The 144,179-nt window shown below is 39.5% G+C and overlaps 1 protein-coding gene across 2 annotated transcripts; it reads right to left on the reverse strand.

Annotated features, from left to right (window-relative positions):
• Window positions 1–11,738: 11,738 nt before the first annotated feature.
• Window positions 11,739–87,552, reverse strand: Fbxl4 (F-box and leucine rich repeat protein 4). 2 transcript variants are annotated; one of them, XM_075971310.1, is made up of 10 exons: window positions 87,443–87,552; window positions 77,296–77,495; window positions 75,872–75,981; window positions 74,614–75,195; window positions 61,303–61,645; window positions 55,538–55,782; window positions 45,324–45,537; window positions 25,053–25,124; window positions 17,414–17,726; window positions 11,739–12,245 (listed from the first exon to the last, which is right to left on the reverse strand). In XM_075971310.1, exons 4-10 carry the CDS (start codon window positions 75,123–75,125, stop codon window positions 12,082–12,084), a joined length of 1,863 nt encoding a protein of 620 aa, XP_075827425.1. In that variant the 5' UTR covers window positions 75,126–75,195; window positions 75,872–75,981; window positions 77,296–77,495; window positions 87,443–87,552; the 3' UTR covers window positions 11,739–12,081. The 2 variants fall into 2 exon arrangements, with proteins under 2 accessions (XP_075827425.1, XP_075827424.1); XM_075971309.1 differs by lacking the exon at window positions 77,296–77,495.
• Between the last annotated feature and the right edge of the window lie 56,627 nt (window positions 87,553–144,179).

The following is a 144,179-nucleotide window of genomic DNA, read 5'->3' on the forward strand; positions in this document are numbered from 1 at the left end:
ATCTGGGGACAACAGGAAGGTGCCACCCATGTTGGGGCAAGGTCTTCTCTTTACCCAGTAAGAACCGTGGATCTCAGTTGATTCTAGGTCCAGGACTAATCATCTCAGCTTCTGTAATGTTTGGTATTTAAATGTTTAAAATAGTTACTAAAGCAGTTGAGTTTGGTTTATGAGGGGGGTTTTCAGTTGAGGGTTGACAACTAGCACTGGTGGCTGCTAAAAAAATTACAGATGAACTCAAGGCACTGTGTTATGTGGTCTGATGAGGTTCCAGACTTTCTCACAGTCCAGGCTTTGGGAAAGCTGGCACACCCATACACCCATAGGAGGGAATGAAGCACTTGGCATTGGCAAAGTGTGTGCAGGTGGAAAGCAGAAGATGTTAAAAAGAAAGACAGCCCTCCTCCAGCAACTTGACACTTCTCTTTGCTGTGTAATTATAGGTGGTCATACACAAGCTATGGACAGAATACATGATATGTTAACACACTGTAATGGTTTCCAGTGTCGTCAATTATAAGTACTTAGGGATATTTATTTGGGGATTGACTGGGTAGAATTATTTTTAGAACTTTTAATATTACCAGAATTTCAAGACACATGAACTTTACTTAGAGCATCTGCTACCTAAAATATCTCAAGTTAGACAGATGTTGTGCCAGAGATACATATTAACATTTTTTGTGTGTTGACAGGGGTTTCTGTCCCACTCAGTCCTTCAGTTGCTCAGCCCAAAAGAAACACACAGAGGTCCACATTAATTATAAACTGGTTGGCCTAGTAGCTCAGGTTTTTCTTATTAACTGATTCTTACATCTTATATTAGCCCATTATTCCTGTCTATGTTAGCCACTTGTCTCTGTACCTTATTCAGCAAGGCAGTCACATCTTGCTTCCTCTGTGTCTGGGTGATGGCTGCAGACTGAGCTTTCCCCTCCCCCCAATTCTTGTTGCCACGCCTCTTCTTCCTGCCTGATTGCCATCACCCACCTTTACTACCTGCCTGACTACTGGCCAATCAGCATTTTATTAAAAATAATACAAGTGACAGGGTAAAAGGCCATGGTCCCACAGCACTTTGGCCTCTGTTGTACTCTCATCAGTGATTCGTAAGTATTCTAGAGAAAGAGCAGCAGAAAAAACCTCCCTCGCAAAAAGATCCAACAAAATAAACACACATTTACTAGAGAGAATGGAATAGTTACATATCTATAAATATTTGTGAGTGCACATACATGTGTCTGCTTTGGAAGAAGATATTCTCAGATAATACAGAAGTCACTTTAGACATTCCCAACTATCATTTGGTTTAAGATGTCAAAAGTAAAATCTAATATAGGTATAGAAACTAAACTTAGTTACTGAGTCAAAGTGAGAAACATCATATTGATTGACTTGTTTGTTCTTGTTATGCTGCGCACTGGACCCAGGCACCCACAGCCAAGAGATACATTATGACAGTAATGTCACTAAAATTTTAATCTACTTTTAGTCCTTAAGTGAGATGTAAAATATTTTTATTAGGGATAACAAGGCATAGTCTTTGGCAGATTTGTTTAAAAGTTACTGTAGTGAATACAACTATTTAATACGACTCCATGACATTTTTCAGACCACATTCTGACAGTGAGGTCTCCAGTTCTGAACAGGTCATCCGTGGGATCCTGAGAAGCGTTAGAAACTTTGCAGCAGCACACCAGAGTGAGTGTCCATTAACTTCTCAAGGTCTTGAAGTTCAACTATCAAGACACCAGCTTAACTCTCACCAATACTTAGACAATGCCATTCTGTTGTCTAAGGTTTTCATTTTCTAGATCAGCATTTCTAAAAAAAAATTTCATTACTGACTTCTTTGCACCTCAGAAGTGGCTACATCAGCAGTTCTCAACCTGTGGGTCACAACCCCTTTGCCAGTTACCTCCAAAAATATTTATGGTTCATAACAGCAGCAAAATTTAGTTATGAAGTAGGAATGAAAATAATTTTATGACTGGGGGTCAACTCAACATGAGGAACTGTATTAAAGGATTGTAGCATTAGGAAGGTTGGGGACCATTGTTCTATATGAATCTGAGTATATACTAGTATATAAAGTAGGTTTACAAATCCAATACTCACTGATAGTGAATCACAAGTAAATTTATTTTAAATTTATTCTGTAAACATACAATTTTATTATTAGTTAAGACAAAAGTAAATGTTGTATACCTATAAGGTGAATATGACTTATTTTTACACAAAAGATTAAAACTTACCTGAGTATTTGATTCCGCAGCATCTTCCACATTTTCAAGAGATGATCAATATTTTGTTTTATAATTGTTAATACTAAGAACACTGCTTGATATAAACATGTAGTACAAAAGAACAAAAGTATATTTCCGGTCTTTTCAGACATCGTTGGAAATTCCTTTCTAATCCTAAGCTAAAGTTTGTTTAATGATTTTTGTATGAAATTTGTCAGCAACTCAAACAATTGTTAAAAATCAAATATTGTGACAAATATAACTATTTTTGATACTTATATACTAAGGAATGAAAGGAAAAATTGAGAATCTTTATTCTCAATAATTATATCATTGTTTTTATAATACCTATGCACAGTAAAGCGACCATAATTCACAGTATACAAAAGTCTGGAATCTGAACCAAGGTGTTCCAGGCAGTTTCTGTTCACTTTTGTGAGTCTGACGGCACCCACAGTACAACGTGCACATTTGTGTTCGGAACTAAGTCTGCAGGGACCACACACTGCAGCACGGTTAAGTATTGCTAGAAACATTACAGATTCAAAATACATTTTATTTTGAATGAATATTTGATGTCTGCACATTTGGAAAACTTTCGCAGTAGCCAAATTGTGCAACTCCCTCCCCCATCCAGTTCCACATCATGACCTATGGTTTGAGAAGCTGAGGTCTTGACTGTAAGGGCTGTGATACAAATCTCTTAGCCCAAGACTTCCATTATATTCTGAGATGTCCTGAAGTGATCAGTTTCAAAAGTGAGTTAGGGAGACACTGATACATATTATTCCAAAATGCACATCACAATGGGAGTCATTACACATGAACATTTTTATGCAAACGAAATCCAGAATGTCTTCTAGTTATCTGCACAGAGCCTTACCTGTGCCAGAAGAAATGGGGTTTTGTATATTCTGAAGTCTATCACATCATGAGATGATAATGCTGTAATAATTCTCATCGTTTTCATAGTGACGTCGTCATTCTTTTTATCACTTTACAAAACACATTGAAAAGCTTCCCGTGAAAGTGTCACTTCTGAAAGAAATGCCCTTTTCATTTCAAAAACTGTCAAATACATCCAAAATTCACAATTATAAGCAAGTATCTTGGATGTACTCTCTGCCATGCCGAGGGAAAAACCTGGCCCCTACCAATGCTTATATAAAATGTATAACAATTATGACTTGTAATTAAAATAGTGACCTTTGACAGAAAGCTAGCTCCCCCAACAATGTCATAGTTGAAGCCCAGGAATGTAGGAATATATAGTCAGCATGCAAATAAGGCAGCGGCTGGTACTTAAGGATCACTGACAAGGTTTTCAGAGCAGTTATCAAGTTATGACATATCCCATCAAATATGCCAAAAGAAAAGAAACTAAATATAATGCTGATAAATGGATTAGCATTTTAAAAAAGTCTGCTAGCAGTAACACTCTCTACAACTTCAAGTAAACTAAAAGATCAACATTCATTGCTAATATACATGACAGCCATATGCAGTTTTTATTGACTATCCTTACTCTGTTTTATTTACTCCCAAATACAAGCCTTTTAAAACATTTCTGTTTGTTTTCAATACATCCCAACTTTCAGTTTTCCCTCCCTCACACCTCACTTTCCCTCTTCCACAGATCCATTCCTCCTTAATTTCCCTTTAGAATAGAACAGGCCTCCAAGGACTATCCACCTAACACATGTAACAAGTTAAATGATTAGGCACAAACCCGTGAATTAAGGTTGGTCGAAGCAACTCAATAGGAAAAAAAGGGTCCCAAGTGCAGGCAAAAGACCACTCCCACTGTTAGGGTTCCTCCCAAATCACCAAGCTAGCAACCATAACAAATTCACAGGACCTAGTACAGATCCATTCAGGCTCTATGATTGACATTTCAGTCAGTCTCTGTGAGCCCCTGTGAGTCCTGCTTAGTTGAAGTCTGTGGCTTGTGTTCTCCTGATGTCCTCTATCTCTCTGTCTCCTACATTTCTTCTTCCTCTTTTCCATGGGGTTCCCTGAGCTTCAAAGGAGGGTTCTAATGAAGAACTCCCATTTGGGCTCTCTTTTTCCTGATGTTTGACTGTGGATTTCTGCATCTGCTCCCAGCAACTGCCAGTGGTAGCCTCTCTGATGACAATTGGGTAGGCACTGATCTATGAGTATATAAGGATATAGTTAGGAATCATTTTATTGATTTTTGTTTTCTATCATAGATCTCTAACCTATCCAGCTTCCAATTCTTGGTGATCTAGTCAGTGGAGGGCATGTGCTTTGCCTCAGATTGTACTGGTCATTGGTTGGCCACTCCCTTAACTTCTACTTCTCTATTTTCCCAGCACATCTTGCAGATGGGATAGATTATATATTGAAGGTTATGTGAGTGGGTTTGTGTTCCAGTCCCACTTCTGGAAACCTTGCTTGGTTATAGAGGTTGGCCAGTTCTTCATTTCTAGGAGTCCTTGCTGGAGTCATCTTCATAGAATCCTGAGAATTTCCACTGAACCAGGTTTCTACACCAGCCCACTCCACCCAAATATCCTCCAATTCCAGTTGTCTCTCCTGGTGCTCTCTTCCTCTATCCCCCCTGCCCACCTGATCCCATCTGCTCCCGTCCCCACCCATTCCAAGTTCACCTGCAAAATCTATTCTATTTCTACTTCCCAGAGACATCCTTATGTCCCTCTTAGAGCCCTCCTAGTTACTTAGCCTTCCTGTGTCTGTGGATTATAGCATGATTATCTACTTAATAACTAATGTCCCTTTATGAGTGAGTACATATGATGTTTGTCTTTATGGGTCTGGGTTACCTCACTTAGATGATTTTTTTTAGTTCCTTCTATTTGTCTGCAAAATTCATGAAGTCATTTTTTTAAAAACAACTCAGTAATATGCCATTGTGTAAATATACCACATCGTCTTCATACATTCTTTGGTTGAGGGACATCTAGGTTGTTTCCAGCTTCTAGAATATAAATATGAATAAAGTTGCTATGAACATACTTGATCAAGTATCTTTGTGGTAAGATGAAGTATGCTTTGAGTTCCTAGTTATCTGAGGAACCACGATATTGATTTCCATAGTGGTTGCATTAGTTTGCACTCCTATTAACAATGGAGGAGTATTCCCCTTGCTCTACATCCTTGCAAACAGGAATTGCCACTTTTGTTATTGATCTTAGCCATTCTGTCAAGTGTAAGATGGAATCTCAGAAAGTTTTGATTTGCATTTCCCTGATGGTTAAGAATGTTGAACATTTAAATGTTTCTCAACCATTTTGTTTTTCTATATTGAAAATTATTTTGTTGATCTGTATCTAGTTTCTTGTACCCTTTATATGTTTTGGATATTAGCCCTTTATCTAATGTGGAGTTGGTGAAAATATTTTCCCATTCTGTAGGTTGTCCTTTTGTACTGTTGATAGTGTTCTTTGTTTTACACAAGCTTTTCATCTTCATAAGGTCCCATTTATTAATCGTTGATCTTAATCCCTGTACTCTTGATGTTCTGTTCAGGAAGTTGTCTACTGTGCCCATATGTTCAAGGCTTCAAAGGCTTTTTCAGCATCTAATGAGATGATCATGTGTGTGGTTTTTTTTTTTCAACTTGTTTATATGGTGGGTTACCTTGATTGATTTTCATATGTTAAACCATCACTGCATCTCTGGAATGAAGGCTACTTGGTCATGGTGAATGATTTTTTTTTTTTTGATGCTTGGACTCAGTTTGCAAGTATTTTTTTTTGTTTTTTTTAATTAATTAATTTATTTATTTATTAAGGATTTCTGCCTCCTCCCCTCAACTGCCTCCCATTTCCCTCCCCCTTCCCCGATCAAGTCACCCTCCCTCATCAGCCCAAAGAGCAATCAGGGTTCCCTGACCTGTGGGAAGCCCAAGGACCGCCCACCTCTATCCAGGTCTCCAAAGGTGAGCATCCAAACTGCCTAGGCTCCCCCAAAGCCAGTATGTGCAGTAGGATCAAAAACCCACTGCGATTGTTCCTGAGTTCTCAGTATTCCTCATTGTCCTCTATGTTCAGCTAGTCCGGATTTATCCCATGCTTTTTCAGACCCAGGCCAGCTGGCCTTGGTGAGTTCCCGATAGAACATCCCCATTGTCTCAGTGTGTGGGTGCACCCCTCGCGGTCCTGAGGTCCTTGCTCGTGCTCCGTCTCCTTCTGCTCCTGATTTGGACCTTGAGATTTCTGTCCCATGCTCCTCTGTCTCTGTCTCCTTTCGTCACCTGATGAAGGTTAATATTCATGAGGATGACTATGTGTTTGGCTTTGGGTTCACCTTCTTACCTAGCTTCTCTAGGAACATGCATTATAAACTCATTGTCCTTTATTTATGGCTAGAAACCAAATATGAGTGAGTACATCCCATGTTGCTCTTTTTGGGTCTGGCTTACCTCACTCAGGATAGTGTTTTCTATTTCCATCCATTTGTATGCAAAATTCAAGAAGTCCTTGTTTTTTACTGCTGAGTAATACTCTAATATGTATATATTCCATACTTTCTTCATCCATTCTTCCGTTGAAGGGCATCTAGGTTGTTTCCAGGTTCTGGCTATTACAAACAATGCTGCCATGAACATAGTTGAACATATACTTTTGTTGTATGATAGGGCCTCTCTTGGGTATATTCCCAAGAGTGGTATTGCTGGATCCAGGGGTAGGTTGATTCCGAATTTCCTGAGAAACCGAAACACTGCTTTCCAGAGTGGTTGCACAAGTTTGCATTCCCACCAGCAATGGGTGAGTGTCCCCCTTTCTCCACAACCTCTCCAGCAAAGGCTATCATTGGTGTTTTTTATTTTAGCCATTCTGACAGGTGTAAGATGGTATCTTAAAGTTGTCTTGATTTGCATTTCCCTGATCGCTAGGAAAGTTGAGCATGACCTTAAGTGTCTTTTGGCCATTTGAAGTTCTTCTCCAAAATATATAAAGAAATCAAGAAACTAGACCGTAAAAGGCTAATCAATCCAATTATAAAATGGGGCACTGAGCTGAACAGAGAATTCTCAACAGAAGTTTGCAAGTATTTTATTGAGGATTTTCGCATCTATGTTTATAAGGAAAATTGGTTTGTACTTCTCTTTCTTTGCTGAATCTTTTTATGGTTTGAGTATCAGGATGATTGTGGCCTCATAAAATGAATTTGGCAATGTTCCTTCTGTTTCTATTGTGTGAAATAACTTGAGGAGTGTTAGAGTTAGTTCTTTGAAAGTCTGGTAGAATTGTGCACTAAAACTATCTGGCCCTGAGCTCTATTTTTATTTGGGATACTTATTTATTTATTTATTTATTTACTTACTTATTTATTTATTTTTCTAAGTATGCATTTTATACTAACAAAGGTAAGCTATGATGCTACAAAGTAGATGTCTGTGTAATGTTTATTTTTCATACCATGCAAACATTTTGAAGTAGTATTCTGAAAGAATTATGTTTACATTTTGCTATAAACATTAAAAAACTTATTATTTGTGGATTTCACATTATGCATCCTGATCCCTCCCATCTCTGTCTCCTCACATCCTCCCTCTACCCTTACAACCTTCCCCACAAAACAAAACAAAATTTTAAAGGAACAGCAAAACCCAACCACATATATACAAATTTCTGGATGTGGATGTGGAAGCCCAGTGGGTCACACAGTGTACCCTCTCGTCCATACAGCTTTACTTGCAAGTGCTCATTGCTATGAGTCATTGTTCTGGTTTGAGGCCTCTGGCTTCTGCTGCACTATTGGCAATGAGCCCTTACTGTGACAACCTTTGGATATCCTGTTGTTATACTATGTCATGGAGATTCTGCAGCTTTGGATTTGCAGATCCGGCCCCTCTGCATGGTCCCTCAGTTCATAGATGAGGTAGATGACGGGTGGGCCAACTCATAGCCCTGGTTCTGAGTGATAGCTGGGTCGGTCAGCTTTCCTTCACAGTCACCACTCAGGTGACCTCCCCAGTACTGCCCCAGCTAGCTCACACAATGCAGCAGGCAGCAAGGAGTGGGCCAGTTTTCCTGCTCTCATGCCCTTGGGTCTGGCTCACCCACATTCACCCCACCAGAGCCAGCTGCACCATTTTTCCCAGGCGAGGTACAAGGCCCACTCGGAACTGCTGTGCAGGGGGAATTAATGAGGAGGAGGAGGGTCAGCTCTCCTATTCTCATGGCATCAGCGCTGGCTCACCCACACTCCTGCCAATAAGGTCCCGCTCTGTTGTGTTGTCCAGGAAAGGTGCAGAGCTGCTCTCCCAGGTGCTGCAGCTGGTGAGGGACAGTGTTGGCTCTCCAACTCTTGGCTACTGAAAAGGGAGGGGGAGGTCTTCTCTTCCTTACTCACGCTCCCAGATGGTAGGTGGGGGGTGGGGCTAGATGTCCCACCCAGGTTCACAAGGCCGAATAACTTTCCCCTACGCACACACCAATCAACAGGGTCAGCTCTAAGGTGTTGCCCTGGCAGGTGCAGGGCCCACTGTTGTTGGGAGACTTTTATCTGGTGCTTCTATGTCCTTAGGGGTTATAGATCTAGTTAAATTGTTTACCTGAATAGAAGCCACACTGAACACTCACAAACCACAGGTTAAACGCCCTGACTTTCATGCTGGCTTTGTCACAAGCTGATGACGGTCACTCCTCAAGCCTCTTCTACAGTTTCCTCATTTGTAGATGAGAGTAAGTGATGGCATCAAGTTTACAGTGTTTGTGTAAGAATGAAGCGAGTTAGGAAATGCAAACCTCCTAACAGTGCTTGGCACAAAGTCAGTGTTCAGAGAAGGTAAGCTGCTAGATCAAGATCAAAGCATGTAACCAATTATACATTTCCTACTCATTGGATAAAACATCAGAAATCTTTATATCCATTCAGAGACAAAAATAAAGTCCCAGGGTATGAAGATGGGAGCGAACCCAGCCTGTTCCCACCGTGCTGTTTCCATAGAACAGGAAGAGCGGGCAGAGCATACTGCAGTCTCATCAGAATGGTAATTCTCACGGCCCTCTTTACGGTGGACAGACTGTGCTAATCTTTTACTACTTTAAATTTCATATTACATTCTTTATAGTCTAAATAAGAATAAACACAGTAATAGTAATGTATGATGTTCACACTTTTAAAATGTGACAACTCAAAGTACATACATTCCTTGTTAAGTAAATATATACTGAAAGCCTTCCATTTGCTTATGTATAAATTTCCTAGTTTAACACCTTCGAGAGAAAAAGTGCCCTTATATATGTACTAGTGAAAGTTGTAAATGAATTATACTATGAAAAAATTTTTCAGTTATTGCTATCCAAAAGCTTTCTGCAATGATAAGAATGTTCTACACCCCATGTCCAACAAGGTAGCTACTAACTGGCCACATCCACCTAACAAGTAACTGAGGTGTAGACCGTGCAAACTGAGAGGCAGCAGTTTAAATTAAAATACAATTAAACAGGTAATCAGACAGTACAGATCTATAGGATTACTGCAGGAGGACACATGGGTGTTTGGAATATCACATTTCTGCATTGAGTAGAAAACTCGGCTACACTACAGGGTTAATAGGGCCCGACACCTGACTGCCACGAAGCCTTTTTGTCTACCAAAGGAGGAAAATTCAATCCATTCATTATGTAACAAATTTTCCCTCTCCTTCTGACCCTGAACTGCAGCTGAATTTATTTTAGTTTTGAATCATAGAAAACGTATAGATGCAATCCACTATACACTGTCATACATGTAACTGAACAGTCTTAGGTGAAACCCACATATATGTTACCATGCACATATCCAAACAGCCTTAAATGAAGTACACATATATGCTGTTATACATGTAATCGAGCAGCCTTAACCGAAGTCCACATGTTTGTTGTTATACATGTAATTGAAGCAGTCTTAAGTGAAGTTCACATATACGTAGTCATACATGTAACTGAGCAGCTTCACGTGTTCACATATATGCAACTGAGCAGCCTAAAGTGAAGTCCACATACGTTGTCATGCATGTAACTGAGCAGCCTTAAGCCTCGAAGGAAGATCCATAGGGCATCTGCTCAGCAGCTGGAGAATGACTTCAGTTAGCAGTTCATCCCTTGTACTAGGATATGCCTCTGTTTTCATACAGCCAGCAGTCAAAGAAAGATAAAGACAGAAATGGGAAAAGCCCTGATTTTCCAGCTGAATATATCAGCTTTAAACAGTCTCATAAGAAGCTTATGACGTTGGATTTGAGGCTAGCCTGGGTTACACAGGTCTCAAAACAAACAACCAAACAACAACAAACACCCAGTTATATTTACAAACAATAGTCTGGACAAAAGCGACTCCTTCCAATTGATTTTTTTCACTTAATTTTTTTGGTGCTTTGGCGCTAGCTGAGCACTGTGACTCTGAGCTATATTCTCAGTGCCTATACTTTTAACTGTGATATGGGATTCCCCTCTGTATGCTGTGAATGCCATTGGTTAATAAAGAAGCTGCTTTTAGCCAATGACTTAACAGAATATAGCCATGCTGGAAGAGATATAGAGAGAGAGTAGGCAGAGTCAGAGAGACACCATGTAGCCTCTGCAGGAGACAGACGCTGGCTACTGGACAGAACCCTGTGTATGCCACAACCACACGGCAATAAAGCATAATAGAAATGGCTTAATTTAAAGGGAGTCATTTCAGGGTCTTATGGAAACCTAGTGTAAGGGAAACTCCCAGGAATCTACAAGAATGACCCTACTAATATGTAACATGAACGGGCCATCTCCTATGACTAAACAAAACTACCCATGGAGGGATTGGGACCCCAATCCAGCCACATAACCTTCTACCTACAGTTTGTCCAACCTATGAGATATATTGAAGTAAAGGTGACACAGAGATTGTGGGAGTGGTCAACCAATGAATGCCCCATTCTGAGGTCCATGTCAGGAGAGTAAGCCCACCCATGACACTGCTTGGAACACCACGACCCAGATCCTAGATTGCAAAGAGACAAATGAGTGAATGGGGAAAGGGAGTGATCTGGAGGAGAGGAGGTAGGGTTAAACTGCAGCCAGGATGTAAAATAAATAAACAAACAAACAAATAAATAAATAAATAAATAGTAAAATGAATTAAAAGGGAACATGCCCTTGACACTTTTAGTCCAGTGATGTTAACTGTAGACTTCTGACCTACAGAGCTGTTAAAGAATATATTCTTGTTTCTCTAAACCATATGTGTAATGTATGATACATTGATAATAAAGAGTGAATACTAGTACTTGCAAATTAAAAAAATAAAATAAAATATAAAGAGCTAGCTATGAATATGCATAAGTTAATAGGCCAAGCAGTGTTTTAATTAATACAGTTTCTGTGTGATTATTTCGGGTCTGGGTGAGTGGGAAATGAATGAGCAGTCTCCGCTTACATAACTGGCTCTCCCAATTTTGTATCCGGCAAACAAAACACTTGCCAGGTCAGAAGGTCTAATAAAGACTCTTTACAAAGAGGAGATGTGTAAACTCACTTTATTTTCATAAATATTTTGATTATTTTATTGTTCAATGTATTCCTTTAAAATAAATTAGAGTATTTCCATATTATTCCTTTTACATACAATTATTGATTAAAGCATAGCATTGACCAACATAATGGGAAAGAACATCAGCAAGTCACATATTTCTAAAGAAAAGTGCCTGCGATGTTCTAAAGGACATTCTTTATATTTTAACTTGATTTAATGGTTAATTTTACATTTTCCTTTAAATTTTACAAATTCTTCATTCTCAATATTATATAAAATACCAAAGTCATCTCTCAAATAAAACCTCCCCGAAGCAAGTTGATTTAATGACAGAACAGGTATGAAGTCACTGGGTAAAGCTCTTTTTTATGAATACTTTTGGAAAGCTGGCATTGAGTTCCAACACCGCCCTGTTGTCAATCTGAGAACAGAAGGACACGTCAAGGAGGGAAAGATCTTTGCAGGACTCCAGGAGCTTTCTCAGCGATGCTGGACTCACCATTCTTGTTCCTGTTTAAGAAAACAAAGCATCAAAAAAAGTGCTAATAATGAGTTCCTCTGCTTTTAAGCTTATAGAAAATATACAAAATATAAGCTTACATAAAATAAGCAAACTTTAAAAGCATTTTAAAAAGAAAATATATTCAACAATTTTGCTTAACAAAAGAAAACCTGACTATTCTCAGACAATTTGGCAATGAAAACTTCAACCTTGTCAACTCTACTGTTCCTATGTCAACACGGCCCCACTCTCCCCCACTTCCCTGCATCACTGCCCCAGTGCAGAAAGGCTACCCACATCTCACCTAACTTAACTCATGGGCGACCCATATGCCGCCCGTTATGTAGCAAAGCTGATGATTCCCCTTCGATTACAGCTTAGCAGCAGCTACCATAGCAGACTTGAGCATCTAGTTTAGGTTTGGGAAGGAAAAGTGATGCATCTGCCTTAGGGAGCTACTGACCAGGGCATAAAACAAACACAGCACAACTCGCTGTCCTTTAGTGGGCGGCTGGAAGACAGATGAAGGACGACACATCCTGTTTTAATTATAGCTTTTCTGGGAGAAACAATCACTGTCATAATACATAAGGACGTTTACTGACAAAGGCATTAGGATCTGGGTTTGTCTTTTTGTCTGTTTGTTTGTTTTCTGAAGTGTTGGGGATCAAATCCAGAGCCTTGTGTACACTGAACAAGGGCTCTATACTAATCTACAAACCCAGACCAGGAAAACACGAACCTCATTTCATGTAACTCCTTTCTACACACCTTACTCTCATGGATTCCCATGCTGTAATTATAAGGCACTTCCTGCCACCTATTCGTACCTGGTCCCAAGTTAAACCTGCCCGGATTACCCCTGGATTCAGAACGGCCTCTATTTTCCGTAAGCACAAGTTCCCTAAGACACAGAGAGCTGGACTGGCACCGCGGTGCTTGGCTGTGTGCACAGAAAAGCAGGAACAGCTTTTATGAGAAGAGAACAAGCTTCGCCAGGAGGGAAGCATGTACAGAAGTCACTGCGAATAAACACTGGTCTAGGGCAGTGCAGGGGACAGGGGTAGGAGGAGCATGTAGGCCAGGCAAAGACTGGCAGCACACACACGACCTTCACAGGTCCAAGCCAGATGGGGTCCAGCACCAAGAGTGAGGAGAGGACACAGGCTCCACTTTAACCAAGAAGTACAACGGATAACTACTGGCAAAGGAAAGCAGTTTTCTCTAACGCAGCATCCACTGGGTCTATCAGCCACAGTCCAGAGCTGGCACCAAGCCAAGGAGCAGACGGCCAACGCAAAACAGACTCCATGGATGTTTGGTTTCATTTTTTTGTTTGCTTGTTTGTTTTTTAATCTTATTAGTGGTTTGGTTATTTGTTTTAAATTTTGTTTTTGTTTTGATCTTTGGCTTTTGAGAGAGACAGACAGACAGACAGAGATAGAACAGGAAGGTTGGTGGGCATGAGACTCCTGAACTGAAGCAGAGTCCTGATGACAGAATCAACATCCCAGCCTGAGGCTTTGTCCTGTCTCATAGTAAAAGCTGGGCTTCAGCTATGGAAGACAACAATCCAACTCCCTTAGATGAGGTAAAATATAACACAAATGAAGCATTTTGTTCAAAGTGTGTTAATTATGTATGACTCCCTGCTTAAAATTACTTAGAATCAATCATATGCAACAATATAAGCATCATCTACTAATGTATCATAAACGTGGACATGGAGAAACTTTAGCCCAGATGCTGAAAATCTTCATGTTTTTCCTTTGATGAATATTAGGTAAAGAGGAAAGGATATGCAAGTACTCTATAAAAATTAAGACCCATTATTATGAGTACTGACATATTGCCAAAGACAGTTCATGTATTCTGTGATGATGTGTGGGCAATAATGGTAGCACCACTGGCACCTCTGGCATGGGTTGCTTGCTGATGAATTCAGTGAAGACACATAGAATTCCAGGATTCTGAAGAATTATCAACAGATCTATCTTGTGGTAGAACAATTCCTAAAAACTAGAATCGCCACAGGCAGAGGTTGCAAACTTTTTGTTTTAAAACAAACCTTTTTAACTCTAACTTGAATTAATTTTACAAACTGATTCATCTTCTGTCCTTAATAAAATTGGAGAATACAACTCATGTAAATCTTATACTCTGACTGGACCCAAACTTGCTATTTAGCGCATGTAAAGCTTTTGGCTATGTTGCTCGACTCACCATTATATTCTCCCTCTGTCTGTCTCTCTCTCCCTAGGCCAATATATCCATCCATCTTACACTTTCTACCAAGTGGTCTTATCAGGACAACTGTTTATTACAAGTTGATTTGGCTTTCTTGCAGAAGGTCAACAATTAGGTGTTATGTCAAAGACGCAGACTTTATAACAATTTTATGGAAGAAATTCATCATGTCCAACAACAATAAAAATCCGCCAGTACTAATAGAGAAGAAAAAAAGAACAGATAATTACCCAACCAGGAGACAACCAATCAAATGACAGGACTTAGTAAGCACCTCTCACTAATAAAGTTACTTAAAGGTAACTAGTCTCACCTCACCAATGAAGAGACATAGACTGGCTGGCTGACTAAACTAAAACACTAGCTCCAACTGTCTGCTGTGCTCAAGAAACACCCCTCACTGGGAAAGACATCCAAAGACTGAGAGTCAAAGGAAAAAGTCAGTCTATCAAGCAAACGAAAGCCAAAATCAAGCTGGTATAACCATTCTGATATCTAACAAAGTAGACTTCAAATGAAAACTAGCCAAAATAGATATAGCCCACTGCATATTAATAACTTTGAACATACATCAATAACAATATATATGCAAAAATATTTGTACCAAATGTTAGAATTTATGATTTCATAAAATAAGCACTAATGGGCATAAGAAAATATGGCAGGTACCCATTATAGTAACACTAGGTGACTTCAATATCCCCCTCTTATCTTTAGTTAGGCCAAATTAAAAATCAAGAAAGAAATTTCAAAGTTAAACTATCTGGCAGATCAATTAGATTTAGCAAATGTCTTCAGACCCTTCCAACTAGAAACAATGAAATAGTCTTTTCATCAATCCATGGAATCATGTAGAGGTAATCACATTCTAGCTCGCAGAGCAAGTGTTAACAAATACCCATGGCTTGAAATAACTTCCCACCTCATCACAGTGAAATAACTGGAATCAACAGCAAGAGAATCTATAAAAATTCTTGGTGGCTGAAAAATATACTTTTGAGTGATGAGTAGAGTCACTGAAGAACTCCAGAATTTTTTTTATCAAATTCCTATAACCAAACAGAACTTAAAGCACAACATTGCTTTGAGCTGTTGAAAAACAGCTCAGGCAATCCTAAGTAAGGAAAAGAGCAATGTTTGGTAACCTCAAACAGTTTACTATAGAGTGACAGTAACAAGCTGGCATGGTACTAGTACAGAAACAGATACACAGACTGTGTTGGTTTTGTCAACTTGACACAAACCTAGACATATCTGGATGGCAGAAATGTCAACTGAGGATTGCCTCCTTCTGACTGACTTGTAAGAAAGTCTTTGGGAGAAGGGCCCAAGCTCCCTGTGGGCAGTGCCACTTCTGGGCAGGTGGTCTTGGGTTTTATAAGAAAGCCACAAGGAAAGAGCAAGTAAGCAGCATGCGTCAACAGTCTCTGCTCCAGTTCAGGCCTCCAGGCACCCGCATGAACTCCTGTCCTGACATCCCTCAGCAGCAAACTGTGATCTGCAAGTTACAAGATTAAATACCCTTTCCTCCCATGTTGTTTCTGTTGTAGTGTTTATCATGGTAATAGAAAGCAAACAGGACAATGACCAATGTGGCAGAATACTTATTAAATCCACATTATTTTTGTCACAGATGTCAAAAACCTACGTGAGAAAGAACACTCTTCATTGAGGAAATCTAGCTACCCACCTGTAGAAGAATGAAACTAGAACCCTATCTCTTATTCTCTACAAAAATATCAATTCAGACTGGATCAAAACCTTAAACGAAAGGCCTCTGGAAGGGCTAGGGGAAAACACTCCAATAAACAAGGACTTTCTGAAAAAACTCCAATCATAGAAAATTATCCCAAGACTGACAGACAGGATTACATGAAATTAAAAAACTTTAGCATAACAGATGAAATAATCACTAAAGAGACAACTTACAGAATGGTGAAAAAAAACCCTTGCCAACTGCATGCTGGAAACGAGATTGGAACCTGTATGAAGAAATCCGCAAGGAACACCAAAAGAGGAAGCCACCTAACCAGTCAGTGTACTAATGAACTGAAGACAGCCTCAACTACATTCCTGAAAAAGTGTTAAACATCTTTAACCATCAAGAAAATGCACATGGGAACTTCTTTGAGAGTGTGTCCACCCCATCCCCAGCTCCTGAAGAATGGTTACCATCAAGCAAACATGTCAACACATGACAGTAAATGTTGATGAGGATGTGGGGAAAGAAAGTCTGTGGGTGAGACTGTAAACTGGTACAGCCACTATGAAAGTCAGTGCTGAGGTCCCTCAAAAAGCTAAAAACAGAAGCAACACACGACCCAACTACACTACTCCTATGTACGCATCTGACAGACTCAAGTCAACACACCAGAGTGATACTTTCATCCCTATGTTTATCACTGCACTGTTCACAGTAGTGACTGCAGCCAGCCTTGATGTCCATCAATACACACAGGGATGAAGACATTCTGGTAAACACATGTAATTTTATTCAGTTATGAAAAAAAAATGAAATCATGACGCTTGCACAAAATGGAAGTCTTTAAAGATAATTATGTTAAATGAAATAAAAGCTACATACCACAGGTTCTCTCTCATGTGTACATTAGATTTACATTCACACATTCTTGTGTATGTTTAATCAGAAATTCTTAGGAGAGTAAAAAGGAGACTGTGAAAGGAGCAGTAGAGGGTTTAAGAGAGAGAGCAGGGAAAATAAGGGTGTGGAACACATTGACATAAAGGTAAGAGCAGGAACAATCTGGGGAAGGTAAGAGCCAGTAAGGGAGCTATGGTGTAATGAAGGGCTTTCGGGAGACGAGAATGAGTAAGAATAAAGTAAATTGGTGAATGGATATGAAAATTCCATAACAAAACCCATCATTTTGTATACAAACTTAAAAATATTTACATATTGCACCCTTACCTAATATGTCCAGTTGCTGTAATCTGGTACAGTTGGATGCCAGTTCTTCTATGTCTGCGTCACACACAGACCTGTTAGCTGTGAGAAAGAGTTTCTGCAAGTTGGGGAGCTGACGCGCCAGTCTGGCGAAGCACCCAGTGCTGCTCTGAAGGGTGGGACACCAGCCAAGGTCCAGTTCCTCGAGAAGCACACACCCAGAAGCCAACTCTGCTATCCCATTCTCTGTAAAATTCTTGCATCTCCACAGATCCAGGGTCCGGAGGTTTTTACACTTGGCTCCTATCATGCTGGCTATCACATCATAATCTTCAATCTGAAAATCAAACAATTCCAATTCTTTATATGTCACATGCAGGAATATAAACAGCTTAAAACATTCTTCTTCTTTTTTTCCTGTTTTTTAAGACAGGGTTTCTTTGTGTAGCACTGACTATCAAGAAACTCATTCTGTAGACCATACTAGCCTTGAACTCAGAGATTTGCCTGCCTCTGCCTCCCATGTGCTGTGATTAAACGCATGAGTCACCACTGTCCAGCTCCTTAGGACATTCTTAATCATCTCTTATTGTTGCTTTCAAGTAAACACACCTATGACCTTGTAATACACATTTGTTTACTCATCCTACATCTCCCAATACTTCAAAAAGCATGAGTAGTGAGCTGGGCAGCTGGCTCATCTGATAAAGTGCCTGGCATGTGATCGTGAGGACCTGAGTGTAATCCCTAGCACCATGTAAAATCTAGGTGTGGAGTATACACTTGTAATCACAACACTGGAGAAAGAAGAAATAGGAGCATACTGGGGCTTGACGGCTGGGTAATTTAGCCAAACAGGTGAGCTCTAGGTTTAGTGAGCGACCGTGCCTCAAAAATAAAGTAAGATGTCCATATTAACCTCTGGTTAATAATGACCTCTGGTAATAAAAGAGACGTCCTGATTGGGGTTGGGCATTTTGGGGTTAGGGAAAACTCTAAGAACTCACAAGGATGACCACAATTAAGACTCCTAGTAATAGTGGAGAAAGTGCCTTAATTAGGGATCTATGGTGAACAGATTGGTGACTTCCCTGTCACCAGAGACACTCTATTCAGTAACTGATGGAAGCAGAGGCAGAGATCCACAGACAAGCACTAGGCTGAGCTACAAGAGTCTTATGGAAGAAAGGGAGGAGGGAATATATGAGTTAGGAGGGTTAAGATGGGGGTGGAACAAACAGAGGCAGCTGACCTGAGCTCATGGGAGCTCATGGACGCTGGACCAATAGTTGGGGAGCCTGCATGGGGCCAACCCAGGCCTTCTACAGGTGTGTAACAATCATGTAGCTTGGTCTCTTAGTAGGGCTTCTAAGAGTGAGAGCAGAACCTCTCCCTGGAGCTTAGCTGACTTTTGGTAATGTGTACCCCATGCTGAATTACCTTGACTAAGGGGAGGAGCTCACTTCTGCCCCAATTTGATTTGCCACCATTTGTGCAAGCCCATAAGAGGCCTACCCCTTTCTGAAGGAGACTGAGAAAGAGTGGAGGGGGGGGGCACAATGGAAAAGGGAAAGGGACAGGAGGGTGGGAAAACTGGTTGGTATGTAAAATAAATGAAAAAAAATGTTATTTAAATAAAATCTAAAAGAAAAAAGAATGGAAAAAATCAAAAAGCAATGACTGTCAGTGTATACATGTATATGCATACACTTCTTCATAGACATGTGCACACGCATATAGACAAAAATCACCTAAAAACCCATTTAATAGAACTAGAGAGAATATTAATGAATTAAATTCCACAGCAGCCCCCAGTCTCTCATGAACAAGTCATATTTTTTCTGCCTACCATTTTAACACTGTCACAGCTATCTGTTGACAGGGCCTAGTTTCTTCTACTTTATATATGATTAGTGTACACAGATGGTACTTCATCTCTCCCTGACAAATGTGTATACTTTGGTAGTTTCTAAACTGTGTGGAAATGCTGAGAGTAATAAGTAGGATGGTAGTTTGGGGCTCAATAAGGATTTATAGACTGAACATGCAACAGAAAGGGGCTTTAGACTATAGTATGCTAATCGCTAGAGGTCCCCAGTACTTACTCATGATAAAGGATAGGCATCTAGTAACCAAGGATTAAACATTTCCACCCTGTGCTTTCTATGCTTAAATGTTTCTTTACAGAGGTTCTTTCAAGGAGGTCATGTGACTTCATTATAATCAGGTATCAAAGTTACCACCAGAAGTCAGAAGAAAACAAAATAGTATTTATAATGACTTTTCCTTTTATGTATTCATTATATATATATATATATATATATATATACAGTCACTATGATAGACCACCCCAGATGCTAGGAACAAGAATAACTGCCCCCATCCCTGAAACATTTTGTTTACAGTTTTAGAAAGACACGGAGACAAATAAATGAGGAGAAACAATTCAGTGATGACAAGTGTGACGTAATAAAGCAGAGCGATATAGGAACGTCAGAGAGTATCAGTTGAGGGTGGGAACAGTTCTCCAGGGATGAGTAGGCACATCCAAGGAACAGCAATGGGACTGAATGAGAACAGTGAGAGAGAAAGGCTATGGAGAGAGCAGAGTTAAGCAGGGCCTGGAGATTTAGCTATGAAGGAGCTGAATTTTTATTTTATACACTGAGAAGAAAAGGAGTATTTCAAGTTAAGGAAAGGTATATGACTGACACTCAAGCAAATCCCTTTCTGGCTTTTGAAGGATGGAGATGGCCCATGGTAGGTGAGAATGGAGGAGGAAAAATACCTGAGTGGACTGAGAAAGTTCAATGTGACACCTCAGGGTCCTTGATGAAGAGGACACCGAACAGATCTGGGGCTATGTTTCTGAGTAGGGACCAGAGACTGACACAACAGGTGTGCTCTAAGGTTCTGTCTAACTAAGCAAGTGCATCTGGGGGACTCAAAGTCCACAACAAACAGGTCGGGGGAACATCACCACCTCTACAAGTGAGTTCACCTGCATAATTAGTACATCTGTTGCAGAATATTAGTTGAAGGTGCATTACTTTTGTTTTTGCTGTTGAACATTTTTCAGTGATGTAAAGATGTGTTGCATTCTTTTATGCTGCATTTGTTAACTCTGTGAAGCTGTGATACTATGCCTTTCTAAAACCTCTGATGGTCTAATAAAGAGCTGAATGGCCAATAGCCAGGCAGGAGAAAGGATAAATAGGGTTGGCAAGCAATGAGAATAAATAGGAGACATCTGGGAAGAGAGGATCGAGGAACATGAAAAGGAGAAGGAGAGAGGACACCAGGGACCAGAGACCCAGCTACACAACAGGCCATGGAGTAAGCAGTAAAGAAAGAGATAAGGGAATAGAGCAAGATAAAAACTGAGAGGCAAAAGGTAGATGGAATAATTTAAGAAAAGCTGGTTAGGAACAAGTCAAGCTAAGGCCAGGCATTCATAAGAAATAAGTCTCTGTGGAAGCTGGGTGGTAAGCCCCCAAAAGAGCCTAAGAGTAAAACAACAAAAACAGCAACAGACATCCAATTAATATCTTTAAAGAAGAATCGACCTTTCTGACATCCATGATATGACGGTGCTGATTCTGCCTTGGGGCACTCACTCACATGCAGAATGAGTCTCTACCCGCAGACCACAAAGGGGGAAATCCTACAACAGTTCTGGGTGTAAACTTTTCACAGCATCATTAAACAAACAAGGAAAACAAAACTCAAGGCAGAAAAAATAACAATCTAACTGCCTATTTTTGCTAAATTGAAAGCAACCTATTTTTTTTTTAACTAGTGTGCTATATTTTTATTTTGAACTTACTGAAAAATAGCTACATTGGGGTAGTGAGAAACATATGGCTCCCTGAAATTTTGATTAAGGAGATGGAAAAAGATCTATTCTTAATAATTACAACTTTTTCCAAATTATAAAAATAATTGAAAAGAGTTTAGACACAACTATTTTTTGTTCTTATTGAGCTATACATTTTTCTCTGCTCCCTTCCCTTCCTCCCATCTCCCTTCCCCCCCCCCTCTCATGGCCCCCACACTCCCAATTTACTCAGGGGATCTTGTCGTTTTCTTCTTCCTATGTAGATCCATGCACGTCTCTCTTAGGGTCCTCTTTGTTGTCTAGGTTCTCTGGGGTTGTGGACTCTAGGCTGTTTTTTTTTTTTGTTTTGTTTTTTGTTTGTTTTTTTTTTTTGCCTTATGTCTAGAAGCCACTTATTAGTAAGTACCTAGTATATTTGTCATTCTGGGTCTGGGTTACCTCATTCAGTATGGCACATCTATTTTTTTTTATTTAGTTATTTATTGAGACAGAGGGTCTCACTGTCTACACTAGGCGGGTCTTGAACTCCCAATCATCCTGTCTCAGTCTCTCAAGCGCTGGGATTATAAGCATGGATAACTGTGCCTGGCTTTCATTATCTAATTTTAAAAAGATATGACAGATGTCTCCAAGGAACTATCAGAAAGAAGACAGCTAACTTGACTAGGGGCAAACAACAGGGAACCTAAGGAAATACAAGCTGGTTCCAGGCAACTTTAAATTACTCCAAGAAACACCAAATAATGCAAAGAGCACATAGGCTATTTTTAATCATTCTTTCCATAGCAGAAAGAAACAAAATTAATTTCAACGATACATTTTCTTTAGCCATAACTAATACTAACACTTCAACATGAAGATATTGCAATAGTTCACATTTTTTGATACTAAAACTTCAAAATTGGGCAGGTATCTTACACTTGTATCATACAAAAATTGAAACTAGTGTATTTCCAACCGGCTATGAGCTAACAGACCGGACAGCACAGCAGCAGAACCTACCGATGAATGCAGTGTTCTCAGGGCATTACGTATGCTCTCTTTTTACACACGGTCCCTCTTCTGGTACCCACTGGGTAGAAAGTAGATGGAAGTCCATTCACTCAAGTTTTTACTTTTATTCTAAATTCTGCCTGCTCATGACTACTCAGAACATAGACTATATTTCTTAGCTTCCCCTGCTACAAAGTGTGCCATGTGATTGAGTTCTGGATAGTATGAAGTAGTCTGAAAAGATACGATACTTCTACAAAAAGTCCTTAAGGGAAAGTATTGTGCCTTTGTCCCTTCCTTACAGTTTGGCATGGGAATGGGATGGGCAGACCCCTATTCCTAACACTGAGGTCAAATGTGCAATGCAGTCTTCAAGAGTGAAGTCTAGATCTGCGAGGAATGAGGAATCAAGCTGGAAAACCAGCCAGGCCTGTTTACTTCCTACACTCCTCTTACAAGGAAGAGAAATAAACAGTCTTGTAGAAGCAGTGATTGGAAAGTTTTACCCAATTTTAATCAGTATGCTTGCAAATTTGCCAAAAGATTTTTAAAGATTAAAGATCGAAATAAACTATTAAAGCAAGCTTCAGATTGCTATGAGGCTTTATTACCTACATGGCATTGTTTTCCATTACAATAGATTCTAAGATGTAAAGCTGGCTTTATATGAATGGTGTCCTGGAGCCTCTGGGGGTATGCTGGGAACGTGGCTTCTATGTAGTGCTGGCTATAAGCTTATTTCCAAAGAGAAAGGGGCAGACAACAACTCCAAGAGCTGATGCTGTTTATCCTGAAATAGAGCTGGGCTCTCCTTGGGAAGAGGTGTGCTTACGCACATCAGAACGATACAACAGAAAACCTGTTGGCAAACCAAGCAAAACCATAGTAATCTGGAAATAGGAATACAGTTCTTGTCAAATTCTGCAAACAACCTTCCTGACAAAGTTGCTGGACATGAGTTCATGTGATACTGTGCTCCATGGGATTTAAACTAATGTAAAAGAAATAAATATGTAAAATAAATAAAACTAAAAATAAAACAAACCCTCAAAACTTTAAAGAACTAATCATCTACTCAAAATAATAGTTTTGTTTTCCTCACAAATTGCAGGACAACTGAGAGTTTCCAAAGAGTGCTAACAACCAAAAGAGGGCCTAGGCTGTTAGTGTAGCAGCATCTCACAGTAACCACACACTTCATTGTGAAAACAGCCTGTTTACTGGCAGGCTCGTTACTACCGTGTGCTACGCTCTAATCTATGTAGTATAGGAAAGCAGTTCCATATTGATGAATGCTGGAAGGCAGGGGTTAAGCAAAGGCAAACTTTGTAGGGAACAATGCTACGTTAGCACCCCAAAGGGAAGAGACACCAGAGTCATTCCCTAATGTTCATCAGGAATCCCTGCTCTGCTCTAACCGTATGTAAACTTTTATAATTGAATATTCTTCAGGGCTAATTTTCCACAGATCAATTTTGGGAAACACTGAATTAAAATACAGTATTTTAACTATAAATATTTATGTATATACATATACTCCATCACAAAAATTCTGACTCAAGCTGTGGCCAGAGGCCTGCTTTCCCAGAGGATAATGCTCCAATTTAAGAAAGGGGTAGGAATAACAAACAATAGAATACTCAGAGTGAAATGAAATAGGGTCCTTACTGATCTTAGTGGGGCAGCCTAGCAATATGTAAAGAGCAAAGCACCTGATCTGTTATCACAGAAACTGTCATCAAGGGTCACTGGGTTCCTTTAGATTAGCAACAGAAGAGATCCAAAGAAGTCTGTGAAATGGCTCACAAAAGTAAGAATTTGACTTGAGGAAAGAGAATCTACTGGGTTCCCAAGACTGTCTTTGGGAACTGGGACTGTTTTGGGTCATACGTGCACTTTAATAAGACCTAAGCACTGAGTCTAGATGTGAAAGCACCTTACATACACCATTATAAAAAGGTTTGTCTAGACTCCATTGTCCAATTTTTGGACATCTTTGAAGCAATTGCTAAATGACAAAGAAGTCCAATTAGTATCCAAGCCTAGGATTCCAGATTTCCCTGACTGCCAGCTTATTGAAGGCCTGAAACAAAGTGGATGCAGTGCTGGACAGGTCTGGGATCCACATCTGCTTTGATTATAGGCAGTAGAAGACATAATAATGGGCTGGTCCATAGGAAGACTCACTTCTTCTTCTGCCCGTGTAGGTGTGTACACGCAGATCCCAAGAATTCGACTGTCCTTTAAATCTCAGAATAATTTATAAGCCATTTAACTACCTAGTTTAGATCAATAAATTTACATTTTCTCATTACCTCTTCCAGGACAAATAAAGCTACAGTTTATAAGTTGAAGGTCTTCAGAAGTTTTCTAATCTAAGAATCAGGCATCTGAATTTCAGACTAGTAAATTTTTAAAAAGAACAACCAAAGCACAACTGAGTTCTAATATAGGGCATCAGCCTTTTTATTGTGCCTGATAAACAAGTAAAGAAGCTCACAGAAACAACACACCTATCGTCCATCAAACTTCTAAGAGTTAATCGCAGGATTTGAATTGAGTTTTGTGAAATCTCACTAAGCCACCGACATCTGGGTGTGATACCTGTCCAACACTTTTGTAAAGGATCCACACAGGTAATGAGCCTGAGACAACACTCCCTCCACCCAAGGGAGTGATTCAAAGACATAGCCTCCAATGTGAGGAGGGGAAGTGTTTGAATGTGGGACACAAAGTATGCGGGTATGTATGTGGTGGGTGGGCCAGGTAAAACTCACCCCTGTAGCAAAAAGATAAGAAGGCATTAGGTATGAAGAATATCCAAGCACTTACCATCACACAGCTGCCCAGGCTGAGGTGCTGGAGCTCTGCACAGAAGTTCAAGATGCTCAGCAGTGCTGTTTGCTGCCATCAGGGACCACATCAGAGGCAAAGGCAGAAAATGAATGAGCGTGAAACAAAGAGAAGAGGTCAATTAGACATTAAAGGCTGTCACTGCCTTTCCTGAAATACAGATGAAAACCTAGGTTACAGAGTCCACAGATGCCATTTAATGAGTCCCCAGGTGCTCGCACCATTGACTGGCTGGGTTTCGAGGTAATCATTAGCAGTCCCCGTGTAAGTCATCACTTAGTATGGCTTTACATACTCTAAAGACATCTATGTTCCCCACGGCCTATCAGTTTATTTCTCAGGTAAGCACTTGAGGAGTGAGAGAGAGCTAGAGCTAGAGCAAGAAAGCAATAGAGTAAAAGCAAGAGAGTGACAGAGGGAGGAGGGAGGGGGGAGAGGAAGCACCCCACAGGGGGCTGGTGACACTCCCGAAGAGCAGCTGCAGCTCTGACATTCACCAATCAGCTGCAGTCTGATGGAACTGCCAATAGAGTCACCCCAAATCAGGACTGAGCTGGTGACTTTAATGTCAAAGGAGTCTCTCTGCTGACAAGGATACCAACAACCATTGAGCACCTGTCAGCAGCAGATGCTGACGGAAACATATCTAACATGCACTTTCTAGTCATGTTCCTGCCATTTAATCCCGTCTATCCTCTGCTGTGAAAATGTCTGACCATTAAACATCCACAAGCATGCTAGACTGCTGTATGGTCAGAAGTAAAAGACAGTTTTCAGTTTTTAGTGAGTGTGTGTGTGTGTGTGTGTAGACAGGCCATATGAGACAGGTTGACTTCGAGTTGAACCATATCACCCAACTAACAATAACATCATATTTGTTTTCATCACAGTACTGGGCTGTTTAAAAAAAAACTTGCTTTATAGTAATTTTCCCTCCCAGGAATACTTTGGACACTCCTACTTCCTTTATACTGGAACTTCTGTTCAGTGAACACTAGACTCTCCCAAATGTTTGTAGTGGTTTAAAAATACATATCTAGACTCCTACCTTTCAGATGCAGAGCCAACTTCCTGTCTTTGGAGGGACTCTCTTTTAATAAAGAGTGTGCAGTGGCTATAACTGGTGACTGGATGCCTGGGCCACAGAGTTCACAGCTATTTGATCAAGCACTCTGCTGGGTGTTTCTATATGGGGCTTTCTGAACAAGATTAACATTTAAACCTGCGGGCTGAGTAAGGCAGACTGTTCTCTCATGTATCAGCTACTCCGGTTAAGGCTTCAACAGAACGAAAGTGCAGAGTCCACCAATGTCTGCAGAGGAGTTCTGCTAGTTCCCAGGGAGTGAGCCCAGAAGCCCAGCAGATAGCCTGGCTGCAATCTCCCTTCTTTGAGTGTCCTTAGAGTCAAAACGACCAGCGGGAAACTCCAGATTCCCCAGTCATAGAACTGTGTGAGATGATAAATGTAGGTTGTTTTGGTATAACCGATATATAATGAGGCTAATAATACAGTGATTGATACAAAGTGAATATAACATTTATGAAATGAATGAACAGGTTCCCTTTGATGATTAAAACTATATAAATTTATAGCAGTGCCTGATGTTCAGTGTCTATAAATGAACAGACTCTTCAAACTGTGCTAATTCAGTAATTTATTCTTTGTATCCAGTTTGGAATTCATCTCCTTTATTGACTTTAAAATTCCAATAAGTATCATTTATCTCCTAGACTTCAAATCAGTTCCTTCTTACATGTTTTTGTTTAGTCTACACATATTCTGTTTATTTCTAGTTTTGTTTGAGACAGGTTCTCATTTCGTAGGACTGGCTCTTCTGGAAATTGCTATGCAATCCTGAATGGCCTCAAAGAGAGGTCTGCCTGCCTCCGCCCCCAGTGCTAGCACTAGGTACCACCACACCCAGCTTTGCTTGTTTTCAAAAGCTCTTTTTATTTACTTCTTGGAACCTCACGCCCAAGCCCAAACCCCACTTCCTACTTCTTAGGGTGCTGTCTTGACAGCTCCCTTCCAGGAACAGGACTTCTAAGGAGGTCCCACTCTGCAGGAGACATGGGGATACTGTAGAACTACAAAGAAACTTAGCTCAGTTCTGACCATAACACATGACCAAGATGCAAGGCCCTTTTTGGTTTACACGCATAGGGCCAGATTCTTCCTTTCTCTCATTCAATAGCCTGGCCCAGAGTAGCCTGGAAAACCACCATCACTCAGACCTGCTACCCAGCCCCAGGCTGGGACAGTAATGTTCTCTTGGAATAGTTTGAGATAAAGTATTTGAACTTGTCTAGGCTATGCCTTAGAGGAAGCATATCCATCACTGGGTATATACTTTAAAGACTATAATTTTTTAAGGTATGTTTTTATTCTATGAAAATTTCATACATGTACATGATATATCTTGATCATACCCACCCCTGCTCCTCTTTCTGACTTCTTCAAGACCTCCCGCACTTCATCCCCACTCCCAATTTTAAGTTCTAATTTTTAATCTACTAAATCAAATTAGCTGCCTGTATGATGCGCATGTGTGCAGGGCCAGCCACTGGAACATACCAGGGCCAAATACTCAAAGAAAACTGACCCTACCACAGCAGTTATCAACTGCTAATAGCGCCTCAGTCAGTGGTGAGACTGTGAGTCCTCCCTATCCACACTGGTGAGGTGACACTGTGAGTCCTCCCTATCCACACTGGTAAGGTGACACTGTGAGTCCTCCCTATCCACACTGGTGAGGTGACACTGTGAGTCTCCCCTATCCACACTGGTGAGGTGACACTGTGTGTCCTCCCCGTCCATGCTGATGAGGTGAGACTGAGTCCTCCCTGTCCACACTAGTGAGGTGAGACTGAGTCCTCCCTATCCACATTGGTGAGATGGGACTGAGTCCTCCCTATCCACACTGGTGAGAGGAGACTCAGTCCTCCCCATCCACACTGATGGGTAAGACTAAGTCCTCCCTGTCCTCACTGATGAGATAAGACTGGGTCCTCCCCGTCCATGCTGATGAGGTGAGACTGTGTGTCATCCCTATCCACACTGATGAGGTGAGACTGAGTCCTCCCCATCCATACTAGTGAGGTGAGACTGAGTCCTCCCCACTGATGGGTGAGACTGAGTCCTCCCCGTTTACATTGATGAACTAGCTGTCTTCTTTCTCTGGTACCAGTCTTGTGCAGGAACCACATCGACTTGAGTTCATGGATACAAATGTTCAGTCATGACCAGAAGACACTGTTTCACCACAGTCTTCCAATCTTTTAACCCTATTTAGGGTTGATGTTCCATGAAAAGACTGTAACTTTAAGACACAGGCCCCAAAGTACATCTTCCCAACTCATTAAAAAACAATCTATCATTTATTTTTATGTGTACAAATGTTTACTTGCATGTATGTATGTATGTTCACTACATGTGTGCCTGGTGTTTGTGGAGGTCAGAAAAGGGCACTGGATCTCCTGGAACTGGCTTTACAGAGGCTTGTGAGCCATCAAATCCCAGGCCCTCTCCAGAGTGGTAAGTACTCTTGATACCTCTTCTTCCTGCCCAACTCACTTTTGAACTAAGAGTTCAACTAAGAGTCTCGAAAACATCTCAAAACGTTTTCTCTGAACAAACTTTTTTTCCTTTTAAATTATATTCTTACTATTTAAAAGAAATTTAAATATAGTCTTACCATATTCTTTCCACCCCCAAACCCTTCTATATCTTCTCCCACTCCATACTCACTCAACTTTAAGTTCTCAAAAAATGACAAAATGCCCAAATCATAATCTCCCCAAAACAACAACAACAAAAAACAAAATAAAACCACAACCCCCCCCAAAACCCAACAAAACAAGAAACCACCAAACTGTAACCAAATAAAAGCAGGCACACACATAGCTCTGTGGAGTCCACTTTTTGTTGGCCAATGACTCCTGAATATGAGACCTGCCTGGAGTGATTGCTATCCCCACTGTATTCTATTGACGAAATCTGATTTTCCCTTTCCCAGAAGGAATAAATGACAGTTCAGTTGTTAACCTTTACCCTAGTAGCTAGGTTTTCATTCATTTTTTAAAAAAATAACAAATTATAGTAAGAAAAAAAAACTGCACATCCAAGATGGACAAGACAAGCAGCGGATGGAAAGGAATTCAATAGACGGCACAAGAATCAGAGACCCACTCATTCACACACTCAGGAGTCCCATAAAAACATTAAACTGAACGCCATGGTGTGTGTGTGTGTGGGTGGGTGTGCGCGCGTGCTGCTTCGGTCTCTGTGAGTTCATGAGAGCTTTGCTCATCGTGATTTAGAGGCCTTGCATTCTTGGTGTCCTCCATTCCCTCTGGCCTTTACACTCTTTCAAACTCTTTTTTTTCCAGAAGTTTTCTGAGTTCTGAGGGGATGGAATTGATGGAGACACCCCATTTAGAGCTGAGTGTCTGCACTAACTTTAAAATATAGAAAAGGAAGTTATACCTGAATATTTTGGCAAATATTGCACAAAAATTTAATCAGTCTTCATGTTAAATGGGAAATTACAAAAGTTATGAATAGTAAAGAAAACTATCATTTTTATTCTCCCTTTAAAGGGGAACTATCACAGAACAAAAGAAGCCTCATGTTTAAGGATCTCATTCATCTTTGCTGAAAAGATGTGAGATCAAAGGAAGACTGCAGAGCAGAAGGATGAGGATGATGACAAAGACAGATGCTGTGAGGACTTAACAAGGAGCTAAAGAAAGATAAACCAAAGGCTGGAATGTAAGCGCGGAGTGAGCAAATATAAAAGACTCCTACATTCAAGGTCCTCTCCAGCCAGGCTGAAGAGTGATGAGCCAATCCTAGGTTAGGAGATTGCAGCTGTGGCATCGGTCTGCAAACTCTCTACACCTAGTAAACGACTTTCCTCACAAAACAGGTGCAGAACAGTCTCTGTCTATGGCATTCATATCTAGAATGAAGTTATTACTACTAACGTCAAAGCAAAGAGAAGAACTGACTCTTTATATAGAAAATGGTTTGATTTTGGGAGTCTCAACATTTTAGGGTAAGAGTTGGCAAGCTACAACTCACAGGCAAAATACACTTTGCTACCCATTCTTGTAAATGAAGTTCTATAGGAATCGTTTCAGCATTGACTACAGCTGTTCTCTCACTGACCAATATGTGTGTGTATGATCTAAATATTTAGAGCCTATAGGATCTAAAATATTTACCCACTCAAAACAATTCTACCATAGCAAGCATCTGTAACATTTCTATATATCTACATACCAACAGGTGAATGAAAACTGCATAAAGTATACTATTAAAAAGAGACATTTGCCAGGTGGTAGTGGCATGCCTTTAACTCCAGAACTTGGGAAGCAAAGGTAGGTGGACCTCTGTGAGTTTGAGGCCAACCTGGTATACAAAGTGAGATCTAAGACAGCCAGGGCTATACAGTGAAACCCTGTCTCAGAAAACAAAGAAACAACTGATTTTTTGGAGTTGTTCTTGTATCCTGCCACATTACTAAAGGTGTTTATCAGCTGTAGGAGTTCTTTGGTAGAGTTTTTGGGGTCGTTTATGTATACTATCATATCATCTGCAAATAACGAAAGCTTAACTTCTTCCTTTCCAATATGAATCCCCTTGATCCCCTTATGTTGTCTTATTGCTATTGCTAGAACTTCAAGCACTATATTGAAGAGGGATGGAGAGAGTGGACATCCTTGTCGTGTTCCTGATTTTAGTGGGATGGCTTTGAGTTTTTCTCCGTTTAATTTAATGTTAGCTGTCGGCTTGCTGTAAATAGCTTTTATTATATTTAGGTATGACCCTTGTATCCCTAATCTCTCCAAGACTTTTATCATAAAGGGATGTTGAATTTTGTCAAATGCTTTTTCAGCATCTAATGAAATGATCATATGGTTTTTTTTCTTTCAGTTTATTTATATGGTGGATTACATTGATAGATTTGCATATGTTGAACCAGCCCTGCATCTCTGGGATGAAGCCTACTTGATCATAATGGATAATTTTTCTAATGTGTTCTTGGATTCGGTTTGCCACTCATCCATTGCTGGTGGGAATGCAAACTTGTGCAACCACTCTGGAAAGCAGTGTGGCGGTTTCTCAGGAAATTCGGGATCAACCTACCCCTGGACCCAGCAATACCACTCTTGGAAATATACCCAAGAGATGCTCTATCATACAACAAAAGTATATGCTCAACTATGTTCACAGCAGCATTGTTTGTAATAGCCAGAACCTGGAAACAACCTAGATGCCCTTCAATGAAAGAATGGATGAAGAAAGTATGGAATATATACATATTAGAGTATACTCAGCAGTAAAAAACAATGACTTCTTGAAGTTTGCATACAAATGGATGGAAATAGAAAACACTATCCTGAGTGAGGTAAACCAGACCCAAAAAGAGGAACATGGGATGTACTCACTCATATTTGGTTTCTAGCCATAAATAAAGGACATTGAGCCTATAATTCGCGATCCTAGAGAAGCTAAATAAGAAGGTGAACCCAAAGAAAAACATATAGGCATCCTCCTCAATATTAACATTCATCAGGTGATGAAAGGAGACAGAGACAGAGACCCACATTGGAGCACCGGACTGAAATCTCAAGGTCCAAATCAGGAGCAGAAGGAGAGAGAGCACGAGCAAGGAACTCAGGACCGCGAGGGGTGCACCCACACACTGAGACAATGGGGATGTTCTATCGGGAACTCACCAAGCCCAGCTGGCCTGGGTCTGAAAAAGCATGGGATAAATCCGGACGTGCTGAACATAGTGGACAATGAGGACTACTGAGAACCCAAGAACAATGGCAATGGGTTTTTGATCCTACTGTACATACTGGCTTTGTGGGAGCCTAGGCAGTTTGGATGCTCACCTTACTAGACCTGGATGGAGGTGGGTGGTCCTTGGACTTCCCACAGGTCAGGGAACCCTGATTGCTCTTTGGGCTGATGAGGGAGGGGGACTTGACCGGGGGAGGGGGAGGGAAATGGGAGGCGGTGGCAGGGAGGAGGCAGAAATCTTTAATAAATAAATTAATTTAAAAAAAGAAAACAAAGAAACAAATAGAAACCCTGACACAACAAAACAAAATAAAAACAAACAGAAAAGATACTCAATAGTAAAAAGTTTTACAAAATTTTTTTAAGACTCTAAGTACCCTTTAGTATTCTAAGTCCACAAATTCTATTGGTTACTTCTGCAAATTTAACTCAATAGAAGCACATATAATTTTAAATAATTTAAATAGTAGCTTTAAGAATGCAAGGCAGCATATTCACTTTTAAATGAGTTTATAATTTTCATGTCTGAGTCAAATTGCTTTGAGAAGGAATATGCTAAGAAGTGATTGGAACCATGTTTTCTGCATAATGATCAAGCCAAGACTCTAGGAAAGTAATGCTGTTTAGTAGAATATAAGTTCAGAAAAGACAGAATTTGTCTACACTATCTAAAAATCTACATAACCTATTCAGCAGCTTCAGAATCTAATGGACCAGTATTGGTAATAAATCAACAAGTCTATCAAAAGAGTTTCATAACCTAGTACCATATTATAAAAACAAATATGTAATCAAATATTCATGTAGATCACATGACTGTTGGTAAGCTACAAAGTAAAGCAGTCAATGGCAATGTACTGTAAAAGATTGTAAATAGAGAGAAAAGCAAAAAACACTCAGGCAAAAACCCTGAATGTCTGCTCATAGGGCGGAAGTGCCAGACTGTGAAGAAATCAAACCAAATCCCACATTCCAGCTCCCCCCCCCCCCCCCCCCCCCCCCCCCCCCCCCCCCCCCGCCACCCCTCTTTGTGTCTTTAGCAGTTTTCCTAGCAATGTTCTCAGTGGGGCCCCCAAGTGGTCAGATGTAGAAAACACATAACTTCAGGAAGAGTGTTTGACGGGTCAAAGAACAGTGAATAGACATGAAATTTTGGTTTAAGTCAATATGAAGTCTCATGTGGTTACAGAGGACTATTACTAACACTTTTCTGTTACAAGGTAATTTATTAATAAGCAAAAGAAGGCATAAATTCAGATCTTCACTGATAGTTTTTAAGAAATGCCGCCTATACACTTTTGTCACTGCTCACCCTCTAGACTTCTAAAGTGCTAAGCAAAAACACTCGAAATTATGACATTTATACTTCGATAACTTTCAGAAAGTCTAGATTTATGGATCAGTAGAGTTACCTAAGGATATCATACACATTTCATAATCAATGTGTTTGGTACACTTGTTTTCTTACATATGGTAGCACAAACTTACAACTGTTAGAACTAGTTGGCACCCCCCGTTTTTTAGCTTGGTGTTAAAAATTAATTGTTACTTATCTGTAATAACAAATGAAACCTCCAATTATATACAGAATATTGCAAGACAGGATTCCAAATCAATATTCTCTACTCTAAAACATGATTCCTAGAAAGCATATTGAAAAGGGGCATTTAGCAATTTTATACATTACAGACAGAACCTAAAATACGAACTAATGACACTCATGATCACAAAAAAATTATTTCACTGATAATAATATCTTCCACACACTTCAGGGCAATATTTCCAAGTAATAAAATTGGATTTTATTAAAGTATATTCACCAAATAAAAATTCATAAATGTACATGTAGATATTTTTGACGAAATCCTCAGAACACAGTCACTTATCTTAAAATACAGGCATACATGTGAATTTCTATGAACGTTTTTTTATCTTTGAGTGCCAAATCAGTAAATCTGAAGAAGGGAAAACTTAAAGTCTCTTAAGAACTATTTTGAGTACTTCAAACTATCTATACACAGAAGCAATCATTATTCTAGATTATTTAAATTTATTTAATAGATTTCCCATAAGCTATCTACTATAAATTATTCTCTTTATAGACTTCAGATATGCAATATAATCACAACTTGAAAATACTGTCTTTTACAAATTGAATTTTAAGATCAATCAATACTGTGGTGGAAAAGTTAGACTTCTTCTTAAAAGGGTTAAAGATCATAAATGATATAAACAAATCTTACTCAGACCTTTGATGGGGAAAGAATGTTCTCTAAACCTAAGTACAGGTACTGTAACTTTAGTCGCTCTAAACCAGAGACTCAGAATTTTAGCTTTAGGTTCCAATTGCAGTACGAAGTTCAGATGCTTGCCACATCCCAATAACCCGTATGTATAAAGGAGCACAATCTAGGACTACACACCTACACCTCTGTCTTGCTCAACCCTCTCCCATCAGGACTTATCCTACCGTGGTATAGTTATAACATATACTCGCCATAAATACTTGAATTTATCTTACGTTATAGATGAGTAAACTGATCAATTTATTTACAACTCACATGGAAGAAATTGGAAAACTGCAGTAAAAATGATATGGTCAGCTGCTGAATGGGTTTGTTAATATCCTCACTGAAAATGTAAATCATGTTTTTATCAAAGGGTAACAGTTAGGCTGTCACAGAAACTTAAAAGAAGAATCTGAAACACACATTGTTTGATACTATCCATCGAAATGAGGTCCAGCTAAGATAGGCTAAAGATTTTATCTCCCGAAAGTACTTCTTTCCTCTTTGTTAAGATGTCACAAAACAGCATTGAAAACCTAGCCAACTACCTGTGACTAGTGAGATCATGGAGAAGAAGCTAGCACTGTCACCTTGTTAAACCAGTATACTTTCTAACTGCATTTCAAGTACTCGCAAATAAAGGGAGATCTCCTCCCTCATTCTGCAGCAGATGTGGGACTACAACAGAAATCAACAACAGTCAAAATGGTACCCAACTCCAACTGATACATCTACAACACAACTCCTTCACCTAAGGCTCAGTGAGTATCATGGAAGAGGGGACAGAAAGATTGAAGCGCTAGAGGCCCACGTGTCTGCTGTGATGTAGTATCTTCGATATTTGGTAAGAAAGCTTCAGTCATGAAATCTCACCAATATGGTCAACTAAATAAGACCTATATAATGACACCAATCATCACCATGCCAGCCAGGTTAGAGAGAAGTCTCATAAGGTCTCACACCCACAGGAATAGCTCAGGTAAAGGCAATTAATGGGTGCTGCATGACAGACAATAAGCCACAAGGCCCAGCTTATGAAATCTGCCAGGATAATCACCACAAGCTGAAGGGGAAAAAATGTGGTACATATTTATAATATAGTATTATTCAACCATAAAGAAGAGTAAAATTTGCACGTAAATGAATGGAACTAGAAATTATGGTTATAAATTAGACAGACTCAGAAAGACCTGTTCTCTCATATCCATAATCTAGGTTTTAAAAAATACACATTAAAATAGAAGATGAACTATGAGAAAGGGGACCAGTGGGGACAGGGACAAGAGAGGGTAATGGAGCAATGGTGTTTATCAGAGTACAAAACATGTATGCATGAAAATGTCATAATCCATTGTTTCATACAACCAATATGCACCAATAAAGACACCAACCTCTTTTATGGTTTTTAAGAACTTTAATTCACTTTACTCTCAATGTCCTTCCATCCTCATCAAACAAATCTTATTATTTATTTACCCTAAAGACATACCAATGACAGAATAGGTACTTTAATTTCTTTTTCTGTTACTATGATAAAAGTAACATAATGGAGAAAGTTTTTGGGTTTTTTTGTTTGTTTGTTTGTTTGTTTGTTTTTGTTTTGCTTTGTTTTTTCTGACTCTCAGTTCAAGGACGGAATCTGCCAGGCTGGGGCCCTGGTTAATTTTTTGTTAATTGACACAAGTCAGAGTCATTTGAGAAGAGGGAATCACAGTTGAGAAAATGCCCTCACTAGACTGGCCTGTGGACAGGCTTGTGGGACATTTTCTTGATTAATGGTTTATGAGAGAGGACCCAGATCACTGTGGGTGGTGCCCTCTGAGCAAGTGGTCCTGAGCTGTCTAAGAAAGCAGGCTTAGCAGCCATGAGGAGCAAGACACAGCAAGCAGAGTTCCTCCATGCCTTTTTTTTTTTTTTTTTCGAGACAGGGTTTCTCTGTGGTTTTTTGGAGCTTGTCCTGGAACTAGCTCTTGTAGACCAGGCTGGTCTCGAACTCACAGAGATCTGCCTGCCTCTGCCTCCAGAGTGCTGGGATTAAAGGCATGCGCCACCACCGCCTGGCTTCCTCCATGCTTTCTGCTGCAGTTCTTGCTTCCAGATTCCTGCCCTGCTTGAGTTCAGGTCCTGACTTCCCTCAGTGATGGACTGTCACCTGAAAGCGTAAGCTGAAATAAACCCCTTCTCTCGGTAACTGTGAACGGAACAGAACAGAAGCCCTAAGACAGCAGGTAAGTCAAGGCAGCAAGAAGTACATAAAAAATCCACAATCAGGAAGCAGAGGATGAATGCTGCTCTGCTCAGTTCTTTTTCTCCACTTTAGTTCAGGATCCCGGCCAGGGAATGGCACCACCTGCAGTGGGTGGCTCTTCCCACCTCAATTAATGACTCGAGATAACCCCCCACAGCCGCCTCCAGACTATCATCTTCCAGGTGAATCTAGATTCTGTCAAGTTCACAATTAACCACCACAATGAGCTAATCAGTAGTGTCCTTTCCTGGCCAAATTTTTGGAAATTTCTAATACCTGTCTTCTGGTCATTATTGTGACTATTGTCAATGTGGCTGTAACCGAGGGATAGCCTCCTTTTTCACTGTAGTGACTAATTAGGCCCTGTGAACCTGACCACAACAACCTACTCACTTATGAAACACAAAACTAATGCCACCAAAAGCCTCAGTGTCTCCTTCAAGCGGGCGACCAGGTCAATCAGGAGAGTAGCTAGCAGACAGATATACTCTGGCCTGGAGACACATGACAAGGACTATAAGATGGCTGCTTATTATATATTCTTTAGTTTTTTTGTCAACTTGACACCAACTAGAGTCACCTTGGAACAGGGAACCTCAATGGAGGAATCGCCCCGAAAAGACTAGCCTGTGGACGAGAGTCTGGGACATGACTGATGTGGGAGGGCCAAACCCAGTGTGTGTGGTCATGGGTTATAAGAAAGCAAACTGAGTGAGATGTGGCAGTAAACAACTTTGCTCTATGGCTTCTGTGTCAGTTCCTGCTTCTGGATTCCTGGTTGAGTTCCTGCCCTGACTTCTCTCAAGGATGGACTGTGAATGGGATGTGTAAGCCAAACAAACCCTTTCCTACCCAAGTTGCTTTTGGTTAGTGTTTCATCATAGCAGCAGAGTAAACTGGAAGTGGGGCAGGATTTATGTTCTCACATTCCACCCTAATCTTCCCAAAGAATGCCACCTCAAATGGGTGACAAGAGGCTAGTCCCTTACTGTGTTTGTTTGCTAGTTGCACTGTGCCTACAAGCACACAATATGGTGGGGATATTTTGTTCTTGTTGTTGAGACAGGGTTTCTCCATAGCTTTGGAGTCTGTCCTGGAACCTACAGCTGTTGAAGACCAGGCTGACCTCGAACTCACAGAGATCCGCCTGTCTCTGCCTCCCGAGTGCTGGAATTAAAGGCTTTTTTTCAATCAGGTAAAAAAGCAGTAAAGAGACCACCATATCTGCATGTCAGAAAATGAATTCATGGTAGCAAATCAAAACATACTGCTTTCAATAGACAATTCATGTCTTTTGTTAAAAAGCTTTCACCAATAGGCTGGTATGAAGTTTTACTTTGCAGATTAAAGAGGCACAAGAGAGGTACACTGTTTGCCAACAGAAGGAAAGACCAACAACTTTTGTTACATGCTAGTTCATCAAGATGTAGGCAAGGGGCCCTAGAAACTGTTGACACAGCCTAGCAGGCCGGTAAACAGCTGCTGAACTATACTTGTGGATTACTGACATATACTAGTCCCCCACAAAACCTATAATCAGTTTTTTCACTTCCTCAGATTCTTTCAATTTATGCTCTATCATTCTTGAAGTGAGGCAATCAAAACTGGATGCAGGTGTTCCATTTAAAACTCCAACTTTTAAAAACACTCTTGGTTTTCTCGCCTGCTGCTAAGCGACAGGATGGCATCCTTACTGAGCTGTCTGCCATTCCATTCTCAAAAGTGTAAACAGGCTCAGACTGTTAACAGTAACTCAGACTGCTCTGGGAATGCACAGGACTTATCTGCAAGACACCCCTGATGCACAAATCAGAACAGAAATATGTGGTAAAGAGATTTTGTTATTTTCAACAGAAGCCTCCAGGTTTTTAGAGCAATTTTTCTATGATCTTATATATTGTTACAAATTTAACTATATAACCATGAAGAGCAGACCTAGATTCAAAAAATGAATGTAAAAATTTTTCTGGGCCATATCTTCTGAAATTTTAATAAATCTATGAAATGGAAACATTGCCTACTCTCGCTGGAATGGTCAGAGGTAAATATCAGTACAGAGTGTCTGGCAAAGCAAACAGAATGCATTCCAAAATTTTTCAAACTTTAGAACTAAAACATGTCTTCAAATCCCTTTAAGTCTTTGTTTGTTATACACAGACTTAAGTTTTACAAAATTACACAAGCATACTATATTTACTAATATGAATTACATAGAAATATAAAATATAACTTTATTGTATCATAATTTGATATGTAGCATCAATACTCCACAACAGAGTCAATACCCTGTAACATTGATATTTCCTTATTTTTCATTTCAAGTGTAAAGGTTGAGGTGTCACAGTGGAATATACCTGTAATCCCAGCCACTCAGGAGATGGAGACAAAAAGGCAGCTAGAGCCCAGGGGTTCAAGAACAGCCTGGGCTTCATAGTGAAAATTAAGAAATTAAACAAGGCACTGTAAAAATTATGGACCTTTAAAAACAAAACAGTCTCTCTAAAAAGCTCAGTTTCATCCTTTTTTTCCTCATATATATCTTCAAGGCAATGAAGTACATTTAAAATCAGATCCAGACATTAGAACATGCTGCTGCTGATTATGTAGAGAGGTAAGAGAGGTCAGTCTCCTTACTGCCATCTTTATCTGCTTATTTCCATTCACCAACACCATTAGCCATTCACCAACACCACTAGCCATTCACCAACACCACTAACCATTCACCAACACCACTAGCCATTCACCAACACCACTAGTCATTCAACAACTCCATTAGTCATTCAACAACTCCATTAACCATTCACCAACACCATTAACCATCAACCAACACCATTTGCCATTCACCAACACCACTAGCCATTCACCAACACCACTAGCCATTCACCAACACCATTAGTCATTCAACAACTCCATTAGCCGTTCACCAACACCACTAACCATTCACCAACACCACTAGCCATTCACCAACACCATTAGCCATTCACCAACACCACTAGCCATTCACCAACACCACTAGCCATTCACCAACACCATTAGCCATTCACCAACACCACTAGCCATTCACCAACACCACTAGCCATTCACCAACACCATTAACCATTCACCAACACCACTAGCCATTCACCAACACCACTAGCCATTCACCAACACCACTAGCCATTCACCAACACCACTAGCCATTCACCAACACCATTAGCCATTCACCAACACCACTAGCCATTCACCAACACCATTAGCCATTCACCAACACCATTAGTCATTCAACAACTCCATTAGTCATTCAACAACTCCATTAACCATTCACCAACACCATTAACCATCAACCACACCACTAGCCATTCACCAACACCACTAGTCATTCAACAACTCCATTAGTCATTCAACAACTCCATTAACCATTCACCAACACCATTAACCATCAACCAACACCATTAGCCATTCACCAACACCACTAGCCATTCACCAACACCACTAGCCATTCACCAACACCATTAGTCATTCAACAACTCCATTAGCCGTTCACCAACACCACTAACCATTCACCAACACCATTAACCATCAACCAACACCATTAGCCATTCACCAACACCATTAGTCATTCAACAACTCCATTAGTCATTCAACAACTCCATTAACCATTCACCAACACCATTAACCATCAACCAACACCACTGGCCATTCACCAACACCACTAGCCGTTCACCAACACCATTAGTCATTCAACAACTCCATTAGCCATACACCAACACCATTAACCATCAACCAACACCATTAACCATTCACCAATATCATTAATCATTCACTAATACCATTAACCATCAGGTCATTCAAAGGATGTGGGAGTAGAAGGGAGGAAGTAACAAATGCTTTACTTAATAAGGAATAGGCTTGCAGACAAACTGGAAAGAAGCCAGCTGACAGAACTCCTTCTCTTCTTCACAAGGTATACTTAGTGTCCATGGAAGAATCTGTTGGAGATCCCCAAATGAAGAAGTAACAAAATTGAGAAAAGCACAAATAGAGCTTAAATATATGTGAGAGGCATTAAAGGTAAAACATTCCTGGGGAAGTTTTTCTCAGTTTTAAACCTATCATTTATATCACTAAAACAGCATCATCTTCAAATTTTATTGTACATGAACTTCAGATAAATGAAAACAATTTTGGGGCTGGAATGATGGTTAAGATCATTGACTACTCTTCCAGAGATCCCAAGTTCAATTCCCAGCAACCATCTTTAATGAGATCTGATGCCCTCTTGTGGCATGCAGGCAAACATGCAGACAGAATATTGTATAACAAACAGATCTCAAAAAAAAGTAAACCCATTATATATATAAAACAAACATTAAAAATTGTTAATTTAGCAGATGAATCGCCAAAAAGTAGGTAAGAGGTAAGATGAAGAACCATCTAAATTTTATATAATATATACATACAGTGAATGGGTTTACATCAATATTTAAGCAAGTGGAGAAAGCTAGAACTAGTACCATCCAGAACCCCCTCCTCTCTCTCTTTCTCCCTCTGTGTGTATGTTTGTCTATTCTTACGATAGGAGATCTCAATCCCTTACATCACTTTACAAAACATAACCACAGTTCATCAGTTTCTTGAAGTAAATTTAAGAAAGCCATTGACTAATAATTTATTTACAATTAGGTTGTATGAATATATAACATTTCAAAAGTTTATTTCCACAAATCATCACCAATGTAAGATGTCCTGCAAGTTTGGTTTTACCTTATTTTCTTTTTCAAGACATCTTTAAAAGTATATTGTAATTCTTCTTAAAGTCAAATAATCAAAGAAATGAAAACAGAGGTATTAGAAGGACCAAGACATCACAAGGAATCAGCCCCCAGAATGAACAAACCAGGAGTGAACCATAAAGTTCACAAAGACTGAATTGACAGAGCCTGTATAAGTCAGACAGATGTCCTCCGCACTTATGTTATGGTTGTGAAGGTGGGAATGGGAGCTTCCTTTGACTTGTTAGCCTACTTTTGGAACCCTTTCCCTCCTACTGGGTTGCCTTCTCCAGCCTTTTTATGAGGGTATTTGCCTAGTCTTACTATTACTTGATATGTCATGTTTTGTTGAAATCTCTGGAGGCCTGCGGGGAGAGATAAGTGGAAAAGACTAAAAGGAGGAGGTAGGGGAAGAAGAAGAGAGAAAGAGAACAAGAAAGAGAAAGAGAAAGAGAGAGAGAGAGGGAGGGAGGGAGGGAGGGAGGGAGGGAGGGAGGGAGGAAGGAAGGAAGGAAGGAAGGAAGGAAGGAAGGAAGGAAGGAAGCAAATGGATATCAAGGGCTAAAATTCTGTTCAGTAACAAGGCAGTCTTGTTACAAAGTTTGAAAGGTGGGCAAATAAGAAAGAAATTCACAAATTGTAAAAGAAAGTTTGGTAACTGATAATTGTTTTGTCTTTTAAAACATTTACATGAATGAATTATAAACTTAAGGAAGTCAGAGTAGGAACAATAAAACATAAATATTATGAAACCAATATGGAATCACATAATAAATGAAATGCGTAGTAAAATAACACTATAACTATGCAATTATTATTACTTATTGAATTCCTTATATCATCAGGCAGATAATCTTTCCAAGATCGATGCAAATGAATTACAAAGTTTTCAAAGCCAAAAATTTTATGTAAAAAGTTTTTAAAAGCAAGGCACTGAAAATATAAACAAACAAACAAACAAACAATTAAAAGGCATTATCTCATTCATAAGGTTTCAAGCTGTCCGTACACTGACCAATAAAGTACATATTTGCTTAAGTCTTTTAAAATAACTATAGTTTATTAATCTAAACTATACAGTCACATAAAATATAATTATTAATCACAATAGCATAAAACATACATACCAACAAGTTGCATGCAAATATTATTACAGTAGATGTAACAAACCATGGCATTTCAGAATAGATAATACTATTTAAGACAGCAGATAAAAATTTTTGACAGTTAAAAATTTGACAGTTAAAAATTTTACAGCCACATAAATGATGGCTCATTTTTCCACAGACAACTGAAACATGGGCTATCTTTAAAGTGATACTTTACAGTCTTCTCATTTTACAAATAAAAGTCTTAGGGTGGGTAAGTCTTAAGACTTAGTCTAGATCACAAAGGCTATCACTGGCAGAATCATAACTGGAATAGCCTTCTTCCTATGATCCCAGATCACCTCTTACATTCCAGTTCAACAATCTCCACCAAACTGATCCCAACTGCATTTGATCAGAGCTCCTATCCACACATTCAATGTCTATAAATTACAGGGGAAAACTATACTCCACATCTGCTATGAAATCAAGTGTCCACTCAGATGTGTTACTAAAAATGGCATAAGCCTACATGGTTTTTAAAGTGCATTCTGATTATTCACATTTATTCAAATCAAAGAAATAATTTCATAAATACTTTACTAAACTGAGATAGCCCAAGCCTGATTAAGAATGAAAAGATCATAACTGATCTCGCTGAAGACAATATACATAACCAACATCTATAAGAATAGATCTTACTATGAAACTAGCTCTGTAGCAAATGCTTACATGCACTAAAACATTCAATCCTTACAGCCTTTCAAGATGGTGTATGTCTCTAGTTTATAAAAGGGAAGTACTGGAAGATAATAACCTCAAGACATACAATTAGGAAGTGATCATCCACATCCATACCCAAATAATATGGTTCCAAAATTCTAGGAAACCAACCTAGCTATGCACTAACTTTAACACTATGGAGGGAGCGGGGAGCACAGCTCCATGGTAGAGGGAGTGTTTTGCACATCCAAGGCTCTGGGCTCAATACCCAGACCCAAACATGAACAACAAACCACAAAGGGATTACCCAGAAATGTAGGGATTCCGTTAACTGAGGCCCAAAATTTTACTATATTTCCATATAATATTCTTAATTAAAATAAGGATGATCAAATTAAAACCACCTGCTGTATGAGATGTTGTCTGTTTAATTCACCATAAGTTCCAAGCATATGGAACCCAATGATAGGTCCAGTCAAATATTTGGTATGTGATTAAAAAAAGAAAAGTTAGAGATTCCCATTGCATTAGGAAAAACACTGACAAATCTGTCAAAACTCTATGATTCTATATTTACAAAATTCTACCTAGTAAGCAATACTTCAAAAACTAGAAAAAGTATTAATTTCCTGATTATGTAACTATAAGATAATAAAGTCCAAGAGTTGTAAATGAATCAGTAAGAGGAACACATATGAGAAAAATACATCTAAAGACCCAAATTTCCTTCTATATTAATAATAACCAGTGAAAGTTAAATGAAAGGGAAAACTAGCACCTGAAAGTGTAACATGCAACACATAAGTGGAGCCAGAACTACTCGGGAGCTAAATGAGGAGAACGACAGTGTATCTTTAGATGAAACCAGATCTCCATGAGCAGACGGGAAGTTCTATCAGAGAACAACACGGAATGGAAGGACATCTCAGTGAAACCCCTGATAAGTGTATATACGTAAGTATGTAGTCACACAAAAAGCTATTGAGCAGAAAAGTGAGGAAGCCTTTCCTTCACACTAAAGCATTACACTACAAACTCCTCTGACGCTACATGACCTTGAATAACTGCTTATATTCTCTAGGAATGCATAAATACATTACACATAATTTAGTACTCATAATGACCCAGTGAGATCTGTATTTTATCTTAGATGCTCAACACTCAAGGCACGTAAAGGTCCACTTCATTGGAGATTACCAGTTCAAGAAATGTACTGGGTTCATTTATACACTCATTTAGTAGATAATTGCTTATGGTCAATCTTGACCAAATTCTGTTCTAGAACCTGGAAACAATGCAATGAAAAAGAAGGGCAATATTCACCACCACCTCTAAAATTATGTATCCTAATGTGAAGAGACAGAATACAAGCAGGAAAATATCAATCATACTAGAGCAGGGATACGAAAAAGGAAATAAAACTGGGTAATACAAGAGATGCAAAAAGAAAAGAGGTTTCTTCTAGTCAGTGTTCAAGAAGCCATCTTAAAAATGTAAATGAGCTATGACTCTGCTAATTATTAAGAAATGTAATATGCTGGGAATACAGTGCAGATAATGAGATGAACAAAGCCCTGTGTTGGGATTAAAAAAGAATGCTCAAAGCACCAAAGCAGGCCTATATGTCTGGATGAGAAGGAACAAGTAAACAAATTCGCTGTTTATTATGGGATCTTAGTATCTGTCTTTTAATCCAGAAATATCAGCATCCCATAGTGACAACAGCAAGAAGATGGAAACCATATATAGGAGACTGTTACTAGTTAGACATTTTATAAAATGGACATGCCAACAAAAATAAAATTTTGATCACTTGGAGAATGGCTAGTAAACTATAGTACAACACACAGTATACAATTAATGGAAAGTCAGAAACTAGCATGTACTGACTTGGAAAGGTGCCCTACAAATGTATGTGAAGAAAGCAAGCATATATATGACAAGATTCTGTTTTACTAACATGAGATTTGGGGCCATTAATTTTACCCCTATGGCTACTTCTAATACTATGCATTTTGCTTCCTCCAACTCCAAGTAAAAGTCCTCCTGCATGGCACTTGCCAGCCCCTTCCTCTAAATCATTCCCTTCACTCACTCCCCCACCCCTACTCATTTCTTTCCCTGGGATGAGAAGCATCACATTGGTAACACTTGAAAGTTTATCATTTAAAATAACAATATATTATAACTCTGAAGCGGCTAAGTTCTGTTGATTCTAGCGTATCCAGATGACATCCTAACCTTGGCTTTAGAAGTGAGAAACCACATGAATAATTGAAGGTAACTAAATATTCAACTGGATGCTTCATTAAGAACAACACAAATGAGTTATTCTTACCTCTACTTTTGTACGATAGAGAATGAGCCGCTTAAGGCCGCGTAACTTGGCGATGTGACCGAAAGCCTGAGGTGGCAGTTTATCACAGGATGAGAGATTTAAGTCTTGTAGATTTGGGCACATTTCAGAAATAACCTCCAAGCAAGTTTCATTAAGAAAGTGGCTGCAAGATAACTCAAGGCGTAATAATTCAGATCCACACACCTTTAGAAACCTGTGAAAACAATATTCAATGAAAATTTTATAAAACTTATAAAACAATTTTGCAAGAATTTTGAAATTGTATCATCCCTTAACAGACGTGCTTAGGAGAATAGATTCTACTAAATAAAATACATAACTTGATTCACTTAAGTTCTTTCTTACTGCATGGTGAAATGTCCAAGACTAACTAAAATAAATCAAGCTGAGAAGATAATGGATTCACATGGTACAAAGTCTGCTACTATTAAGTGAAAATTAAGATGGCAGAGGAGATAGTTCTACATACCTGTAATTCACATCGGAGTTGTAAAATCAAAAATATAAAAACCCAGGCTCTTGGAATATGTCACTCTCTTAACAATGGCCTTTCAGAATAGGGTAATATATTTTGAATAAAGCATACAAAATGACAGATTTAATTAAAGGGCCTTGAAGTCAGTCAGACTGGCTTCCTCTTTATTCAAAAACTATGGAGGTTGGTTTAACTGTACTATGTTCCCCTAGCTGTTGCCATTTAGTAGCTGGACTACTTAACTTCAGAATTAATATAAAACATCCAAATTCTGACAAATCATAGAAATAAGAAAATATAAAAGAATAGAAAACATTTCATCAGAAATTGCATTACCTATCTCGAGTGAATGAAAATTGGTGAATTGCTTGTTCATAGCTGTCTTAGAAAACAATCTGATTCAACGTGAATGCGAAAGCTGGAACTCTATGAAGCTTTAGCAACTGAGCAAGCTGTGCCCTCACATAATACACCTACTATCCCCGGCCAGTGCCAACAAACCACGTTAGCACTCTTAACTTCATCACAACTTTTTCTAATTGATTTAAGAAATTCCCAAACACACATTAAAAATAAAAGCCAACTAAATCAGATAACTCAAGCTTTTAATAAATGAAATGGGGCTAGACAGCAAATATGGACTGCTTTCCTTTTGCCCTGTTGTACTCTTTCTATCAACTACCTGGAGTGGGATGGAGATTCATCCACTGTCTTATTTGGGTTCTATTGCTGTAAAGAGACACCATGACCATGCAACTCATAAAGAAAAACATTTATTAGGGCCTGGCTTACAGGTTCAGATGTTTAGTCTATTACCATTGCTGTGGGAAGCTGGTGGGACACAGAGAGACATGGTGCTGGAGAGTAACTGGACTACATCCGGCTGGTAGGCAGCAGGAAGTGAGCAAGCCACTAGGCCTACCTTGGGCTTCTGAAGCCCCAAAGCCCACCTCCCTCCCTCCAACACACTTCCTCCAACATGGCCAGATGTCATAATCCCTGTCATGTAGCACCACTCCCTGCTGACCAACCACTCCAATATATTGGCCTATGGGGAGCATTTTTATTCAAACCACCACACCCACATCTCATCATTTTCTGTGTATCAAAGGCAGATTTGAATAGTACTTACTATAGTGCCTCATGGTTTTGAACATTAAATAGTACATGAAAGCAGTTTGCACAGCATCCCGTAAACATTAAAAATGTAAGTTAAACCTTGACTAGCAAAGTTTTAATCTCTGAAAAATCTATGTGCACATGTGTGGAGTCAGAGATGACTTTTTGACATCAATTCTCTCATTCTACCTCCTTGCTGGTTCTGGGGAAGAACACCAGCCAGCGGGCTTGCGCAGAAGGACTTTTAAGGACTTTTACAGGACTGAGCCATCTTGCCACTCTGTAGTTCACTTTTAAACAAAAGAATTTGGTTGTTCCTGATTTGCTTTAAATACCCATCCCTTGCTAATCTTCAGCAATCTGTATTCAGCTCTTCCTAAATTCACCTTTTCCTTTTAAACTCTAAATTCAAACAGCCTTCCTTATTACTGTGATTATCTGTGACATTTCTGCTCTTTCCTTCCTTAACACTCTGAGGCTTCTCCTGTGACTCCCTACCCCCACCCCAGGTCTCCTACAGCTCTATTTCCTCTATTCCAGCACATTCATTCACTCAGTAAATATTTATTGGACTTCCACTACAACATGCAGTGTACGAAGGGAGACATCATGGATAGAACACTTTCAGAAAGCTAACTTACATTTTAGTGAGAGGAGACTAGAAACAAAGAAGTAAAATAAACAGTATATGAAAGAGTGAAAACTGTCAGGGGGAAAATAAAAGCATAAAAAGGCCATAGAAGCATCGTCAGAGAAGTCTCAGCAAGGGGGCAAGGTAGGCCTGACGCAAAAGGAGGCAAGCAAAGCAGGCATCTAGAGAAGGAACATTCCAGCCAAAGGGAAGGGCAAGTGTACTGGCTGGGGCAGAAACTGATGCAGAAGGCAAAAGGGAGGGGCAAGGAATACATCAGAGGATAGGAAACACTTCCAATGCCACTATGAAGGCTCTGGCTTTCATTTGGGGGAAGAAGGGTTCCCATTTGCCAGGATCTATGAGCAGAGGAGTGATGTCACACCTGCGTCCTACCAAGACTGCACTGGCTTCTGTATAATTTACCAGAGACGAGCAGGGGCAAGAGTAGGGTGCCATCAAGACACTCTACAACACTTAAGGAAGACAGGACTACTCAATGGATCCACAAGGTGGTACCAAACATGGTGATAGCCAGATTCTGTATCCACTTCAAAAGTGGCAGTGCTGAATGGTGACAAACTTCCAACACATCACATCCAACTCCAGCAAATCTGTTTTTCATTGTTTTTCTAACCACAATTCACTTCTTTACTAACATTTTATACTGAGTTCTATAAGCTTCTCCATGTCGTTCAGCAACTGAAACAGATTCTTGGTATACAGTCTTTAACATTACTGTGGGATAATGGCTAATACTATCTACTTTAGACCTAGAGTCACTTAGAAGACAAGCCTCTGACTACGTCTATGAGAGATTCTCCAGATTACGTTAGCTTCTGGGAATCTGAGCGGGAGGGATTACTGAGATTGTGTTAGCCTTTGGGCAGGTCTGTGGAGAATGGTATAGCTTCTGTTGACTGAGGCAGGAAGACTCAACTTTAACTGAGGACAGCACCATTCCCAGGGCTGGGGTTCTGGTCTGAACACAAAGAAGAAAGGGAACTGCACACCAGCATTCTTCCCTGTGCTTCCTGACGCAGGTACTATGCAACCACCTGCTCCCAGCCTCTTCCACGGTTATGCCTTCCCTGCCATGACGCACTGTACCTAGACCTGGGAACCAAAAAAAAACTTCCTTCCTTAAGGTGCTTTCTCAGGGATGCTGTCACACATCAAGACCAGTAAGAAGTATGTGTGGCATTTAAGCGCATTTAAAAAGCAATTGAGTAAATCTTACAATTACAAAAATTCACTTCCTAAATGTATCTATTTAATTGAAAATAGACTTTTATACAATATATTCTGATCAGTTTCCTCTCCCCTAACTTTCCCCAGAGATTCCCCCTCTCTACCCACCAAAATCCTCTCTCTCTCTCTCTCTCTCTCTCTCTCTCTCTCTCTCTCTCTCTCTCTCTCTCTAGAAAACAGACAACAAAAACCCAGAAGCAAACGGGAAAAAAAAGAGCCAAAGAAAGAGCAAAGAAACACATATAGCCATAGACACACACACATTCATAAAAACACAAAATCAGAAACTCTAACATGTAAGCAAAGGACACTGTAAGGTTAAAAAAAAAAGAAAAAGAAAATGCCCAGACAAAACATTTTAAGAAAAAACAAAAACTCCAAAAATACCTTTGCATTCATTTTGTGATAGCCGCCTACTGCTGTTCATGGAGCTTGCCCTTGGGTGGGTTGCATACCCAGTGAGAAAACTAACTTTGCCTTTGCTAGCAGCTATCAACTGGAGATACTTTCCAGGTTAGCAAAGGACACTTGTGTCTACTTCTCTTGGTGCTGGGGCACTATGTGGCTTAGACCTGTGCAGACTCCTTCCTAAAGTTTTAGTGATAAAAAGGTACTTTTCTATTCATGGGATCAAACTAGTCCCACAGATTGGACAAATTAATATTGTTAATTACTTTGTGTGTACACATGGTTATGGTGAGCCATTCACTTACAAATCAGCAATCTAAGAATGAATGCTCAGTTTCAAAAATCAGTAAGTCCTATTTTTAATTTAATACTTTCTAAAACGATTTTCAGATTAAAAAAGCTAAAGAGAAAACATGGACTCTGAGAACTACATGCTTTAGTGTTCTCTTACCTCTTAATGGTCTTTGCTATTGGTCAAAGCACTTTTATCTGCATTTCCCCCCATACTTCAGTTAGAATGACTGCACATTTCTTTCCTTTCTTTGCTTTCATTATGGAAAACTTTTCCTCCAAAGAATGTACAGAGGAGTGTCAAGCTAATCACTAAAAACCTTATCAAGCAGAAAGGAGAACTTCAAACTGACCTGGATGACAGAATTGGACACTTTCTTCTTCTTCTTTTTTTTTTTTTTTTGAGACAAGGTTTCTCTTTGTGGCACTGGCTGTCCTGGAACTCACTCTGGAAACCAGGCTGTCCTTGAACTCACAGAGATCCACCTCCCTCTGCCTCCTGAGTGCTGGGATTAATGGTGTGTGCCACCACCTGCCAGCAGACAACTGCCATTCTTATACTGCTCTTTTTCTCCGTTTTCAGATATTCAGATATGCACTATTTTTTACTCTCAGTAGGTTATCTAATCAACATGTTCATATTCTCTCTTTCTGACTTTACATAATATATCAATCCTGCAAAGGCAGTAGCAATAGACTCAACAATCTTACATGAATCATTTCTTAATGTGCCCACGGAAATTTTATTTTAATCAAGTTACACTGTTTTTTTGGATTGATCAATAGGTATTCAGCTCAATTATGATGTGGGTCATATGACTTGGAAGGAAAATAACTTATTTCCCCCAGCCTGTTTGTTCTACATTGTGAATTCTCATCTAGTATTACTTAATATTAAGGGTTTTATTTACTTTCATTTTTTAAAACTTTCTTTTTTAATTTTCCTGCTTTTGTTAAAAATATTCTCTTCTCATACAGTATATCCTGATTATAGTTTCCCCTCCTCTAGTTCTCTAAGTTCCTCTCCATCTTCCTTCCCGTCTGGATCCACTTCCTTTCTGTTTCTCATTAGAAAAGAATAGGCTTCTAAGAGATTACATCAAAACATAACAAAAATACAATATAATAAGATAAAACAAAAACTATCACATCAAAGTTGGACAGAGCAAATAAACGAAAGAAAAAGATCCAAGAAAAAGTACAAGAATCAGAGAGCCCCTCTTTCACACACTCAGGAGTCCCATAAAGACACTGAACTGGAAGCCACACATACACTCAGAGGACTTGGTGTAGACCTCTGGGTGCCGGCGTGCTGCTTCAGTCTCTCTGAGTTCATATGAGCTCTGCTCATGGTGATTGAGAGGCCTTGCTCTCCTGGTGTCCTCCATCCCCTCTGGCCTTTACACTCTTTCCACCTCCTCTTCCATGGGGTGCCCTGAGCTCTGATGGGTAGGATTTGATGGAGATATGCCATCTGTGTGTTCCAAAAACCCTCTGTAGGGTTCTATGATTCTGATAAAACAATCCTGAATTACATCTGCTGGTATGATAAAGGAGGTCTCTGGAAAGAAATTACCTATTCTTACAAGCTGAATTAATTTGTCCATCTAGAGCAGTGGATTTCAACCTTCTTAACGCTCCTTTAATACAGATCCTTGTGTTATGGTTACCCCCAACCATAAAATTATTCTGTTGCTACTTCATAAGTGTAATTTTGCTACTGTTATGAACTGTAATGTAAATATCTCATATTTGACCCCCAAAGTGGGCGCAACCCACAGTTTGAGAAACATTGTTCTAGAGGAATACATATAAGGGATACTTTTCTAAATAACTTGTACCCTAAAATAATTAACATCACATGAATGAGTTTTTAATATGAGTTTATTCACCACAAAATAAAAGGCAGTGATGTTCAAAATCTGTCTGATGCATAGAGATAGAGAGAACTAGCTATAAATGTCCATTGTTTCTGATTTTTAAAATTATGTCTTGTTAGCTGAGCCTACAAGTATTATAATAAAGAATACTTAAGATAGTTTTTAATTTCAAATAACTCAGAACATTATTTAATAAATATGTTCCAAAAATAAAGCCATTAAACCCAAAACTTCTTAGTTATTCTGTATGGTACTACCCTTCAATGGTAGCTCTCCTAGTTAAGCTTAATACTGCTGTGATGACCCACCATGATCAAAAGCAAGTTGAGGAGGAAAGGCCCACACTTTCAAATCACAGTCCATCATTGAAGGAAATCAGGACAGGATCCTAGAAGCGGGAGCCGATGCAGAGCTCATAGGGAGTGTTGCTTGCTTGATCCTCATGGCTTGCTTAGCCTGCTTTCTTACAGAACCAGGACAACGTACTTGGAAATGGGATCACCAATAATATTGGGCCTTTCCCATCAATCACTAATTTAAAAAGTGCCCTACAGGCTTGCCCTTAGCATGATTTTATGGAGACATTTGTGCCAAATGGATATAAAATTAGCCAGAATATAGAGATAAGAGAGAAAGAAGTTTCAAACGTGCACTTAATAGAAGCCACCAAGCTTCAATGGAGGTAGTGGGCCACTGGCCTTGGTATGGAGAACCAGGGGAATGTGGTTCTATAGATCTGATTGCTATTCTTTCTGCTTCCTTGGTATAGAAGCACAGCCAGCCTTCTCTTCCTGCTACCATGCCTCACTCCATATCTTCCTCATCATGGTGGTCATAGTCCTCTAGAACTGTAAACCAAATAACTCCCTTCCCCAAAAGGGTATTTTAGCAAAATGAAATCTAGTAAGACAATAACCAATAAAGTTCTTGGATCTCAAAAGCATCCAAACATGCTTGCTGATGAAATGAGTATGAATTACTTAGACCAGATCTTGAGGCCGGGATAAAATCCTACATAGAGGAAGGGGTATCAGAGAGACTTGGCTCCTACTGAAAAAAACTGGTACTGCTAAAGTGGACCCTAGGCTTTTAAGCAGAATGCTATGATTAAGCTTTAAAGCACAAACAGGCAGAGAGGCAAGTGAATACACAAGACCTCAGAGATGGGGATGCAGAGCAAAGTGAAATTAAATAGAATTGATTTTCTCAAGTAATGACATGCATGGGCAGTACTGGTAAATCTGGGGCTGGAAGTAGGTTTTAATAACTGAGTAAAAAATTTTTTATTCCAATTTAACTGATTTCTCTGTTCTTCTGATGATAAGAGATCCTAAAAAGTTCTTTAAAATCTACCCAGTGCTAACTTTCACAAATAAGGTTTTTAGACCACAACAGCAAACTTCTCCCCAAATCCTCATCCAGAACAGCACCAATGGTCTCTGCTGTAAAATGTGCTTTTTTTCTTTGAAGTATTATATAAATAAATCTTCACAGTAATGCATATAAATAGAGTACCACTTATTCATAGATGATTCATTAATAATCAAGCTATGCATATTTATTGTTTATTCTGAGAAGGCTGCCTCCAAGTCATAATGACTGTCAATTCAGTCAAGTCGAAGAGCCAAAAGCAATCAGCAGACAAAGTTGCAGCATGCCCCTACCCCTACCTTTCTCTTTGTATTTAAATACATTTCTAAATGTGAACAGTGGCTGTGCTCAAGGGAATGCTAGCAAATGTATGGTTTGACTGAATGACACACTGCAGTCAGATAGGGTAACTTAAATGGATATACATATTCTGTGACCCTGGAGACAGCCCCACCACAACAAAGCCAGGTGAACTGAAAACCAGAAGCAGAACTGCTAATGAGAAAGCAGACTGAAGCTCTAACGGCAAACAAGACCCTATCCACTGCCTGTCTAAATAAATAGCACTGTTAAGATTTCTCCTCACAAGCGATGCTTCTACAGTTTCTGGAAACTCGTTTAATATAACTTCTACAGTGTACTGGCTGTTGTCATCACCACACACATCACTGTGCCACAGTCATACCTCAGTTTCTCACCACCAGTCTTTTCCTTAATGTCTACAGTCACTAGCTGCCACCCTCTCATTTTGTTTTGTTTTGTTTTGTTTTTCAAGACAGGGTTTCTCTGAGTAACCTTGACTATCCTGGAACTCACTCTGTAGACCAGACTGGTCTTGAACTCAGAGATCTGTGTGCCTCCAAATTCTGGGATTAAAGGCATGCTCTATCACCACCCAGCCCCAGTCATTTGAGAGTATGCAAAGACTATGTTTATATGCTCATCTTCATATCTTTTCTTCATTTGTAGAAGGAAGGACTATATTAGATGTCGCAAATATCTCTTTACATGGTCAACCATACCTGCTACCATGCCTTGACACATAGGTGAAGCAAGGCTCTACTGAAAATTGTTTTTATTACACTTATTTATCATGGGTATTAATATGTGTGGATGCGTGCACACCTTGGAGTTTGTGACAGTCAGAGGACAATTGGAGGATTCCATTTTCCCATTTCATCTTGTGGATCCCAGAGATCCAGCTCAAGTTTTCAGCTTAGGCAGCAATAGCCCTTATCCACTAAGCCATTTTGTCAGCCCTAAATTCCTAATTTTAAAAATAGAAAATTAATTTCTCCAGTGGAATCATTGAGGCATGATGTGGGCCTTTCTAATATAAAGCAATATTTACTGACACCGCTTGCTCCAGCTCATACTGTTTGTCTTCAGTTTATGGTGAACAGTAGATGCTCAAACAGCCATAATTAGCTTCAGTTTTTATCAGTCTTATTAGCAGTGAGGAAACTTTGCAGATGGAATGTTTGAGGCAGAGAAAACTAGCATTAGACTAAGATCCTGCTGAAATTCAAGGACCCAATACAGAAACTTGGCCTGCAAAGTCCTTTGCAAGGGCAGTGAAAGGTCTCAGAAGTGGCCTCAAAAGCAAAGTCCATCTAGTTTCTCCTGCCTGCGTGTCTCTTCCCCTTAGAATGAGTTACAGAGAGCTGCATTCCTTTTATCCAAGACAGGTTAGAGAAACTTCATCCTCTCAGCTAAAACCACAAAACCTATTATTCTAACTTTTCTTTACCTTCCTCCATAGAGATGCTCTCTGGCTGTCCCTAGCAGCACAGCCTCACAATCCCAGCTGCTTAGGGGGCTGAAGTAGGAAGATTCCAAGTCAGATATTTACTTGAACTACAAAGCAGTTCAAAGCCACCTGGGTAACTTAGCAAGACCTTGTCTCAAAATAGAAAGTAAAATCACAGTAACAAGAAGAGCTAGGGATGTACAGATGAGTGCAAGAGCAGTTGTTTGGCATGTGCGAGGCCTAGGCTCAGCCCCAGGAACAGGATAAAAGAGTATTTATGAATTTAAAATAACAGAGAGTGTCTGAAAGTTCGTACTCCATGTTTGACTTTATGAAAATGATGGGATCATATGGCAATACAAGAATAACCATCAAGGTTAAGAAAAAAGCACCTGTTTGTATCCTAGGGAAAATTACTATGGCATTACTAAATGAATATGCACTTCCGCAAGCTTTCAAATGTTTAACAGGTGACATTTAATAGTAAGGAAACTAAATGCTTAAATAGAAAGGAGCAGAAACACCTGGGCAGGTCTGCAAGCGCCGTCCTCTATTTAGCATGCAATTTCATTTTCAACATAATTAGCTTAAATGAGCTTCTAAATTTGGGTGATGTATTGCACATGTAATTAAGATTTAATTAAAAATGTTCTGTAATAAATTGTTTTCCATTTCTGACAAATCACATTAGAGAGGTAGATTTTGATTTGGAAATAGTTTTTTAAATGTGTTAATCATCTGTGCTGAAAATACGAGAAAGAAAAAAAGCAGTTCGGTTCAAAGTCATTTGAGATCTAAACAAGAAGTAAAGGATACAGTTGGCCCTTACGTCATTATGAAGTTTAGCTGAAGAGGATAGTTAACACTCATTTATTTTTATAAATACCAATATTCTAACCATGAACTCTAATTCTTTTTATTCTTAAAATGTACAAATACAGCTTATAAATTGTACTGAGAGCACTTTTACAAAGTCTAGTCTCTTAATAAAAAGTTTCAACAAGGTTTTGTAAGTACCTGCTAAATCCTGTCACAGAGATGAAACCCCTGTTGCCAGTCCAAGACAGGTTAAGCCACTGGACGAGAGCACAGCGAGCCTGTAGGAACTCCAGTGAAGTATCGTCTAGCTTTGCCCAGTATGGCTGCAGATTGAGGTGGATGTACTGCAGAGGGTCGCAGCAATGCTGGTGTAGAAGTCTGCAAGTCTGTGCTAATCTACACAGGTCTGGTAGTGAAAGATGATTCAGAATCAGTTGAATGAGCTATATAAAACAGAAAGCCAAGATCATCAAGAGTGAAGAACGGTATCACTTTTTACAAACACAGAGTGTGGTCTAATAAAGAGCAGTATCACAGTTTCAAGCAATATCTTCGCATAGCAGATAAATCAATATTCACTAAAGTGTTCAAATAGAAACAAACTTACACATACTTTACTGAATTTAAAAACTGCTCAAATTCTCAACTTAAACTGACAACTCATTTTCATACTATACAAGGATATAAACATTGCTAATTGTTGAATAATAAAAATTTTCATGGACAACATTTTCTATATGGCAGATACTGGTTATAACAATAGAAAAGAGCTTCCACTCAGTTCTGGTGGAATCAGTAAGTAGGATGCTTTAACAGCACTGACAAAGAGAAGCCCAGAGTGTTATTGAAGACCTAAGAGGACCTTATTCCAGAGAGCAATATACTCCTGTCAGACAAGTGCCATTTAGAGGTGAGGGTGAAGAGAGTCTGGGGGTGAGAATGGGTTACACAGAGCTTCACTTGGATTTTATCCTGAAAGGAATGAGGGCCATGGAAAGGATTCAAACTACAGCGGCACAGTAAGCTTGCGAAAGAAATAGAGTAGCACAGGGTACTCCAGGAGCTGAAGGGGAACAGCCAGGAGCTAATACAGAATTCTAGGAAAGGGAGACAAAAGGGATCTCTTAATTTCAATTATCTTTGAACTAGTCAGAGATTTGCTTTCCAGCTGGGGCTTTCTAAACTAGTTTTCAAAGAACAATGTTTTAAGCAGCCTAAACTGAACCAAGAATCTTAATAAAAACTGCACATTAGCTTAATGATAAAAAATCTTTAGATGGGGGCTGGAGAGATGGCTCAGTGGTTAAGAGCTCTGGCTGCTCTTCCAAAGGTCCTGAGTTCAATTCCCAGCAACCACATGGTGGCTCACAACCATCTGTAATAAGATTGATGCCCTCTTCTGGCCTGCAGGGATACATTCAGGCAGAGCTCTGTATACATAATAAATAAAATTAAAAAAAAATCTTTAGATGAGAGAGGTTAAGTTTTTTAATTTAACATGAAGTATCAACCTGAATTTTCTCCATAAGCAATTATACCCTTTAAAATAAATGACCTTCTTCAACTTATCATGTAAACTCAATATTAATGTTAGATCAGAATTCCACTGCTTTGAGTCAAATATTCTAAAATTCAGATGAACAATATAATCTTTAAAATAAGTTTCAAGATTATAAAACAAGAGCAGTTGCTGATTAACATACTGTATCTAATAAGGCTTGCTATTTATTTTTAGCATTTAATCTAGGCTATAAAAATGACTTCAGGATGTTTGCATGCCTGCATATGTACTTATAAAAATGGAAGTAAAAACTATTCGTATAAAAGCTGAAATATTCTATTTGACCATTACTTAGTCCATTTTCTAGACATTATCTAGACTTCTCCTGTGCCCATCTTATATAGCTTTCTAAAATCCAGTTTTACCAAACAAACAAAATCCAAAACCACTAAGTGAGCAAGAACCCTCCTCACCCTCCACGATGATGTGGTAGCTGATCACCTGTCCCTAAGTACAAATCCCATCATTTCAGGTCAGCTCAACTAGCCCCTTCTCCTGCAGTACTTCTTAGCAGTTCCCCACCTCCATCCTCAACTTGCTCAATGGCTTGAAGTACCCATGATGCATTCAACAAGAGCCCAGTCTCCTTCAGTGAAAAGTACCACTGAAGAATCCCTATCATATGTCATGCATTGTTGACTCCCATGAGAGGCCTCATCCTTTCTGAGAAGTAGATAGGAGGGGGGTAAGGAAGGAGATGGGAGGAGAGAAGGGAAGGAAACTGTGGCTGGCCCATAAAATAAATTTAAAAAATTAATTTAAGAAGAATCCATATCATAATCAAACATTTTAACAAATTTCCATCATCCAGATAACCCTATAGACATATATGAGCAAAAATATGCAGTTAAAAACTTAGAAAACTCAAACACAGAAGAAATGTGGAAATGAGGTAACCCCTCACCACAAACATACACATACATCAGAGAAAAGCACTATTAACACTTTTTTTCATCTCTTCCAGATAAATGAACTGTTCTTGGGTATGCACTAGAAGAATGAGACTATGTTTGTTGTTTAGCATCTTGCTTTTACATTCAATGACATACTCTGTAGGTCTCTATCTGTACAAACGAACCAACCTTATTCCATTTCACACACATGACACAATAACAATAAAATAGTTGTTTATTGATGTATTTCCTGCTGTTTTCTTATTACAAATAATACTGCAATATCATTGTGTGTATGTATTATGTATGCATGTTCATCCTGGCAAACTGGCAAATATATCTTGAGAGTAAGTTACACACATTTAAAAGTTGTTCTGAGTGTTCACATCAATCTATATATTCATCATGTATACACGTATCCATTCACCTATGTACTTGACAATGCCGATATTAAAATGTTGCCATTCTGAAAGGTAGAGAAGCGGAAACATACTGAACTGTCTTTATCCCTCCAGCCCTCTTCCTCATCATCCACCACCTCCTCTTCATAGTCCCTTTTATTTTTGCTATTGCTGCTAATTACAGAAATTTAATCCCAAGAGTTTTCTTCTTTCCTCTTGGTCTATTCAAGGACTCAGCTCTTTATCTGCCCATCACCTCTCTCATTTCATTAACCTTCAGTGAAAGCCAAGTCTACTACAATTTTAGTGTGTATGTTAGAATCAAAGTGAGAATCATGATCACTTTTCCAGAATTTTCTTCATTATTTTCATTTTTCTTAGGTGAACTTTTCATATAAAAAATCTTTTTATATTTCAATTGGGACTTACTAAGTACAGAACTTCAAGAAAAGCTGACACTGTCTTTGTGGGATCCATGTGTATGTGGATAAACATGCATGATACTTTTGTCTTAGTTTATCTTTCTACTCAAGGGCATGGGATGACTTAACATTTAATAATCTTTTATGGTCTAGGCATTTCTAAAGATACGGATATTTATCTATTACTGTGCAACTGTCAACTTACTTTTATTTCCTAATTCTCCTGAATATTCTAATATGTAATCATCTTGTCTGCAAATGATTTTATAGCTTACTTTACAAAATTACACCTTTTATATGCCTCATGTCTACAGTATTAACTAGAACTTTCACAATGGTATTAAGTAATGTTTTTAGATCCAATTTAATTCTGATACCCAATATAACATCCTGAGAAAATATCAAAATATAAAAAGAATGAAAAGTCACCAAAACCATGACACTAACATTTGAAGACAGATTTTAGAGTAAATAGCCACAGCTCTTAATCATTGCTAATGTAGTACCTAATGTCTATCAAGCTGTGTCCATAGGACATCTAAGCATGAAGTTCCTTTAGGGGATCACAATGAACAGAGGATGTGATGTGTTCAAAGGGATCCCAAGCACAGCTCATCTCCCTGCTCTTGCTCCTCTGTCTACTCCATGAGACTGCTCAGCCTGTTTTGCAGAACTGATGTTTTCTGTGAAACCCGTTTCCTTATACCTAATCAGTGCCCCTTCAAGAATACAGGTTCTGTCTCCTAGCTTCTTCTAGAGAGTGTGTTGCATCATGTATTTGAAACTCTATACAGGCTCTTACCATTTACTATACAAAGAAGTTAAAATCACAATCCACTCCACAGAGACCTTCTGACTCTACTGAAGCTCCCATTGCTTCCTTTCACTGAGAAAGAGATACCTACAAAAAACTGACACACACCTTCTCTCCCATTTATACCTTTGTTTTATTTTTTGTATATTTCCAGACAGGGTTTCTCTGTGTAGTCCTGACTACCTAGAAATCACTCTGTAGACCAGGCTGGCTTCAAACTCATAGAAATCCACCTGACTCTGCCTCCCAGAATTGAATATGCTAAATTATGGAATAAAGCACATATATAAAATTGCCTGAATATTATGGGCAATTTCTGGAATATTACCTATTATTGTATAGCCTTTTCTCCCATTCAAAAAGTTATACAAAAGTGTAAAGCATAACATTATAATCATGCATCTCCTCTAGACTTTTAGCAAATTATTTACTAATTCTAAAGTATCCATGACCCCATCTCAACCAATTTTGCTAAGCATTGGAGAAACACAGCACCCTGAACATCACTGGCTGGATGGAGACTCTGCAAAGCTCTTGGCAAACTCTGAGGATGCTCTTTGGCGCAGTGGAACAGGATGTTCTGCAATGCAAGAGTGGCCCTACTGTTCTTCTCACCTCTGAATAGTCACTTCTCTCTGACTCCATCATTCCTTTTAATGCTACAAGCTAGGTATTTTATCAAGTTTGGATAAAAGTAAAACTTATTTAAAATATATTAAATCTAAATTCCTATTTTAGCAGCTTTTGGAAGTAGGTAAGAATGGAAAACAACTCACTTTCTAGAGGTGAATGCTGCCAAACAGATCTCAAGGAGCATTATCACCATCTACGTCCCTCTCTCCCAAATCAATCTTCCCATGTAGCCTTCCTCTCCCAGCTAAGATATTAATGATCTTGCTTAATCTGTGCTGTTTCTGTCCAGAAAGGCCTGGGTGAAACCTTGGGTCCGTGCCTCCTGACTGACACTGCTGATCCTTAAACTCTCTACCTAACAACTTTAGCCACTTTACACAGCAGCTTAACTCTTAACTACTCAACAGATGGAGGTGCTATGACTCCTTGACATTCAAGAGGCTAACTAATCATTCCATGCAAGTTTAGCTACTAGTATCATTATACTGGAAAGTAAAATGTCCATCTATTTATAAGAATGATATCTAGATGAGTTATTTGGATCTAAAATTGTCATTAAAAAAGATCACGTTTTATTGTAACAACACACAGTTTTCAAAAAAAGACATAAATGCCAGGTCTACCTGGCTCCAGGGCATTAGAAGCAGCTGGGGAGAGATTTTGGGGTCACATTTCTACAGAATACTCCTGGCATTTGATGTCTAGAGGCAGGGAGGACAAATAACCACAGAAAGTCCCAAAGAGACACACTGAAAACAAGATATCAAACAGGTATTTCTAATAAAAAGAACACTGGGTCAGTCGAGATCAAAATTTATAGTTTGAATATAGACTAGAGCTTATAAAGAAGATGATCCTCAGGGAAGCTGTGGCTATTAAGGGGGATAAACATTCACCTGCTGATCTGCAGTCTAACAGGTATAACGTCAAGCACATACTGCTACACTACACCGCTAAGAAAAGTACAGTACAGTTTATTATTGGTGTATGTTCTGGGCTCTTACTAAGTACTGACAGAATAACACACACTTAATAGTTTATCTAGAGTCTCTAATGTCAATTCAAAACAAAGGGAAATTTATTTAAAATAAATTTCTTTAGTTTTTTTCCATACTGAAATCTCTAACATATCAGGTTTTATGTGTCTCACCAATGCTGATACCTAGCAAAAATAAGCAGTCATTCCAGCATTAAAACTCTGTAGTGCTATACCCAATATTGCAACTACTTTTGGCTTACCTCATATGGTAGTTTATCAAAATACCCATTATTTGGCCCATCCCCAAGGGCAGCACTGCTAAACTTTTTGTTAAGGCCGTCCATTCCACAGCCATCCTTTTCTTCATAGTCATCTTCTAGATCATTCATGTCAACAAGGGAAGTCTTGAGAGATAGTAGGGGCTTGTCCTTCGTACCATGGAGCACAACTGCATCTAATTCGGTGTAATAATCCAGAAGAGAACTATTTACTTCCAGTCGTATAAGATTTGTGGGGAAATTTATCTGCTTAATACAAGGTTTAAACTGGCGAGCCTGGGAAGCATTCACCTTCGTAGGTCTCTCTGACCAAAGAATCTCCCACCTGCCAAAGAAAGAAACGCCGCTGCAGTTTAGAATGAGGTCTGCTGGTGCTGCTAGTGTGCATCCCCGACCCAACTTATACAGTGTGAAACAAAGGAAAAATAGAGTGAACAGAGTCAAACACAGAGCCACTTCAAAAAAAATTAAAAATACTAAATGTCAGATAGCTCTACTTAAAATATTTTGACAAGCCCTCCAAATTTTGGTTGCATTTTTCCCAAAATTTCACATTGGCTAAAGATGAGAATCAACAGTTAAAGGTATCTGAAGAACCAAATTCAGTATTGCAGAATGATAGACACTGAGAGAGAAGACACACAGAGGACACACCGTCCGCTGTGCACATCCTCCAAGTCAGGAGCAAAGCTGATCCTTTCACTTAGCAAAGGCCTCCTCTCCAGCGTTTCTATTTTTGTTATTAGCCTCTTACAGAACTCACAATTCCATGTTCCTTTTGTGTACAGGAGTGCATGTGTGTGTGGAGGCCGGAGATAACCATGAGTATCATTCCTCAATCACCACCCACTTTATTCTGTTCAGTTTTTAGTCACCGTCTCCATTTCTGCCCGCACTGAGCTCACAAGTGCACACCACCATGCCCGGCAGAGTTCTGGGAATGAAACTGGGGTCCTCAGTACTTTACTGACTGAGCCATCTCCTTAGCCTTCAAGCAATGTTTTCCTGTTCTTGAAATTCAGTCATTAAATCCTTTCCAGATTTCAGGAAACTGTCTCATATGCCCTTAACCTGAATAGCCATTTAATTATTCTTTTAGCCATACCTATATGCCTAATATGTAGCAAGTATCTAACAAATAACAAAAGAATAACATTCTCCCCTGTCCTCCCAATAGGACTCCCACTTCTCCGGCAAACTATCCTTATGTTTTTCTCAGCACATTTATAACTAGTTTGAGTCTAAGCTCATTCCAATGGAATGTCCAAGGCACTTCTATTACTATCCCATGTCCAAACAAGTCTTCTTATAAAATTTTTCTCCAAAATCCACGTCTCATGCCCAGTTCTGCACAACACCTGCAGCAGCCTCCCCTCCCTCTTTGTCCTCATTCCCAGAAAACTAAGCAGACCCCACCACCTCCTCCTAGCCCATCCCCATTCCTAAACGTCAGCTCCATAAGCCTAAAAATAATTAATTAATTAATTTAATTAAAATAAATTAAATTAGAATTACACCAGACTTCTCAGAGGATACCATGGAAACAAAAGAGCCTGGAGTAGATGTGCTACAGATTCTAAGAAATTATAGTTGCCAGCACAGATTACTATATCCACCAAAACTTTTAGTCACCAGAGATGGAGAAAAAAACACATTACATGATAAAACCAAATTTAATCAGGATCAAAATAATATAAAAGCAGCCATGCTAGAAGAAAAAAATCTAACCAAAAAAGGTTCACTACATAAAAGAAAAGAGAGAAAAAGAATAATAAGAAAACAGGAAATAAATAATCCCAGACAAGCAATGTCAAAAAGGGAAACACACACACACACATACACCCTACACACACACACACACACACACACACACACACACACACAACCACCATCATCACTATCACCACCACCAACAACAACAATAAATAACAGTAATTGACAATCATTGGTCACTGATATGTCTCAACGTCGAAGGTCTCACCTCCCCAATAAAAAGAAACACACAGACTAACAGAATGCATGTGAAAAAGGTATCCATCCTTCTGCTGCATCCAAGAAACACATCGTAACATCAAGGACAGACATCACCTCAGGGTGAGATGATGGGAAAAGATTACAAATAAACAGACCTAAGAAGAAAGCTGTTGCAGCAATCTTAATTTATGACAAAATAAACTTTAAAACTAATCAGAAGAGATAGGGAAGGATACTACACACTCATCAAAGAAAAAATTCATCAAGAGGACATTTCAATTCTTAATATCTATGCCCCAAACACAAGAACACTCAAATTCATAACAGAAATACTACTATAATTTAAATCACATATTGACCCTTATACACATTGACGGATATTTTTGGTTGCCTATTTGACTACATCTGGAATGAACTATTCCAGAAATGGAGCGCACACCTGTGAGAGATTTTTTTGCTTGGTTTGAAGTGGGTGAATTCACTTCTAGTTGGGACTTTTAAGAAAGACCTTTGATCTGGAGGTTGAGGCAGAAAAACACACTTGCCTTTAATTTGGATCTTGAGAGGAGAAAACACACCTTTAATCTGGTTACACTTTCTGCTTGAAGTCTATATTGAGACATGGAATAAAGGAGCATTTGCTCTTTCCCTGATTGCCCTCACCTTGCTAGTAAATCCATTCCTTTGCTAGCATTAGAGCCTACTTCTTTGGATTCTAGAATGCACTGAAGACCAAGCCAGTCTTCTGGACTGAGCAACTTCTAGATTCTTAGACTTTTGTTCATAGTCAGTCAATGCTAGATTAGTTTGGCCACAGCTTGTAAGTCATTCTAATAATTCCTCTACACACACACACACACACACACACACACACACACACACAAAGAAATTCATTCTGTATGTTCTCCTACCCTAGAGAACCCTGACTAACATACACACACACTGATGGTGGAAGGAGACTTCAATACCCTACTCTGTTCAACAGACAGGTCATCCAGACAAAAGCTAAGTAGAGAGATGGTGGAGCTAACTGATACTATAAACCAAACTAACAGAACATTTCACCCAAGCACAACAGAATATACCTTCTTTTCAGGACCTCAAGAAACTTTCTCCAAAACTGACCACAAATTCAGGCACAAAATGAGTCTCAATAGATACAAGAAAACTGAAATAATACCCAGTATTTATTACCGTGGATTAGAGCTGGGTATCAACAACAGCAGGAAAAAAATTTACAAACTCATGGAAACTAAACAACTCATTACTGAATGAAAAATGGGTCAAGACAAATTAAGAAAGAACTTAAAAGACTTTCTAAAATTCAGTGAAAACAAATACACAGCATACTCAAACTTATGGGACATAATAAAGGAAGTTCTAAAAGACAAATTCACAGCACTAAATGCCTACATAAAGATTTAGAGAGATCTTGGCTTTTTCTCCTGCAGCTTTGGTGGAACTCTGAAAAACAGCTTGCTCCAATTCTGAGGGGACTTAAGAGCTTGCTCCAATACTGAGGGGAATTAAGAGGTGAGTGAATAGCCATGTGGCAGGACACCCCACTCTCTAGGACCTCCACAGTGGGACAAAACCCCAGGCCCCTTCCCCCAACTCCCTCAGCTTTTCCAGACAGTCAGCAGGGGAGTTCTCTGCAGAAGGCTCCCCCATTACCCAACCCCATCCACCGGACCCTACAAACTACTAGTCCCATCCCACCCCCAAACTTGTCTATCTTCCTGTAACCTCAGTAGAACTCTGAAACATAGCTTGCTACAATTCTAAGGAGACTAAGAGCTTGCTACAATACAGAGAGGACCAAGAGCTTGCTATAATACTAAGGGGACCAAGAGCTTGCTACAACACTAAGGGGGGTCTAGAGAGAGGACCAAGAGAGAAAACCAGGAAAGAAGAAAAGAGAGCAGACTTAGAGAGACCTCAGAGGTTTCGTGAGACACAGACATTGACAGTACAGAGCAGACTAAAAAAAATTCCCAAACACTCAGACAGCCACTGCAAGGATTAGAGCAAAATGCAAAGACACTGCCAGCCTCATTTGAAGAAAAAGATGGGTAAGCGCCAATGCAAGAATTCATCCAAAAACCTAAAAAGCAACATGGTATCACTAGAACCCAGTGGTCACCTAACAGGAAGACTTAATTATCCCAACCCAGAAGCAGCAGGAGAAAACAACTTTAAACGTAACTTTATTAAAAAGGAAATGAAAAACTCCCTTAAAGAAATGGAGGAAAGACAAACAAAAAAATTGGAAGAAATTAATAAATCCCTCAAAGAAACTTAAGGAAACCAAGAAAAAAACAATCAAACAGGTGAAGCAAACAGTTCAAGACTTGAAGACTGAAATAGAGGCAATAAAGAAAACACAAACTGAGGGAATTCTGGATATGGAAAATCTGGGAAACAAACAGGAACTACAGAGATAAGTATAACCAACAGAACACAAGAGATAGAAGAAAGAAGCTCAGGTATTGAAGATATTGCAGAGGAAATAGACTCATTGATCAAAGGAAACATTAAATCCAACAAATTCTTGCCACAAAACACCTAAAAAATTGGGGACAACATGAAAAGACCAAACCTAAGACTAAAATGGGTAGAAAAGAAGAATTCCAGCTCAAAGGCACAGAAAATATATTCTACAAAATCATAAAAGAAAACTTTCCCAACCTAAAGAGGGATATCCCTATGAAGGTACACAAAGCTTATAGAACACCAAACAGACTAGATCAAAAAAAGTTCCCTCATCATATAATAATCAAAATGCAAAACCATACAGAATAAAGAAAGAATATTAAGAGCTGCAAAGGAAAGAGGACAAGCAACATATAAAGGTAGACCTATAAGGATTTCACGCGACTTCTTAATGGAAACCATGAAAGCCAGAAGGTCCTGGGCTGATGTGCTGCAGACACTAAGAAACCATGGATGCAAGCCAAGACTACTATACCCAGCAAAACTTTCAATCACCATTGATGGAGAAAACAAGATATTCAATGACAAAACCAGATTTAAACAATATGTATCCACAAACCCAGCCTTACAGAAAGTACTAGAAAGAAAACCTCAACACAAGGAAGCTAACAAAACACAGATATCTGATAATCCCCCACCAGCATAACCCAAAGAAGGGAAACACACAAACACTACTACCAAAAGATAACCAGAGTTAACAACCACTGGTCATTAATATCCCTTAATATCAATGGACTCAATTCACCTATAAAAAGACCCAAGCTAAAAAAAAAAACTCTAATAAAGAACTCCTACAGCTGATAAATACCATCAGTGATGTGGCAGGATACAAGACCAACTCAAAAAAATCAGTAGCCCTCTTATATACAAATGATAAAGAAGCTGAGAGGGAAATCAGAGAAACATCACCTTTCACAATATCCACAAATAACATAAAATATTCTGAGGTAACACTAACCAAAGAAGTGAAAGACCTATTCAATAAGAACTTTAATCTTTGAAGAACAACATTGAAGAAGATACCAGAAAATGGAAAGATCTCCCATGCTCTTGGGTGGGTAGAATCAACATAGTAAAAAATGGCAATCCTACCAAAAGCAATTTATAGATTCAACACAATCCCCACCAAAATCACAACAAAATTCTTCACAGACCTTGAAAGAACAATAATCAACTTCATATGGAAATCAAAAAACCCAGAATAGCCAAAACAATCCTATAAAGAAACTTCCAGAAGGATCACCATGACTGACATCAATCTCTACTACAGAGCTACAGTAAGAAAAACAACTTAGTACTGGCATAAAAACAAGGAGGTTGACCAATGGAATTGAGTTGAAGACCCAGATATTAAATATCCATACACCTATGGACACGTGATTTTCGACAAAGAAACTAAAATTATACAATGGAAAAAAGAAAGTATCTTCAACAAATGGTGCTGACATAACTGGATGTCAATGTATAGAATAGAAATAGATCCATATCTATCATCATGCACAAAACTCAAGTCCAGATGAATTAAAGACCTCAATATAAATATGACCACACTGAAACTCATAGAAGAGAAAGTGGGAAGTAGTCTTCAATACACGGCACAGGAGACCATTTCCTAAATATAACCCCAGTAGCACAGACAATAAGAGCAACAATAAATAAATGGGACCTCCTGAAACTGAGAAGCTTCTGCAAAGCAAAGGACACAGTCAATAAGACAAAAAGGCAGTTCTACTGAAAGGAAAAAAATCTTCACCATCACCATATCAGACAGAGGACTGATCTCCAAAATATATAAAGAACTCAAGAAATTAGACATCAAAATTCTAAATAACTCATTTAAAAATGGGGTACAGAACTAAGCAAAGAATTCTCAACAGAAGAATTTCAAATGGCCAAAAGATACTTAAGGACATGTTGAACTTCCTTAGCTATCAGGAAAATGCAAATCAAAACAGCTCTGAGATACCATCTTACACCTGTCAGAATGGCTAACACCAATGACAGCTTATGTGGGAGAGGATGTGGAGTAAGGGGAACACTCATCCACTGCTGGTGGGAATGCAAAATTGTACAACCACTTTTGATATCAGTGTGGCAGTTTCTCACTCATAAGTGGTTTTTAAACATAAAGCAAAGAAAACCAGCCTACAAATCACAAGCCCAAAGAACTTAGACAACAATGAGGACACTAAGAGAGACTTACATAGATCTAATCTCATAGGAAGTAGAAAAAGATAAGATCTCCTGAATAAATTGGGAGCACGGGGACCTTGGGGGAGGGGAGAGGCAGGGAGGGGAGCAGAGAAAAATGTAGAGTTCAATAAAAATCAATTAAAAATTAATTAATTAATGCCAAAAATCATCCTTCATGATCAAGCAGAATTCATCCCAAAGATGAAGGGATGGTTAAACATATATAAATAAATAAATGTAATCCACCATATAAACAAACTGAAAGACAAAAACTACAGGATCATTTCATAAGATATAGAAAAATTTCTTAAAATTAAATTCAAAACCCCTCCATTATTAAACTCCTAGAGAGATTAGGCATACAAGGGATAAGCCTAAATATAATAAAGGCAGTTTACAACAAGACTACTGCCAACATCAACTTAAATAAGAGAAACTCAAAGTAATTCCACTAAAATCAGGGTCAGGGACAAGTTAGCCCACTCTCTCCATACATAGAGGACTTATCTAAAGCATTAGGATAACTCCAGGAAATCAAGGGTATAAAATTGGGAGGAGGAGGAGAAGGAGAAGGAGGAGGAGGGGAAGGAGGGGGAGGAGGAGGAGGAGGAAGAGGAGGAGGAGGAGGAGGAGGAGGAGGAGGAGGAGGAGGAAGAAGAAGAAGAAGAAGAAGAAGAAGAAGAAGAAGAAGAAGAAGAAGAAGAAGAAGAAGAAGAAGAAGTAGTAGTAGTAGTAGTAGTAGTAGTAGTAGTAGTAGTAGTAGTAGTAGTAGTAGTAGTAGTCAAGGTATCTTTATTTCACCAATGTTTCCATATCCAACAGCTGATAAACATTTTGAGTAAAGTAGCTGGATACAGAGTAAATTAAAAAAAAAAACCCAGTACCCTCCAATATATAAATGATAAATGGACAAAGAAATCAGGGAAACAACACTTTTCACAATAGTCTCAAATAATATAAAATAGCTTGGAGTATTCCTCTAACCAAGGAAGCAAAGACTTCTACAATAAAAATTCCAAGTCCTTGAAGATAGAATTAAAGATATTAGAAGATGGAAAATTCTAGGCTTATAGATCAGTAGTATTAATACAGTAAGAATGGCCATCCTAACAAAAGCAACCTGCAGATTCAATTTAATTTCCACCAAAATTCCAACATAATTATTTGAAAGACAGATTTTTGAAAGGACAGTTCTCAACTTCATAGGAAAAAAAATTCAGGACAGCATAAATGATCCTGAATAATAAAAGAACTGTATGAGACATCACCATCCCAATTTCAAGCTGTACTACAAAGTTACAGTGATAAGTACTGCATGGTATTGGCACAAAAAGTTACATCAATCATTGGTATTGAATTGAAAACCTAGACATAAATCCAAACACCTATGGACACCTTATGTTTATGAAGAAACACACATTAGGGTGAAAAAAAAAAGACAGCATCTTCAACAAATGATGCTGGTCAAACTGGATAGCTATATGTAGAAGAATCTGAATAAAATCCCTACTTATCACCCTGCACAAAACTCAACAACCAATGGATCAAAGACCTCAACATAAAGCCAGATAAACTAAACTGGGAAGAAGAGAAAGTGGGGACAGCTTCAAATTCACTGGAACAGGAAAAGACTTTCTCGAGAACACTGTTACCACAGGCAGTAAGATCAACAATTAATATATAAGACCTCATGACTAAGAAGTCTGCATGGCAAAGGACACTATCATATGGAAAAAGCAGCAGTCAACAGTATAGGTACAGATTTTACCAACTACACGTCTGACAGATGGCTAATATCCAAAACATATAGAGAACTCAAAAAGCTAGATATCAAAAAACAGATAAACTAATTTCAAAATGGCGTACAGTTCTAAACAGAGAATTTGCAACAGAAAAATCTCAAGTGGCTGAAAAACACTTAAAGAAATGTTCAACATTCTTAGCCATCGGAGAAATGCAAATGAAAACTATGCTGAAATTGCATCTTATGCCTGTTATAATGGCTAATATCAATAAAATAAGTGATAGCTCATGCTTGTGAGGATGTGGAACAAAGGGAAAACTCCTCCATTGCTGTTGGGAGTGTAAACTTGTACAGCCACTATGAAAATCAGTGTGGAGGTTCCTCATGAAGATGGAATCTATGATTCTTGAGCATATACTCAAAGAATGTTTCATCCTACCCACAGAAACACTTGCTCAACTATATTTCACTGATGCTCTATTGATAATAGCCAGAAAATGGAAAACAACCTAGATGCCCCTCAACAGGAAAATTGATCAAGAATATATGGTAAATTTGCACAAAGGATTATTACTCGGTTGTTTGAAAAAATGAAATCATGAATTTTGAGACAAATGGATGAAACTAGGAAAAAAATCATCCTGTATGAGTTGTCCCAGACCCAGAAAGACAAAATGGTATGTATTCACTTAAATGTTCTATCACTGTGAAGAAACACTATGCCCATACTCTTATGATGGAAAGCATTTAACTGGGACTTGCTTACAATTCAGAGATTTATCCATTATCAGCATGGTAAGAAGCATGGTAGTACACAGGAAGAAATGCTGCTGGAGAAGGAGCAGGAGAGTTCTACATCTAGATTGGCAGGAAGAGAGAGTGCCACTGGACCTAAAACCCCAACATCCCCCTCAAGTAGTACCACTCCCTAATGACAAAGCATTCAAATATATGAGCCTTTGGGGGCTTTACCTATTCAAACTATCACATTTTATTCCCTTGACCCCACTGGCTTATAGCCCTATCACAATGTAAGCATGCATTCAGACGAACTTGATTCAAAAGTTCCTATAGTCTAAAACAGTCTCAACACTGTCTAATAGACCAAAGTTCAAAGTCTCTTCTGAGACTCAAGGCAGTCTTTTAAGTGTAACCCCTGCAGAATAAAAAAAAAAAATCAAAAAGTCGATCACATACTTCCAACATGACAAAATTTTATTCTTATTTATTGTTGACTAATATCAACTGAACATATATGTCCTGTTTTCTTTATCAGTTCATCTGTTGCTGAGCACTTAGGCTGATTCTATATTATGAACAGTGCTGCAGTGGCCATGGGAACACGACTGTTTCTGGTTAGATGATTTTGGATATGTTCCAAAGTGGAATGCTCCATGGGAATTCCAGTAAACTTATCCCCAGGGGGATCAAGAACCATAAAACAAGGAACAGTAACAGGAACTTTTATAGTTCATAGACCATAATAATCACCCCTCTCTGTTATCCTTAGAAGGTTTTCTTCTGAAGATTAAAAACAAAACACATCCAATAAAAGACCTTGCATTTGTACTTAGAGACATCAGTCCAGGCCATCGCTAACTGGAAAGTAACAAGCTGCCATTCTCTGTGAAAGGTCTGGCCAATTCTGACTTCATGATAAAATCATGGTCCTTGAGCTACAAGGACAAGGGAACTGGACTTGGCAATTCATGAAACTGCTGCTTAAGCAACTTCCTTTGGCAGCAAATTCTCCCACGGCAGCCTCTGCGACTCTCCTAACTTCACTGCATTTTAAAAGTGTTTTGAGTACTCAAAAAACAAATAAATCTCTGAGCTTTATCCCCAAATAATACAATCCCAGTTTCTTTAGCATGACATAAATTTGTTTTCTTCCCAACCTTCTTTCTCTTTCTTCCAAACTGGAAACCCGAGCTAGTCTATTCTCTGATCCTCAGCCACGGGTCACTGTGTACTATCTCTTTTCCTTTCCTTTTAAGAAGGCACTAGGCAAAAAGCCTAAAAGACACTGAAATCTAGCAGAACTGCCTCTAACTCCCTTTGCTGTTGGCAAACAATGAAAATCACAAAAAATAGGAAAGCATGCCTTTTAAAGTTTTGAATGTTTGAGACTGTGCAAAGTTCATTCCTGCATACAATTCCTGGACTACTCCAAGACATTCTTTTACCCAAGTGCTTGTTTTAACTCCTAAAGGTCATGAAACTGGTCAATTAAAACAAGAGGCAACTGTCCAAGATATGACAATTCTCTTGACCACAAGAGAAAGGGAACTACCACCTTTTTACACAAATACAAAAGCACATGAATAATTGTAAAACTGTTCTTTATTTAAGATTCATGCTCATTTCATGTAAGCGATAGTAATTTGATGATAAATGGTATTCTTATTTCATTTGTCTTCTAGTGCCTATGTATTTAGAAAGTAATACCCACCAAAATAGTAAGAGTCACTGAATCTGAGCAGAAGAACTGTAGGTATCTTTCTTTTCATTTTGTTTTTAGACAATGAAGCATCTATTAAGCTCACAATAAGAGAAACTTAAAGAAGCCTTTTTTGAGCTTCGTATGGAGGCTCATGTCTGTAAGCTCAGCACTTGGAATAGGAGGAAGGAGGACTGCTGTGAGTTCCAGGCCAGCTTGGGGCTAGAATGAAACTCTCTCCAAAAACCAAACCAAAACAACATTTCTAATACGGCAGGAATAAATATTGATCTGACTCCTTTTCTCTTAATAATCATTCAAGTTTTCTGAGGAATAAAGCTAAAAAATAATCAGTAAAGCAAATCAGAGGCATCTACAAATTAAGTTTTAAAATTACACAATCTAATCAACTATGCAGCAATGCCCGGGATCAGAGAAAAGGCTGCACGTGTTCCATAGATCTCAAATCTGTTCACAGTGTAGTAAAGAATGACAATATTATAAATAATTCTCATATGAGAAAAGATGCCAATTCTTGCTTTTTTTCTTTCAGGAAATAGCCTATATATAAAGCATTGATGGTTTGTATTTTCATTAACAATACTGTACACAATAAATTATCAAAGCAGTTTCCAGCAATACTTGAGCTGACCTCTGTAATTGTTCCCTGGCAAAATAGGAACTTGCCTTAGAACTAAGGACAGAGACACAAGCCAGCAGTATGTCTTGGGAACTGCTCTCCACTCTGCTTTTCCTACACTAGCACTGGGGTCCCACAGTTCATTGGTACCTGTTAAAAAGGGTCTATAAACCACTCAGCTAGAATAAGCTCACAGGGCGAAGGTTTTTATTCTGTACATGATGTTGATGTATTCTCGATACTCAGAACAACACCGAACATGACCGACACTATGGGCAATGAATGCATAGCTAAGATTGACATAAAGATCTGAAAACTGAAGGATCAATAAGCAACAGAAGAAGAGACAAAACAATGATCAGATAAGCCAAGGAAAAGGCTATATAAATGGTTCTTAGATAAGGAAAAGATATTCCACCTCAGAGACAATGAAAGAATTTTAACAAAGGTAATAAAACGTAACATTTTCACCTAATAAGTTACAAAACTATGAAACTTATTAATACTGCAAGTCTTTTGGCAAAGCAAACTTACATTTCTTATGGAAATATAAACAGGTACAGACCCTTTGGAGGGAAGTTTGGCTCCATGCATCAAAATACAAATCTGTACCCCCTTGGTCAAGAATTTCTTCTGAGACTCCATCCCCCACAAAGACTGACAGAAGAAGGAAGCCATGTGTGGTAACTTTATTTTCTGCATTAATCAATAATAGCAGAAGACTGGCAAAAGCTAAGTGCCTATCGGTTAAGGAGTAGTTAACAGACAGGACACATTCCATGCAGCTATAGGAGAGAAACAAAGGAGCATTCTGCTTCATGGATACTGCTCAGGAGAGAAACAAACCAGAAACAAAATGACTTGAGTGGTAATTATTGTATAGACAAAGAAAAATGCAAAATGTATTTGATTCCCTTATATTTGCACTGAGAAATGAAACAATACAAAGAAAACCTTACAAGAGGGGAAAGGGTGGGTTGCAGGCACCTGGAGAGCATATGTATGGAGGGCTATGTTGTGGACTTTTAGACAACTACCTATGAGAGCGTATCACCTCCTCAAGGAAATATATAAAAGCAAGAGTCGAGGAGTGCTCTACAGGTTAATGATATAAACAGACTGCTGGGGGAACACAGCGATTCCTTAGAAGTTAGCATTTATTTTTAAATGACTGTACTGACCGTGAAAACAGTCACCTACCATCCAGGCTAACCTCGTTAGGCAGCACTCTATAGGCCTCTCTTGATTGCACTTAAAAGTACTTAAAACAATTAGCATGACACTGGATTGAAACTCAGTTAGAAATACTGATACCCACTGACTCGCAGACTGCATCCAGTCCCCATTGTGTTAAACTATGCCTTTTCATTTTTGGTAAATTCTGTGACAAGCAAATAGCATGAACTATGATCATAACGTGTGGTGTTTTAGGTAAAAAACATGCACTAAATTTTCATGTGACTGATCTCGCTTCTTCATCAGGACCTTAGGAAAATAAATCTCAAAACCATAGGTGTTTAAGTGACTTAAGAGGATGCTGCCAAAAAGAAAACAGAAAGAAAAAAAACACCTCCAGTACTGACACAACCCACTTCCATCTGGATCATTTTTTTTTTTTTTTGTGGTTTTTCGAGACAGGGTTTCTCTGTGGTTTTGGAGCCTGTCCTGGAACTAGCTCTTGTAGACCAGGCAGGTCTCGAACTCACAGAGATCCGCCTGCCTCTGCCTCCCGAGTGCTGGGATTAAAGGCGTGTGCCACCACCGCCCGGTGATGACCTGGATCATTAACAATGAGAAAATTAGTCTCACCTTACTTCGGTTGGGGGGCTTGGGGAGTAGGGATTTGCCGAACAAGCCAGAATTCTGATGACTGCTCCGGGATGGTAGGTCTCCAGGACATGAACAGCTGTAGGATACACTTGATGCTCAAAGGTAAGTTCCACGTAGTCCTGGCTCTGAAAATCGGATGGTGTTCTTCTGAACGGCAAGGAGGCACTAGGACACTGATCCCACCATGTTCCGTAAGTTCGAAACACAGCTGTCTGAGTAAAGTCACCAGAACTTGGGAAGACATTTGGTACACCTGCCAAATTCCACATGGTATAGGACATGCTATTCTCACTGCCATAGTGGGAACTGAAATCCACCACTTCTTTGGCATACTGGACCACCTCTGCGTTGAGAGGGGAAGTCCGGCTGTTTGACACTACAGTCCTATGGCTGTTCATCAGATCTCCTCTTGTAGCTGTCCTGGCTCGGCGCCGAAGGCACATATAATAAAACATGGTCAGAACTGTTAACATGGGAAAGACTGGTGACATCTAGTCGTGAATTATGAAGCTTCAAAAGGTCAGGTGTCCTCAGTGAGATGCATGAATTCTGAAGGATGGTCTACAAAATGAATGGCTTGGTGAAGTAAAATAATTTAAATAAGCGAAAAAAAAAAGCATGGATACAGCAACAAAGAGGCTTTATCCCCAGTGTCATTTCCCAAAATGAAACTGAAAATGCAAGTTTTCAACTACAAATATTATCTCTGGCATGAACAATTTACCAAATGTAATTTGTAAGAAACTTGTATACATAACTTTATGCTAAAGGGGGAACAAACTGCTGATATAAGACAATAGAAGACATATGAATCCCAAAGTCATATTTTATATAAAATAACCAAAATTCAAGAAATACCAAATACTTGAACTTTTAAAATTAGTTATTGAAAATGCATGGTGAACTATTAAAACACTACTTTTACCCTAAATTATCTTAGGCCCTGACATGTGAACAATCAACCTCCTATTGTTAGGCACCGCAAGCACCTTTACCTGCTAAGCCATCCCCCACTCCCATGTTCCCTGTTTGTAATTATTCTTCTGTCCCAAACATGCTACATGCAGATTCTACATTAGAGGAATACAGTTTTTTGAGATGACAGTTAATTCAGACCAACATGATTAACAGCAATACATATCACAGCCCAAACGACAGGATTTAATTTATACCCACAGCAGTATTTGTTAGGGCAGTTCTCAGCTGCCTGGCATCTGATTAGTGGCCAGCTACTCACCCTTGCTAGAATGATCAAGGAACACACACAGGAAGAACTGGAGCTGGTACCCATCCACGTGTCTGAACCATACATGCTGCTTTCAGGTACAGATGCTGAAACAAGATGTCCTGAAACAGAGTTTAAACAAGCATTTTTATTTCTAAGTTAGGAAGTATTCCAAGAGAAACACATTTACAAAATTTTGTTACGTTGATAGAAAAGTGATGTGGTAGGAAAAAAGCAGAAAATAATTAAAAAAACAAACCCTCCCAACTAGGCTATATTTCTCAGAACTTTTTGGATAATCCTGAATTAATATTTTGTTTTGTTTTTTGTTTTTCGAGACATGGTTTCTCTGTAGTTTTGGAGTCTTATCCTGGAACTTGCTCTGTAGTCAGGCTGACCTTGAACTCAGAGATCCACCTGTCTCTGCCTGAGTGCTGAGATTAAAGGCGTGCACTTCTCAGCTCTGAATTAATATGTTTTTAAAATTTTTTTATCAGAATTTGATAAAAGTATAGCAAATCACACCTAATGGGAGGTTTTAAACTGTGGCTTTGTTTCAAACTATGCCTGAAGAAATATACAAGGGGGAGTCACACAGGGTTTTACATGTCTCGACTACCTAGACCAGTTTGTAACCTTCAACAGTCAAGAAGATCCCAGGCAGCCACACTGGTCTCAAGCCATCTCGCCACCCGGATTTCAAGCCATCTCTACTCACTTGCAATAGACCCTCACCAAAGAGCTACACCCTGTCAACAGGGACAAGGAAAACGAACACTTGTTTTGTAAAGCCCTGGCTCTAGCTTCCTCTAAATAGAACTAAATACACAACTCCTCTTTTTTTTTTCTAGTATAGCAATGCTTTAGCATACTTGAGCACTAACACTAAGATCACAAAATATGACCTGTATTAATTCATTCAACACTCCAGTGACTCTTTCTGATATGCAAGATACAATCTACACTTCTTACAATAAGGCAAGCCAGATAGTACTTCTTTGCTAACCTAGAAAATCAACTTTTTTTCTTTCTTTTTTGTTTTTTTTGAGACAGGGTTTCTCGGTGTAGCCCTGGCTGTCCTGATACTCACTCTGCCACCCAAGACCTGGGATTAAAGGTGTGTTCCACACTATCTAGCAAAAACCCAGTTCTAACCCTTACATTTTAGTGCACGTCTCAATAGTCACTTCTTTTCTACCCATGAGGCCTTGGGGTAGCAAGCCTACTTTCCTGCGGCAAACGGTCCTGCATTTTTTTTCAGAACAGTTTTAGCAGGGTTTATATTTAGGAATATGTTGTTGTTTTGTTTTGTTTTGAAGATCACCAGGCAATGATCTTCATTTCTTTCCTTTGTTTTAAATTAATTAATTTTTTTCATTTATTCTATAACCTGACTGCAGCTTTCCCTCCCCCCTCCTCCCAAACCCTCCGCCTACCTTCCTTCTGCTCCATCCCATTCACTCCTCCTCCACCTCTGTTCAGAAAGGGGTGGGCCTCCTATGGGTGCCAACAAAGTATTGCATATCAAGTTGAGATAGGGCTAAGCTCCTCTCCTTTTGTTAAGGCTGGGCCACGTAACCCAGCAGGTCTTCATTTCTCAATATGCAGCTTGGTGCATATTCTGTATTTCAGCATGCTGATAGAAAAAGGTGAAACAAACCAAAAGAGCATGAACTAATCTAAAAACATACAGCAGTGTCTTCTGCATCTCCACTCTAGTCTAAACACACCGAGATGATATATAAAATGCTAACTAGTGCAATAGTAAAGGATTAAGCTTAAAACAAGTGTAGAAAATACAGTTGTGAGAAACAGGAAAGTCCAGAGCAGAGGACTGACTTGGGCTAACCTGACTGGTGGATTACTTCATCAGCCAGAATGCTTGCAACAGAACACACTAACCAGAGAGAAAATTACTAGTGTCCACAGACGCAGGTCATGTTTGGAAAGAGCTCCACGAAGCCCAGTTCAGGAGGAATCCTGTCTATGGAACCAGGGATAAAAACGGGCTCTCCTGCCAAAACTCCGTATGCACAGCATAAACTCAAATCAGGTGTGTGCCATGCACAGGGCCTAAATGTGTACCACCTTCACAGTGTGGAATTCCTCCCAACAGAGTGAAAATATTGGAAAAGCAAAACTAGTTCCAACTGGGAACAGTTTTGGACATGGAAGGCACAAATATGAAGCCTCTTTACAAGGTTGTTTTCACAGAGGAAAAAACTGAACCCTTACTGAAGATGCATGTCGGTGAAAAAGCAGTCACTATAAAATAAATTACAAAGGGAGTAAGCTTCTGAAGCCAGGAAAGAGGAATTTGCATCCTCAGGAAGAAGGAAATTTAGGACAAGCAGAGCAAGACCTTGTGGGGAAAGGCAGTGGAGACATTCAGGGAGGGAGAGCCATGTACCACATGACAGCACTCTGGTCAAGCAGACAGTCAGCACAGCCTTCAGACATGGCCTCGCACTCCAAACTACGCTTTTCCTTCAATTCTCAAACTGGTCCTCAGAAAGCAGTCAATTTAATGGAACCTAGGAGACATCTACAAAATAAGGTGTCTTCAATTATGTCAGCCTCACAAGCACTCTTGGCCAAAAGAAGATGAAGGCAAACTGTATGAGTTAAATTTTGGCTGGTGCACCACGGCATAAATTCTACAATGCTTTCTCAGATGGTTTATACTGTTGCAGATTACAGGATAACATAAAAATCAACAGGACTGTCATATGGGCAGTATCATTTTTAAGTTGTGTAAAAGTTCAACAAAATTTGCATTGAAGTAACATATGTAAAACCTGGGTTATAAATTGTAAATATATGTTATACTGTCAAGTTTCTTCAGCTTAGAAATGTAAAATGGAAATTTTGTTTTCTCCAATTCTGGATAAAAGGAATCTTTAGTTATTTTTTTGTAAAGTAAAGCTAAAAATGAATGGAATACTACAGAAGAGAGATTATAAATGTATCTCTAGGGAGAAATGTTCAAGTTCATACAGAAGCTATTCTAAAAACTCTCAGAGTGTATAAAGCATGGCACTGCAGATAATAAGCCAAAATTAGCAACAATGGCCTTCATCTTATTTATTGCTTAATCCAGTTTCTTACCAACAGTGATTATGAGGTGAGAAACTGTGTGGTCTCAACAAAAAGCCAGCATAGGAATAACCCTCATGAGGTGAGAAAGAAACCCAACTCAACATGACTTAGCTGGTCTTCTAGAGTCTGTCACCAGGCAGTTTATTTTAGACATATTTAAGTACAGTACAGTTTGAGGGAAAAATGTTTCCTGGTAACAATTATCCCAATCCCACGTGCACAATAAAGCTTAAGGCATGACTACATCAAAACCCTTTGCAAAGTACATGTGAACTCTACCATGAAGGTGAGTTGAGGATCTGGTGGGAACTTGGTCATAAAGGTGGTGTAGAGGTCACCAGGCTGTAAAGTACAAGTGACATTTCCGCTAAGGATGGGTTCTACTGACTAAGGATCAAAGCTAAAGATAAAGGTCTGGGAAAGGAGAGTCTGGAATACACGTAATAGTCTGGGCAATTTGGGTATGGCCTGATCCTACAGCTAGCACAGATCACCAGGCTATTATCTGCGTCCACTCCCAGCCTTGTGTTGAAGAGACAAGCCTTTGCGCTTGCGCAACACTCCCAGTTTCTCTAGAGCTTGTCCTCTACAAGAAACTCCCCAGGACACAGCAAACTTCACATAAGTACGATCAAGGAACACAAAGAAACCGCCATTTTAAACTGTATCTTGAGACTCTCGTGTTCCTTGGGAAATAGCTTGTGTTATACAACATGGTTTTAATATAATACAATTTTATTTTCAATCACATCTTTCACATTATAAAATGCTTACCCAAGGTAAATAATACAATCACATAGAAAGCACTAACAGTGGAAAAGAGAAATTAAGAGGTATAGACCAGTGAGGACATGCATTTACTAGCAAGACTGGAAGTGAGAAGGAAGTCAATGAAGTTGAGAGAAGCAGGATCGCAGGAGCCACTAGAAGCTGGATCAGAGTCATGCTCTGGCACACAGAAAGGGACTTCACAAAAATAAACAAAAAATGGCAACAGAATGATCCCCACCCAGAACCTGGAAAACAAGTTTAAAACTCAAAGGGGATTCTCGACTTATAAGAAGGTGAAAAGATCCGGGAAAAGAGAGGACACAGGCATTACAGCACAGGCAGGTCACACAAAATACTTTAAAAGCCATCTAAAAATTTGCCCCTAAGTGACAGGAGAAATGATGGAGCCCGATCCCATAGCACAATACCAATATGATCAGTGTGGTGACAGATCAAGAAGAGATGCCTGTCATCTCTAAATCTGACTGAAACTTGTCAAGAAAGGCTATTCAAGGAAAGGACTCTGGGGTTCAATCTAGAAGTCCAAACATAAGAAAAGTCATGAGAGTGGATTTATATTTGAGTGTGGCTTGTACAGCACTCCACTAGTTGTATTTGAAATAGTTCCAACAGTCATTCCCACCCCCTCTAAGCATGAACAATGACACACATCCTTATATAGAGAGAAATGTATAATGACACACATCCTTGTATATAGACATGTACAATGACACGCATTCTTATATATAGGCATGGACAATGACATGCATTCTTATATACAGACATGAACAATGACACACATCCTTGTATATAGACATGTACAATGACAGACATCCTTATATACAGACATGAATAATGACACACATCCTTGTATACAGACATGTACAATGACACACATCCTTATATACAGACATGTACAATGACACGCATCCTTATATACAGACATGAACAATGACACACATCCTTGTATATAGACATGTACAATGACACACATCCTTATATATAGGCATGAACAATGACACGCATCCTTATATACAGACATGAACAATGACACGCATCCTTATATACAGACATGAACAATGACACACATCCTTGTATATAGACATGAACAATGACACACATCCTTATATACAGACATGAACAATGACACACATCCTTGTATATAGACATGTACAATGACAGACATCCTTATATACAGACATGAACAATGACATGCATCCTTATATACAGACATGAACAATGACACGCATCCTTATATACAGACATGAACAATGACACACATCCTTATATACAGACATGAACAATGACACACATCCTTGTATATAGACATGTACAATGACAGACATCCTTATATACAGACATGAACAATGACACACATCCTTATATACAGACATGAACAATGACACACATCCTTATATACAGACATGAACAATGACACACATCCTTGTATATAGACATGTACAATGACAGACATCCTTATATACAGACATGAACAATGACACACATCCTTATATATAGACATGTACAATGACAGACATCCTTATATACAGACATGAACAATGACATGCATCCTTGTATACAGGCATGTACAATGACACACATCCTTATATACAGACATAAACAATGACACACATCCTTATATACAGACATGTACAATGACACGCATCCTTATATATAGACATGAACAATGACACGCATCCTTATATACAGACATGAACAATGACACACATCCTTGTATATAGACATGTACAATGACAGACATCCTTATATACAGACATGAACAATGACACACATCCTTATATACAGACATGAACAATGACACACATCCTTGTATATAGACATGTACAATGACAGACATCCTTATATACAGACATGAACAATGACACACATCCTTATATACAGACATGAACAATGACACACATCCTTTTATATAGACATGTACAATGACAGACATCCTTATATACAGACATGAACAATGACATGCATCCTTGTATACAGGCATGTACAATGACACACATCCTTATATACAGACATAAACAATGACACACATCCTTATATACAGACATGTACAATGACACGCATCCTTATATATAGACATGAACAATGACACGCATCCTTATATACAGACATGAACAATGACACACATCCTTGTATATAGACATGTACAATGACATGCATCCTTATATATAGGCATGAACAATGACACACATCCTTATATACAGACATAAACAATGACACACATCCTTGTATACAGACATGTACAATGACACGCATCCTTATATACAGACATGAACAATGACACACATCCTTGTATATAGGCATGAACAATGACACACATCCTTATATACAGACATGAACAATGACACACATCCTTATATACAGACATAAACAATGACACACATCCTTGTATACAGACATGTACAATGACAGACATCCTTATATACAGACATGAACAATGACACACATCCTTGTATATAGGCATGAACAATGACACACATCCTTATATACAGACATGAACAATGACACATCCTTATATATAGGCATGTACAATGACATGCATCCTTATATACAGACATAAACAATGACACACATCCGTGTATACAGACATGAACAATGACACATCCTTATATATAGGCATGTACAATGACACGCATCCTTATATATAGGCATGAACAATGACATACATCCTTATATCCTCTCTGTTTCTCTAAGAACTTTTCAGTCTCCCCCACCCCCCCAGGTACTCTTTCTCCTTCTCAACTGTACAGAAGGGAAAATGTTCAGATATCACAAAGTTCAACTCCCTTGGCATCTGGCTTCCCTGTCTTCTCTCTTCCACAGCCCCCCACTCTTCCTATCTTCCCTGCCCTTTCTCTTCCACAGGCCCCTCCACTCTTCCTGTCTTCCCTGAACCTTCTCTTCCACAGCACCCCCTTCCTGTCTTCCCTGTCCTCTCTCTTCCACAGCCCCCCAACTCTTGTCTTCCCCACCTCTTCTTTCCACAACTCCCCACTCTTCCTGTCTTCCCTGTCCCTTCTCTTCCACTGCCCCCCCATTCTTCCTGCAGACCCATCCCCTCCTCTTCCACAGCCCTCCCTTCCTGTCTTCCCTGTCCTCTCTCTTCCACAGCCCCCCCTAATCTGTCTTCCCCACCCCTTCTTTTCTACAACTCCCAACTCTTCCTGTCTTCCCCATCCCTTCTCTTCCACTGGGCCCTGACTCTTCCTTCAGACCCATCCCCTCCTCTTTCTCAGACCCCCTATTCTTCCTGCAAACCCATCCCCTCTTCTTCTTCAAGCACCCTAGCCTTCCTGCAGACCCATCCCCTCTTCTTCCACAGCCCTCCCCCACTTCCTGCAGACCCATGGTCCTACCCACAATTGCACTGAGTATCCATGCCTGGTATCTTCGAGTCTTCTGCTGAGGTGAGGCTGGGCATGCCTCCTTCCTTTTGTTCAATGTCAGGTAGAGGATGTATGAACCATTCATATTTCCTTTACTTTCTCTTAGCCCCATTTCTCACCTGCAAAGATATGTTTCTTTCCAACAGACTATGAGTTCCTCAAATTCAGAGAATGTACCCTACTTTTAACTATGCCTGATCTAGGGTATGACACTAAGAGCTCAAGACACATTTCCTGTTTTATATAGATTTACACAAGAAGAAAAATAAAGAGCTTCAAAAAACAGAAAAATGAAATCAGTGATTCTTCAAGACAAGGTTCATATGAAAAAATTTCCATATTTTGATATGAAGAAAAAGGAGAAAAATGGATAATAAAAACTGAAACACAATAGGAAAGAATCAAATGCATGAACTTCCCTGAAGCCATCCAAGAAGGAATAGGACACATAGTGAAATTTTACTGTTCAAAGAGAATGTAAAAAAGCGGCAACTTCTGTTAGTACAAAAGCAGTCCCTGAATACATAAAAGAGATTTGACTCTGGCCACAAAGGAACTCTGATTGAAATTAAAGAAAGATTCATGAGAGATATGATTGGAGAAGTAAAAGAAAGCTATTTTCTCAAATATGAAACAGCTTTTGCACTCCAAATCTGTGATAAGACTTCAAGATGACTACGGAGAACTAGAAAAAACACAAGGAAAAAGTTCTCCAAAAAGAAAAAGAAAGGAAGGAAGGAAGTGAGCAATAAGTTAAGAGCAACAGCCCAAGACAAGAGACAAACCAAGAGGCAAGACAGAGGGTAAGAGTGAAAAGCAAGGTTACCGCTGTTCTGGAATTAGACACACTACTCAGTAGCAAAGATCAAGAGTTGGCCTCTCATGTCTTTCATCACAATTAGTTACATTCCAATCCTACACGTTTAAAACATAAGGAAAAAATGCAGAGCACAGTAAAAAAATATGAAGATGGCATCTTAAGCCTTTCAGTGCCTCTCTTTCTCTAAATCAATGCTTCAATTAAGCATTGTATTGTTTGGAGAGGGAGGTGGTGGAGAGAGGGCTCAGACATCAGGAGTGCATAGCACTCTGGCTTTGGACTGAAGTTCCCTGAACCCACCTCACTGGCTCACCACCAGCTATAACTTCAGCTTCAGGGAACCCAATACCCTCTTACGGCCTCCAAGAGCACTGCACTTGTATTCATAAATCCACATACTGAAAAACATACACAAACATATTTTAATACAAAATTTTTTATGCCTTAAGAACAAAAATATTTTCAAAATTACACCAGGGACTGCTATGATTTGGTTCAATATTCTCCACCCCTGGCACAGGCTGATGTGTTGAAGGCTTAGTTTCCAGCCTCTCAGTACTATAGGAGATAATCGATTCTTTAAGAGGTGAGGTAAATTAAAGTGGTCGTCGGAGGCAAAGCGTTGAACAGGAGATGGGGACTTTGGGTCCTTCTACGCTTCCCAACTTCCACGAGGTCAACAGGCAGTCTCCACATGCTCTGTCATGACGCTCTATGCCACCACTCCCTAATCTCCTTATCAACAATCTACTTAAAGAGTGCCGTGGCAGAATCTCTGCAAATTTAAAAGCTATAAATAGCCTTTCACCCAGGATTTTAATCACTTGCACCAAGAAAATAAACAAATATGCAAATACATGCAATAATATCCCTCAACCTCCAGGAGATGTTTTAAGATTCCACTGTGGACCGTGTGGGTAGCAGAGAATCCTAGGCAGACTATGCTTTTTTCTATACACAAACTTCCTATGAACATAGTCACCTATTCATTCAAGCACTTAATGACTGGCTTCTCTTTGACATACTTCAATTTTTAACATTAGTACTCTTGAGCCAAATTGGGCAGCATTAAATATAAAAAGGTTACTTGTACACAGCTGATCTGATAAGAGCCAGGACTGTCACTGACAGTCCGGGTGTGTTCACGGACTAGACAAGGTAAGGCTCACAGATCAGGATTGCATACAACTCCATCACACTACTCAGAACAGTGCGCGATTTAAAGCTGTTTACCCTTGGAATTTTCCACTTAGTATTTTTCAAACTAAGAAAAAGGAAACAGGAAACAAGGAAGGGGTTACTCACACATTGAAACGATCCTGTCATTTCACTGTAACAGAAATAAATCTGTGATATTCTTAATATCAAGAGATTGAAAATGTTAGGTTGGTCCACAATAATGAACCAGAAAGACCTTTAAAAGGTAAGAAGACATGTTACATATCTATATAAAGACAAGATCATCAGTGACTATTACTACCTAGAAGCTGCAGAAAGCAACACCACAAACTATATGAAACACACTTACGCACATATTTCTATGACTAGAAAGAACAAAACATTAAGCAGTATTTATTATTAATTAATAATATTAAGCATTATTATCTACTATAGCAACACAAGAAACTATTCTAATTGGGATACCCTATTGGAATGGTGAAACTCAAGGGGACATCTGAGAAGGGCCTTCAGCTTACAGGGCTGAAAGTAGGCACAGAACACGCACATGATCACTGATAAAGACAGACATGCAAGTCAACAGAAGTGCAGACTGTGAAACACTTTATGTGTACAACCGTGGGGAGCAACTCTACAGGGTGAAGGAAAGGAGTCAGCAACAGAAGATTTATTTAAAAATGGCCATTAATTCAAGTGACCAAGGGGAAGGCAAACTTAAAAAAGATTTAAATACTGACAAGGCATTTTAAAGGGCTGGAGCAAGACACAAAGGAATTCAGCTGGGTGTGGTGGGCACACCTTTCAGGAGCCCGAGGCCACCAGACCTCTAAGGGAACTAGCCAAGGCTGCTTAGTGAGTTCCAGCTCAACAAACAAACACAAAAGAACAGAATTCCACTTGCCCCTATCTTAGTTTGCCATAAAAATATTCAGTGATCTGCACAATAGGCCAGGCCAGGTTGAAACCACTAGACTTTAGAACACAGTTTAAAGCTGCAGGAACAAGAGCAGCATGGCATTACCACTGGAAGTAGGTCGCCCCTAACAGTTCAGACTGTCTCAGGAGTAAACAGGAACAAGTGTCCGCCATATATAAATAAGCACTTGTCAGGAAGAAAACGCACAGAATTCGACAAATGATGAAGTCATTGGCTAGTAATAACCAAATATGGCATTTTTTAATCTCACACCAAAACTGAGTGAGACTTCGAACCACGGAGGTGGGGAGACGCCATACACAATTCAATGATGAAAGACCAAAGAAGACTCCAAAGCTGGATCCGTAAAGATGGCAAATACTAACTCCACCAAAATTGAGAGGACTGGGCAATGAGGCTGGCATGCTAAAGACGGAAATGCTCCTATTCAAGGGCCGAATTCGGGCGAAATACAGCTGTAAACAATACTGTAATATAGCAGTGAGAGAGGAACACAATCAGCATCACGGTGTAAACACAACTTTTGACCATCTTATGCGCCCACCTCTCTTGACTTTCAAACCAAAGACAGAACAGGGTTCAAAAGAGTCAAGACGTGGGTCAGGAGTTCTAAAAGTTGGTACTCCAGTGTGGAAATAATGCAACTCAATAAATACTCGGACTGTAGTATGGTGGCTCTCAGGGGCACTAGTTAAAGACTGCGCTTCCACCCAAAAATTTACTCCCGGATAAGGGGCTCTGAAGGGCTGGCCCTCTACTCAATACCCTCTACTCAGAGTGTGCCAGATAAGCAGTGTGCCTGTCTTCTGAACTTAGACCCGGGAGTGTGCGCTGGTCGCAGAGGGAGCAAGTGGCTCCCAATGAGAGCCAACTACAGAGGAACAAGCAGTAACCCCAGGCTTCACCCATCTAACTTCCTACTCCTTAGCAGATGGCAGGTAGGACGGCTTCCCCAAAGCTAGGCGGCTAAGAGCACTTGGAACAACCAGGGAAATGCAAAACCAGCCCCACGGCCAAACACAGCGTCAAGTGGCTGGGCCCACCCCTGACGGTAGGAAGAAGGCTGCAGGCGGGCATCTCGTGGCATGGGCCTGCGTGGGCAGAATCGCTCGGGGCTGTGCGACCCGCGGGCCCGGAGTCCGCAGTTGGCCCTGCGGTGGCCAGGCCCAAGAGAGCAGCGGGAGGAGGCGGCGGCACCCACGTCCCGTCCCAACCAGCGCAGCAGCCGCGTAGCACCGCAGACAGAAACATGCGTGGGCCAAGGGGCCTCCGCCCCGCGCTCCCCGGAGTGGCGCGCGCCCGGCGCCGCCCACGGCCGAGAAGACTTGGAGACCTTGAGGAGGGAGGGAAGGGGGAGGAAGAAAGGGCCGTACCCTGCAGGGTCCGGGACGGGCGCGCGCAGGGCTTCGCCCCAAGGCGGGCAGCCGGACGCCGCTCCCAGGATCCCGCGCTGCTGCCGCGGCGAGCACGGCCCAGCGCGACCCGGAAGGAAGACCGAGGCCGTGGGGCGGGGCGGGGCCGTGCCTGGAGGAGGGCGGGGCCTGAAAAGGGCGGGGCCAGGGCCGGGGTGGCAGCTACTGAACTGCTTTTGGGGGCTTGAGCATCTTAGCAAAGCCGGTGACGGTCTATAAATGGAGTGTTTGCTCCTGGGCTGGCGGTAGTTGCAAAACCTTCACAGTCCTCGTTCCTCCAAAGACAGCCCTCCGTACGTGGTGTAGTTCTGCTGGGGCTTCTTCGGGATCGGTGACTCAACTCTGGTATTATGCAAAGGGCATTTCTGCACAGAGCAGTGGAATGTTATGTTTTAACTGCTCTGCAGGCACGATCCACCAATTAATTAACAAACTGCAGCCCCAGAAACAAATTCTCCTTGCAGGGTCATATTCACCCCAACATCTACAAGCCCAAGCTACCTCTGATGAAGATGCTGTCAAGGGTCTTCCTTAGTCATTTCATTTTTTTTCTTTAGTTGGCGTTGTATTTGTCTTCACAGGGTTTCCGCTAAAAACTGTTTACAAGATTTATTTTAATTTTTTTTTTTGCTAGCGTGTATGTGTGTGTATGTGCGTGTATATTGGCGCTCGAGCGCCAATGGAGGCGAGAAGAGAACAGGGATGAACTGACAAGCAGCTGTGAACTGTCAGATGTGGGTGCTGAGAATGGAACAAGTTCTCTGAAAGAGCCATCGTTCTCCAGCCCCATTAATGGGGAACTTCCGATAATATGCTCATCGCCTCCAAATTTCTCTTGAAGAAGCAAAACAGAAAGGATGCTTGTTAAGTTTATACACATAGTATATTACTTACTTGTCTATTGCTGTGGCAAAACATCATGACCAAAGCTATTCATGCCTGTTTGGGGCTTGGGGGTTCCAGATGGTTCAGAATCCAAAACAATTACAGGCAGGGAGCGTTGCAGTAAGCACCAGGCATGGTGGCATGAACAACTGAGAGCTCACATCTCCAAGAGCAAGCATGAACTAGAAAGAACAAATGGGGTGTCATGAGTCTTTGAACTCTCAAAGCCAGGTCCTGGTGACTTACTTCCTCTAGCAAAACCATACCTCCTAAACTTACCATAGGAACCAGGTATCCAAATGCCCCAGAATATAGGAGGTTCCTCAGTCAAATCAGGACATGAAGTGAAGCCACTCATGGTGTCCAGTGAAATTTCACTATACCGAAGTGAAATTTTTATCAAGGAATTCAAACTGAATTTTCACCTTCCACACTTAACCGTGGCACTCAGTACTTGGTGAACTGCTTCCTAAGAGGAGAGCCAGGTGTGGTAGAACTCACCTTTAATCCCGACTATTGGGAGGCAGAGGCAGACAGATTTTGGTGAGTTGGAGGCCAGCAGGAAGAGCTTTTCATCTTGTTAACAAAAAGGCATGACCACACAGTCAACTTGTCTGTACATCTCATCTACTCACCCCAAGGCTTTTGTAAAACTGAATTTATTCTAAAATAAAACTTGGGTTAAATTATGTTCACTTATTAAAAAGTAAAAATAAAATCCTGACTCTTTGTATATTCTGATAAGACCCCAACTAAGGCCTATATAAAGAACTCAAACCCCATTTAAACTCCAGAAGTTTCCCATTATAAAATGAAGTATGATCTCTAACTGAAAGATAAAACCCTGTAGTGGTTTGAAAGAAAGTGGTTCCCCAACGGGAATAATACTATTAAGAGGTGTGGCTTTGTTGGAGTAGTGTGGAGTAGTATGTCACCTCCTATGCTTAAGCTACTCCCGGTGTCAGAGACCATTTCCAGTTGCCTGCCAAAGACTCTCAGCTACTTCTCCAGCACCACATCTGCCTGCACACTGTCATGCACCCCAACACGATGATAATGGACTGAACCTCTGAAACTGTAAGTGAGCCACCCCAATTAAATGATTTCCTTTATAAGAGCTGCCTAGGCCCTGGCGTCTCTTCACAGCAATAGAAACCTTAATTAATACATTGAGAAAAAAAACACAAAAGCTGGATACAGCGATTGTGCGCCTGCAATCCCAGCACTTGGGAGGCAGAGATAGAAGAATTGGGAGTTCAAGGTAAGCCTCAACTACATAGCAAATTCAATGCCTTTCTGGAATAAGTGAGTGAGACCGTGTCATCAAAGAAGAAAAATATGAAGAGGAACGGGAAAATGAAAGAGAAAGTGATGCGAAAAGTGGGATAAAAATGGGAACATGATCCTGTAATCACCATTAGGTCAAAACCAGGTGATTACTAGCATGAAGAAGCCCCCATGTGTCCTTCTGAGTCTTCCCATTGTCTCTCCTTCAAAGTAACATTATCCTGACTTGTGTGGGTTTGTTTTTTATTTTGTTTTGGAGACAAAATTTCTCTGTGTAATACCCATGGCTGTTCTGGAACTCACTCTAAAGAACAGGCTGACCTCAAACTCACTGAGATCCCCCTGCCTCTGCCTCCTGGGTGCTGGGATTAAATGTGTGCACCATCACCACCAGGCTATCCTGACTTTTTTTAAAAAAGAGAGTTTTGCCTGAATGAGTGTGTATATTCTGGTGACAATGGAAGTCAGTAGAGGCCGTCAGATTCCGAGAACTGGGGTTATAGATGGTGGTTAGCCAACATGTGTGCTAGAAACTGAACCTGGGTCCCCTGCTAGAACAGCAACTGCCCTTGTAGTAATAAGAGCGGCGGGGCTGCGTCCCCAGTACCCCCGTCGCCTGGCTAGCTTATACCCCGAAATAACAACACACAAATTGTATTCATTTAAACACTGCTTGGCCCTTTAGCTCTAGCCCTTACTGGCTAATTCTGATATCCCGATCAACACATCTCTAATAATCTGTGAGCATGGGTCTTACCGGGAAGATGCTAGCCTACGTCCATCCTGGGTAGGAGCTTTATCGCGTGTGTCTCAGAGAGCAAAGCTATCACGTCTACCCGGGAGAGAGGAGCATGGCGTCTCTCTGAGCTCACTTCCTCTTCCTCCCAGCATTCTGTTCTGTTTACTCCTCCTACCTATATTTTAACCTATGAGGGCCAAGCAGTTTCTTTTTATTGCTTAACCAATGAAATCAACAGACTGATATATGACACTCCCACATCATGCCCTTAATTGCAAAGCCATCTCTCCAGTCTTATCCTGAATTCTAATACAAGAGATTAATGTTGCCAACTTTTGACCCTGAGATAAGTAGAATCATATACACTATCCATTTTATTTGGCCTGGTTTCTTTCAGCATAAGGTTGGTGAGAACAATTCATTTTGCTGAGTGTGTGGTAGTTTCTTGAGTTACTCATATATATATAAATAAACCATTGTTTAGTATATTCTTCATAGACTTTGAACAGTTTTATTTTTTTATTTTTACAAACTGCTGCTTTTAGCATCTTTGTTTATGTATTTTGGTGCATGTTCTTCTATAGGCATCTTCATTTCTTCCCTTTCTACTCTGTTTCAAAGATGTAGTTTGTGCTATTGTTTGCTTTCTTTTGGAGCATATGTTGGGTTGGGGTGATAGGGGTTGAAACCAGGGACTCTGAAGTCTTGGTTAGAATGTCCCTTAAAATACTGCTTCCAAAGTAGACAGATTCATAAGGAAAAGAAATACCCAGAGTGACATTTTATTTCTGCAACTAAGTGGTGTTTTCAAAGCTCAGGCAAATCTCCTTTCCCCAGGGCCATACTTTGTTTTCTGGGTAGGGGCACAAGTGAGGACAAAAAAGAGTGATACTTATCAGTTAGCGGTGGCCTGATTTAGTGGGTGAACTAATGCCTCGTTATTAAATGGAATGCTTTTCAGAGCTGAAAAGCATTCCACGCTGTAACGGCACTATTAAAAATAAAGTCTCAACAAGGCTTAATTGTGCATAAAGTCACCAGCTCAGCAAGTTGGTTATGATCCATCTCTGTGAATTTCAAAAGTTACAATGTTCTACTGCAGTGGGGAGGCGGGCACAGAAGCAGCAGGTTCAAAACTCCTCTTTGTCCTGCTTCTTGAAGTACCATCCTACCCGCCACTATTCTCAGATGGCTTTTCTTCATCTTAAAATGAAATGTCTACCAGTTAGATACCTTTTGGGATCATGAGGGCGCGTGTCCCTAAAATTCTATATCAGGAAGATAAAGACATCATTCAAGATAAAAATGTCCCCATAATGAACTCCTTTTAGTTTTTCTGTCATTGATTTTAAGTAGTTGTTCTCTCTAATCAAGATTTCTTAGAAAATGCAACTCCACACATACTCCCTCTCTCTCATGTGTGTGTATGTGCCACTGTGTGAGTCTGTGTGCCTGCATCTTTCTCTGTGTGTGCCTGTGTGTGCCTGTATATATGTGTTGTACCTCTGTGTGCCTGTATGTACCTGCATGTGCCTGTGTATGTATGTGTGCCTCTGTGTGTGTCTGTTTGTCTGTGTGTGCCTGTGTGTGTGGTGTGTTGCTGAGATTGAGACATTGAACCCAGATCATCATTTGTATTAGACGGGTCCTCTCCAACTAAAATTCCCTGGGCTTGTTTTTACTTTTTATTTTGAGAGATGCTCTCCCTAAGTTTCCCACACTATCATTGAGCTCACTCTGTACTCTAGTCAGGATTAGAATTTGCAATCTTCCTGCCTCACCCTTATACCCCTGAGTAGTCTGGACTATAGGCCTGCACTACCACCAAGTTTAACATTGTGAAATCTCAAATGAACTAATTTGTTGAAAAGCAGAATTCAGGCAGTCATGATAGTTTATGATTTTCAATATGCTAGTGGCTAAATAGCATGAATCATAGTCACCAAGAGTAGTAATCTTTTAGTCTATGTTTTCAACATCATACTGCTAATACAAATTTTTCATTTTAATATTAATATTTCATGATGGCAATCTAAAAATAGTCATAGTAATTAATAAGAAAATCAGAATTTTAGACAAGAAGAAAGCCATTAAGAAAAAAAAAACCAAGCTTATACACTCCAAACCCCCTTTTTACAGACCTGGAAGCAGGCTCTGAAATTAAAAGAATTGCCCACATCATAGTGTCAGGGCTGTCAATGATCCCTGGTCCTCCACCTCTAAATCAAAAGGGCTCTCTGAAAATGATAATGAATTACTTTACAATTCAATAACAACTAATCATGTTTCCGTATTACCATAACCTTGAAGTAACGGTGTGAAATAGGTAGAAAAATGAAATGTTCTCGGGAGCAGAGCTGGAAGACCTGTCTGTCCAGCATTGCCATGTTCAGTAACCTGTGATCCTAGATAAGTTATAGCTTCTCCGAGCTTGTCGGCCCTTCTGTGAAATGTGCCTGATTCACAGACACTAGAGAAATTTAAAAGAGATCATATAGGTGAAAGCACTTTGTGAGTGATAAAATAGTATGCAAATGGATGAATAATATTAATATTTATTAAAATATGTTGAAGATCAGTAATTGAGACTCTCCAATGCAAAATGTCACTGTAGAGCCTTCAAGATCATTCTAGTTAAACTTTTTAAATCGTTATCAGGCACGAGAAGAGCCTCCAGCAACTCAGTGATTTATCGAGATTTAGATTCACAGCAAGTGGCTTATAAACCTGAGACCTGAGTGCAGGCCTCCTTGCACCTTCCAGTGAACAAATTCAAATATATTTAATATGTGAACATAAACTAAAGTCACTAAGAGCGGTTAAAGCAACTTCATAAAGCTGTAAGCCAAACTGGCAGTGACCTAAAAAAATATGCGAAAATACATTAAAGAAATCAAAACCTACTCTACGTGTACAGTTTTCATTTCTGCCTTTCTTTTTCTTGAACTTTCTTCATTTACTTAAAAACTTAACATGAACAAAGGTTCTCAGTACTTGGCAATAATGGAGAGAAGAAGCACAGAGATGAGAGATGAGACATCCTAGGTCTTTCTTTCTAAGCTATCTTCACTTCTGTGGTCCCAGGATGGGTAAAACCCAAACCCAGGAATCTCAAGCCAGGTTGAGTATCCAAGCTCCATTGCTCCCTCCGACTCTCTCTTTCCTTTATGTGGTGCCACTTTTGAAAGAGTTGTATCTGCTTTAGTTGTGTCATTTATTCAGAATGGCAAGGTAATCAACAGAAGAACAAAGGCTTTCCGTCCCTTTAACGCACCAGTGACAGGGTGGTAGGTGGTCCTTGCCCAGTTCCAGCTTTGACACCTGACACAGATCAAGGTCTTCATTTCTCACCGCTGTTTTCATCACTGAGGCTCAAACCCAAGGTCTCACACATGATTGGCAAGTACCCTACTCAGACTTTCAGTAGATCTGAAGAGAGTGATGATTCTGCTAAACTTTCAGTATTTGCTTACTTGTACTTCTGCCCAACTATTACTGCCCCATCCCCATATTAGCACAACCTACACATTTAAATAAAAAATCTAAAGAACACGATTTTCAGGGTTATCCACCTCCCTGGTCAAAAATATTTCTTCATATTCTTAAAATAGGTAATACAATTGATATTCTTAACACAAATGATTCAAAACGAGCTGTGTGGAACTTGAAATTAATCTTTACAATTGTGAGTGAGCCTTTATTATAAAATTTCCCCTGAGCCCAGTACCTTTTGACAATGCAGTCTTTATCATAAATGCTTGACTTTGGTGTCTCTCATGAATGCTTTGTCAGAATAAAACGATAATTTCACAAGATTCTCCTTCAAAAATGTTTTTATAGGGGCTGGAGATGACTCAGTGGTAAGAGCACTTGTTGGTAAGAGGTAAGAGGATCTGGATTCGGCATCCACATCTGAATTCATTTATCGCTCACAACTGTCTATAACTCTATTTCCAGCGGATCTGACACCCTCTTCTGACCTCCATGGACACCTAGCATGTACGTGGTGCACATCAATACATCCAAGCAAAACATTCATACACAGTAAATCAGATACAAAATTTAGGAAACCTGTTACAAAGAGTTTTAAATATCATCCTTTGTGGTACAATTGCGGAGTAGAGTTTCTTTTCTTTCTGTTAGACAAGGTCTTGCTGTGTCCCTCAGTCTGGTCTTGAACTCAAAGAGAAGAAGTTGTAAACTTTCAATATTCACCTAATTATTTCTATGTCTGCACAACTACTAATATCCCTTCCCCATTATAACACAACGTGAAGTAGTTGGAATGTAAGTGACATTCACACATAATAATAAGCTCACAGACAGTAGCACTATTAGGAGGTGTGGTCTCGTTGGAGGATGTGTGTCACTGTGGGGAAGTTTCCTATGTTCAAGCCATGCCTAGTTCATCCGATTCACATCTAGTTGTCTATGGATCAAGATGCAGGACTCTCAGCTCCTTCTCCAGCACCATGTCTGCCTGCAGGCCACCATGCCCTGCCATGATGATAATGGACTAACCCTCTGAACTATAAGTCACTCAATTAAATGTTTTCCTTTATAAGAGTTGCCATGGTTGTGATGTTTCTTCACAGCAATATGAACCCTGACTAAGATAAACCTATATATTTAAGTAAAAAGTCTGGTAACTTCACTTCTGTAGTTCTAGGATGGGTGGGACCCAACGCCAGGAAACCCAAGCCAGAAACTCGAGAACCCAGGGTACAGTCCTCACTCCATCATTCTCTTTTCTTTATGTGGTGACACTTTTGAAGAGTTATATCTGCGTTAGTTAGCTGTGTCATCTAATGGAGTGCTCAGACATAAATGGGCATCTATATAACTCCATTCCCCAAAAGTCCAGGGACCACTGTGAAAAGGTGGCAGAAAGCAAGGGTCAGATATCAGAAGGGCTGCTGCACCTCAGTATATTCTGATTCTTAGAGTCATTGCACTCAGAAACCCACAGCAATTGTGCCTCTATACATGTAAGACTTGCCTAAGATTAAAATCCAGTGTTGATGCAGAAGAGCACAGGATGTCCTGCCTCCCAGCTGGGGAGCTACTGAAGTTAGTGCCCACTGGAAGAGGGAGAGTCACTCTTTTTTTAGGGGCATAGCTCCTGATAGGTCGACCATGCTCCAGTGAATAGTCCCACTCCTGTGCACTGAATGGACTCACTAGATTAAAAAAGGAGGCATGAACTTGAGAGGAGGACGTTGTGGAGGAGTTAGAGGGAAGAAGTGCAGGGAGTATGGTATATAAAATCAAAATACATTGCTTACATCTACAAATTTCTCCAAGAATAGATTTAAAAAAACATCATTTAAAAAATTCCTCATGCTTCAGTTTCCTAAGTTCCAGGACTTTCGGCTTATGCTACCACGTAGGGCTTGGAATTTCTTCGTTAAGTTCTTTGATACCTTTTTCAGGGAAAAAAATTCTCTATTTCAAAATCATTAAAAATGTTGAAAAATATTTTTAAGTAGACTTTAATTTTCCCTTAGAGTTAAAAATTGGCATAAGACTTTTAAAATTTTAAAGAAAAATATTTTTGCTTCTTTAATAAACATCAAAATATCACCAAGAATCAGTTTTCCATCTTACCCAGTATTCTCTTACTGTTTCTTTTCTTGCTTATTATTTCAGCCTCAATGCTAAAAGATTTGGTTTCTCTAGAGTAGGAGGTTTCTTTTTATTCCTCCAAATTAAATGACTTACAGAGGCCACTGAGCAGAAAAGGGCAAGGGGCCAGAATCTGCTACATGCATTCCTACTTCCGCCTGCTCCTGGCCTCCTGCCCCCTCAAAGCCAGTGGCTGCCAGGATAGCACAAACAGCCTGAAGATGGGCCAGATAAAATCTAATGATGGCCAGTTGGGATCAGTCTGTAATGGAGCCCAGCACTTCATTTACTATTTACTCGGCACATTGCCGTTCACATAGTGGGCTACTGCATAAGGGGAGAGATTGTGAGCTAATTTCATATGTATGTACCTCTTTCCTTATTGAGGACTATTTTTCTATAGTTTTTTGGAACAGATGAAAGAAAATGTCAAAGCAGCCACTGTACAGTACCTTTCTGAAAGACCAACACAAACATTGAAGGGTAGAGCTTTGAGGTACTTTCTTTGACATGAAATCTTGATATTGGAAATTTTTCTAGTTACTTTTCTTGATGCTGTGACCCTCAATGTAACAAGTAACTTAAAGGACTATAGTGTTTTAAATGTGAAGTGTGCCCCAGAGTCTCATTGGGCACTTGATCCCCGGTTAGTGGAGCTACTGGAGATGACTACGATCTCGTTACCCTGCAGAGCCTTGGTGGAAGAAGGCCACACGATGGGAGGGCTTTGAAGGTTTATAACTTCACCTTACTTCCTGTTTCCTGCGTTTACAATCTGTGTACAGACGAAGACATCATCAACCCGTCTCCTGCTCCAGCTGCCATGCTTTCCTGATGTGTTGCCTTCCCACTAGGATGAACTTTGGAATTAGGAGCCAAAATAAACTCTTTCTTCCCAAAGTTGCTTCCTGTCAGGGTTTTCTATTACAGCCACAGTAAAGAAAGCCCTTTTATGTTGGCAACAGTAAAATCATGTTGGGGAAGGCATGTAGGCTGGAGCGGAGGATGACGTGGCACGTACAATCAGAAAGCAGGGTGGAGCTCTAAGGTTCAAGGTCCAACCCCACATCAGAAAGAGGACTGATCTCCAAAATATACAAAGAACTCAAGAAACCTGACACCAAAAGAATAAATAACCCAATTAAAAAATGAGGTACAGACCTAAACAGAGAGCTCTCAACAGGAGAATCTCAAATGGCTGAAAGAAGATTAATGAGGCAGGTGGTGGTGGCACATGCCTTTAATCCCAGTACTCAGGAAGCAGAGGCAGGCAGATCTCTGTGAGTTCAAGGCCAGCCAGGTCTACAAAAGCTAGTTCCGGTACAGCTAGGATTGTTACACAGAGAAATCCTGTCTTGAAAAACAAAACAAAACAAACAATTTATAAACTTAAGAAAATATTCAGCATCCTTAGGCATCAGAGAAATGCAAAGCAAAACAACTCTAAGATTCCATCTTACACCTGTCAGAATGGCCAAGATAAAAAACACTGATAATAGCTTATGCTGGAGAGGATGTGGGGTAAAGGGAACACATCTCCATTGCTGGTTCGGCAACTTGTACAGCTGCTTTGGAAAATTTCTCAAAAATTAGGAAACAATATTCTTCAAGACCCAGCAATAACACTTTTGGGTATAATGCAAAGGATGCTCAATCATACCACAAGGACATGTGTTCAACTACATTCATAGCAGCATATTCGTAATAGCCAGAAACTAGAAAGAACCCTGAAGTCCCTCAGCCAAAGAATTGATAAAGAAAATGTGGTATATTTACATAATAGTTGTATGCAAATTTCAAGATGTCTTTGCTTTTTACATTTTGTGTGAGGTAATCCAGGCCCAGAAGAACAAATATAATATGCACTCACTCATAAGAGACTTTTAGACATAAAGCAAAAGAAAAAAAGACTACAATCCACAACTCAAGACCAGACAACAAGGAGGACCCTAAAAGAGACATACATGAATCTACATAGGAAGAAGAAATAGACACAATCTCCTGAGTAAATTGAAAGTGTAGGGGACATGGAAGAGGAGAGGAGAGGAGAGGGGAAGAAGGAAAGAGTGGAGAAAACTGGATAGCTCAATAAAAGCAATAAAAAATAAAATCATTAACCTCTAGAGTACCATAATTTTCAAAATATTTGATAGATCTTCCCTTAGCTATCTGTGAGCTACTCATTTCCCAATTTTCTTTCTTTTCCTTAATGACACTGATTATGAGACATTTTCATAATCTATAATGTGTAATGTCAATATTAATTTTCAAACTGTTTTAGAGAAATATTTGCTAGACACATTTTATGAATGAATAAATGATTTAATTTATATAAAACTAATAAAATATGCAGTTTTATGTGGGAAAAAATAATAGCCAGAGATTGGAAATGACCTAGACATTTCTCAACAGAAAAATAGATGAAGGAAAAATAAGGAGGTATGTGAAAAATGTGTGTGTGTGTGTGTGTGTGTGTAAGAGAGAGGGGGAGAGGAAGAGAGAAAGGGAGGGAAGAGAGGAGAATGAGAGAGAGAGAGAGAGAGAGAGAGAGAGAGAGAGAGAGAGAGAGAGAGAGAGAGAGAGAGAATAATATTTTAAGTGAAGTTACACCACTTGGGGTAATAACTTTCTCACCCAGAGGCATAAACTAGCAAAAACACCAGTACTAGGAATAAGTAACTTCCTTTCACGTTGTTAGAGCCATCCAAGAGACTCCCAAAATAATATAAGCTATTTCTATTGCCCTTGATTATGTCTAAGAAGTTGAGATTAAGTTCCTACAGTTGAAGATACCAAGCACTTCAGAGACAGGACTTGAAGGAGTTAAGCTGGATCCTATGCAAAATCCTCCTTCCCAAGGACTAATTTCCGTAGACCTGCACTATGCTATGCAAGCTGCTGATGAGGAACTCAATCAACAGTCCTGCCCAGACGTGATGCCTATGAACTACAACAATGTCCAGCATGGGAAGATATCTCTAAAGGTTGAAATACTGGCATTTATATCGCTTTTGTAACCAGCAACTGTCTAATTGGATGAAAGGTCCCCTTGACAAAAGGGAAATCATATCTGGTACTGCATTCAGCCAGCCACTCAAGGCTAGCGAGATCTTGGATCTTAGAGGAGGATATACTACTGCCAATTTTCTCAACCAATATAATTCCTAACTGCACGCTACATACTTATACCTATAGATAAGTGTAACCATCACTCCTCATCACATGCTTCCTTTTACAGCAGAATAGGCTCGTTACAGAAAGCCACACTATTAAAGAGATCACATAACTGTGGAGTTATGATCCCCATTCTTCAGGTTCTGTAAACACTGTAGAAGAAGTGGCAGAGGAGGGGGTAAGAACTATAGAACTGGAAAGTCTTCTCCAAGATCCTGTCTTCTAGATATGACAGGAAAGACATACCCATGAAATTTCAAAATATGCCCATCTAAACAAGACTTGAACAATGACAACAGCAGTTGGCATGGCAACATAGATGGGGAAAATCTCACACAAACCCAACCCCAATGAAGAGCTACAGGCGTATAATGACTGCTAAGAGAGGGGCAACTAGTCTTCCCCAGAAATAATCTTCTGACTTAGTGGACAATAGTAAGTTGACAACCTCAAAAACATATACATACACAAAACACGAAAGCTGATACAAGATTAAAGCATGAGGTGTCAGGAAGAGGTATCACTTTAATCTCAGAAGACTCCAGCTGACCCAATATAACAAATAATCAAGACATCTAGTAGCCAACATTAACAGTATTCAGGGAATAGGATTTTGGATGGTTGCATTCATATATTTATTAACAATAACAACAAAGAAAAAGAGACTATGAACTTGAGGTAACGGGAATGTGAGAGGGGTTGGAGAGAGGAGAAGAAGAGGGCAAATGTCATGGTTATTTAGTTAAAATAAAATTTAAAAATTTATGCTTACTTCAAATGAGGGGTAAATCTCAAATACGAATTGTTAGTATAGTTTATTCCAATAGTTTGTGCCTTTATGGATAAGAATATGACCAGGTATAGTTTCAGAGTACCAGCGAGTACTACCCTTGCTTCATGTGCCTGTGAATCTTCCAAGGATCATGGTAGGAGGAAGAATCTGATTTGGGGAGTGGTGGGTTCTGCTTTGTGAACTTATAACAAGCTCCCAGATGACAAGGATGAAGGAAAACCCTCAATTACGTCTTGATCAGAGAACTTAAGGTCATTTGATTTATAAAATATTGTGCCTAAATATTGAAGACTTATCATGAACAGGTACCAATATTATAAAGCAATATTTGAACTTCAGCTCAAGACTGGAGTGAGGCAAATTAATCCACTCACATTAAACATTTATTTTCATTTTTTTAGACTGTTTCAGATGTCCTGAGAGCTTGAAAGAGTCAATCTGTGTTCTATGTTCATTTACTGTAAACCTGATGCAAGGTAAGAGCCAAGATGATATGAGGAGATATATTTTTTTTTAATCGCAGAAGACTTCAACTATCCCAATCTCACAAGTGATTGAAAAATCCAGTAGGCAACATTAGCTGAATCTAGGGGATAAAATTTTGGCTGATGTTGTGAAGACCTGAGTTTGACACTTTAACTTCTATGTGTCGGAGCTCTGATGCAATAGGGTCACCTCTGCACCTGCTATCCATTCTGGTCTGCTTTTGTTTTCAGCAAGTGTGAGAGTAACCCAATGCCTTGGAAATGAGGGCATAAGAAAAAACATTACACTTGTTATTCAGAACAGCAGCTCCAAGTCCAGACAGCTTCAAAGTAAATCTGCATAAGGACTTGCTGTGACTTTGTGACCAACGTCTTAATGTTCTCATACCATTAGTAAGCTCTGGCACTTTATCAAACCTAGGATATTGAATAACTACCAGTAATTACTGATTTATGGCCAAAGTTTCCTCAGCCTTGCTTTCTTCAGGAATCTAATTTGCCTTTCTCTTTGGAAACACATTGGATCAGTCGGATCACGTTCTCTGCAAACTTCACTGTGTACATATATAAACAGAGGACATTTAGCTCTCTTTCTTGGTGCTGTCGATATGATCTCATGGTGCATCATTTAAAATTAATAACATTTCTCTATATTCAAGAAAGACAAGTAATGAGCATGTAGCATTTAGGGGATTCACTGAATTTTTCTATAATTTTTAGAAGTGTTTTGTCAACTTTGGTAAAGGCAATCATATATGTAGAAGGATTCCTGAAGCCCATGTAGTCCAAGATGGCAAGTGGTTTTTATTTCCAGTGTCATAGGGCAGAGAAATGTGGGTAGATATGCCTCTTATTTTTCAATCCAGAATTGGTAGTACCAACCTTAATTTGAGAACATGATTTTCTTTCCTTTTCATTATCTACCACTCTTTACCTAGATGCATGTACCAGCCACACACCAAAATTGTTCTCATGCCAGTTGTCTGGACAACCCCAGCACCTTTATTTTACCTTCAATTCCCTATGCCCAATTACTTGGAGGCTTCCCAAAATCATGTCCATGACATTTGTCCTTCATGATTTCAAGAAAGGCCTCTATTACCACAGGACGCATTTTGTCATATTCCACAATCATGAGTGGGCAAGTGACTGAAATCCTTATGCCTTAGTACTACCAAATATTTATGATCACATTATCACTCACATTGGTTGGATACACAATGTGTGACAGGTTTCTATCTATATTATTTTCTGAAGTGGGGCCACCAAACTCCCATAGAGTGCCTTATCATTCGTTCCCCACCCTTTCTCGCCTACGACATGCATAGTTGGGAGGAAAGCAAAGGTTGATGGCTCAGTACTTCTGAGACCTCACAATAGCCTTGAAGGGTCCAGATATAGAAATATAAAGTTCAGGAATGGGCTGCCACCACAGGATGTTTAGAACTGACTTAGATCTTTCTCTGTCATTGTGGCCTTGGCTGAGTGACTTTTTGATACATTGTCAAGTGTGGACGACAGCTTTAAATATTTAAATATGACTAATCAAAGCAAATAGGCAAAAGGCCTGTGCCCTTCCCACAGGAAAGTTCTAGTTCATATAAGCATGCCAAATTATTAAGATATTGATATTTTCAGAGTGTGCTTCATGTGACTGAATCTTTCACCTTTAAATGTGGATGTGCAGTGATGCTGTTGTTGACGGGCTGATTCTTAGTATATTCATGAAGAACTATGCATCATTTTCTTGATTAACTCATAGCTCAGGACTTGCTACCCCAGACACTAAGAAAGATGAAGCTTTTTGACACATTGCATCCAATATCTCAATTATTCATTTTAAGAATTAGTGTAAAATTAGCACAGACCCCTGTTCCTACGAAAATAGATAATTATGTAAATTGGAATGCTATAGCTGGAGAATCTTGCATAATGAAAAGGTTGATATTAATATCTTTGAATGGATGATGTATATTATATTGTTAGTAAGAAATAATTCATTTATGCACACTTGTTCTAAACAATTATTTTATGAAGTTTATTTCACTCCCAATGTCAAAATGTTTCAGTGTATCTGGTAAATACTTGGGAATAGCAAAATGCTAATATTTTTTCAAATTTAGGTAAGAGTAAAAAGTATTAAAATGTCTTTTTCTTTTACTTTCTATCACTTATGATGTTCAAATGTTCACCCTCAGACAGATGTTACAAGGATTTGTTAATTCTTTTTTAAGCATAATTCTTTATTAATTCTTTGAAAATTTCATATCATGCACCCCAAACCTATTGACCTCCCAGTCTCTCTGTATCTGCCCCTCACCCCTGTGGAATGACCCCCAAAATAAAATTAATTTAAAACAAAACAAACAAAACCCTACCTCGATCCTCCATCTTTCCAACACCTCTTTATTCATCTTACTAGCATCGGGAGCCACACACTACCCAATTTGCCCAATCAGCCCCACCCCGGAAAATGTTTATTGCAATGAGGTTTTGATCTGGTTCAAGGCCTCTGGTTTCTGGTACACCATAATCACTGGGGGCCCATCAAAACTCCTCTCGGATATCCTGTTGTTGCCCTAAGTCATGGAGATCCTGCAGTTGCTCTTCTGAAGGACCAGTCTCTTTGCCCACTCCAACAGCTGTTAGGATGAGCCAACCCAAGGTCCAGGATGAGGGTCTCAGTGGTAGCTGAGCTGGTTGGTCTGGGCCACTGGGACCACTTCCTCGGGTGAGGGACAGAACTAGCTGTCTGGGTCTTCAATTTGATTCCATTTATCAGCTTTCTGTTTTTATGCCCATACCATATGATTTTTATTCCTATAGCTCTGTGGTACAACTTGAAATGAGGGTTAGTGATACCTTCTGCAGTTATTTTACTTGTCAGGATTGCTTTAGCTATCCTGTTCTTTTGTGATTCCATGTGAAGTTGAGAAAGGGCCTTTCAAGGTCTTTAAAGGACTGTGTTGGACTTTTAATTTGGATTGTATTGAATCTGTAGATTGCTTTTGGCAGGATGTCATTTTACTATGTTAATCATACCAATACATGACCATGGGAGATGTTTCTATTTTCTGAAATCTTCCTCAATTTCTTTCTTCAAAGACAGGTCTTTAGCATTCAAGTCTTTCATTTGTTTGGTTAGCGTTACCTCTAAGCTATTTTATATTATTTGAGGCTATTGTAAGAGGTGTTGTTTCCCTGATTTCTTTCTCAGTCTTTTTGTCATTTGTATATAGGAGGGCTACTGCTACTTGTCAGCTAATTTTGTATCCAGCTACTTTGCTGAAAGTATTAATCAGCTGTAGGAGCTTCATGGTGGTGTTTTAAGGGTCACTTATGTATACTATCATATCATCTTTAAATAAAGATACTTTGACTTCTTGTTTTCCAATTTGTATCCCATTGGTCATGCTGAGCTGTCTTATTGCTGTAGCTGAGACTTCAAATACTATATTGAATAGGTATGCAAAGAGTGGACAGCCTTTTCTTATTCCTGATTTTAGTGGGATTGCTTTGAGTTTCTCTCTATTTAAGTTTATTTTAGCTATAGCCTTGATGTACATTGTCTTTATTATGTCACTTGTATCCTGACTATCTCCAGGACTTTTAACATGAAAGGGTGTTGGATTTTTGTCAAAGGGTTTTTTCAGCATCTAATATGATGATCATATTTTCTTTATATGGTGAATTATATTTGCTGAATTTTATATATTGAACCATCCCTAAAGATCAAGGATAGATGATCTTTTTTTTATGTTTCCTTGGAATTTTGTTTGCAATTATTTTATTAGGTATTTTGCATGTAGGTTCATAAAGGATCTGTAATTCTCTTTCTTTGTTGAGTCTTTATGGTTTGGCTATCAGGGTACCTGTAGCCTCATAAAATGGCATATATATATGCCATTATATATATATATGTATATATATATATTTACATATATATATTTACATATATATATATATATATATATATATATATATATATATATAGTGGAGTAATTTGAGGAGTATTAGACTTAACTCTTTCCTGAATGCCTCGTAGAATTCTATACCAAAACCATCTGGCCATGGACATTTTCTGGCTGGAAGACTGCTTCTACTTTTTGTGGTTATAGGTCTATTTAAATTGTTTATCTGATCTTGATTTTACTTTGGTAAGTGGTAGCCACTTAGAAAATTTGTCATTTTTTTTCAAAAGTTACAATCTGGTAGAGTCTAGACTTTTAAAGTATTGTCTAATGATTCTTTCTATTTCCTTGGTGCCTGCTGTTATGTGCCCCTTTTCACTTCTGATTTTGTTAATTTGCATTTTTTTTTGTCTTTTAGGTGGTTTGGTTAAGGGTTTGTATATCTTGTTGGTTTTCTCAGAGTACCAATTTTCTTTGTGTTGTTCTCATTGTTCTTCATTGTTTCTATTTTGTTGATTCTGCCCTGAGTCTGATTATTTCTTGCTATCTACTCCTCTTAGGTGTGATCACTTATTTTTGTTTTAGAGCTCTCAGGTCTGCTGTTGACAGTGTGAGATCTCGCCAGTTTTGTTATGTATGCACTAATGCTATGAACTTTCCTCTTTGCACTACTTACATTGTTGCCTATAAATTTGGGTGTTCTGTGAATTCCTTGAATTCTAGAAAACCTTTCATTTCTCTTTTTCTGTCTTTACTTATTTTTCAAGTTGTTCAGTTTTCATGTATTTTTACGCTTTTGTTGTTTCTGCTCTTATTGATATCCAATTTTAATATATGGTGGTCTCATAGCATTCTAGGAGTTTTTTCAATATTTGTATATTTATTGAGACTTGTTTTGTGTCTGACAGACACAAAGGTTTGGAGATGGTTCCTTGAGATGCAAAGTATATTCTTTTGCGTTTTGGTGAAATGTTCTGTAAATATATGTTAGGTCCATTTAGTTTATAACATCTGTTAGGTCCAGTATTTCTCTGCTTAGTTTTTGTCTGAGGGTGAGATATTGAAGTCTTCCCACTGTAAATGTTGGAGGGTCAATATGTGATTTAAGCTGTAGTGGTGCTTCTTTTACAAACTTGGGTTCCCTTTTGTTTGGGGCATAGATACTAAGAACTCAAATGTCCTCTTGGTGGATTTTCCTTTGATGAGAAAGTAGTATACTTCTCTGTCTCTTTTGATTACATTTGAAGTCCATTTTGTTCTATATTACATTGGCAATACCTCTTTGCTTTATTAAGTTTATTTGCTTGGAATATCTTTTTCTACTCCTCATCCCTAAAGTAAAGTATCTATTCTTGATGTTGAGGTGTGTTTGAATCCTGTTTTCACATCCAATCTGCTAGTCTGTGTCTGTTTATTGAGTGCTCGAGACCGTTGATGTTGAGAGATATCAATGATCAATGATTGCCGATTCTTGTTATTTTGTTGTTGTACGTCACGGTGGTGGTGGTGGTGGTGGTGGTGGTGGTGGTGTGTGTGTGTGTGTGTGTGTGCGTGCGCACGCACTAACCTGCAGGTATGGTGTTTGAAGGGCAACTTGTTAGAGTTTCTTTTCCTTCCATCATGTGGTTCCCAGAAATGGAACTGTCTTCAGACTTGATGCCAAGATCCTTTCTCCTGTTGATCCATCTCACAGCCCCCAAAGTGACTTTTTTAGAGAGTACTTACAAAATAATTTTACTTCTTCAAATTACCCAAAACAATTGAGGATTGCAATTGACAACATTTTAAGTGTTCACCAGGGACATTATGGTACCCAAAGGAGCCACCTGACAAACATATGGCGCAGAGACTGTGAGCAGCTACAGGGGGAAAGTGAAGTGAGAGGCTGTCAGTGGAGACCTGCAGGCACCAGGTAGCATTTCAAACTTCAGTGTGAAATGCTACTGAAAGAATCCCAAGACAGAGGAGGTTCTCAGTCACTTCTACTCAGATTTCTGAATAAAATGCTGTTTTTCTGCTTCTTTGCCCAAAGGACTTATTCTTACTGTGACTGAAAAATCACTCCAAAACTAAAAGAGTAAGACAGTTTATTATGCTGGCAAACTGGGAGTCAGAATTTGATACAAGATAATGGGGTTGCCTTGTCTCAGCCCTACTCTTCCTTGGCTTTGAAGCTGATGACTGGACTTCTCATCATGCCTCACAGTTCAACCCTGGGTAATAGCTAGAAACCTGATTTCCTCTCACTTCTATAACTCCTTGAGACTCCCTTGTAAAAAAAGTCTAGTCTGGCTTCATTACAAGACACTGGCAGAGTTCAAAAGCCAAAGGCCTAGGGACAGGTGAAGTGTAGCTTCTTCTTGTCCAGTGATCTACCTTTGCAAATCAAATCGTGCCAGTATTTCTGTCATTTTCGTTGTCTGGAAGTGTTTACAGGGTCCAGATTCATGGTGAGTAAGAATATTCCTCACCAAGAATGGTAAAAGTAGGGACTGTCCAGATGGCTCGGCAGGTAAAGGTACCTGCAGCCAAGTCCCATGACCAGAGTTCAATCCTCGGACCTGCATGATGGGAGAAGAGAATGACTCCTAAAATTTGTCATCCGACTTCTACATATACAACACGTGATATATAAATACACACACACACACACACACACACACAAATAAACTGTAACATAATATTTTTAAAAATAATGATGAAAGTAGACAGAGAAGAAATATCACCATAGCTGTATTTGGAAAGTACAAAATGATACAGGGCCCTAGAAAAAATAATTACTATGTTCTTTCCCATCTCTTCCTTTTCCTACACCTTTAAGATTTCTTACTACTTGAAGGAATGGGGAAGCAGAAGATTTAAATATGATTGGTCTTTGCTTAGGGAAATTATTAGTAAGGTTTATTAATGGATTCTCAAAGTTTAAACTCTGCTTAGATTAATATTCCTGGAGCATAGAAGAGATAAGTGACAAACGTCTTTGGAGCGGTGGTTTACGATAAATCACTGAGGGTTTTAAATGCCATGCTGAGAATTTGAGTCTATGCTGGCCTCGGGACTTGGTTCAGTGGCAATGGAGAAATGGATGCATGTCTTTCATCAGTGAATGACATAACCATTAGAAAACTGCCTCTTTCTGAACGCCCTGAGCAAGATGAATCAGTCTGGCAAGTCTGGAAACAGAAACTGGTAGAGTTTCTCTTTACTGACCTCTTCTTGATTAAACGCCTTTTTAACCTTGCTCTCAGTATGGTTTCCAAAATCCACAGGCTAAATAAGGTATGGTGATATACACGTACAATCCCATCACTCAAGAATTAGAGGCAGGAGGATCACACACTCACAGGAACAGTAAAACCTGTCTCAAAGGAAATATTCATAGACTTAGTACACAGGGCCTACTGGGTGCCGAGACAGTAATACATATTACAATATACTTGCTCCTTCCAGAGGAGGAATTTCTTAATGAGAATCGGAGCACATGCTTTCATGGAAGTTTCTGAGTTTTAGCTGTAATGCATAATATAATAAGTATATTTTAAAAATTGTGAATACAGAAAGAAAAAGGGTAAGTGTTTTTATGAAATCCAAATTATCCGCTTAGGAAAGACTGAACGAGTAATTAAGAATGAGTGAGACAGAGGTAAAAGAATGGGAAAAAAAAACTAGAGTCATGTAGGATTTCATGGTCTTTGCAAATTTTGCATTTTCAGAGGCGATGACACGGTGTAGCAGAGACTTAGAGCCAACAGAGCAACCCTTAGCATGTCCAACTTCAAATATATCCTTTGTTGTTGTATATATGTACTTGGGTTAATTTGCTTAACCATTACACCCTATGATTTATTTTATTACTAGAAATCCTTACAATACCTACTTCAGAGCTGACAGTAGTAACTAATACAGTTAAAATGGTAAAGTTTATAAAAGATTATTTGCTTGCAGTTTTTTAAACTGTTGTTTTTGTGCACCATGGGAGTGATTTTTAAGAGAAGGGCCACACAGAATGCTTGCTTAAAGAAGACTGATAAACTGTTGGTCCAACGGCCCAGATAAGAGGCCTCTATGTCTAGAAGGCTCCTCTCAGGTGAATAAGATAGGGGAAATAGAAAGCAAGGGGCAGAGGTAAGAAATTTGTTACAAAAAAACACTTAACAGTAGTTTTTTAAAAATTTATTATTTATTTTTTTGCATACTAATTTCAGTTCCTCCTCAGACCCCTCCTACCACTTCCCCCTTCTCCTCCTCCCATTTGCTCCTCAGAGAGGTTAAGACCTCTCCTAGGAGGTCAGCTAAGACTGTCCCTTCTTCCCCTGTTGAGACAGAACTAAGGTCCTCTCCCCCACCACATACCCCACCACCTAAACTGTAATCCCTCACCCTCTCAGTCCCTCATCCCTGAGTCTAGGCTGAGCAATGGCCTGAGAATGGGTTCTATACAACCACTTCATGCATTAGAGTTAGATCCTGGTCCCACTGCAAATGTCCCCATATGCTGCCTGCCCAAGCCATATGACTGTCACTTGTATTCAGGGGGCCTAGTTCAGTCCTATGCAAGTTCTCCAGTTGTCATTCAGGAGTCAGTGATCTTCCACAAGTTTGGGTCCTTTGTTCATATTATTGCTCGTCCCTCTTTGCCTCTAGCTTGGTCCAGTGGTTAGTTGTGGATCTCTGTATCTGCTTCTATGTTTCTGGAAGAGGGTTCTAGCTTCTCTGGGGTTATGGACTGTAGTGTGGCTATCCTTCGGTTTATGTCTGATATCCACTTACGAGTGAGTACAGACTATATTTGTCTTTCTGAGTCTGGGTTCCTGTAGCACAGCGCCTGCTCTACGTGCTGCACGCTACAGTATGGTTCGCAAGTCGGGCACGAGGCTGGCAATTCACACACACACACACACACACACACACACACACAGAGGGGGGGTTGGCAGCCAAGAATGCCCCAAATACCCTTTTATTGTATTCCAGGGCAGCTTATATAGGATCTCCTTGACTAAATGGCCACACCCTAACTCTCAGCTGCAAGTCCACCAGAAACCACTCCCCTGCCATCAGGAATGCCTGACGGTTTTGTGCTCAGAGCAGCTGCAAGACAAGTCATTTGTTCAGAGGAGCTGCAAATGTAGGCAAGCAACTTGTTTACTCCAGCAGGCAGGGGGTCACAAGACATTCAGGGTCTGGGGGTCCACAGTCCCCATCAGATTACCTCACTCAGGATGTTTTTTTCTACATCTGTCCATTTGCCTGAAATTTAAAAATGTCATTTTTTTACCACTGAATAGTACCCTATATTGTGTAAATGTACCACATTGTCTAGTTTTTAATGAGCATAGAAGGAAGACAAAAAGTTGAATTTTGACTTCAGGTCTTAGATCTGAGATCCTAAGGAGATATTTATCAGAAAAGAGGACCCATTGGAAAGGGAATAATGGAAACACTTCACAGAAATACAGTTGTTTTTACAGTTCAGGGTTTTTCAGGCTTTGGTACTGAACCCTTTTCCTCACTTACACACAACACCCTCTTTAGACAAACCGATGTCAATTGTTAGAATATGCTAGTCAATCTCGTTATACCAAAATGCCTAATCCAGCTCTAACCTCCCCACTGAACAGCATAAATGAATGTAACACATCTTAAATTAATATTCTACAACACTGTAGTAGCTTGGATCCTTGGCTTCATACTTCCTTCTTCAAACCATACTCCACAGTGCTGTCACCACCAAACACTACAGATGCACCATGATCTGGCTTTACAAATGAGTGAGGCCCTCAAAGAGTTTTCCCTGCATCTACAGACGCTGGCCCCAAATTCTAAAGATGACACTATAAATATATATACAAGACAAGAGTACCCCTTGGGTCCTAGGATCACCTATAGAAAATCAGCATAAAACAACCCAGCTTCCAGAATTTAATAACTTTGTATAGTAGAAATATTCAAAACAGAGCATCTTCTATTTACCTCAATGAATCTTTCAGAAAAATAAAAAAATAAGTCTCTCCAATCACAACTTGCTGAATTAATTTTTGAGAAATCTTACATGGTCTAATTACATAAGAAAAGAATTCTTTGAAAAGAATATACTTTATTCTGAGCATTTTGTCTATGTATTTATAAATATTTCTACTTCCCAAATATATTTTGTACTTTCTTTGTATTTACTTTTATGATTGTCTTTTATAATTTTATAATAGTAGAGTTACCACATGAATGGACCTGACCTCTAATTTGGAATGTTGTCTTACATATAGGATGAGAAGAACTTGCATAAGCATTACCTGAACTCTATCATAGAAGAACAAATTATGCTGTTGTAATTACACTATCCTAAAATTAGAACTTAAAAAGGAGCAGATAGGATATTCAAATAACTCCAATAAAATACTTTGCATACATCTATATTAGTAAAACCTGAAAGAAATGAACACTAGGCAAGTATAAACTACTAAAATTGTCCCTACAAGAGGTAGAAAACCTAAATAAATCGATTTTCATGGAAAAAAATAAAGTTGTCATAGAAGTACTCCTCAAAAATGTGCAGGGGCCAGATGGTTCTGCAAACAATTTATTTCAAGCTTTCCAGGAATGAATTGTTTCTACGCTGAATAAATTGGTTCAGAACATAGATAAAGAAAGGAGCTGTCTGTGTTCCTTGTTTGAAGCCATCATCCATCCAACAAAGGGAGCACAGACTCCAGGCTGCACCCTAAAGAGCTAACACGAAAATGTTGAGAAAATGATAAGTCCAACATTACTTTAGTTTTAAGTATTAAAGAAGAAATGGTAGATTCACTTCAAAACTTAAGAGATAATTCAACAGTGGAAAACTTAAAAGACCAGAGAAGGAAAATGAAAAAAAAAAAAAAACAAAAACCCTACACTATGATCCTGTGATGGAAAAAGCCTTTGTTTTCAGAAACTTGGATGAGGACAAGAAACGCACACCCCCCTGGTTGATGTAACTATTGTCCTCTTTTTAAATGATCGGAAAATGAAACTGAGCCACTGAAGACATCAAAGCCCATGTGTTGTAACAGTGGATGAGCCTGCCCTAGTTCAGCTCTACTGTCCCTGCCTCTCAGAAATGGAGAGATGCACAGTGCTTTGTACAGGATTGCACTCCCTGAGAGGTTCTGGAGTTCACGAAGGCGCCATGGGGGCGAGAGAAAACTGTGTGGCTGTATGCTCACCGTTCCTAGGAAAGCGAGCAGTCGTGACAGGCATTTTTATGAGTCTGCTGCCGGGGAGAAAACAGCTGACAGGGAAGCAGACACTGCTGGAAAGCTGCTTATGCTTTGGATTGACATCGCCAGCTCTGCTGCGAAGAGGTTGTCATGAAACAGACAATAAGGAACTTAAACAGTGAAGAACAATGAATCACGGGTCCAGTTCAATACAAGAAGCTCAGCCACCTTGGGCATGCCTGGAACGCACTGGAGATTCAGGTGTTTCTTTCTAGTAGAAGTCACTATCCAACCTGCATGGCAAAGGAGGAGGAATGTCTGTTAGTCCGTGAAGATGAGCCATAACGGCCTTCAGAGCACTTGGCTACTGTTTAGGGATGGTCTCCCACAGTACCCATTCCCTCTCAAGAGCTGACAAGCCTTTCAGCTGGAATGACGACGACCCTGCCACTTTAGTTGCTCCTGGCTGGAAAAGAGACTGGCATGTGAAGCAAAGGCTCCAGAATTGAGTCAAATCCAACTGGACCACGACATGCCCGACTACTTGGTGTCATCCGAGGTCAGGTGTTGGGATACCTCTGCACTCCTCTTTCAATTTAGAATAAACGGAGAACAAAACTGAGTAGAACTCTAGGGTTCTCACATTCACAAAGCCAAACTGGTTCTAAAATCTTCAATGTTAGTTTACTATTTGTATTTGAGAGATAAATACATTATGTGATTAAAGTTAAAATTCAATAACTTTTGTCATTAGGATATAACTCTAATACAAGTAAATAAAATAAATTATAAATTGTGTTTCTCTCTACTAAAAAAAAGAATAATCGGTTATGGATGGCCTTTTGTGTTTCTATATGAGTTTTTAAATTGTTTTTTTTTCTTGTTCTGTGAAGAATGTCATTGGAATTTTAATGGGGAGTGAATTGAACCTGTAGATAAGGCCATTTTTACAATATTAATTCTGCCTCTCCCAGTGTGTGGAAGGTCCCTCCATACAACCTTGAACTTCTGATCCTTTTCCCTTTCCCTCCCACACGCTGGGATTAGAGGCACGCACCACCACACCTATTGTCAGTACTAGGGATTAACTCAGAGCTTTGTGCTTGTGAGACACACACTCTGCCAACCTCGGAACATCCCGAGCTCAAAGTGTTACGAGAGAAATCTCTGCATGAATTCCCCAGGTCTGTTCCTTGTTCTCTCAGAATTGCTGTACACTCTCTGTCACCCACAACTCAGAAAGCTAATTTACATGCTTTACTTATGTAGATTCAAGCATGTGTATGGACTCTGTTGTTGTTTCTGATTTTTCAAGACAGGATACCAACTATGTAGCTTGTCTAGAACTCACAATATAGACCCGTCTAGGAACTCGGAGATCTCAGAGGAAGAGGTGCTTTATAGGAAGAGTAAGAAAGGCCACGGTATCTAGGAACACATGCTTAGAATAGAGATACAAGGAAAAGGAAGACCATGCCCTTCTGAGTAATGCTGAAAGCAGGCAGTTGTAAAGGTTCAAGGCCAGGACTCTGCAAGCTGCTGTACCAGAGAGTAGAAATAAATTCTAGAATCTAAAAATACATTGCCAAATTTAAGGGATAATTATTCTGCCTCTTTCTTTAGCTAGGAGTAGGCCTTAGCCAGGACATTGACCTAAACAATGAGAATGTTAGATCTCCAACCAGGTAAGAAATTTTATCCTCTTGACCAGAAGGAAATAGTGTAAGGCTGTTGTGTCAACCCAAGTGGTAATCTTGGTGACTTGACCTCTCTGAAATGTTTGATAGTTCACATGCCTCTTTCCCGAGTCCTTTCTTCCCCTATTTCCAGGTCACATATAAAAGCTGATACAGGTGATATAAAATAACAATAATGTAATATTTATTACTTGATCAGAGTCCTTCTAAAAATTCTCCATCATATCTTTTTTCCCCAGAACCCGTTTATATTCTCTAAAGGTCTGCCGACAGTCTTATTCTCTATTTTCTTTTGGTGTGTCATTCTTCCACTCAGTTGAATGACTACTGTCTGTGTTTTTATCCTGATAATCATGAAGAAATAAAAATGCAAGAGTAAGATATAGTATCTGCCTTCAAGGATGTGAGTAGCATTAACCATGTGGACAAGAAAGAGAAAGACCTTCCAGGCAGGTAAATGCACACATGTGAAACAGTGGTGCTGTGCATAAGGCTGAATGGAAAGCAGGAGATTTCACGTGACAAATTGATCTCATTTGCCTCTTCATTGCAGAGGGTGTAAAGGTTTGGTCTTCTGGGAGCTGGCCATTATTCTGAACTCCACTTGCTTTCCTTGCTACTACTTTGCCAGAGCTTTCATTGCCGATGAAACTTTGGCTCCAAGCAGGAAAGTCAATTTGTGTCTCTTGAGAGTCATTGAATAACTGCTTCCATGGGATGGTGAGGACTTAAATCGACGTCCAGCTGGTTTTGCTTTGGGGAATAATGTAGATGCCACCATTTAATATTTTACCTCTTTGATCTGAATGTATCCTAAATTAAATGAGCCTACAGCTCAGAGATAGAAGATGATGAAATCTTTCATAATGATACAAACTCAAACTAAACAGTGTTTGAAATAGAAATAGTCATCTTGAAAATATGGTTCTGTAGCTTTGTGTGTGGCCCCATGGCAAGAGTGAAAAAGCTACTACACTCCTAGTGCTGGTTAACTTCAGTGAGATGAAAGTGAAAATCAAGAAATGGGAAATGGAAACTGGTCAAAGTCTAAAAATGCCAAACATAAGCATAAAGCTTCCTCCTAATAATCCCATTGATGTCAGGAAGTACTTGGCCTGCATCCGTTTAATACCCTCCGACTACCACCCTGAGACTGTTCCTCAGGCAGCCTGGGGTAACAGGAAGCACATACCTGCTGAAATATTGGTCCTCAAGCTCAGTTAAAGTGTTTTAATAATTTCTGGGGTGATATAACTCCACACTCTAATTCTGACCTACACTCTGATTTACTCCATGTAAAGACATAGAACTTGAAGATCTTCACTGTGCTTTGGGATGAAAATATAACCTCTTTTCACCTTTGGTCCAATGGATGCTGGTGTGTAACAACTGCCTGGGTTCCTTCTGGACTTGATGAATGAAGCTGATGTGAAAGAGATTGTTTGATCAGAAGAGAAGAACATACTTCCAGCACTTCCAGCTCATCCACTGGGCACGTTGGAGACTGTTTTCAAAGCCAGAGTGCTGCTAAGGAAGGAAGCACGTTCTTTATACAATGCTCCATCTCTATCATCACCAGAATACTTGGGTTTGAGGCACAGAAGATAGAAGTAAAAATGATGTTGAGGACCAGCTCAAGACAAGTCCAGACCAGGACAGATGGTATATACCACATCAAAGAAGTTGAATTTTATACTGGAAGAAATGGAAAACTCTTGAAAAAATGTATATTGCCCAAGACAAATTTAGACTTATATATTTAAAGTATGCTCTAAAAGTAGTGAAGATTCAAAAAGACACACAAAAATGCCAATTTCAAAGATCACAGTATTGATTAAGGAAAGGCTGATATTAAACTAACATTATCAGCAGAAATTAGTGAAAAATTGCATTTACAAAAATTCAGAGAGGAAAACGGACCAGCACTGGAAAGAATCTATCCTGACACCCATTTTCTCAGATAGATGACATGAGAGATGGGCCATGGTCCAAAGCCTCTAGCATATTGCTTACAGAGGATACAGAACATAGGTCAGTTCACATACAAAAGGTTAATGTAGCTTTACTAAGTTGCAAGAGAAATTTTAGGAAGATTGTTTTGGAGGCAATTAATAACAGCCTTGGGTAAGAAAGACATGAAAGCTACAGGTCTTTTCTGGAGATGTAACAATGGAAATAGAAAAATATTAGACCAGGGAGTTTGCAGGAGAAAATCTCCCAGGCTTTAATCACTGGCTAGTAGATTTTGGTGAATTAAAAGAGAAAGATAACTCTTATGTTCCAACTTCATTTCTGGCTAAAGAGCTAAAGTCAAGCAAGAAGACAGCCACAGACAAACAGCATTATGAATTACAGTAAGAAACTGTGAATTTCCAATGGATGGTTAAATTACCTCCATTTGGCACAGAATTCTCATTATACTTTAGAGCTATTATGCCCACTGGGGAGAAGAGCGTTTCTTGCCCAGAACTGGGGCGATTGTCAAGTTACCATGTGTGGACCAATCTTTCAGTGCCGTGTCATTTTTCCTAAGTTACTCTTGCCCGTCTATGGTGAGCTGTTGGGCAGAACTGTTTGAAGGGAGGAGATTTTTCCTAAGTTACTCTTGCCCGTCTATGGTGAGCTGTTGGGCAGAACTGTTTGAAGGGAGGAGATTTCAAACCTGACAGTAACTTTTAGTTCAAGATGTTTGACCTTTTATCCACATTTAAATATCTGAAAAAGACTTGGAAATCTCAGCTGAAAGATCAAACAAAATTCTGTCACCAAGGTTCCTGGCCTTTCTCCCTTTCTGAGAAAAGGAATTAAGGCTTCAGGCTTTCTTAATACACATTTGAAACCAAGTTCATTGATTGAGAGCTTTCGGTTCTGCATTTATTTCCTCTGCTTTAGTCAATATTGCTGGGAAATCTGTGCCCCTGTCCCGATTAGTTTCTCCTTTTTCTTCTTTCCTCCATAAACTGAGAGACTTTCAGCAGAGAAAATGAGTAAAGAACTACAATCCAGATTCTGTTTAAGTTTAAGTAGTTTTTACTAAAATGGCCAGATTAGGAAACTAAAACGTCAGTAGCCTAATACTAGCTCAGAGAGGGGTTTCTTAAGTTGGAACCTTACTCTTGTTTTAATTTTTTTAAATATTTATTAGTTTTAGAGTCCCTCTCTCTGTGGGTCTAATAATTCTATGTGGCATTATGTGGCATGTATGTACAAGAATGTGCAGAGATCAAAAGAAGACCCTTGGAAGCGGTTGCAGACAGTTCAGACAGATGTAAACAACCACAGGGGTGCTGGGAACTGAACCCAGATCCTATGAAGAACAGTCAGTGCTCTTAACTACTGGGCCATCTCTCCAGCCCCATCTTTTAATTCTAGCACAACGGGAAATTATGTGTTTATTTCTAATTGAAAGATTGCTTATCAGGCCTAATGTGCAGTAGATCTTTAAGAATCATCACTGAACAAAACTAAGGCATTTACACACAGCAATGCAGGACAACATGCCCGACAAAGAAGCAAATTGGTGTTCATAGGGAAGGAAGTGCTATGAAGAAAAGAAAATATTAAGCAAAGTGGGGAAGAACAAAGGGAACAGATGAATAGTTGGGTGAATGAAGGAACTGTAGCATTAAATGTGAAGGCCAAGTAGACCTCACAGGAAACATAAGAACAGGGAGCAAAACTGAAGGGTGAGGGACATTACTACAAAAATATCCAGGCAAAGAGCACTGCAGACAAATAAAATAGCAAGAACAAAGACAGTGGCAGCTTGATGCCCAGAATGTTCCAGAAATAGTTAAAAAGAAGAAGAAAAGAAAAAATAATTACCAGTGCTAAGTTGCAGGCATGAGTAAGAAAAGCCAGAGCAAACCCATGAGGGGCACACACCAGCAGGGCTAAGGAGGCTTTAGTTCTTGGTTCTAAGATTTTTAATGCTTTGTTCTTTTGTTTAGCAAAAGATGTGGGCTGCTGATAGCTTTGACATTTATGGAAATTCAAGAATCACTTTATTCTGACCATAATTAATTAAATGATCTTGTTCTTTTCTTTCCCCAAGGATTTTTCTGTTAGTTGTGTCGTTTTCACCATGCCTGGAAGAGACTCATGTCTGTTTCTACTTCTTTACCTTTATACGTTCATCTTGCACTTTAACTTGTGTGCCTCCCCAGTGCTAAGATCCTCTCTTTGCTGAGGTCTACCTCATCCATTCTCAATGACATTTTCCCCAACTTTATTTACTCTTTTTAGAAAAATTAATGTTTGTTGTTTTATGTTATTAATCATATCACACACCACTCTTTAAAAGTACCTGCTTCCAAAAGTTTGAGCACCTATCTACTTATCTGTACTGATTTTTCTTTCCAGGGTTTATGAGTCATAAGGCACTGGTTAAACAGAAGAGAGAGGGGTCTCACCCTTCCCCTGGGGAAATTCAAACAAGGGAGGCAATGAACAGCAAATCAATGATGATGATATTACATTATTAGTATACAGTTATGGTTCTGATAGTTATGGCATCTAGAACTAGGGAGAAAAGCAACCAATAAACCAATGCATGTTAGATGCCCGTTGTACATATTCTTACCCCTTATCTTGGTGAACCCTACTAGTTTGCTAGATAGAAGTTGGACACTGCAGTTTAGAGCAGCATGGGAATTAAAATACAGAGAGGTAAGGTGAACTGACTGTAGCTATTCAGGCAAGCCCAAGATAGGAAGTAGGCCTATGACCTGTGCTTAAATGTAGAGTCATACTAATCCTATTATCCAGTTCATAGAAACATAGCAATTTAAATATGTTTTGTATCATTAATAATATAGTGATTTCTTTCATTTTCTTTTCTTTCTTTTTCTTTTTCTTTTTCTTTTTCTTTTTCTTTTTCAACACAGGGTTTCTCTGTGTAGCCCAGGCTGTCATGGAACTTGCTCTGTAGACGAGCCTGGCCTCTAAACACAGAGATTCACCTCCCTCTACCACCCAAATATTGGGATTAAAGTCATGCCTGGCCTTTCCTTTATTTTTCAACTTCACCCTTGTCTCTCCAAAGACTGTGTTAAAAATAAAACCTCGTTGCCGCCTTATTTTTTCTTACCATTTCCATTATAGTTTTTAAAGATTAATTATGAGTCAAAAATGTCAAGTTTGAATGTTGATTCTGGCTCTCCTTCATTGTAAATTATTAACACTTAGTGGTTTGGGGTTCTTCATTAGTAAGATAAAGATAGCAGTATTTGGAGCCTGGCAAAATTAATGTGGCTTTGTTTGTTTCTTTGTTTTTTCTGTTTTAATGTCTAGGTTTGGAATGCAGTTTAATGATTGATGGAACACTTGCCTAGCAGGATTGAGTCCTGGATTAATCCTAGCTCTCCATTAGATGCACACTTTAATTAATTAATTAAATAAGTGGGAAAATTAAACATATTATATAACTGAAACGTTATTTTGGTCAATAGAGTTCCAGATTTCTTTTTATTCAGAGGAAAGGCTACAGGATGCAGACATTAAACAGTTAGGTGGTTTCCCAGGTGATGGCTATGGAAATGAATGAAGACAAGCAAATTCTAATAAGCACGGGCTACTTTTTCAGAAATTGCTATAGCATAGTAAGTCAGCCATTGTTTGCATTTTGGCAAAAACTCAAACATAGGAAAAGGAGTGAAAAAACCATCACTAAAAAGAAGGGAATCACTGTGCAGACCCCAATGGAAGCTATGCACATAGGCTGGTTATAAACAGGACATCCTATGCAACTGGTTAAGAGTGCAGGCTTAGCTTTCTCAGTTTGAATATAAAACTAGGGAAACAGCTCATCTTAATAAAACTACAACAGAATTTGATGGCTGGCTCATTGGTCTTACTGTCTGTGGATCACACTTATGGTTTTCTAGTCCAGTCACTGACTGGCTTACTGGTAGTTTCTGCTACTTATGGGGACAGAGTCAGATGTACATACATACATACACACATACATACATCACACACATATGCATATACATTGTGTGTCCAGTCTTTCACTATATCTCTATCAACAGTTGATTTAGAAGTCTCTGTAATTTAGAGAAGAACATTTGTGTATTGTTTTGCCCTTTGGACAAGTCTCACATAGGACAGGTTATCCTCAAGCTCACGAGTAGCAGCTTCCAGTTCCGCTGATTCTACGTCCTGAGTTTTAAAATTATAGGTGAACACCAACATGCCTGATTTTATGTGGTACTAGGGCTTCGGACATACCAGGCACTTTACCCACTCTGCTCCATAACCAGGCCTCTACACATTGTAGCTGACTCTTATTTATTAATCCAGTTCTGCAGCCAAACTAGAAGCATAAATTTTTCTAAATATTAACCTTATTAGAATTAGCAAATTAATAATTGAGTTGTTGATTAGGATATTAATAAGTTGCTCTTGTCAAACTTCTAAGTATTCCACTCTAAGTTGAATCACAGGATGATGAACATGGTGAACAAAAGTCATTATTAGGTTCTAAAGAGTTTGCTTCCTTGTTTGTTTGTTAAGACAGGCTTCTCCCATGTAAATAACCTGGCAGCCTTGAACTTCACTATGTAGAACAGACTGACCTGAATGTACAAGGATACTCCTGTCTCTCCCTCCCAAAAACAAGTTGGATTACCTTGGAGCTAGAATAATAAGTAGTTGTGAGGTTGTGAGTTGCCTGACATGGGTTCTAGGAACCAAACAGATTCTCTAGAAAAGAATCAAATGTTCCTTTTTTTAAAATTGATTTTTATTGAGCTCTACATTTTTCTCTGCTCCGCTCCCTGCCTCTCCCTTTCCCTCTTCAACCCTCCCCCAAAGTTCCCATGCCCCCAATTTACTCAGGAGATCTTGTCTTTTTATACTTCCCATGTAGATTAGTTCTATGTAAGTCTCTCTTAGCATCCTCATTGTTGTCTAAATTCTCTGGGATTGTGGTTTGTAGGCTGTCTTTTTTTTTTTTTTGCTTTATGTTTAAAAACCACCTATGAATGAGTACATGTGCCATGGAGCAATCTCTTTAGTCTATGTACCTGTTTTTCTACCTTTCTTTTTTTCCCTTCCTTCCTTCTTTTCTTCCTTTTCTTTCTTCTTTCTTTTTTCTTCTTGGAAACAAGATCTCATATAAACAAAGCTGTTCTCAAACTGAACCTCAAAGAACCCCTTAAACTCCCGATCCTCTCTCTGCCTTTTGAGTGCCAGAATTACAGATTTGCACTATCACAGCAAATTTATTAACCTTTTAAATTTTTTTTTATTATTTTTAATTGTGTGTGTGTGTGAGAGAGAGAGAGAGAGAGAGAGAGAGAGAGAGAGAGAGAGAGGGAGAGGGAGAGAGAGAGAGAGAGAGAGAGAGAGAGAGAGAGAGAGAGAGAGAGAGAGAGGTGAATGGTATACATGAGTTCCAAGGTCCTCAGAGGTCAATGGCTTTGGATTCCCCAGGAGCTGAAGTAACAGGCAGTTATGAACCACACATCAAAGATTCTGGGAACCAAATTCAGGTCCTCTGTAAGAGTGGTAAGTGTTCTTAATCATTTTCCAACCCCAGCCCCAAAATATTTTGAGATAGAAATTCACCATACTATGTAGCCTATATTGACCTAAAACTCACTATGCAGTTCCAAGCTGGTCTTGAACTCATACACACCCACCTGCTTCGCCTCTACAGTGCTGTGATTAAGCTAGGCACCATTATGCCCTTATTTACAGTTTTAATCGCAATTGTTTGTTGTCCTTTTATAGAAAATATTGCCGCCATATATGTACAGATTTTAATTAGTTAATTTGAGATGGGGATTTCACAACATTGATCAATATGGTCTCAAATAAGTTGGTCATCAGTCTCTGCTCCCTAAGTAACTGAGACCATCAACACAAGCACCACATCCTCTTATACCCACGAACCTCACCATCATCATTTTTGCCCATATCCCTCACTATGCCCACCTGGTGTTAATAGTCCTTGAAGGCTATACAAAGCAAAGAAACAAAACCGACAAAAAGTCCCCAGTGGAACTCAATATGTTATACATATATATATACATAAATACATATATGCATAAACGCTATGAAATTTCTAGAAAACGAAATATATTTAAAATTTCTCCAAGAAATAAAGTCATGGCAGCCAATACTGTGGGATTCCCCTCTGTATGTTGCGAATACCATTGGTTAATAAAGAAACTGCCTTGGCCTGATAAGGTAGAACTTAGGTAGACAGGGAAACTAAGCTGAATGCTGAGAGAAAAAAAAGGGCAGAGTCGTCGATCCAGGCACCTAGTGAAACATCATTGTGGTGAGTGAGTGCTGCGGCACCCGGGAACAGCCCGCCTACACTTCCTGGTCATCCTACAGGGGCTATACTGCCCGGTACCTCCTCTCTCTTCCTATCCCTTCCAGCATACATCCAGATCTCCCCGCCCCCTGTCTCCCTCCCCCCCTCCCTTCTTTGGTGGCAGAGCGCCTTTCTGCTTAGCCTGCTTGGGCGCTGGGTCCTAACCCAAAGCGGAGGGTAAAGGGGAGCTCGGTAGCTCCTTTGTCTCCATAGCCTGCCTGCAGCAAGCAGGGTGGGCCCTTGGTTTGCGAGCTAACCAAGCAGCAAGGAGATCCGATCTGGACACCAGCAGAAATATCACTGGGGAGTGACATCACTGGGAAGGTACATCAGTCGGGAAGAAGACCTGATCCTGTAAAAGAAGATCCATAGGAGAATATTGGGAGGAAGAGATGGGGAGACGCCAATGCAAGAATTCACCCAACAATCTGAAAAACAACACGAAACCACCAGAAGCCAGCGACCTCACAACAGGAGGACATGAACACCTTAATCAAGAAGAAGTAGAAAAAACTGACTTCATGAAAGTGATTGACACACTTAAACAGCATATAAAAAACGCCCTTATAGAAATGGATGAGAAGTATAACAGAAAGTTCGAGGAATTGAGTAAATCAGTGAATGATACCCTAGGAAACCAAGGAAAAACAATCAAGCAGATAATGGAAACAGTTAATGACTTGAAAACTGAAATGGAGGCAAAGAAGAAAACACAAACAGAGGGCCGGCAGGACATGGAAAATCTAGGTAAATGAATAGAGACTACAGAAACAAGCATAACCAGCAGAATACAAGAGATAGAAGAAAGAATCTCAGATTCTGAGGATAACATAGAGAAAATAAACGCACTGATCAAAGAAAACAGCAAGTCCAGCAAACTCTCATCACAAAACATTCAGGAAATATGGGACACAATAAAAAGACCAAACCTAAGAATAATTGGAGTAGAAGAAGGAGAAGAAGTGCAGGTCAATGGTCCAGAAAATATACTTAATAAAATTATAGAAGAAAACTTTCCCAACCTGAAGAAGGATGTACCTATGAAGGTTCAAGAAGCATACAGAACACCAAATAGGCTGGATCAAAAAAAAAAATCTCCTCGCCATATAATAATCAAAACACAAAATATACAGAATAAAGAAAGAATGTTAAGAGCCGCAAAGGAAAAAGGCCAACTTACTTATAAAGGTAAACCTATCAGACTTACACCTGACTTCTCTATGGAAACCATGAAAGCCAGAAGGTCTTGGATAGATGTACTGCAAAAACTAAGAGACCATGGATGCAAGCCCAGACTACTATATCCAGCCAAGCTTTTGTTCACTATAAATGGAGAAAACAAAATTTTCCAGGATAAAAACAAATTTAAGCAATACGTAGCCACAAATCCAGCCTTACAGAAAATAATAGAAGGAAAATCACTAACCAAGGAGTCCAACAATGACCACAATAACTCAGACATCTAGAGACCCTTCACCAGCGCAACTCAAAGAAGGGAAACATACAAACCCTACTACTAAAAAAGTGACCGGAGTTAACAACCACTGGTCATTAATATCACTTAATGTCAATGGGCTCAACTCACCTATAAAAAGGCACAGACAACTATAGATTATTCCACTCAAAGAAGAAAGAATATACCTTCTTCTCTGCAGCTCATGGAACCTTCTCGAAAATTGACCACATACTCGGTAACAAAGCTAACTTACACAGCTACAAAAAAATATTACTAACCACCTGTGTCTTATCAGACCACCATGGATTAAAGTTAGAATTCAACAACAATGCTACCCCCAGAAAGCCTACAAACTCATGGAAACTGAACAGTCAACTACTGAACCATACCTGGATTAAGGAAGAAATCAAGAAAGAAATTAAAGTCTTCCTTGGTTTCAATGCGGAATTCTACCAGAACTTCCAAGAAAACCTAATACCTATACTCCTCAATGTATTCCACAATATAGAAACAGAAGGGTCATTAGCAAATTCCTTTTATGAAGCTACAGTTACTCTGATACCAAAACCACACAAAGACTCACCCAGGAAAGAGAATTACAGGCCAATCTCACTCATGAATATCGACGCAAAAATCTCAACAAAATACTGGCAAACCGAATCCAAGAACACATCCGAAAAATTATCCATTATGATCAAGTAGGCTTCATTCCTGAGATGCAGGGCTGGTTCAACATACGAAAATCTATCAATGTAATCCAGCGTATAAATAAACTGAAAGAAAAAAACCATATGATCATTTCATTAGATGTTGAAAAAGCATTTGACAAAATTCAACATCTATTTATGTTAAAAGTCTTGGAGAGATTAGGGATACAAGGGTCATACCTAAATATAATAAAAGCTATATACAGCAAGCCGACAGCTAACATCAAATTAAACGGAGAGAAACTCAAAGCCATCCCGCTTAACTCAGGAACACGACAAGGCTGTCCATTTTCGCCATACCTCTTCAATATAGTGCTTGAAGTTCTAGCAATAGCAATAAGACAACATAATGGGATCAAGGGGATTCGAATTGGAAAGGAAGAAGTTAAACTTTCGTTGTTTGCAGATGATATGATAGTGTACATAAGCGACCCTCAAAACTCCACCAAAGAACTGTTACAGCTGATAAACACCTTTAGTAATGTGGCAGGATACAAGATCAACTCCAAAAACTCAGTCGCCCTCTTATACACAAAGGATATGGAAGCAGAGAGGGAAATCAGAGAAGCTTCTCCATTCACGATAGCCACAAACAGCATAAAATATCTTGGGGTAAATCTAACCAAGGAAGTGAAAGATCTATTTGACAAGAACTTTAAGGCATTGAAGAAAGAAATTGAAGAGGATACCAAAAAATGGATGGACATCCCTTGCTCTTGGATTGGGAGGATCAACATAGTAAAAATGGCAATTCTACCAAAGGCAATTTATAGATTCAATGCAATCCCCATCAAGATCCCATCAAAATTCTTCATAGATCTGGAGAGGACAATACTCAACTTTATATGGAAAAACAAAAAACCCAGGATAGCCAAAACAATCCTATACAATAAATGATCTTCTGGAGGCATTACCATCCCTGACTTCAAACTCTATTACAGAGCTACAGTAATGAAAACAGTGTGGTACTGGCATAAAAACAGAGAAGTCGACCAATGGAATCGTATAGAAGACCCGGATTTTATCCCACAAACCTATGAACACCTCATTTTCGATAAAGGAGCTAAAAGTATACAATGGAAGAAAGAAAGCATCTTCAACAAATGGTGCTGGCACAACTGGATGTCAACCTGTAGAAGAATGAAAATAGATCCATATCTATCACCGTGCACAAAACTCAAGTCCAAATGGATTAAAGACCTCAATATCAGCCCCAAAACACTGAACCTGATAGAAGAGAAAGTGGGAAATACCCTACAACAGATGGGCACAGGTGATCGCTTCTTAGGTATAACCCCAGAAGCACAGACATTAAGGGCAACATTGAATAAATGGGACCTACTAAAACTGAGAAGCTTCTGTAAAGCAAAGGACACTGTCACTAAGACACAAAGGCAACCTACTGACTGGGAGAAGATCTTCACCAACCCCGCAACAGACAAAGGTCTGATCTCCAAAATATATAGAGAACTCAAGAAACTAGACTTTAAAATGCTAATTAACCCAATTAAAAAATGGGGCACTTTTTGAGAACAGAGAATTCTCAACAGAAGAAGTTCAAATGGCCAAAAGACACCTAAGGTCGTGCTCAACTTCCTTAGCGATCAGGGAAATGCAAATCAAAACAACTTTGAGATATCATCTTACACCTGTCAGAATGGCTAAAGTCAAAAACACCAAGGATAGCCTTGGCTGGAGAGGCTGTGGAGGAAGGGGTATCCTCATCCATTGCTGGTGTGAATGCAATCTTGTGCAACCACTGTGGAAGTCAGTGTTTTGGTTTCTCAGGAAATTCGGGATCAACCTACCCCTGGACCCAGCAATACCACTCTTGGGAATTTACCCAAGAGATGCTTTATCACATTACAAAAGCATTTGTTCAACTATGTTCATAGCAGTATTATTTGTAATAGCCAGAACCTGGAAACAACCTAGATGCCCTTCAATGGAAGAATGGATGAAGAAAGTATGGAATATATACACACTAGAGTACTACGCTGTGGTAAAAAACAATGACTTCTCGAATTTTGCATGCAAATGGATGGAAATAGAAAACACTATCCTGAGTGAGGTATCCCAGACCCAAAAAGAAGAACATGGGATGTACTCACTCATAATTGGTTTCTAGCCATAAATAGGGATCACGGAGTCTACAATAGGTGAACCTAAAGAAGCTAAGAAAGAAGGTGAACCCAAGGAAAAACATATAGTTATCCTCTTGGATAAGGGAAGTAGACAAAATTGCCGGGATCTTGGGGGTGGGGTGGGATGGGGGTAAGGGGAGATGGGGAGAGAAAAGGTAGAAGGGAAGGAGGGGGGACTTGGGGAAACAGGAGGATCGGGATAAAGGAAGGTAGGATAGGGGAGCACGGAACCACAATTCTTAGTTAAGGGACCCACTTTAGGGTGGACAGGAGACTTGACCCTAGAGGGGCTCCCAGGTGCCCAAGCTGAAGTCCCCGGTTAGTTCCTTGGGCAGCTGAGGATAGGGAACCTGAAATGGCCCTATCCTTGAGCAATACTGACGAATATCTTGCATATCATCATAGAACCTTCATCTGGTGATGGATGGAGATAGAGTCAGAGATCCACACTGGAGCACTGGACTGAGATCCCAAGGTCCCAATGAGGAGCAGAAGGAGGGAGAACATGAGCAAAGAAGTCGGGACCACAAGGGGGGCACCCACCCACTGAGACAGTGGAGCTGATCTACTGGGAGCTCACCAAGGCCAGCTGGACTGTTACCGAAAAAGCATGGGATAAAACTGGACTCTCTGAACATGGCGAACAATGAGGGCTGATGAGACGCCAAGGACAATGGCACAGGGTTTTGATCCTACTCAATGTGCTGGCTTGGTGGGAGCCTAGCCAGTTTGGATGTTCACCTTCCTAGATATGGACGGAGGGGGAAGGACCTAGGACTTACCACAGGGCAGGGAACCCTGACTGCTCTTTGGACTGGAGAGGGAGGGGGAGAGGAGTGGGGGGAAGGGGAGAGGGGTGGGAGGAGGGGGAGAAGAGTGGGAGGAGGGAGAGAAGAGTGGGAGGAGGGGGAGGGAAATGGGAGGCTGGGAGAAGGTGGAAATTTGTTTTTTTTTATTCTCCTTTTATCAATAAAAAAAGTAAAAAAAATAAAATAAAATAAAAAATTAAAAAAAAAAGGGCAGAGTCAGAGAGAAGCCATGTAGCCCCGCCGTAGATAGATACCAACACTTTAATTGGTAAGCCACAGCCATGTGGTGATACACAGATTAATAAAAATGGGTTAAATCAATATGTAAGAGCCAATAAGAAGCTAGAGCTAATGGGCCAACCAGTGACTTAAATAATATAGTTTCTGTGTGATTGTTTCAGGGCTAAGCGGCCGAGAACCAACAAGCAGCCTCCTCCTACAACACAATACAGAGAGGATATGCTAGGAATATCCTAAAAGCCGTATCATGCCGTGGTCCTAGTAACTGCTCTGGCTACTTTACAAGATGGTACAGAGAAACAGTGTGGGCATTTTTTATTTTCCTGCTTAGGTAACTTCTGATTAGTGATAAGCCACACTGCACTCACAGTTCTCACTGTCATTGGCGAGATAAGGATCCTTCCCAGCCCTAGGCAGGAGACTGAATCTCAAGTCAATCAATCCATCAAATTTAGAGATCACAATAATTAGTTCAAATGGAATCATGACCTAAACTGATCCAATCGAAGGGTTTCAAGGTTTTTAATGAGAATTCTGGGACAAGTACTGTCATACTTTCCTGTTGGTTTGACTCGGGAAAGATTATGACTCTCAGGACCCCTGCAGTCATTTTGGAACTACGTGAGTTATGAGAGGCTTAAGATAATACTGTTGGAGATCAAGCAGTAGAGACTGTCAGTGGAGAGAGAGGGAACCCTTACATCTAAGAGCATCTTTTGAAACTGATTGTTTTTTGTTTGTAGCTTTCTAGTCTCTTTCTAATCGTTAAACAATTGGGCAAAGCATACATACGATCCAAAAAGGCTAACAAAGCAAATGACCCTATGGCTCAGGATCCTCCCGCACAAAGGTGACTAAGCTTCAATTTCAGAGGCTGGAATTTCAATAGGCAGGGTCAATGGAAGGAAGACATGCTTATAGCTAAATAAGAAATGAGGAACAGAATGTCACATCATACCAAGCATCAATAACAATAGACAGAAATAACCATTCCAGAAAGAATGATTTCTTCAGAAAAAGCCCTATAATGAAAAATGGCCATTTCTTCAATATATGTAGACTAAAAGGCAGACTTGAGCTCCAGACAGTATAAGAAATAATGGAAATCCAGGTTAGAACAGGTTTGATCAGTTACATTTGCAAAATGAATCCCATTGTCAGTGAAAAATCTTCAAAATTGATAGCTGAAGCCAAACCAAAAACCTTGTGAGGTGATGCCCTTGGGAAACTTTCCATCAAGAAATGTGTTTCTCATTCCAAGCAGAAAGACACAGACAGGCATCTTCTTAAAATAATTTCAGGGATGTGCAGTTTTGATCAGAAAACTGCTTTTACTTGGTGTCTTTCGTATGGCCTCCTACCCAAGCCAAAGGAACTCATTGCTACCCCAACCCTGAGAATTGGAGTGAGCTGAAGAGTAAAGTCTAGTGTGCACACATAGGCATTAAGTGAAATGCAGATTGCATGATCCAGAGATAGTACCTGTGTATTAGCCTAAAATGGCCCAAATGTGATTTATTTCTTCATAGCGGGCTGGGACTGTCAACAACAATGTCTATCTCTCTCAAACTGACATTGTCATGTGGCTAACCACTTTAGAATTTTTCCACAAGGCTAAGGAGATGGTCCAGTGGATAAAGGGGTTTCCTTCATAATCAAGAGGCTAGAATTAGAATTCTTAGAAACATAAAAAAGCCTATACACCCAGCACTTAGAGGTGGAGGCAAGAGATCCCCAGCCAAGATTGCCAGCTAGCCATGCTGGAAAAAAACAAGATCTGGATTTAGTGAGATACCCTGACTCAGTAAATAGAGAACTATATAGGAAGACATTTGATGTCAACTTTGAGCCTCCACAGGTATATACACACATATATGTCCACACACAGGCAAATTACACATTAATACACATTAGACACATGAACACACCATATATATACAAAATTAGTTCTCAAATAAACATACTTTTAGTTTATAGTTTACTAACTTTACATATCCTATGAAATGGCATGCAACATTGTTTGTCATGTAAGACAAAGCCTATAGCAATAAGATCCCAAAGCATGTTGCCCCTTAAATTCTCAGAATTCCCCCACCCATAAATTCTCACCTTGGTTCCAAGGAGCCTTACCTAGTTACAGAAGACATTCCCTTCCCTATTTGAGTTCCATGGCCTTATTCCTCTTTTGGGTGGTGGTTTCATATTTCTGTCTCTGAAAGATTTCTAGCATAAAGGAATTTCCCTTTCTCGAGCAGTTCGACCTAAGCACTCTCAAGGACTCGTATTCTTTCTCACTGCTTCTCATGCTCTGGGATCTTTCTGTTTAGCCTCAAAATTTCTGAACTTACTAAAACCAACTTTCTTGTCCTTGGCTTCTCATCAGCCCTCATTGTCCGCCATGTTCAGAGAATCCGGTTTTATCCTATGCTTTTTCAGTCACAGTCCAGCTGGCCTTGGTGAGCTCCCAATAGATCAGCCCCACTGTCTCAGTGGGTGGGTGCACCCCTCTTGGTCCTGACTTCCTTGCTCATCTTCTCCCTCCTTCCGCTCCTCATTAGGACCTTGGGAGCTCAGTCTAGTGGTCCAGTGTGGGTCTCTGTCTCTATCTCCATCCATCACCAGATGAAGGTTCTATGGTGATATGCAAGATATTCGTCAGTATTGCTATAGGGGAGAGGAGTGGGGGGAGGGGGAGAAGGGTGGGAGGAGGGGGAGGGAAATGGGAGGCTGGGAGGAGGCGGAAACTTTTTTTTTTCCTTTTCTCAATAAGAAAAAAGAAAAAAATAAGAATATTATTGGGACAAGTGCAAGCTAGTAACCTAGGGGTGACAAAACAAATAAATAAAATACTTGTAATTTCAAAAAAAACCAACTTTCTTAACACAATTTCTACACATGCACATTTTCTTGCACTCATTACAAAATTTCATGTACAGTAAGGTAAATAATTTCTCTCGCTCATACAAAGTCTGAACACAGTCCCCGAGGAGTCAGTGGAATAATGCTCAAACTCTTGGTGGGATGACTGAAAGACACGGCTTTGTGTGCAGCCACAAAGGCCTTGGCAACGCCGCATCCATCTGGCAGGTGGAAACAAAACCTAACCACTGCAGGACAGATCAGAGTGCATATTTTCCTCAGAGAGATGCACCCCAAAGTGAGAGGTGGATAAAGTTGTTCTGTCCAATGGTATCAGTTAGAGAAGTCACTGAGTACTGGAGAAGACACAGGTTAGGCGGTTAGGGATGTATGGCTCTCTACATAAAAGCAAGCAGCTGGTCCAGAGTGCTCAGTCCTCACCATCAAATTCTGCCTTTCAGCTTCAGATTATGTAGAGGGGAAACATTCCTGCAAATAAACTTGAGATCTAATACAACCTGATTTTACTTAAAAGCTACCAACTTTTTATCATTATCCAATGAAAAGGAGACTACAATACTTTTAACACACCTGATAAAATACACATTCAAATGCTTGAACTGCTTTAATGAAAATGACATAGTTTATTATTATTTTTTTAGGTAATAACATCTAAACCTAAACATGCCTAGCCAAATGACACACTGGGGACTAATGAACTCTGAATTTAAGCCAGGATGGAAAAGCCCAATGTTGGGTTTGCTTAGAAGCTCCTCTTCGTGAGCATTACCTCTGGCTTCTCAAAATGAGCAAGTCTATTCTCAGGTCTTCGAAAGAAGAACTACACTCTTGCAGTGGTGATAGCTGAAAACACAGCAACAAAGGAAAGTGAAGTCTGCCTCTAAATGTTTTGGGTCGAGTTGTGTATACCAAATCAAGATGAACATCAAGCGACAACCTTGATTGCAGATTCTATTCACCGGGAATCGGGCCCACATGCTTCTTCATAGAAAGGTATAATGGTAATGGTAATCTTTTAAAGTTTTTCATACAAGGAATCTAACCCAGGGCCTCATACATACTAGGTCGGTACCCTACCATTGAGCCACATCCCAAACCCAGGACACCACAAGTATTAACCAGCCTAAACTGAAGTATACACAGAAAACGTAAGTTTAGGAAATAAGAGAGCCAAAGTTCTAAGGACTTGAGAACAAGGGGTTATATAAACGTACTGTGGCTTTAACTGTAAGCCCTAAAACCTTGATCATGTTGTGTCACTGTTGTGACATTTAGGAAGAGTTACACCAGACAATTTAGATTTCACTGTGACATATGCTGTATAAATTCTTTACTGTTTAGCTTATCTTGCACTAAACAGCAGAAGAAATACTTAGTAAGTGCAAGTAGGTCAACATCACTTTAACTTGCATTATCAGTTCAGAGGAGCATTTTACACTCTCTGTGTTGTGATAAAACACTGTGTCATTTCTGTCACCCAATGCGGAGTATTTTTAGGTCTTTGCACATTATGTGTAGAGATATTTGGTATTGCCTTTAATGTAACTTGCCATCTGTGTTCTAGTTTCTAAGCCCTGGCAGAAGTGAGCTCAAGCATCGGCCAAACTTCAAGGGGTTAAGATTTTTGCTAACAAATATGGACTATTTGATATGAAAACCATCATTGTTTGATATGTCAAATAAAACATTTGTCAATCAAAAGTCTTTAAGCACTGGGCTATGTGACATTTACTCTTTTATAAACCAACCAAGTCCCTGGTGGCTTGCCTTTTTTCCTCTCATTTAAATAGTGGTAGGAGAGCAAATCATACTTCAGGGCAAGTTGATAACTGCCAGTCACGATTCCTGCCTTGTTTACTATAATGAGGAGGGTAATAAATGCATCTGACCATTTCGGCTGGCATTTGCATAGATGAATGATTTGTCCAGTCAGTCGCTCTCCAGTGATTTGGGTCTTTTTGTCAGCACAAAGAGCATTCAGTCTCTCTGGAATTTACAGCAGCCAAGCTCTCATTAGCAAACATCCTTTACCATGAATGATTCAAATAATTACCACTGAAATAATAAACTGTTTCACAAAAACATTTTATTTGATGGCTCCAAACATCAACTTTTCTGAATTGTTGACATTCAAATAAGCCAGAGAGCTTCATTGTTAAGGAACAATGGTGCTCTTGTTAAAGGGTGGGCATTGTTTTACCTCCAATAGACCTTTAAACTTGGCTGGCTCTCAAATGCGTCCCTCAAACTGCCAGCCAGCATTCTGGGTAATCAGAGGGCATGTACCAGATGGAGCAGTTAAAACTTTACATATTCAAACTGCGGGAAATATTCTTTAGATTTTCTTTTGAGGTTGCAAATCTAGAACTCTCAATTAATTCGCAGCTGCTACTTTGTATCTTTTTTGCACCTATTGGAGCCAAATAATATTAAATGTCCTCACTTATGCTGAGCTATTCAAGTGTGAGTTCTCTGCTGTAATGGGATTCTATGTGTATAATTAAGTGTTATTTGATATAGTTTTAGAGTTCAAATAAATGAGCAAGCAACAATTATACCTTATTATGATCTTCTCTAGTGCATAGCCATAGGGTTACTCTCGGTGCGTTACCAAATTCATAGCACCAGGCAGGCAGCAGTTCCTGTTATCAACTTTTTTCACCCTCTGTGCAATGCATAATTTAGAGAGTTTTATTAATTTTTGAAATGGTTTAATGTATGCGCATGTTCTAAAGACCTAGGTAGACTGTATGACTAACTTTAGCTTTCATAGAGCAATTGTTTATGCATGTAAATGTCTGAAAAATATTTCCCCCCTCAAATCGTAAAAAGCCCATGGTTTCATTTAAATAGATTAACTCGCACATGGCACCGCCTTCCCTACCTGCAAGGAAAAATGCAGGACCGGAATGAGTGAAATGTATTTCTGTGCTTTGCAAATTCCCTCATTACTTTGCTTTCACTTTCAAATTTAGACATGTTATATATAGCAAGAATGGGAAACCATCAACAGCCCTGAAATACCTTGATGTTCATACGGCATTGCAACACAATACTGGAGACTGATGATCATCGGGTAAGACTCTGAAACGTTAACTTTGCAATTAACTCCCTTACATTATCAATATGAATTAGGAGATACAGACCCCAGACCCCCACTCCCATGCAAGTGAAGGGCATCAAAATTAGTCTTCAACATGTGCCTGATACAGACAGACACTTAAAATGGCATGGCAATTTCTTAGGCTTCCATTTCTATCTCACAAAGATAGATGCAAATTAGGAACATAATTTGTCATACTTAAAATAATTTGCTTTATTGGGACATTGTGACCGAAATCTTCAGTTTTTCTTTTGCCCCTCGCTCAGCTCTGACTAGGAGTGCCGTGGCTTTTCTGCTTCCCTTCCCGGTGCTGCTTGTTCTGGTTGGTAATCATGGTCAAGACTGTAGAGCCCATTTTTCATTTTGTTATTTGGCTTGTCAAATCAAAGGTCAAGAGATGATGAAGAAACCCCAAAATAGCCCAGGATTGGCAGATTTCCCCCAAGTTTTCTAACAGAAGTTGGTGCTTATGAAAGTGAGGGAATAAAGAAATGGCTATAGCCATAAATCATGCAGGCGAGAGCTTTCCAAGCTTTGCATGATTTCACTGCCTAGTGCCCAGAGGCCCAGAAAAGAAAAGCAGGCGTTGGTACCATTAATAGTGCCATCCTTGTGGTCTCAGGACTGGGGGCATATGAGGACAGCTTTCTGATATCGGCTCATCTTTTATGATTGGAGACGTTGGCAAAGAATAAATTCAGCCTTAACTCTTTAGTTATTATCCCTTTGGGGACATGGTTTAATACACTGGAGGCATAGAACATAGAATGTTAGTTCCAGAAGCAACATCCAGATCACAGTAAGCTGTGGGACTTGTACTTGAATCCAGATCTCTTGGCAGCTTAGGTGGAGGTCATTATATTTAGTTAGAACACTGATGTCCCCTAAAAAGCTCAAATTTCTTTTGTGAGCACCCTTTTTATTGTAGGTCTACACAGACACACACCTTATCTAAGTAGGAACATTACATTTTTAAAAAATGACACACAGTATCATATAGGGAGCAACTCTTGCTCAACAGGTCATTTAGTGATAATATTACTTTAAATATTTGGAAAAGAACCATACATGATACTGTTATTATTTTATTATTTCTTTCCCAAAGGTCAAATTAGTACTGTGCACTGAAAAACAGAGATTTTTTTGGCTTCTTTTTAAAATAAATATTCCAGAGACTGCCACAATCACATGGAAGAGATGTTAAGACCAGATTTTCAGTGTTTTTCAGTGCCATTTGGCAGGGGGAAAAGGAGTTCCCTAGTCCCTTTTGAACAGTACAATCTCTCAGGTTGTCTTAAATGCTCAGGTATTTGACATTTGTATTTTTTTAATGCTCTAATAATAACGAATTACACTTCATCTCTGTTCCTAGCTAAATTTCATACCCACCCCCTAAACACATATATTGAATGTAGGGGCTTCAGAATATGTCTGTTTGTCTGGACAGAAGGGTGTTAAAGAGATGATTAGGTAAATCAAACATACATGTTAAAATGTCATAATAAAATCACTATGTACACTAAACAAAAACTGCTAATGTCAAGAAACACATTTTATAAGCTTTCTAAACTAGACATGTTTATTTATCTCATGGTTCTGTAGGTTTAAGGACATAGCACCATAGTGACAGGACCTTTAGTAAAGGCTTCACTGGGATGGGATCCTGATGTCAAGAGCATGCAGGAGATCATGTTATCACTTGACAAGGCAGAAATCAGGAGAGAGGCTGCCTAGTCCCTCAAGCCTAGTACAGCTTTTCTAATGGCAGCACCCCAGTAATCCAATAACTCAGTAGTCCTCACTTCTCAATGTTCCACTATTGTTTAACTGACACACTGGGGACCACTTACAACTTGTGGACCCTTGGGAGACACACTCAAACACCACCAAACAACAGCAATCTCTAATTACCAGCATTTAGAGACCCGACCCCTTTCTCAGAGAGAAAGAAAAATAATAATAGATCACACTTGGGGTCTGTGTGTTCTCCAATATCTAGTTCTTGGCTAGAGTTATAACACCAGCCTTGGGTTTCCTCACGTAATTTTAAATCCAAATGAAAAGTGGTTAGCTTTTCCCCAATAGTATTTGTGACACTATTGCACACATTGGCACATCTTGCCACACTAGTCAGTACTGTACTTCACAGGTCCACATCTGGGTAACAATGCTCACTTTTCCAGCAGCCTGTATAACAACTTCCAGTGCTATGAAAGGTAGCTAGTGGTACCAATTTGATTTTCCCATGTCCTTAGACCAAAATCTGTGATGTGTTCACCAATTGGGTTTTATCATCGGGTTCTCATGGACAAGCAAGATCAATGACAATGGGCTGTATTTTGAGGAATATCTGGGGCCTGCCAGACCAACAATTCAAGGAGAAGTATCTCACATCTGCCTCTGGGTTTTTAATTTGGTAGGATGTCTTAGTTATGGTTACTGTTGCTGTAAAGAAACACCATGACCAAAAGCAAGTTGGGAAGTAATGGGCTTATTTGGCTTACACGTCCACACTTCCATCACTGAAGGAGGTCAAGACAGGAACTCAAATAAGAAAGGAACCTGGAGACAGGAGCTGATGCAGAGGCCATGGAGGAGCGCTGCTTACTGGCTTGCTCTCCATGATGTGCCCAACCTTCTTTCTTATAAAATCCAAGACTACCAGTTCAGGACTACTCCAACCCCAAAGGACTGAGCCCTCACCTCTAAATCACTAGTTAAGAAAATGCCTCACAGGCTTGCCTACAGCCTGATCTTATGGGGACATTTTCTCAACTGAACAGCCCTCCTCTCTGATGACTCTAGCTTGTGTCAAGTTGACACAAAACTAGCCAGCACACAGGAGAATTATCCTCTGTGTAGGATAACTCTAATTAAACTCTTTTGTATGAAGACACACACACACATATACAGACACACACGTCTTTCTGTATGCTTATAAAATAATAGATTTCTATAAGGCTTTTTCAAACATACTTGGTGTCAGTGATCCTTTCCCCCACCCTTCATCTGCCCTATCATCTCCATGTCAAGGTAATTTTTTAAAAGTAAAAACAATATATTACATTAGGGAAGTATAAGCAATCATGGTGAGATAAAATGAAGTCAGGATGCACCTTAATCCAATCTGATTAGTGTTATTAGAGAAAAGGGACATTTAAACACCAAAAATAGCACCAGTCATGCATAGGCACAGCAAAAAGACCTGGTAGAGAAGCAGTCATTTTAAATTCACAACAAAGGCCTTAGAGAAAGAAGCCATGGCCATCAACACCTTGATCTGTGGCTTTTTGCCTCCACAACAATAAGAACAATTAATTTCCGTTGTTGATCCTACCCAGTCTGTGATATTTTGTTATGACATCTCTATCAAGCTGGACAAAAGCTCCATGAGTATGTCGCTTTTCTTCACCTCGCAAGAGCGTTACTTGGGCCTTCTTCCTGAAGTCCTGCTTCCTCCCTCTTACCTTTTTAGCTGGCTAGCTCCTAGTTTCTACTTCTCAGCTCAGTGTCCCTTGTCCAGGAAACCTCCTTTCCTCTGTATCTTCCTGCCTCTCCTTCAGGCTCAACTCCTTTTACGCGGCACTAATCAGGAAACCCGGGTTTTCACTCTTGCAAGCAGCAGGCCAGATTTGCGCTTGGCTCTGATTTTCTCAACATTAACTAGGAAAAGCAGTATCTTAAAACTACTTAAGATACTGTCATTGTTGGTTTTCACCTCCATAAAGAAAGAACAATCTAAATATGTGCCAGCTGTGACGAAACTTTTCCTTAGAGTTGAATATAGCAGAAACAAAGAGTGAACCAAAGAGTTAGAGTTAGGGTGGTCAGAAAAAGTTAAACCAAACAGTCAACAACATACACAAAACCCTCAAGGGTAAGTCAGAAGAAAATTTGGTGAATTTCTACTTTTAGACTAACACATGAGCACAAATTTGCCCCGGACCTTTAGAGTCAAATAAGTGCTTATTATAAAAGCAGGGTTGTTAAAGCTTTGAACCTGAGCCTTCGGCCTTGCAAAATTCCAGGCTTGACTCGATCTGATAGTGACTGGTACATGAGAATAGAATGTAGAGTATTTCTTTTCTAAACTTAATTTTTTCCCCTACTGTTATACCTTCAAAGGACATTTTTATGACTTCAGAAGTGTGTGCAGTTTTACTGACAACAAGAAATTCTCTGGAAGATTTTTTTCATCAGGTATCAGCAATTCAATCCCGATGATAGCTTGGGAGATAAGGTCAGATGGATTGAGAGCTCAACCAAATATGACTGCTTCATTTTCAATGTCAATCCAGAATCTAGGACGCCCACACTTCTAACCAGCTGTCTACAAACTAAGTGTCCAAACCCCTCTTTGATTCCCCTGATGGTGCTGGCAGAACTCAGGAAAGAATTCTGTTGGTTTGCTGGTTTATGATGAAGAATACAGAGGAACATCACAGGAAGAGATAGATAAAGCAAGGTACAGGAGAGTTGGGGCCAAGTTCCCATGCCCTCTTTGTGAACACCACAGGGCTTCACATGTCCAGCACCCTGGGAGCTCACCAAATCTTGGGGTTTGTTTTGACAGGGCCTTTGCTCATATCTTCTTCCCCCTCTGCCCCTTCTTACCCAGAGGAAGGTAGACAGGGCTCAAATTTTCAAATCTGCAATTCTATGATCTCTTAGATTTTTGATAATTACAGACTAGCAGAAAATTTTCTACAAATTTCTTTGTGTGGGATGTGTATGTGCACGTTTTTATGTATGTGCACATATTCATGTAGGTATGTGTCCATATGTTTCTATAATTCTATCCATGAGACCAGCGGTTGACAAAGTTGCTTTCCACCTTTTTCTTTTTCTTTTTTTCTTTTCTTTTTTTTGAAACAGGGTCTCTCACTGATCTTGGGGCTTCTAAGGTCAGCTCAGCTGTCTGGTCATTGAGCTTCAAATATCTGGGTCTGTCTGCCTACCAGTGCTGGTATCAGATACATGAGCTTCCATGCCCAGATTCTACATAGGCGCTAAGATTCAGCCTCAAATCCCTGCCCTTGTGAGTCAGGTATGTTACTGACCCTGCCATCTCCCTAAACCCTAAATTTCTTTCTGACTTACATTGTTCCCCTTTATAAGGCATTATGTTTTGTTTTACATTATGCCAACACTTTGATTGCAACCCCCCTTTTTCTTTTTTCTTTTTCTTTTTTTTTGCTTCTCTGAGTCTACTAAGGGACCCTACCTTAAATAACCCCATTAGCACAAAGTCGTGGTTTTCAAAGACAATTTTTATAAATAATAAAGGATAGTCCTGTTGCTCAGGAAATGGTAGAGAACTTAGACATCTCACAAAAGCTAGGGACAAAGGCCAGATACATTCAGATACATTTTGCATTACACCACATACATACACATGCTCACATACGCACCCGATGGACATGAGCATGTACACCTATGTGTCCCTGTATTTGAGGAACAAGCTAGCTCTAAGACCCCTGGAAAGAAATCTCTTCCATTAACATTTCACCTTGGAATGTGTGTTTCTCTCGTCAGCTTTCATTTGCTGCTTTGAGAGTGACTATCACACCCAGGGATTTCTATTTGTGCTAAACTTCACAAAAGAAGAAATTCGCTTAATAAAGCCACCTCCCTAAACCGAAGTCCTCTAGCATGAGGACTCTTTCAAATGCTTCCTCAGAGCCTGTGGACACAGGCAGTACCTGATAAATGTTGCTGGACTGGAGTGGAATGTATGAGAGAGGAGACTAAAGCTATGCGAAGAGAAACAGGGAAATGGGCTTATTCTGCCCATGGATCCACAGTGCCTCAAACCCCCAGGCTCCAGGGTGTGCATCCTTCAGTGTATGAACTTCTCTTAACTTTACATTTACATTAATCTTTACATTTTTCATTTCAAGAGAGATTATTTTGAACCCAACTTTTCAGCTTTAAGAAGACAAATTTGGCCTTCCCTCTTGTACTGGATAAATATAAAACCACAACCCCTATGACTACTCCTGTTTGAAAATAATTATCATGAGATAATTATAGGTGCTTTCTCTGGCTATGTGCAATAATCGCTTCTCCTTCCCCCACCTTCAACCTCATTCACTTGGCTTTAATCATCGCGAGAGACTTATTTATGCAAGGAAATAGCAAGTTATTCACTCGGCTCAGCTCATTCACCATTGTCTTCTGATTTCTTCACACTACTTAATTTAGCACGTCAAGGTGAAACGATTAGTTTATCTCACCTTGACGGGCTGTAGTCCACAGGCAAAACATGTTCATGACATTCTCGTTGGATACTTCCTTTCTAGGAATAGCTATCGCCCGAATTATCATTGGTTGGTATTTCCAAGTCAGAATAAGTATGTGACCAGCAGGTAAATTGGATTGATAATGAATCAGAACAAATAAGGGCATCAAAAAAGAAATGTCATCTCTCAGGACCACAGTGCATGATAAGGAGTTGTTTCTGATCAACATCTGCTTTGGCTCCTCATGATGATAAGAAAAACCCAATTAGCACCCCCAGTTTCAAAAGATGCAACTTTTTATTTATCTAAGATTCCACCGCTAAAAACCTTGCCGGATTTACAATTCTAAAGACAACAGCTTTTTGTAAATGTGTTTTATTTGCAGTTATAATATCTATAGTTAAATCAGTTCATTAAAAATAGAGTTGTGTAAACTATCTCCCAAACTGCCATATTTGAGTGCTTAAAACAAAAATTATTTAAATTATATTCTTACACTGCATGTAAGAACTGTGAAGTCATCTAGTACATAAAATAGTGTCTTTAAATAGGAAAGTCTTTCTTAATTAGGAGAGAGGTTGAAATTGTGTATGTGTATTTAATGTTATACAACTCATTAGTCAAACAGAGATTAAACACACGTTTTACCCAAGCACATGGTCATGATGGCATTTGCTGCCCTTGGCCTCTAAAGCAGCATCACCTGTCTGGGTCTCAGGGCAAAAGAGCAACATCTTACAATCAATGAAAAAAGTCACACCCTTGGGGCCCAGAAACAATAGTGTAACCCACTCTAGCTGAGAAGCCTTCTGTCTGGGTAGAAATAGGCTACAGAGTTTTCTGTTTGCATTATATTATTTCTTTTCGCCTCGCCCACCTCAATACTCACAAGGAAACTATGGGGATTTTGTTGAAATAAGAGCTGAGAATATCCTAGAGTTTGCATGAGACTGAGCTGCCAGACTCCAGTAAGGCCAGGCATAAAAGTGGAAAGGGTGCTCTGGACAGAGATCCTAGGGACCTAGTCCTGCCTGCTAATTGTGGGACTGGGGTCTGTCTCTTAATCACTCACTGCCTTTGTGCCCTCATTGTTAAAATAGGAATACTAATAGCTACCCTGCCTGCATAGTTGTTATGAAGATCAAATGAATTAATAAATGGGTAATGGCTTTGTTAAAGTTAAAAGTCTCCCTCAAGCGTTAGTTATTCCTGTTTGGCTTTTATATTCTTTGGAAACCCCATTTATAATAAGGTTCTCCTGGAAAAGTCATCACTTCTTGAAACCCATGAAAGCTTTGTCTTTGTATTATCTCATATGGGTTCCTTTGGAAGTTCAGCAAGTTTCTCTGTTCCCTGCTGTGCTGCGCATACATTGCTCAAAGTGATTCCAGGGTCTGCTGGCATTGGACAGACCCTGCACATGGTCTGTTCGGTGAGGACTGGTTCCTAGGGAGTGCGATTAGAAAGATGGTCATATGCACTGTCTGCAGGGATTGGATCCAGAGCCCCCAAGGATACTGAAATCCGTGGCTGCTCAAGCCCCTAATACAAAATGCCATGACATTTGCATATGACCTACACACACCCTTCTCTATACTTTAAATAATCTCTAGATTATTTATAATACCTAATGTGATGTAAATGCTATGTAAATATTTTCTATATTGTTTAGGGAATTATGGCAGAAAAAGTCTATCCATGTTCAGTACAGATATAATTCTTAAAAAGATTTCTTTTGAAATCTCTCTATATGTACCCATGTGGAGGTATGTGTACAGGAATGCAAGCATCCTCACAGGCAAGAGGTGTTGGAGCCTCCTGGAGTTAGAATTACTATGAGCCACCTTACTTTAGTGCTAAAGTCTTCTTCCAGAGCAGTATCACTGGTAATTGCCAAACCATCTTTCCAGCTCCAGATCCATTTTTTTCTAAGTCCTTCCAATGTATGGCTGATTAATTCAATGGGTAGAGAACCTACAGATACAAACCAGTAACTTTTTATGAATGGTTTATAGTGCCTTTCTAAGATAAAAGTAACATACACATGCTTGATTAAATAATTAAAACAAGAATGAATAAAGAAAGAAAAAATATCAACTGCCCCCAGTCGAAACATACGTATCTTCGGGGCTCTTTTCCATGTATATATATTGCTTATTAAATATTTATAAAATACTGAATGCTCGAGTCTGCAAACATTTACAATCTCCAATGTGTGTAGGTTTTCAGGGAGGGTAACTAAGTGAAGTCTTAAACGGGCTTATTCTGATAAGGATATATTGTATTTATGAGAGAAGAACCTGAAGAGCTTCTCCTTGCTTTCCCACAAAGAAGACGAGGATACTGTGGGAGAGCAGCTGTCTGTAAGCCAAGAAGTCTTGTACCAAGAAACAAACCAACAGACTCCTTGATCTTAGACTTCTCAGGAACCAGAACTGTCAGAATCAAGTGTCTGTGGTTTAAGCTACAAAAAGCTGCATAATCTGTGGTATTTTCTTTTTTTTTTTAAATTTGTTTATTTATTAAGGATTTCTGCCTCCTCCCCGCAACCACCTCCCATTTCCCTCCCCCTCCCCCAATCAAGTCCCCCTTCCTCATCTGCTCGAAGAGCAATCAGGGTTCCCTGACCTGTGGGAAGCCCAAGGACCGCCCACCTCCATCCAGGTCTCCTAAGGTGAGCACCCAAACTGCCTAGGCTCCCCCAAAGCCAGTACGTGCAGTAGGATCAAAAACCCACTGCAATTGTTCTTGAGTTCTCAGTAGTCCTCATTGTCCTCTATGTTCAGCTAGTCCGGATTTATCCCATGCTTTTTCAGATCCAGGCCAGCTGGGCTTGGTGAGTTCCCGATAGAACATCCCCATTGTCTCAGTGTGTGGGTACACCCCTCGAGGTCCTGAGTTCCTTGCTCGTGCTCTCTCTCCTTCTGCTCCTGATTTGAACCTTGAGATTTCTGTCCGATGCTCCAATGTGGGTCTCTGTCTCTGTCTCCTTTCATCGCCTGATGAAGGTTAATATTCAGGAGGATTCCTATGTGTTTGTCTTTGGATTCACCTTCTTATTTAGCTTCTCTAGGAACATGAATTATAAGCTCAATGTCCTTTATTTATGGCTAGAAACCAAATATGAGTGAGTACATCCCATGTTCCTCTTTTTGGGTCTGGCTTACCTCACTCAGGATAGTGTTTTCTATTTCCATCCATTTGTATGCAAAATTCAAGAAGTCCTTGTTTTTTACTGCTGAGTAATACTCTAATATGTATATATTCCATACTTTCTTCATCCATTCTTCCGTTGAAGGGCATCTAGGTTGTTTCCAGGTTCTGGCTATTACAAACAATGCTGCCATGAACATAGTTGAGCATATACTTTTGTTGTATGATAGGGCCTCTCTTGGGTATATTCCCAAGAGTGGTATCGTTGGATCCAGGGGTAGGTTGATCCCGAATTTCCTGAGAAACCGAAACACTGCTTTCCAGAGTGGTTGCACAAGCTTGCATTCCCACCAGCAATGGGTGAGTGTACCCCTTTCTCCACAACCTCTCCAGCAAAGGCTATCATTGGTGTTTTTATTTTAGCCATTCTGACAGGTGTAAGATGGTATCTTAAAGTTGTCTTGATTTGCATTTCCCTGATAGCTAGGGAAGTTGAGCATGACCTTAAGTGTCTTTGGGCCATTTGAAGTTCTTCTGTTGAGAATTCTCTGTTCAGCTCAGTGCCCCATTTCTTATGCTATCCTGCAAACACATGACACTTAGAATAGATACATCTTTATCACTTGAAGGATTTTGTCTAAGAGAGCAGTGCATTTACTATTCTACAACTTGGTTTTAATGACCATAAGTATGAACATAACCTAATGTTTTTCTATTAGAAGTTCTTTGCACATATCAAGCATAACTGGAACTGTGTTGTATAAGAACATTTTCAGACAAGTAGATATTGTACAGGGACCATGTTCTCCACCTTGTCTTCCCTTTTCTCTCCTCCACAGTGGTTTTCTTTGTTCTTATAGATAGTTTTGTTTCTACTTTCCAATCACACACACACACACACACACACACACACACACACACATATATATTTAATGATATATATATGATTTTATGGATCTATATAAATATTTACAGACCACCCAGGGGAGAAAATAAACTATTGGTTTTTTCAAGCCTGCCTGAATCAGCCCAGTATGGTTGTCACCAGGGACACCAATTCTCTGCAAAGGAGATGGCTTTGTTCTTCATTATGGGTGGCTGAAAAATTCCTCTGTTTTATTCACATTTTCTTTGTCTGTTTTTCTGTTTATAGTTCTCTCACTTAGCTATGATGGCAGGACTGGAATAAACATACGCACACATCACTGTGATCTGCTGACTTGGAGGCCTTTGATCAAACACCTAGAGATAGGATAGCTGGGTCATATGATAGATCCATTTTTGGTTTTTTAAATTTAATTTCAAAAAATTAAATTTTATTTATTTATAAAAATTTATTTTTAATTATACATACATGTCTATGCCTATGTGTGGGTATGTATACGTGAGTGCAATTCCTGTAAAAGCCAGAAAAGGTCATTAGATCATTAGGATCTGGGATTATAAGTGGTTGTGAGCTGCTCCGCATGATTGCTGGGAACCCAGCTTGGGCCTTCTGCAACAGTACACACTCTTTACCCCTGAACCATCTCCCAGTCTCCTTCTTTATTTTCTAAATGACTATGATTCTGACTAAGGGAAGATAGAATCTCAATATTGTTTTAACTTGCATTTATCTGATAGTTTTTGAGGTTGAACATTTTTCATATATTTATTGGGCATGCTTTTCCTTTTGAGAACTGCTTGCTAATTTTTATAATCCATTAATAGACTGGTATATAGATTAGGGCAGCCTTGAACTCACAGAGATCCACCAGTCTCTGTTTCTCAAGTGCTAAGATTAAAGGCATACAAAACTATAGCCAAAAAAGTGATTGATTTTTTTCTGGATTTCTCATCCATTCTAGAC

This window comes from Microtus pennsylvanicus, chromosome 5 (assembly GCF_037038515.1).
Source record: "Microtus pennsylvanicus isolate mMicPen1 chromosome 5, mMicPen1.hap1, whole genome shotgun sequence".
In the NCBI taxonomy this organism is placed as follows: Eukaryota; Metazoa; Chordata; class Mammalia; order Rodentia; family Cricetidae; genus Microtus; species Microtus pennsylvanicus.

Coding starts and splice junctions, on each gene's coding strand:
- Fbxl4 (XM_075971309.1), bottom strand. CDS start 75,125: ATGTCACCAGTCTTTCCCATGTTAACAGTTCTGACCATGTTTTATTAT. Junction 25,125..45,323: donor TCTATCGTACAAAAGTAGAG/GTAAGAATAACT, acceptor CCCTGATGGCAG/CAAACAGCACTGCTGAGCAT. Junction 17,727..25,052: donor GCCTGGGCAGCTGTGTGATG/GTAAGTGCTTGG, acceptor TTTGATTTTCAG/ATTGAAGATTATGATGTGAT.